This window comes from Drosophila innubila (genome assembly GCF_004354385.1).
Source record: "Drosophila innubila isolate TH190305 chromosome 3R unlocalized genomic scaffold, UK_Dinn_1.0 2_E_3R, whole genome shotgun sequence".
In the NCBI taxonomy this organism is placed as follows: domain Eukaryota; kingdom Metazoa; phylum Arthropoda; class Insecta; order Diptera; family Drosophilidae; genus Drosophila; species Drosophila innubila.
In genome coordinates, this window is record NW_022995380.1 from 16,652,312 (window position 1) to 16,794,865 (window position 142,554).

The 142,554-nt window shown below is 37.7% G+C and overlaps 15 protein-coding genes across 23 annotated transcripts; 8 read left to right on the top strand and 7 right to left on the bottom strand.

Annotated features, from left to right (window-relative positions):
- The first annotated feature begins 9,233 nt into the window (after window positions 1-9,233).
- Window positions 9,234-15,408, top strand: LOC117789986 (single-stranded DNA-binding protein 3). Its single transcript, XM_034629211.1, has 2 exons — window positions 9,234-10,031; window positions 11,899-15,408. The coding sequence occupies exon 2, from the start codon at window positions 12,514-12,516 to the stop codon at window positions 13,864-13,866; it is 1,353 nt and encodes a 450-aa protein (XP_034485102.1). The 5' UTR covers window positions 9,234-10,031; window positions 11,899-12,513; the 3' UTR covers window positions 13,867-15,408.
- A 1,418-nt stretch (window positions 15,409-16,826) lies between these two features.
- On the top strand, window positions 16,827-17,718 carry LOC117792705. Its single transcript, XM_034632935.1, has 3 exons — window positions 16,827-16,891; window positions 17,149-17,428; window positions 17,491-17,718. The coding sequence occupies exons 1-3, from the start codon at window positions 16,827-16,829 to the stop codon at window positions 17,617-17,619; spliced, it is 474 nt and encodes a 157-aa protein (XP_034488826.1). The 3' UTR covers window positions 17,620-17,718.
- Window positions 17,513-19,939, bottom strand: LOC117791829 (mediator of RNA polymerase II transcription subunit 17). The gene is made up of 4 exons (XM_034631725.1): window positions 19,774-19,939; window positions 18,966-19,704; window positions 17,882-18,913; window positions 17,513-17,813 (listed from the first exon to the last, which is right to left on the bottom strand). The coding sequence occupies exons 1-4, from the start codon at window positions 19,860-19,862 to the stop codon at window positions 17,730-17,732; spliced, it is 1,944 nt and encodes a 647-aa protein (XP_034487616.1). The 5' UTR covers window positions 19,863-19,939; the 3' UTR covers window positions 17,513-17,729.
- Window positions 19,940-20,368: 429 nt separating this feature from the next.
- On the top strand, window positions 20,369-21,227 carry LOC117790745 (proteasome assembly chaperone 2). Its single transcript, XM_034630291.1, has one exon. The coding sequence runs from the start codon at window positions 20,418-20,420 to the stop codon at window positions 21,159-21,161; it is 744 nt and encodes a 247-aa protein (XP_034486182.1). The 5' UTR covers window positions 20,369-20,417; the 3' UTR covers window positions 21,162-21,227.
- Window positions 21,156-23,248, bottom strand: LOC117790744 (actin-related protein 5). The gene has a single exon (XM_034630290.1). The coding sequence runs from the start codon at window positions 23,171-23,173 to the stop codon at window positions 21,206-21,208; it is 1,968 nt and encodes a 655-aa protein (XP_034486181.1). The 5' UTR covers window positions 23,174-23,248; the 3' UTR covers window positions 21,156-21,205.
- A 386-nt stretch (window positions 23,249-23,634) lies between these two features.
- LOC117790755 lies at window positions 23,635-25,489 on the top strand. Its single transcript, XM_034630308.1, has 3 exons — window positions 23,635-23,782; window positions 23,840-24,315; window positions 24,377-25,489. The coding sequence occupies exons 1-3, from the start codon at window positions 23,741-23,743 to the stop codon at window positions 25,452-25,454; spliced, it is 1,596 nt and encodes a 531-aa protein (XP_034486199.1). The 5' UTR covers window positions 23,635-23,740; the 3' UTR covers window positions 25,455-25,489.
- A 323-nt stretch (window positions 25,490-25,812) lies between these two features.
- LOC117790752 (importin-13) lies at window positions 25,813-29,724 on the top strand. Its single transcript, XM_034630297.1, has 9 exons — window positions 25,813-26,117; window positions 26,184-26,351; window positions 26,412-26,740; window positions 26,801-27,482; window positions 27,567-28,166; window positions 28,238-28,435; window positions 28,496-28,633; window positions 28,706-29,265; window positions 29,330-29,724. Exons 1-9 carry the CDS (start codon window positions 25,953-25,955, stop codon window positions 29,421-29,423), a joined length of 2,934 nt encoding a protein of 977 aa, XP_034486188.1. The 5' UTR covers window positions 25,813-25,952; the 3' UTR covers window positions 29,424-29,724.
- Window positions 29,725-31,213: 1,489 nt separating this feature from the next.
- Window positions 31,214-41,559, bottom strand: LOC117790753 (serine/threonine-protein phosphatase 2A 56 kDa regulatory subunit gamma isoform). 7 transcript variants are annotated; one of them, XM_034630304.1, is made up of 9 exons: window positions 41,429-41,559; window positions 39,641-40,115; window positions 38,751-38,928; window positions 35,216-35,412; window positions 34,819-35,153; window positions 34,516-34,746; window positions 34,053-34,445; window positions 33,339-33,618; window positions 31,214-31,507 (listed from the first exon to the last, which is right to left on the bottom strand). In XM_034630304.1, exons 2-9 carry the CDS (start codon window positions 39,920-39,922, stop codon window positions 31,505-31,507), a joined length of 1,899 nt encoding a protein of 632 aa, XP_034486195.1. In that variant the 5' UTR covers window positions 39,923-40,115; window positions 41,429-41,559; the 3' UTR covers window positions 31,214-31,504. The 7 variants fall into 7 exon arrangements, with proteins under 7 accessions (XP_034486195.1, XP_034486189.1, XP_034486193.1 ...); XM_034630298.1 differs by lacking the exon at window positions 31,214-31,507 and adding an exon at window positions 31,662-32,289; XM_034630302.1 differs by lacking the exons at window positions 31,214-31,507; window positions 41,429-41,559 and adding exons at window positions 31,662-32,289; window positions 41,239-41,386.
- A 371-nt stretch (window positions 41,560-41,930) lies between these two features.
- On the top strand, window positions 41,931-42,576 carry LOC117790759 (ubiquitin-like protein 4A). Its single transcript, XM_034630311.1, has 2 exons — window positions 41,931-42,089; window positions 42,151-42,576. The coding sequence occupies exons 1-2, from the start codon at window positions 42,042-42,044 to the stop codon at window positions 42,478-42,480; spliced, it is 378 nt and encodes a 125-aa protein (XP_034486202.1). The 5' UTR covers window positions 41,931-42,041; the 3' UTR covers window positions 42,481-42,576.
- A 23-nt stretch (window positions 42,577-42,599) lies between these two features.
- Window positions 42,600-43,619, top strand: LOC117790757 (peroxiredoxin-5, mitochondrial). Its single transcript, XM_034630309.1, has 3 exons — window positions 42,600-42,761; window positions 42,930-43,064; window positions 43,137-43,619. The coding sequence occupies exons 1-3, from the start codon at window positions 42,672-42,674 to the stop codon at window positions 43,464-43,466; spliced, it is 555 nt and encodes a 184-aa protein (XP_034486200.1). The 5' UTR covers window positions 42,600-42,671; the 3' UTR covers window positions 43,467-43,619.
- LOC117790758 (nuclear cap-binding protein subunit 2) lies at window positions 43,554-44,343 on the bottom strand. The gene is made up of 3 exons (XM_034630310.1): window positions 44,224-44,343; window positions 43,945-44,162; window positions 43,554-43,874 (listed from the first exon to the last, which is right to left on the bottom strand). The coding sequence occupies exons 1-3, from the start codon at window positions 44,269-44,271 to the stop codon at window positions 43,676-43,678; spliced, it is 465 nt and encodes a 154-aa protein (XP_034486201.1). The 5' UTR covers window positions 44,272-44,343; the 3' UTR covers window positions 43,554-43,675.
- Window positions 44,344-44,427: 84 nt separating this feature from the next.
- On the top strand, window positions 44,428-46,956 carry LOC117790754 (protein TAPT1 homolog). Of its 2 annotated transcripts, none has more exons than XM_034630306.1 (3): window positions 44,428-44,718; window positions 44,780-45,387; window positions 45,524-46,956. In XM_034630306.1, exons 1-3 carry the CDS (start codon window positions 44,511-44,513, stop codon window positions 46,709-46,711), a joined length of 2,004 nt encoding a protein of 667 aa, XP_034486197.1. In that variant the 5' UTR covers window positions 44,428-44,510; the 3' UTR covers window positions 46,712-46,956. The 2 variants fall into 2 exon arrangements, with proteins under 2 accessions (XP_034486197.1, XP_034486198.1); XM_034630307.1 differs by having other exon boundaries at window positions 44,783-45,387.
- Window positions 46,957-48,952: 1,996 nt separating this feature from the next.
- Window positions 48,953-49,772, bottom strand: LOC117791141. Its single transcript, XM_034630809.1, has one exon. It carries the CDS (start codon window positions 49,682-49,684, stop codon window positions 49,070-49,072), a length of 615 nt encoding a protein of 204 aa, XP_034486700.1. The 5' UTR covers window positions 49,685-49,772; the 3' UTR covers window positions 48,953-49,069.
- A 7,057-nt stretch (window positions 49,773-56,829) lies between these two features.
- LOC117790644 lies at window positions 56,830-58,369 on the bottom strand. The gene is made up of 2 exons (XM_034630142.1): window positions 57,022-58,369; window positions 56,830-56,960 (listed from the first exon to the last, which is right to left on the bottom strand). The coding sequence occupies exons 1-2, from the start codon at window positions 58,231-58,233 to the stop codon at window positions 56,859-56,861; spliced, it is 1,314 nt and encodes a 437-aa protein (XP_034486033.1). The 5' UTR covers window positions 58,234-58,369; the 3' UTR covers window positions 56,830-56,858.
- A 23,830-nt stretch (window positions 58,370-82,199) lies between these two features.
- Window positions 82,200-131,271, bottom strand: LOC117791679 (probable serine/threonine-protein kinase yakA). Of its 2 annotated transcripts, XM_034631493.1 has the most exons (4): window positions 130,614-131,271; window positions 130,414-130,545; window positions 88,703-89,359; window positions 82,200-85,215 (listed from the first exon to the last, which is right to left on the bottom strand). In XM_034631493.1, exons 1-4 carry the CDS (start codon window positions 131,269-131,271, stop codon window positions 83,024-83,026), a joined length of 3,639 nt encoding a protein of 1,212 aa, XP_034487384.1. In that variant the 3' UTR covers window positions 82,200-83,023. The 2 variants fall into 2 exon arrangements, with proteins under 2 accessions (XP_034487384.1, XP_034487385.1); XM_034631494.1 differs by lacking the exons at window positions 130,414-130,545; window positions 130,614-131,271 and adding an exon at window positions 96,934-97,405.
- Between the last annotated feature and the right edge of the window lie 11,283 nt (window positions 131,272-142,554).

Consider the following 142,554-nt stretch of genomic DNA (forward strand, 5'->3'; position numbering starts at 1 on the left):
ACTCTCCCACTCCTACTCCCACTCCCCGTTCCCCTCATTCTCTTACTCCCACCAACATTCACAATCTGCATCCCTCGCTGGGAGTCGTTTGAACTGCAGCGCTAACAGCTCTCCTCATGGGGATGACGGCAAATGACGAGCGTTGACAACAAAATGTTTACTAATGCAGAGCCGCAATGACACACACACACACACACACACACACACACACACACACACACACACACATACAAATATAAATGGGGCACACACTCATTGACAGTGTTGGAGCTACTCTAGTCCATATGACGCCCAGTCATATTTCATGTTAATTTCACCTGCGATAAATTGACAAATCCTCGTGCAGAGAGACCAGGTCTCAGAAGAGTATTTAGTTTAACGAAGATTTACTCAAATACTAAAAATCCTATAATTAACTTTATAAGTTGAAGTCTTTTCATTCTGGACTCATTGTAAAGTTTACGTATTTCAGAAAAAATAAATTTTAAGTTATTTTTAGTTTTTTTTTTCAGTCAATAAAAATCTAGTGTAATTTTTATAATATTATAATTTGATCATTAAAATATTTATTGATATCAACTTTCTTAGTTTATAAATTAAATAAACTATAAATTATTGATTTTCTATAGTTATATAAAACTAGACAAGCCTTATAAACTAGGTATATTTTACTCATAGCTTTGTTTATAAAAAGTTATCTTTCCTGTAAGCAAAGCTTAGGAAGCCACAACCCTAAGCGACTTGGTGAGCATAAACTTTGACTCTCTATTGTTTTCTTAAAAAAGTTTCAAAATTCACGCCAACACCTTGACTACTAGTACTTTTGTAGTTTATCACATTTAACCCACATCTATAACTTTCGAAAAACTCTAACTAAGTTGTTGTCGTTGTCGTTATGGCTGTTTCCCACATCTAATTCCCCTTGGCCATTGCAAACTTGCGAAGATTTTCTATTGTTATTGATGAAGATGAAAGCAGGTCAAATATTGTGGCTTAAAACTTTTATTCAGTGCTTTTGACTGCCGCATATTTGATCTGAATTTTGGCACTCAGAGCACGCGTTGTGCTAACAACCATCAAGCAACTTACAATTGCGAAAACTTGACTAGGAGGTACTCTATACCCAGTTTTAAAGTAGTCCAACAATCACAGAAACATATGCATCTATGGGCATTTCTTATTTAACTCCCAAAGTGACTCAGTGTTACGCTCTATTGTAACTGTGGGCAACCTTTTTATCCGTTTTCTGTTTATTGCGTGTAAAAGCCAACTGAAAAGTTTTTAAGCCAATTTACCTTAAAGGTAATTGAATTTAACTTTAACGCCTGCAATTCAACACACAATGTTGAATCAATTTCGTTGTTTTTTTTTCTTCTTGTCGTGGAACTGACAGGCATTCAGCATATTGACTTGCAATTCAGTCGATTTAATGCTGTACTAGTAGAACTTAATATTGAGTAAATACATACATACATAAATACATATGCACATCTCCTACTAATTGTACGCGCACACAAATTAATCAACGTCAGATAAAGTTGCAGCAAAGATGGAGGCAACTTGGCGTATGCGTAACATCAGCTCCTGTCATTTTCTTGTGTTGTCTTGGCCATGTTTTCCGCTTGGCTTTTAATCTGTCTTTAAAATTAATTAAGTGCCCCTTTGTTGCTCTTCCCGTTTTTGTTCCGCCTTGTTGCAACGTCTGTAGAAGACACAAGAGAATGTGCCACAAAGGCGCAGCGGGGAACAAAAAGCAGCTGGCATCTCATCTCCATGCCAAAGCCAAAGATGAGTTTAAGAGTTAAAGAAAATGAAATGCAGTATTAGCAACTATTAGATTCACTTAAAAGCGGTATAAATATTAATTTTCCGCATTGTCGCTCCGCCTTTTCCGCATATTCCCATTAAGAATTTAACTCTTCGCAGAGAAAATGCAATTAAAATATTTGCACAAATTTCATTTGGTGCAACACAAAATTACCATAAAAACAAGGGTTGGAGAGTTCTTGATTAAAAGATACCCTGCCTGTGTATATGTTTAAATGAATGTGTGATTGTGCAGGAATATTCAATATAAATTTGCTGGAGAAAATAAAAGTTGTTCATTTAATCTATAATTATTAATTTATTTCTTGCAGTAAAAGACCTTTCTGTTTCTTATGGCGAAGTACAAGTCTTATTCTCTCTCAGCTCTTTGGAAACCATTTGCTGGTAAAACGTATCTTTTTATTATCTGATCCTTGAACTTATAACACCCTTGACCATATGTGTGCAGGGCATTATTATAACAATTTGAACGAATTAAATGCAACAAAAACAGCATTCAGCGACAGCAAACTCCCATTCCTAAAATCTTTACGGTTCATGTTTTATAAATGCAAAAAACTGTGCAACATTTTGCTTCAGCAACAAAGAAACGAAAGCGAAATGCAAACTTCCAGGCATCGTTAGCAATATACCCTTTTAGACATAAGATAATAAAAATAAAGCTAAGCAGAGTTATCAGAATTTATCTAGAATTTAAATTAAACGTCGACTAAAATCATTTGCCAGAAAAAAATATTATATTGAAATTAATTAAAGGCCAAACAATGATAAAATTGAAAAAATTGACAGTGATGGAAAATAAGTTTAATTTTGCAATTTTGACGCAGTAGCAAAATAGAGGCCTAATTATTTAAAGTTATGACACTTTTAAGTTTTTAAAAAAGTGTCAAGATGAATAAAATTTGATTTCCAATTTTGATGCTGAATTAAATTAGAGTTGGCATGTTGATTTTTAACTAAAATAAATCAACTCCATAGATTTTAAGAAACTGATCAAGTAAAAGTTGTTGAAAATCGCTAATGCGAAAATCTACCTCCGATAAATTGGCAGCTCTGACATCATAAACATTTTACACACTGTGCAAATGACATCGCTGGAATATTATTGTAAGTGTTGGATAAGAAACGAAAGGATACAAGTAATTTAAATAATGCTTTTGAGAATCAGCATACCCAATGCAACAGGGATAAGTGCAAGTAAATAGCAGGCATAAAATGGGCACCGGAGCAGTCTTAATAAAAGGAGCGGCATAAAGGCCAACTTGGTGCAGCTCATTTTGTATGCAGGAATTGTGGAGTATTTGCTTCTATTCCAAATGAGAAGATTGCATTGCAGTTGCTGTCGTTGCCTTAAATGTTATTGTTGCATGTGGCACGTAGTGTGGTGCCGCTACATGTAGCCCTTGTTTGGTTTGAAATGTTTGCCTTGTCGTTGTTGCTGTTACTGTCGACTGCATAGGCGTGGCCAAGCCCACAAAATGGCTGACGATACCGCAAATGCTGTACCCCTTGCAACAAACAGCGGTCGAGTTCTGCGTTGACTTCAAAACGCACTCATGCAAATATAACACGCATCTGCCACATCCGCCACATCCACACGCCGATGCGTTTAAAGCCGCATCAAGATTAGTGCAAATGCAGCAACAAAGTTGCGATTAACACAATGCGGAGGGCCAAAAGGGAACACACAAATGAACAGAGTTGTGGTAACAATGGCAATCACAGTTAAATAGTCAAATTGTAAAACCAACTATTAACTCACTCCAATCTATGACAATTGAGAAGTTGTAATTTAGTTAATCAGGGGATTCCTAAAACAAATAAAGATTTGCTTTTGATTTGGAGAAGCAAATTCAAATCGGTTTCACGAACGACCCTTTTCAACACTGATTTTAATTCGATTTAAATAATTTTATTTCGGTTGTTTGATGGCAAGTTCAACAGTTGATGCCAAAGAAAAACGCAAAATAATTTGTAGACTAATGAAAATTTATTAGTTATTAAAAAAATAAAAATAAAATTTGTGCAAATGTCATATTTGTTTTATTTTTGATTACAATTTACACTCTTAATTACATTGATTAATTAATTACATTATTACATTGGCACCTGGAAAGGTAGTCCTAAATTGAAATGCAAAAATTTGAAATTAATAAAATATATATATTTATAACAATATTTTTCAATATACAGGTTTTTCAACTCCGAGCCTACTTATTTATTAAAAGAAGTCGATCAAAATACCGACACAATAATCTGGTCCAATGTATAGCATTTTGGAAAAGTTCCTTTAAAATTTATCTCATTTCTGCCAAAATGATATATTTATTATAATCATCAGAAAGAACAACAATTTCGCAATAATATTGCATTTTGGAAATTTTGCTCTTAATGTGAATTTGCCGCTTAGGAAATTAGATTAAATTCCATAGATATTGTGCAAATCTAGCTATTCAGCATTCCCATGTGACATGACACCCGCTGGATCAGGAAGCATGCAACGTATAGTCCACAATTTCCGCCACGTGGTTTGTGTGTGTGTGTGTGTGTGTGTGTTGCAACATTGGCCAAGCTCTCATACCAGCAAAGCTTTGTCTTCCAATTTCTGTCAGTTTTTTTAACGTTGCCAGCGAAACTCTTTTACTTCTGTTTACTTTTTGGCTTTTGCCTTGCGTTGCCTTTGGCTCCCATAGGAATCCGACGTGCCATTGTTTGAAACTTTAATTTACGATATTTTGCTACATATTTAAGGGTATACTATATGTACATCAACGTATGCTTGTACATACTTATTTTCGTGGCTCATGCGTTTATGGAAATTTATAAACAACAATTTGCTGCGTGCTTTTCGGCGTTGTGGTTGCTGCCTCGCGATAATGTATAATATGTTTGTATGCGTGCGTATGTGTGTGTCTGTGTTAATGTTGTTGTAAATGTGCGGCACATCGTATTCCCTGAGTTGCAGTGCTAATGAAATATTTAATTGTCATTTTTGCCGCTGTCAAAAATTTAAGTAAATTAACTTTGTCAGGCGTTTTAATTAAGCGATACGAAAAAGCCTTCAAATATTCCAACGTGGAGAAAGGGGGTGTCATTCTGTTGCCAGTGTGTCATTGTTAGCCCCATAAACTGTGCAAAGTTTAAATTTAACGATCTTGTGGCGTGCAGCTGTGTTGCACTTAGCACAACATTTATTCGTATATCAGCAATTTAAAGTATTTTCTCTCATATGAATGTAAAGTATAGTTGCTAAAGGAATATTGATACTTTATATTTAAAAAATGTTTAATTTGAAAACGATTTTTGTGCGATTTTTGTGGCTCTTTTCTTGATTTGGACCCACACTACTTGTGTATTTATTTTGTATATTTAATTTCAAAATAACGCTAACAATCTGCAAATAAATTTTACGTTTCAATTAAAAGCTGATCTACAAAAGCCGTTGAAGTATAAAAACAAATGGGTTGAGTGTAGATTATGACAAAAATTTATTTTAATAATTGTAATGTAATAATTCCAAAGGCAGTTGCAGAAAAATGTTAATATTTTTTAAAAACAATTTATATATATAAAATAGTTTTTCGAGCTGCCCTCGCCTGTACATATGAAATTGTAATAAATGTTGCCTACTTTTGTGGGTCAGAGAACAAAGAACATCGCATAAATCAGCTGCCATCTTTGCGTTGAAACGGCAATTGAATTACGAGTAGCAACCTGAAAGTGCAGCGGAAGCGGAAACGGAAATGGAAACGGCCGCCTTCAAGCGAGCTTCATAAATCCTGGCAGCGAACCAAAGGCGACGCGTCGACACATCGTCTGCCCAACAACAACTGCATCCTTACACCAGACGCAGTTCAAATATGCTCGCATCAAGCAAACTGCCAAACGACCGACCCAAGAGCTCCTCCTGGCAGTGATGTGTTCAGCATTGTTGCTGCAACTTAACACTATTGCTCCTTGTTGTTGGTTATTCTGAGACTGTTGAACATGCAGCATACGCACCGTTGCGCTTTTGCCTTGGGGTCAGTTGCTAATCAATTTGTGTGCTGTACAAGCTGAAACTAACGTGATTTTCAAAACTTTGGGTGCATTCATCATCTATCAGTTATCCAAAAATAATCTTAAAAGTCTTCTGGTGAACGTTTTCTTGAAATTTATAGGCAAATTTAAAGTTATCAATTCGTTTTTATCAAGTCAAACCTGTTAATATTTTACTGTGGAACCCAAAAGAGCAGAAGCTCAGATTCAAAATAATATGTTGTAGTATGTAATACAAATTCAATAAAATATTTTATTTCGGAAAGTTTAGGAAAGTATGAAAGCATTTTTCTGAACCAAAATGAGTATTTTTCCAAAGTATTTTCTTTCAAAATGAGTAACATAGCCTTTTTCATGCGAAACACGAATTTTATTAAAACCACTGCATTAAAATCAGTGAATTCTAATAAACAATTTGAGAAATTAATTTTCATCTAACACAATCACAAAATTTAAACATTATAATTGTGCTGGTGAACGCAGCCATGATTTTGCAACGTGTTTAATTGTCAGCTTCAAGGCAATTAAATTGGCTTTAAGCAGCTACAAATCATCATTATATTGTATCAAAGCACATATCATAAGCAGATGCAGAAGCTTAATTAAAATTTATTGAGCAGATTCTGTAAATTTAGCAGGGTATTGCATTGAAAACATTTTGCAAACAGCTACAATCTATAGCTACTGTTCGATAAGTAAATCTATCATCATACAAATTTAAATATAAATGCACTCTTTCAGCTCTTCAAATGTGAATTAGAAAGAAATTTAAAATAAAGGAAACACTTTTAGCCTCCGATTTTTTAGTGAAATTTGACTTTACTTAGAAAACAACTCCAAATTTAAGGACACGCTTTTAACTTCAGCTTTTGAAATGAGAAATTGCTTTGTAAATTCTTTTGTTTAGCAACGAAAATTCAATCCAGAAAAATAAAACACACGCATAACGGAGCTACAGAAAAGCTCTTTAGTGCAACGCTGTTGAAACGAATTTAATTGAATGCCACACATGATGTGTGTAGAAGTAGACACTAGCATAGGGGGATTGTAAAGGCTGAACATTGCAACAACAAAAAACCAACAGCGCAAAGACAACATAAGAGACCCAGGCAGAACTCAAGTCAGATTTTACAAGCAACCAAAAAAAAAAGGGCTAAACCAAATAAATATAAAAATATTTTGCCCTTGGGAGCTGAGAATCGTCGAGTGGTCGTTCAAAATGGACGTTTTTATATAAATTCGAAATGCAAAATGGATTACAGCCAAACGATTCGACCAATAAAATGTGTCAAATAAAAATTGCCCAAAGGGAATTGACAGATAGTCCCAAAGCGCTATTATTCTTTTCATAAACGTTAGTCTAAATTCAACAGAGATTCGCTTAAATTTGTAAATATTAAGGGTTTAGGCAATTCGAATGCAACTGTAGTCGCAGCAACAATAACAATAATAAGTATAATAGGAGATAATTGTAACCACTTGGTCAAAATAGCCCAAAACTATCTCGTGCTCGTTCAGTCAAAGCACTAGAGATTCAATTTACCAGAAGAGAAAATAGTGAAACTTAACTGTTTTTCGTGTTTTTGGTTTCCACACGTTGTGTTATTTCAATTGAAATATATAATTAATTAACTGCACCATTAATTAGCTGCATGGCTAGAACTTGAAGCGCGAACGCGTCAGTCACCAAACAATGCACGATAAATGCGGAGTTAAATTGCAGTTCGGTAACAAGAAATCCGTGGCACACAATCCGTTACCGCTCACAGTTGCAGTTGCACTGTTTCTGTTTACGACACGCGGTTATTATTATTTGGCGGCAAGGCAAAAGGTCCTTGCGCAGTAGCTACTAATTCCGAAAGTTTCAATTTAAATCTCAAGCGGTTTTTTCGCAACCGAAAATAAGCTGCTTTGCACAAAACCCACAAAACAGTTTTAAGCTTTTAAAAAAAAAAAACAATCTGCAATACCATAAAGACAAATTTGTTTCGTAGACTACGAAACCAGTTGAATTTTTCGTTAAAAAGCCATTTTTATTGCAAGAGTTTGACAACAATATTCATTAAAACTAAGTTAATTTAAGGCTGTTCAAATTTTAATTCGTTCAATTTGAATTCGATATACATTCGTAAAACGACATTTCGATTATCCGATACTCGGTGCAACTCTGCCGGTAATTTTTCTCAAATAAATAGTAACAAATAACAATTATAAACTGACACGTGCGAGCAATGTATGTGCTATATACATCTAAACATAACTAATAACATAATATAAATATACTCACTCATTTGCACTTCTTTCTCACGTTAAGCGCAGCAAGCGTTGTTCTACAACCACTAAAGAAAATAAATAACACATACGTGTGTTGTATATGTATATCTGTTCATCGGGTTGCCCATCCAGTAAAAATGTCCGATCTGGTTTGATTTTTTCTACTTAGAATTAATTATTTTAACTTCTCTAACCGAGGGCTGACGAACTTCAAACCCTTAAAATGTTAACCTTTATTTTATCTTATTTTAAATTGTAGTTGTCATTGAGTTTTAGTCATTTAACAATTTGCAATTTTTATCTGTGCTGTCAGTTTTGGGCGTCAGTGCTAAAACGGCACAGCTGGTTTCTCAAATGTAGTTCCAGTGCTGTCAACTTGTCTTAATAGCATGTCGCAACAAAAACAAAAAAAATTACCAATATATTTAACGTCTGGTAGCCTAATTATTCAATAAAAGTATCCAAAAATGGTAAACATATCCATAATGCATCTAAGTATTTTTCTTAACCTTGAAGCTAGAAATTTGAAAATATTTGTTTGAATTTTGACGAACTTTAAACTTTTGCATAGTTTTAAGAAAAATACAAATAGCAACACAAAGCTCTACACATATTTTTAAAATAGCCACATCGTTGATTAACAATCGAATTTTGAAAATAGCCAAAGCTGGATATAAAATAGCTAAGTTGGCAGCAGTGGTACCATACATACACACAACTTGCATATACACAAGAAAAATGAGAGAGAGAAGGAGCATATGAAGAATGGGGGAACAACAAAATGAGTAAAATGCCGGAGAAACGGCGTTGCCAGACTAAGCATAGCCGGTTAAAAGCTCCCAGTTGTTGAAATTTAGAGCGTAATAATTTTTCACATTTTTTTAAAGAGAATATATTGTTTTTTATTTTTAATTAAATTGTATTCCTTAAGTATAAAAACAGAATATCAGCAAGTTACTTTTATTTTCCTGCTATATTTACCAGTCTGGCAACGAGAATTGAATAATGTGCGTGAAAGCGAGACAACTAGCGTATCTACGCGCAAAGCACTTATCAAAATAATGAGCAGAAAAAGTGTTGGTTTGTTCGTTCCTTCCCACCACATTCGCCATTTGAAACGCGACGACGAGAAGACGACGACGACGACAGCGCAACTTGTAGCAGTGAAAATATTTATACAAATAATTTGCTGTGTAAAAATCAAATTAACTAATAATTAATTAACGTGAAAATGTGAACGCAGTGTTTGTCAAAGAAATGAAATTCATTAAAAATGTATTTCAAAGCAATAACTCGTCGTGAAAATTTCGTCGTACAGGCAAAAAAGAGCCGATTTTTAGTGGAAGAAGAAGAAGCAGCAGTGAAGGCAGTAAAAGCAATCGTCGACAACGACGACGAATACACGGACAAAGCGCAGTGTGAATGAAAAGCGTGTAAAGAGAAAACTTGCAAAAATTACACCAACAACAATAAGCGAGGCGAAAAGTGTGTTTAGAAAAGAAATTAAAAACACACGCACATACATACATACACAACCACACATACTTATGCAAATGCAAATACAATCGCAATTTTAAGAATTGGTGCAAAAAGTCGACAAGCGCGCGGTTTAATAATAAACAGTTATATATATATTTATATATATGTTGCGCGAAAACATATGAGGCGCCGCAAATACGAAAAATCAATGAAATTGTAATAAAATTCCGTATTTTGCTCTCTCTATCCATCCCTGTCTCTACCATTCGCTGTGAGCGTCCTCTCTTGTTGATTTTGTGATAAAATTGCAATCAGCAGCGAGACCACAACAATAAAAACATTTGCCACCCAAAAGCAGCTCAAGTACATAATACAATACATATGTATATATGTACAAAATAGTTAAATACAAGGTGCGTATGCAGCAGCGACAGTAACTATAACAAAAACAACAACATTTAATACATATGTACGTGTGTATGTTTTGTGACTGACTGTGGATGTAAAATTTACATTTGTAGAACGTGTGAGAGAATGAAAACCCGCGTACAAAATTTGATGACGTCTTCAACGATACCTTTGTTGCTTTTGTTGTTGTCTTGTCCTGTCTAGTGAACAGCAACAATGGTATCGAATAGTATCGTATCGTATTTAGTGTAGTACACTGTATGCACATACATACTTACTACTGTTTGGGCGACGCCAGCATCGACGACCGACCGGTATTTTGTAGCCCCCCGTTGAAGAATCGCTGCATGCAACGATGCTGCTGCTGTTGATTAAGAACAACAACACCAACAACATGAAGGAAATAAGACTAGAAGTAACCAGCAATAGCTATAGTTAAGAAGTGTACCTGCCAAGCGAATCGTGATGTAGTCAAATTTGAATAGCTTCCAATGAGTTGACAGTGAAACAACGGAAAAACAGAAGTTAATGTTACCTGTGCAATGCGTGAATTATCTTTCCTCAAGTAGCACAGTGAGAATACACATTAGGGTCCATCGATATTTTTTTTCACAAAATATGCTAACCCAAATTCGTAAATTACGGTCAATTCTAAGATGTTTTCACCAAGAAACCATAGTTCTAATATCAATTTCTATATCCATGTTTTTCAGTTAAAATTTTTTTGTGTTTTAAGTCTTTGCGTGGACAATTAGTCTTTGATATTGAAAGTCCTGGTGCTAACAATAGTTTTAATACTAATCTTGTCAGGATCGGACTAAAAATATATAAGATATGCTAATAATAACATGCTAACCGGAATTGATTTTAGAACGGCACGTACAAATTGATGGACTCCAAATACACATATTTTACTGTAAATATTCAAAATCTATAATTGTAAAATGAATGTCCAAAAAACTAAATTTACAGTCTATTTAACTGATATTATTTAAAAATTTTATTTCGATAGTGCTGTTCAATTAAGTTTTAAATCATATCTTTTGTATATACGTAGAATCATAAAGTCCTACATACAAAATGTTATTTTACTTAGTGAAAACTTAGCAATATTGCTTATGTAAACGTCATTCAGATCGCTGAAGTAGCGCTCTCTTAGTTTCCGTCCTAGTAACTATTGTAAATTTCGCAATGCACCTGTCTGCCTCACCCCATTTGGTAGTGTTATCGCCACGCTCGCAGTTTATGTCAGTGCGCTGTCAATAAAAACGTAAAATCTACGATGCTGCTCCACTGTGCACGAAATTTGATTTGAATATAAGCAATTGACAGGCAGCGGCAACAACAACAACCAGAGCAGCAGCAGCAGATTACGCTGCTTGCTGTGTTCTGTTCCTTGCCTTTTCCAACCTACAATGTGAGCATCACTCACCTGGTGAGCAAATAGGGGAACATACATACAAGCGAACGACGCACTAAAGTCTGAGTCGTAAGTCAGCGCACGCCTTGACTGGCAATCAAAAATGCACATTTATTGTCTAGGTTACTATTGTATGTGTCCCAAGGTGACAATATTTAACATTATGCTGGTATTTATTAAGAGAGTTCAAAATATTGCAGTGAGTGCAACGTTGACAGTTGTCACGTGTGCCATTTCTTTTAGTTAGCAGTGTAGCACTTGTGCCGTTTTGTCGACAATGCGCGCGCTCCCTCTCTCGCTCTCTCTCTCTCTCTCTCACACGCGCTCAAGCCGCAGCCGCACTCAATCACACATACACATACAGTTTTTGCAACACACATACAACCGAACGCATACTCTCTCACTTGGCTCTCTTTGCTTATATATGTATATTTTTTTTTTTCTGTTTTCAGTGGTTGTGCAAGAAGAAGCAGCAACAATCAGGCAAAATACCTGAAAAAAAGAAAAATAAACGGTAAAACGAAGAAGTGGCGACAGCAAGCAGCAGCAAGTCAAGGCAGCGCGCTAAAAGTTTATTGTAAAAATCAAAGTAGAAGGCACAAAGTGATTTTTTTTGTTGCTTTTGAACGAACGAACGTTAAACAACACATAAAAACAATAAAATATCAAAATGGTGGAAGCAATAGAGCGGCGGAGAACGGCTGCGTGAGCAGCGCGAGATCTGAGCGCCAATTATAAAAGTAACAACAACTACACCACCAACAGCAACAGAACAGCAATAAGAAGAGAAGGAACGAATAGCAACCAAAAAGCGAAACGAGCGCGCAACAGCCGCTGGAGGAGCAGAGAGAGAGAGAGAGAGAGCAGAGAGGAGCTGCCGCTCGAAAAAGTACATAATAAAACAAAATTTAAATAAAGTGGAAGTGGAAGTTTAAGCACAAATTATAACAACTGTAGTTACAGCAACAGCAGCAACAACACAAAAAGCAGTAGCAGAATAAGCGCGAAAAGTGTAACAACAAAAACATCACAGCAACAACAACAACAAAAACAACAACAGAAACAGAATGTATGGAAAATCGAAGACTTCTGCTGTGCCGTCAGACGCGCAGGCAAGAGAGAAATTGGCGCTATACGTGTACGAATATCTGCTGCACGTGGGCGCCCAGAAGGCGGCACAGACATTCCTCTCCGAGATCCGATGGGAGAAGAACATAACGTTGGGCGAACCGCCGGGATTCCTGCACACCTGGTGGTGTGTCTTCTGGGATCTGTACTGTGCGGCGCCAGAGCGTCGTGATCAGTGCGATCATAGCTCCGAGGCAAAGGCCTTCCATGACTATGGCTTTGTGAGCTCCGGTTATGGTGTGAATGGCATTGGACCCGGCGGACCTCACAATGCTGGTGGCCCAGCGCCCAGTCCACTCGGCCAGATGCCGCCCGGTGGCGATGGCGGCCCAATGGGACCCGGAGGACCCATGGGACCCAACTTTTTCCCGAATTCGACAATGCGGCCGTCGCCGCCAACGCACGCCTCAAGTCCACAGCCGCCGCCGTCACAGATGATGCCTGGCCAGCCGCCATTCATGGGCGGACCACGGTATCCAGGTGGCCCGCGACCCGGCGTGCGCATGCAGGGCATGGGCAATGAGTTCAACGGCCCTCCCGGACAGCCAATGATGCCCAACAGCATGGATCCAACGCGACCGGGCCCAGGTGGCGGCATGGGCCCCATGAATCCGCGCATGAATCCGCCGCGCGGTCCCGGTATGGGTCCAATGGGCTATGGCGGACCAGGTGGAATGCGTGGACCGGCGCCTGGAGGACCTGGCGGTATGCCGCCTATGGGCATGGGCGGAGGAGGCGGGAGACCGCCACAATGGCAGCCAAATGCATCGGCGCCTATGAATGCGTACTCGTCTTCATCGCCTGGTAACTACGGACCCGGACCTGGCTCGAATGGCCCACCTGGACCCGGCACGCCCATCATGCCCTCGCCGCAGGATAATACGCAAGGGGGCCCCGTGGGCGGTCCTGGCGATAGCATGTACTCACTAATGAAACCAGAATTCCCCATGGGCGGTGGCCCTGATGGCAGCGGCGGAGGAGGTGGACCAGGTGGCATGGGTCCAATGGGCGGCGGTCCAAACTCCATGGGCCCGGTACTTAACGGTGGCGGTGGCGGACCCGACGGTACCGGCCTCGACGGCATGAAAAACTCACCAGCCAATGGAGGACCGGGAACGCCGCGTGAGGATTCGGGCAGCGGCATGGGCGACTACAATCTGGGCGGCTTTGGCGGTCCGGGTGAAAACGATCAAACTGAATCGGCGGCTATACTCAAGATCAAGGAGAGCATGCACGAAGAAGCCAAGCGGTTTGAAAAAGACACAGATCATCCGGACTATTTTATGCCATAACAACATCATCATCACCAACATCACCAACAGCAGCAGCAGCAGCATCAGCAACATCTCAATACGGTGGCAGCTGCCGTGGCAGCTGTGGTTGCCGCTGCCGCATCCAATAGCACCGGTGGGACGAGCAACTCAACAGCCGCATCCATTGCAGCTGCGGCGCTTGGTGCAGCGGCCTCCAATTTGCTGAGTGGCGGCAGCAGCAATAACAACAACAACAACAACAGCAGCAGCAACAACAACAACAGCAGTAACAACCATCACAACAGTAACATCCAATCTGGCAATCCGACGGTGCCCACTGGCGCGCATTTTGCAAAGGAACTCAATTTCTAAAATACACGGTAGTGAAAATCCTTGGTACATAAGCATAAAGTAAAGTAAAATAATTATTATATTTAATAGTCTAAACAAAAAAGAAAGCAAAACAAAAGCCAATGGCAAATATGTAAAATTGTAAGCCGAACAGCAGCAAAATAATAAGCGAAGAAAAACAAAACAAAAGCAAATATTCAAACATTCAAATTCCAATTTCAAATGCAACATAAAACCGGTTGGAAACGGTAACAATTGCGACCAGGTGGCAACGCCAGCGGTTTGTGGATGCCATGGCATGGCAATAAACGAAATGTAAAACACAAATAGATGCAAGAAAAATAAGCAAATATACTTAAATGTAATGTTCAATGCAACAACAATAAGTTTAGCAAGTCTTTTGATTAGTTTATTTGCAACAAGTCAAACTGTAGCCCCATTTACACACACACACTCACACACAGTCTGTCTACTAATTTTTTAACAATTTTACTTGCGCTTTGCATTAATGGAACATTAAATAGCTACACCATCTTTGTACATTTTTCTGTTTGTGTGATTTTTGCATATACTTATATAGATATAATATACATAAAACTTAAGTATATAAATATTAATAATAATATTGTATTGTAGAAATTGTGAAAATGGGCAAACAAGAATTTTTTGTTAAGCAAGTCTTAAAGGCGCAACATTAAGAGTATGCATAAACAGTAGAAGGAGGGAAGAGAAGCAAGTGGAAATATATTTATAATATTGTAGGGAGAAGGAAGAGAGGAGCATAGTTAGCATTATTAAACATGTATATGTAGTGGGTAGCACAAACACACGCACAGACACATGCATTTACATATATATGGATATGCAATTGTAGCATCTATTTTGTGTACATGTGTATGTGTCTGTATCTGTGTTTCAGTTTTATTTTGAGTTTCATTTGATTTAAAAACAAATTTTGAAACTTCTTTAGCACTTTGTCGTCGTCGTCTTCGCCTTGTCTTTGTTGTTTGTAGTTGATGTGTTTCATGAATTGTGTAAATTGTACTTCTATTTGTATATTTTAATAATAACAAATTGTTAATTAAGTTCCTTCAATCGAGCAATATTTATGATTTATCCATTTTTGGTGAATGGCAACAACAACAATTTCGTGCACTTGTTTCGATTTCTGAAAATTCCTTCGATGTCGACATTGTGCATTAGGACAGCGAAATAAAAAAGCAAAAAAAAGTATAAATATAAATAATTATATACAGATTGTGGCGCATTGTATGCACATATTTATTGCAAAATAGCTACGCATGTAGCTCTAAGAATTAGCTGTTTAATATGCATATAAAAAAAAATTTATATATACATATTAATATATATAAATATATTAATTATCTATTACTTAAAGGCAGCAGGTAACAAATGTAGCAACCTAATCTAAAAGAAAAAGTTTACTTTGAAAATATCACAATGAGAAATAAATAAAACTAAGCTGTACAAAAGTTAGTTATGCATTATAGTATGAGGTATATTATATATATATATATATACATATATAAATAATATTTACATAATTATAGTAAATGTCTGTGCTTGTATCTTTTTCTCGACACAGCACATTCACATTAATAAGAAATAAAACCAAGAATCCGTAGAATTTAGATTTCAATGCTAATTTTTAAGCGTAAAATCCCTAAAAACAAAACTAAATAAACTAAACTAAAAAAAAAACAAAAATCAAAATGAAATTCTTAACATAATAACAAAACAAACACAAATCACAATTGATAACATAATTTAACTTTAAAATAATAATAATAATAAAACAAATTCTATTTTAAATATTGTATGTATATGTTTAATGTGTCGGAATTTGATGAAAATATGTAAGCGACATGAATTATTATTATAGAATTGATGCGTATGCGAAAGCAAAAACTTAAATAGTATTTAAGTTAAATTTATTATTATTGTATCTGCAACGCTTTAAGTTAGAGCGTTGATTCAATTGCTGGATCTATATAAATGTATGTAATGTGTAATGCAACAAAACAGCAACAAAATGAAAGATTTCAACACACCAGCAAAAGTTACAATTAACAACAAAAAACAAACAAAAACAAAATACAAAAAAAATTGAAAAATCCCCAATTGAATATATAAAAACAAAAACTAAAAAAATTATGTTTAAATAAGTATTTTAGTGTTAATTATACAATTTACAAGTACACAACACGAAACAAAAACAACAATATAATATAAAATGAAATAAAGTTTTAAAACAATATTTGTAAAAAGTAAATGAAAGAAAAAAACTGTTTTGGATTCAAACAACGTATAGCTTGGTCTGAGGGTTTATTCTACAAGAGATTAATTTTGGGTTTGATATTAAAGTTTCCGGGTATTTTGGTCATTATTGATAATTAATATTAAATTTAAAGTCCTCTGTTTTCTTTTTCTAATAATATTTTGTATTACCTTTATAATTTGATTTTTATTATCATAAACAGATTATAATAGTTCAAGCTAATATTGCATGCGATTATATTTACACACAAACCAATTAAATCCAGCTTGAAAAGAGCTTAAATTAGACCTCAGTCTGTTAATAACACATCAGCAGGCAATGATCTCTGATTGTACAATTTTGTATTAAAATGCGTGCTCCTATCCCAGACACCAATCCAGACCCAGAGACTAAATTGGCGTTGTACACGCACAGGTGAAATCGTGGGGAAACTACTTAATTGAGCGACTGTGGAAATACGTTACCGGGGCAACCCGGCTTTTATTCTGCTGGCCCACACAAAAATCCAAAAGGGAGTTAATTACTTTGTCTGGCCATTGGTCAGTACTGATAGTGTCGTCGTCGTCGTCGCCGCCTTTTACAGTAAAATCAATAAAAAGCCCGAATACTATTAACAGTATTATTATTAAAACAGCATGCAGGCTCCCGTTTATTAAGTAAAGTCAATGCAGCAAAGTGGCGTCCTGTTTCTCCAGTTGCCTGGGCTACGCACGCAACGTAGGTGCTAGTGAAGACATCAACTCCATTGAGGCAACGTCTACGTTGACGACCTATCGACAAATTCCTGGCGCTGGCAATGGTGCGGGCTCGGCTCCAGCGCGACGTGTTCCGGTCCTATTTTCAACCAATCGTGGACTGTATTTGCGTGTGGCACAGCCCCAAGTGACGCTCCAGCCAATGTCCAATAGTGGTCAGCACTACGACATTAGCTTCTGTGATCTCGAACGCTGGGTGAGAATTTTCTCTCAATTTGCAGCTATATCATTTGAAAAGGAATTAATTTTCTCGCACAGAGCACGAATCGCGCCAACGTTGTTTCTCTAGAGGACACGTTCAGCATGTTGCAGCCGGAAGCGCATCCTCAGAGCAGTCAACAGCAACGGGCATGGAATAACTTTGGGGCATACAACATGCAGCGCTGAAGTGCTGTCTTTAATTGATCCTGAATTCGCTTGTACATACTGTGTGCTTACTTAAGTTACTATTTTTGATAATTATAAATAATATGCTAGACAACTTAATCGTACTCCAATCATGCCGTGTTGCTGGTCAGGGATGCCATCAGAAATTCCATTTTGTTGAGAAAACTCTTGCCCTCGATCTTGTCGAATCGAACCTGTAAATTGAGGCAGCAATAGATCAAGTAAAAATTGAAGAAACTTATTAGATAGTTCCATGTATTACCTCCTTGAAATTGCCACCGAGATTCTCCCAGAACTTCTCCGGCACCAATGGACTGGGAAAGAAATCCTGTCGCGGACTGCGCGCTATGTAAACCTTAACATCGATTTGTGGATCGCAGCGTATCTGCACGGCAATCATGCGATCACTGTTGGGCGAGGCCAGCAGACAGGAGCTGGCATTGCCGAGTGGTTCCACCTTGCCAATGCCCAGATGATTGCTATTCGAGAGCACCGTCCAGGCCATGCAACGGGCCAGGCTCACCAGGCAGCTGATCTGATGCGAATTGATCTGGCAGAGAATCAGATCGCGCAATTCCTGCGGTTCATATGAAAGCCGCATGACGCGTCCATCGCGGCATATGCACTTCAGTGATCGCTCCTTGACGTGTATGACCAGCGAGGTGCGTCCGATGGCATCATAGCCATGCGTCACAATATTTATCTTCACACAGGACATGGTGGGACTGTTCATTGCATTCCAGTGTGATACTATCTGCGGATCCTTGACATCGCGTGCCAGCGTGTCCAGAACGTACTGTGTGCGCTTGCGCATAAAGATGTGCTGAGCTTGGGCAATGATCTGTTCGAGTATCGTCTGCGTCTTGGTCATGTCCAGCAGTGCCTCCCGATCTGCGGCTGTGGGTCCAGCCAACATGCGCTTCTTGCTCGGTCCCAGCGGCGCACTGGCCGGATGAGGAAACGGATGATGCGAGTTTTTGTAGTGCACCTCGCGTAGCAGCTGATGCAGTGAATGCTCCAGCACATGATCATGGTCATTGATAGGCGCCGGCTGGCTGGAGTCAAAGCTCGTCGAGTGGCACAATGATATAATTAGCTGGATGTTGGGCAGCAGCGTGGCGCGTATCTGGTTGCCAATGACCACATGGGGAATAGGTGCTTGCAGCTGAATGGCCTCACGGGCCAGCTGAGCGAACAGCTCCTTGCAGAAGAGCACGTTCTGGGCGAACTCCAGGGTCTTCTGCCAAACTCCCACCTGGGCAGTAATGTTGGGTCCATGTCCCATAAGATTAACCTACAATGACGAATATTAAATGGAGAACTAAGGTAACAAGCGGTGGACTTACCTGAGCTGTGCATAGATCCTCTTGATCTTTTTGTGTAATGACTTTAATGTATGCCACGCCCTGAAGCTCGGAGGGCACTATGACACGCAGGGCGGAGCTGGCTTTCAGCTGCATTCCATTGTTGCTGCTGCTGCCACTTGAATTTGCAGAGGCGCCAGTACTATTGCCGACATTATCATCGTCCAGCGCATCCTCCGCCTTGGTCACCTCAAAAGTACCGCTCATGCCGAATTTGGAGCCCGCAGTCCGATAGCTGAGATCACCAATAATGGCGCCGTTGGAGACTTTCTTTAGACGCCAGTTCTGACGTAGACGCAGCAGCTCAATATGGAAATCGGACACATTGCGGCTACGTTGCTCGCTGTGGGCATTTCGTATCCGCTCAGCGCCACCGAGCAGCACCTGGGCAGCCTGCGAGATGGCCTTTTTGCGACTGTAGACCTGCACAATGGGCTTGGTGTCATCGCCCTCCTCAAGCAACGGGTCCAGCACCAAATAGCGCTTATCCTTTGCAATGGATATAACATCAGATAGTACACAGATTTCCGTGTAGGCATCCTTCAGCTTGTTGCGTACTGCATCCCATGGCCAAAGGCTCTCCTGGAACTGGTTGGCATCCTTGCTCTCCTCCTCAGCCGCAGCTGCTGTCTTCTCCTCCTTCTTGAGGTCATCCAGCGACGTCTTGCTGAAATCTATACGTGCCGCGCACTTTGCGAGACTCTCTGACAGCGTCGGCGGTCTGTAAAACAACTTGTTGAGAAAAATTGATACTGTGATATTGGGTTACTGCAGCTTTTGCCGCACTCACGGTTGATAGAGCTCGGTGCCATCATAAGCAATTTCACGTATCTGGTTCTCGCACGTTGTTTCCACCGATATATTAACCGAGTTGGACATCTTTCTTAGCGAGAATCTTCAAGAGCCGGGCAAATAATGCATTTGCAAAAAAAACTGACGGCGTACTTAAACCAAGTGTTGCCATCCCGTAAAAATTTGCGATCTGGCTCGATTTTTTAACGAAATAATAGGTACATTTCGAGAGAAGGTATTCGGAATTTTTGTACTATTTTTTAATTTTATTTTTTAGCTAGAATTTGTAAAAATTTTGCAGATTTTTGGCAAATTTGTAACGCGGATCACATTCATAGCAAAAGCTAGTGTTTTCGCTTGAATTTCAAATTAACATTTTTAATTTAACTATTTATTTATTATTGCTAAATGAATTAAAAATAAAGTTCAATGGAACTAATTATTAAAGTGCACGAACGAACTAAATCCCTGAATGTAGGTTCATTTAGTTCAGTTGAACTTCAATCACAAAACTGAACAAAAATATTACCAGTGGAGAAGTCTAAAAATATCGATAGCAATAACGGCATTTTACAGCACTACTACATTACTTTCATATTTTTGTTGACTTTTAATTTTAGAACTCAAAACTTGTTCAACAATATGTTATTTCTTAAAAATAAAGCAAAAACACTTGATGTGGCAAATTACACGGTCATTATACCAAGTATTTGTGTGGGCAACGCCGCTCAATTGGCTTGCGACCTGTTAATTGCCTCCAAGAAGCTGAAACGCATTGGAAGCTTATCCCATCCAGCCTTAATACCGGTATATGGACCTTCGGCCTATCAGCATGAACCAAACGAGCTCGTATCATCCTGTGAGCTCTATGAATCGACGGAAGATAAACTGTTAGTGATTCAATTCCGAGCACCGCTTATTGCACGACACACAAAATCTTTTCAAAATAATCTTGTGGATTTGCTGAAGCCAGCACGTCGTGTGGTCATCCTCAGTGGCAGTTTTGGCTTCGAGCGACGTGTCATCGAGGATTCCCCTTGGGCTTATCGTGCCAGTGACAGCTTTAAGGCAGCTCATGCCACGCAGCTGGGAAACGCCGCCTTGGTGAAGTGGAAGGAGCACACTGGCGAGAACATCTTTGGCGGCGGCAATGCATTGCAGCTGTTTAAGGCATTTGAGGAACAACAGGTGCCTGTCATGCTGCTATTCCGCTATCTCCTGGAGGGCGACAACTCCACAGATGCCTCCCTGATTGTGCGGGAGCTGAACGAACTATGCGAGGATTTCCTCCAGTTACGCGACGGCGGCGACGGCAGCTTCAAGCTGACCGTACCAAAGTCCTGGAATCTATTATTTGGAAATGATGTAACCGAGTTACTATTTTAGTTCTTGGCATTTATTTGGGCACAAGATTCTTGTTATAATAAAAGCTAATCTTTTGGTGTAGGATAATAGAGATTGCTCGCACTGTGTTCCCTAAAATATTCGCTGCCATGTTCCTGGTACTGTGATCGCGTGGTTAGCGATTCGTTAAAGTTCGGCTCTTTGGCCTGGAGGCAAGCACCTAGCCAGGCGCTCAAGGTGGGATCCTTGGACTCGTAGATGGCGAAACTGGACTGAAATGGACGCAGCTCGAGTAACTCTTTAAGTAGTCTCTCCTTAAGGCCACGGAACTGGGCACAGCTACCCGTTAGATAGACATGATCCACCAGACGCTGCTGCTCATCGGCCGGGAAAAGCTTTAGCACAAAGGCAATGAGCTCCGCCAGACCCGCCTCTGTGCAACCAATCATGCTCGGCTGAAAGAGAATCTCGGGCACGCGGATTTCCTCTACCCCAAAGTGGAGCTGGTAGTTCTCGGCAGCAGCGAGTGCCTGCATTGCCGCGTTGTTGGCATCATCGAAACTGGCGTCGTAGTGGTGCAGAATCTTCTCGTACTCGAGCATCTGCTCGTTCTCTGCATCCGAGTCGCTGTCGTCATTGTAGCGATTGATTCGCTTGTATACGTCCCAGTCGTTGTCGTTCATGCCAAAGCCGTCGTCCTCCTCCTCGCCGTTGTTGGCCTTGCGACGTTTCTCGCTCCGCGCCAGCGTTGATATAATCCGCATGCGCTCCTGGGCGGCGTGTGTGTGCCTCTTGCCCTGCTCTGTGCGTTGTTGTTGTCTGGCCTGTTTGCGACGCAGCAGCTCCTCGCGCTTCTCACGCATCTCTGCCAGCCACTGAGCCTGCGGCATGCCCTCCGGCGGCTTGGGCATCTTATCCAGCTTGTCCTGCTGTTTGCTTGGTCGCGGCGTGCCAGAGGCCCGATCCTTGATGCGTTTTATGCGTCCACTTAGTGTTCCTATCAGCTTGTCCAGCTCCTCTAGATTCGCAATCTGCTGTTGCTGCAGAGCCCGCTCAAATTTCTGCAGTTTCTGCTGCTCATAGAGCTGCCTAAGCTTGTGGAGCAACTGCAGGTGATCTTCATCCTCCTGCAACTTCTCACGTTCGCGACGATTCTTGATGTCCAGCAGTCGCAGTGCCAGCTCCCGACGCTTCTCCTGCTTCTGCTCGGCGGTTAGTAGAGCATTGCTGGCAGTAACTGGATTATAGGGCAGTTGTATCTTCATAACGTGCGCCTCGTAATAGTCCAATTGCGCCCATTTAAGCAGTTCCTCCCGGTAGTCTAGGGCAATGTGACAGTGTTCGTGTACTAGCTTCTCCATGCGACTTGTGATCGCATTCAGATGCACTGGATACTTCATCTGCATCAGCCGGAACAGATAATTAATGATGTGAAATCCGCCCACGTTCAAACGACGCACGTTCTCCAGCTGCATTCTGCCAGCCAGCACAGGGATCACATGCGTTGTGCTATAGCCAAAGGATATGATGAGTGCATCCGACACATTTCTGTGGTCCAGCTGATGATGCTGCCAGCTGTATAAAGCATCAATGCCGTAGGAGACCGCAGGCACGCCGTAGCATTCAAAGAGCAGCTCACTCATTTGGCGGCGACACAAATTGGGATTGGCCAATGCCTCTGTAAGCACAATTGGATGCGCAATGCTCTCCTTGCCCTCGAAACCCATCTTTGTGAATATATAGTCGAAAATTTGCTCCTGATGATTCCAATTGGTTATCACGTTGCGCTCAAATGGGGATTTTAGATGAGCGCGTACCGCCTCGATGTTCGTTATGTCATTGCCCACTTGTATTTCTCCGTTGCCCTTGCATTCCTCCACAGAGGAAGATGGCGCCAAGGCATCGGTCGCCACTTGATTGTCCTTCTTTCTGTCCTTTCGTGGCTTGGTGAGAACATTGCGAAAACGCAGTTCTGGTTCCTTAGTGTCGTGCCAACCGACGCGGCATTCGTACGACCCGTTGTCGATAATTAGCACGCGCTTTTGCGTTGCCATTTTCTTTAATTAAATTCAATATTAAAATATTGTTTACAATTCTAAATGTATCGAATAGTTCGGACAAAATGCTTTTCTACCCACAACGTTGCCACCTGTCCCAAATGTTGCTTTCCGACCGAAAGGTTGCCACCCTATTAAATTCACCGATCTTAGGTCAAATATCAAAATTGGTAACTTTAAGATGTTCCACCTTTATTTTATTTTTTGACAATTTCTTAATTTTGAATATAGTTTTTTTGTAAATTTTTGCAGTGTTTTTGTTTGAACTTCAGCATTTTTAATATTTTTTTCTGAAATTTTCTTAAAATTATTAATTTGTTGCAAAGTTATGGCATTTTGATATTTAAATTTATCGCTACTGGCGCCAACTCTGGACCTGAACTGACTCAGAAAATCGAACTAAAAATGTTGGTATTATTTGTTCCCGCTTTCCAACACCTGTAGTCGCGAATGCAGGCAACCCTGTAATAACTGTAAATTTATATTTGTACGCATTAAATAGAAAAAGCACTTGTTGAATATAAAAATCTTCTGTAAAGATTATCTTTGATTTTAGTCGTAAAAATGTTTGTAAAAATCAAATTGGAGGATGCTGGCAATTCAAAAGTAACTTGATAATTAATGAATTAACTTAATAATATTAATATTCACTGATATTTCTAGAATCCTCTTATATTGAGCATAGAGGATAATGCAACAATTTTTGATTTGAAAACGAATTTGGAATCATTCGTGGACATACCGGCAGATCAACAGGAAATACAGAGAATGGACCGCATATTGGACAATTTTGATGAGCTAACCAAGGTGGTTAATAAAGAAATTGACGGCGATAAAATCAATGGAGCTGCAATTTCTTTATATACCAACAAGAAATTTTTCTGCTTTTTGCAATTCTACAATAAAAATGAAAGCGACAATCAGAGCAACTTCTTCAGTCAACCATCAAATGCAAAAAAATTGCCAATTGATCAATTGCCTCAATATATTGAACACCTCGACTCGGAGACTTCGTGGCATTCTTCATCATCATCCGAGTCCGATTCGACGGATCAGAGCAGTAATAGCAGCGATTTAAGCGAGGATTCGCGGAGTCCTAAGCGCAAGTCAAATTTTAAACCGAACTCTCCGACAAAGAGGTAATTGGTCAAGAATTTTTATAGAACTGCAGCATTTATCTTGTCTCTTCTTTTTAAATAGATTACGCCATTCCACGGATGATATCGACAAACGGAGTGAGCGAACATCAACTGCTTTGACACCGATAAGACAGGCAACGCCTATTCAGGAGGTTTCGATGGTGCAAATACCTGAATCTACACCTGCACAATCAGCAGCAACAGGTGTCTCTCTCATGCCTGCTGATCAGGGGACAAAAAACATTGTGGTTGTCGAAGTGGCACCACAGGCAACTGTTCCATTTACAAATATTGTGGGAAAGACTTCCACGTTGGAATCAAGTCACAATCTGAAAGAGATGCCGGCAGCTCCTTTGAAACCGGTGCAGACTTCCACGTTGGAATCAAGTGACAATCCAAAGGTGAACACGACAGCTCCTTATGTTGCTAAGAAACCGGTGGGGACTTCCACGTTGGAATCAACTGTCAATGTAAAGGAGAAGACGACAACTCCCTACCATGCCATGAAACCGGTGCAGACTTCCACACTGGAATCAAGTGACAAACCAAAAGAGAAGACGGCAGCTCCTTATGTTGCTATGAAACCAGAACAGCGTAGATATGCAGTTGTTATCAACAAAGGCATCGATGAGCAACAGCCGGATTATGGTCGCCTAATGAAGCATTTTTATGGACTATTTGAATCGTCCAGAAGCTGCGGGCAGCTCAACTTTAGCGAATCTCTCTCAATTACTGCGCACGATGACCAGCTGTGGGTGCTGTGTGAGGATTATGAGACCTGTGAGTGGATTGCCAACGGTGCACGCATCCTGAACTCCTACAAATGCTGTAGTTTCATCAAATATTTCGGACTTTCGAAATGCCGTGTGGTGCTGCCACAGGTGGTTGATGGAAAGGAACTATCAAATATATTTCAGCTACTTGAGTTGCAGAACTTAGGACTGTGCACAAATAAATGGTGTGTTGTGGAACGATCCCTTCTCGATCCAAACTCTGAGGATTATGACTCCCAAGCCATGACCACCTTGTGCAAAAATGAAATACTAACTCTGTATGTGGATCAGGAGAGCAAGTGGTTTATACAGGAACAGGATTTTAAGCTCAAGTATTGTTTCTGGAAGCTGACATTCCAGTTCTAAAGCAGGGGAATTAAATTTAATTAAGTTATTCCAAATTGAAGTTGAAATCGAATTGAAAAAACATTATATTGCATAAAATGTTTTGAAATTGGTTTAAATATTTTTGTATGAAAGATCAAACTAAGTTGCGATCCACAAATATCCAATTAGGAAATTAGGCGAATCTGGTTTGTTTCTGAATTCATTCTGAGTTTTTGTACCTTTTTTCAAATTTATTTATCTTCTATTGAGTTTTTTGCATTTTTAAATTTGCAATTCTTATCAGTGATGGCCGGCGATATCGATATTATTTTAGCAGAGAACCCATCGATATGTCCCCTTCGTCGATATTTTTCAGCAGACTCGTTCTTATCGATATTCTCGATTCGTTAAACCAATTGGCCACCCCTAGGCGTTGAGAGCTAATTTTCGCATCAAAATAAAATAAATAAAAACGCCAAGTCCTGCTACATTTGCTGGACTTGAGCAATTTGGGCAGCTTACAAGTAGTGCTCGAGCATGGATCTAGAACAACCCATCGATATTGCGCGTCTGGAGGAGGCTGTATTGGTCTTTTACCGTTCAACATCGCAGGAGCAGGCAATTACACACGAATGGCTGACGAAGGCCGAGGCCAGCCCCCAGGCTTGGCAATTTTCCTGGCAGCTGATGCAGCTGGGCAAGGTTATATCCATTAGCAGATCTAAATGCGCAGCATCTATTAAATATTATTGTTTTTATTTTACACAGAGTCAAGAGGTGCAATTTTTTGGCGCAATTACATTGCACTCCAAGTTGATGAAGCATTGGAACGAAGTTCCACCCGAAAGTCGAGAGGAGCTGAAACAAAAGATATTGGAAACAATTGTGCAATTTGCGGCAGGACCAAAACTGGTCCTCAATCGACTCTGTCTAGCGGTAAGTGCCCAACTCGAAAAAAAATCAAATATATATGAAAATATCCAATTGTGCCTTTAGTTGAGTGCCTATATTGTGCACATGCTGGAGGATTGGCCCTGTGCCATTGAGGAGGTCATCGACACATTTCAGCGACAACGCATTCCGAATGTCACCGTGGATGTGCAGCTATGGATTATGCTGGAGGTGCTATTGGGCATACCCGAAGAGGCGCAAATCATTCATACCTCCGTCAAGCGCGTCACATTGCGGGCAGAAATGGGCAAGCGTGTGCCGCTCGTGCTGCAGACGGTGGAGACGTATTTGAAGCGGCAAATGAACACCGAATGGGATGCCGAAGGACATGGCAATATGTTGCGTGCAATCAAGTGTGTTACCGTCTGGATTAGGTGGGTTACTCATAGAACACACAACGATATCCACATCTAAATATTTTTTAACTTGTGCAGGAACATTGGCTACTCCATTGAAGAATGCGTCAGCATTTGCGCGGTGCTTTTGGAGCTGGTGAACAAGTGTTATTGGCCCTGCATTCGTTCTGGAGTTGGTTGCATGTCCGCCGACGAGAACGAGCTGGCCGAGACCTGCCTAAAGGCAATGGTCAGCATCATTGTGCAACCAGATTGTTACAACTATCCCAAGACAGCGGCAGTGCTCATTAAGATGTTTTTGGACTCACTGTGCGAAATCACAAAGGTGGAATGGAAACGGGACAATGATAATGAGGACATTATTGTGCATATCTACATGTTGTTTGTCTCCGCTGTGGAACGTCACTCCGGGCTGTTTCTTAGTGGTATTACGGCCCTAGATCCAATGTTAAATGCCATTTTTACTCGCATGGTACACGAGATACTGCAGTGTACAGATAAGCCGGGTATTTATCCTGTCGAGGAATCATGCAGCACCATGGCCTTGGCCTTTTGGTATATGTTGCAGGGCGATGTCTTTGCCATGCCCATCGAGGAGGAGAAGCTCAAGTGCTGGGAGCACATAAAACCACTCTATGCTCATTTAACCACCATTCTAGTACGCAAATCCGAGCAGCCAGATGAGAACTCCATTGACAAGTGGAACTCTGATGATCTGGAATGCTTTCGATGCTATCGTCAAGACATTTCCGATACTTTTGTAAGTGCTTTCTCCCCCACCGCCACCGCAACACAGTTGCATTTAATATTTAATATAATAATAATATTTATCATTTTTATGCAGATGTATTGCTATGATGTGTTACATGATTATATTTTGGAGATACTGGCCGCCATGTTGGACGAGGCAATTGGCGATTTACAAACGCATCCCACCCACTGGACTAAACTGGAGGCATGTATCTACTCGTTTCAGTCGGTTGCCGAACACTTTGGCGGCGAAGAGAATCGACAAATACCGAAACTAATGCGCGTGCTCTCCGAAATACCCTATGAGAAGCTAAATGACAAGTTGCTTGGGACTGCGCTGGAGACTATTGGCTCCTATTGCACTTGGTTAATGGAGAATCCAACTTTTATACCGCCAGCTATAGATCTGCTGGTGCGTGGTCTCAACTCGACAATGTCGGCACAGGCAACGCTGGGCCTAAAGGAGCTATGTCGCGATTGCCAATTGCAGTTAAAGCCGTATGCGGAGCCGCTCCTCGACGCTTGCCAAGCTACACTCAGCACAGGTCGCATGAAGAACTCGGACTCTGTGCGTCTCATGTTCAGTATTGGCAAACTGATGAGTTTGTTGCCACCGGAGCAGATTCCCAAATACCTGGATATTATTGTCAGTCCCTGTTTCGAGGAATTGCAAACCATTTGCCAAGCAGGCGCAGTAAGTGAATCCTAAGCGAATGCTAATCCATTAAATTGTATCTTTATATTGCTCTTCATATCTAACAACAGAAGACACCAGCGGCACGAATACGCACAATTTTCAGGCTCAATATGATCTCGACTCTTTTTTCGTCGCTTAACACGGATCTTGACGATGATTTCAAGGATGTGCATACTGTGCAACCCGTTCTATTGGTTATGCAGAAAACTATGCCCATTTTTCGTCAGATTGCTGAGCTGTGGGTGGAGGAGATCGACGTCCTAGAGGTAAAATAACAAAAATAAAGATAAGAATTTGTACATTACCATATTCATTTATTTCCACAGGCCGCTTGCAACGCATTGAAGCATGCAATTGTGAACTTGAGAAGCAGCTTTCGACCCATGCTGCAGGATTTGTGCTATTTTATTGTGGCCAGCTTTCAGACCCGTTGCTGTGCACCCACCTTGGAGATTTCTAAGACGGTGAGTTAGCGTATAACCTACTCTGATGAATTCTACGTAATTGTTCCGTTTGTTTCTTTTCCATTTGCTTAGGTCATTATCATATTCTACAAGGAGGAGAGCTGCAAGCCATTGATGCAACAGCTGCTCTCGGAGTTCGTGGTGTACAGCTTTAAGCTGTTTGAAGCGGTACCACAGCAGAACTTTTCTAATATATCAGACACCATGGAAATGTTCTTTGGCTGTCTCACACAAATTATTAAAAAGGTGCCCCAAGTGCTGGAGGATAAATCGTTAGCATACGATCGTCTCATCTATTATGCACAGCATTCGATGACGCTACCAGAGAATGGTCCCATACGCGCCGGCATACAGTTTGTGACTCACTTTGTGATGCAATCACGCAACCATCTCCATATGGCAGAGGTAGTCATGGCTAATGGCGAGCAGATCATGCACACGGCCATGGTTTGTGTTGGCTATATGACACCGCGACAACAAGTTGAAAAGTTTGCCGATTTATTTCTGGCCATTAACAAAAAGTATCCGGCTGAAATGGTCGTTTGGCTTAAGAATGTTATGTCAGTACCCAATTTTCCCACTGAGCTGATCAGTGATGCGGAAAAGGCTCGTTACGTCTCCCTGATCATCAAGTGAGTAACAAATATTGTTCCAGCGCATTCCTAACGTTCCTAAATGTTTCTCTTTGATCCACAGAGTAAAGGTCAACAAGCGATTGCTGCAACAACACCTCAATGAGCTGGCCATTAAGACACGCGGACTTGTACCGCTCCAGGTTCCAGTGAATTAAGCAGAGGGATCCTAAGCTCAATGGCCAAATCTCTAATGAATTAACGTCCTCTTTTCGTAATTAGTTGCTAATGAATGTAATTAAGCCGCTCTGTAAATGTTCCTTGCTATTAAGTTTTTTTTTCTTATGATGTCAAATATTTTATGCTAAGATCGGGCAGGACAAATGATACTTTTTACCTGTATGGGAGTAGCTTTTAGCTTATAGAATGATATGATGTGTTAAAAAGGCTGTTTCTTGACATGATTTAACTTTTATTCATAATTTTACAAAAATTACACACATTTGTTTATGTTTTATATGCCTTTGATTATAAACTTTTTCCATTTTGTTTTTAGTCTTGTATAACTCAAATTTTGTTTTATTTTCTTTTATTGAAAACTTTGATTTTTCACCGTTTTCCTTTATAGGAAATTTTGTTTTACCTTCACTTAAACGATTTTATCAAACTCTCATCTCTTCTTATTGTTCTTCAACTTCCATATGTGTCTATTATGCCAAAAATATGTAAATACATCTCTATATATAATATATATATGTGTCTATAACTAAATGAAGCCTTTCATTTTCTTGGCCTGTACAGCACTTGGTAGTGGTAGCAAAAATTCTTACCAATTTTTGCAATAAGACTGCTAGAATAGTTGGAAAATATTTTTACTAAGTATCCGTGCCAGGAACCAGGACTTTTGAATATATAGAATGACTGTTGTGCCTTTAAACGGTTCCCAATCACAATTGACTGACACGGATCCAATATATATATATGTATAATATATATATAATTACATAGAAATAGTAGCTACGACCAGCAATAGTCCAAGTCTGTGTTTTTTGACCCCATTACCAGAGTTAATGTGGATGATATATGTATATTGATGATCAAGCGATTATACATACTATTGAGAAGATGGAGCAGTTGGAGTACTCGAGGTTTTCCTATTAAGTGGCAATGCCCGAAACTTACAGAGAACAATATGTTTCAATGTACATTTCTTTCTAAAGGAACATCTGCTTATAAAATACTTGGAACCCACTCGGAATAGCTCCTACCAAAAATAATGATGTCTGGGCCAATATTCATATACTCTAGTTCTCTCCCCCAATAGGTGATACATACAAAAAATACATTCATAAATATAAACACACACATGAATATACATACCAAATTTGTTTTCAACAAATTACAATACATATGTATACGTATATAGTATAATTAAGCTGCTAATAATAAGGTAATCGCATATAATATAATAACTATAATTTATTACGTTCCAGCCCAAAGTATGGACTGTCTCTGGTTAAAACATTTATCAGTGACTTGACGGTACAGAAACGACAAGAAAATTGCACTAAAGCGAGCAAATCCAAATAAAAAAAAATTATTGGTCGTATCAAAAGGATTCATTAACTGGAAAAAACTAAATAAATGAAATGTTATTATCAAGGCTGCAAACCTTTTGTTTTTTAATTCTGTTTGGATAAAGTTTAAATTTATCGTTATTAAAGACTTTGATTTTGTTTATAAATATGGTGGTTTATAAAAAAAGGATTAAGCAGATCAAAATATTTTTTTGTATTTAATTGCACAAATTATTCATAGGCCTTGGAGATTGCAGCCTTGATAAGTTTTAGTAATTTAAAGTCCCCTGCGATTACAAATAGTTTTTCTTATATCGTATCTTGTTTTTCCTGCATTTATAAATAAATATCAAAGTGCATCAAGAAACCCATCAATCCAAGGGTTTTTTGTAGCATTTAATAAGCTCGGTATATTCTATTTGTATTGTATGTTGATTTACTATCGTAACTCTACAACTGAATACAATGTTTTGTGAATCAAAACGATGACAAGTGCTGATTTGGATTGCCCACAAAGTGCATAATAGTTCTTGAGTTTCGTATACCGCTTGGGAACGCCGGGTAATTGTATGCTTGAGTATAACATCTATAACGAAATAGTTGTACACATATATTAATGCATTTATATGGTAGGCTTTATATGCTCAATCAAGGTGGTAGATCTTTCTTACGTCTTAAGCTTACACAATGTCAATTCAATAACTGTACAAATTTTGTCGAATTCACTGAAATGGTAAGAGCATAATGAGTCCAAATTATTCAGAGATAATGCGGCAATTACTTAGATGCATGCAAGAACAACAAATGGAGTGAAAAGTAAGGTGGATTTTCATGCATGTTTTCCATGGGGAAACTCAAAAAGCAGACATACAAGCTTGATTCAAGTTTCAAGTTTCGGGGCTTTAGCTCTTTATTAGCTGAAACTTTGCATGTTTAATTCTTTATTACTTTTATTTATAGGTATTATTGTATATTTTTATTATTTGCTTTGATTTTGTATATATGTAAATAATTCTATAGAAATCGTGTGTTGCCACGCTCGAAAAGGCCCCACGGCAATGCAAAACATACAAACAATAACTGATACGCCAGCTTTTCATTATCATCAGTATCAGTATCATTAGCATCATCATTATCAATATATATTCAGCATCATCCAGCCCCCTTATCATAATAATCATCGATTAGAAATATATATATATATAGTCGTATTTGTTTTTCTTGTGTTTTTGTGTATGCGTATATATCTGTATGTGTTTTTGTTGTGTGTTTACACTAAAAAGAACCATTTGCATTTGCATTTGCGGCTGTGCCAGCGTGAGGACCAGCCCAACGACGGGGGGTGCAGAGGGGAGTTGGCCTAATAGTTGTTTGCATCCGGAGGCGGCGTTGTCAGGTACTCATCGGGTCGCTTATGCTCGATGAGGGCGCGCACGGTGCCGCTATCCGAGGGTAGATCGGATTTTCGTCGGACCAGCGGCTTCTCCTTGTTCCGTCCACCGCGAATCTGTGAGTAAGCGGAGCGTAATGCAAACGTAAAAGCATTTAAAAGTTAGGGGCTAAGTGCCCCTATGAACCCACACAGAGATTATCGATTACGAGTACGATTACGATTACACAAGTGTGCGACACGACACTTGACAATTGACAGTTACAAGATCTTAAGATGTTATTTAACCGGTGTTCTTGTTGCGTGATTTAAAGAGTGGGTGGTTTAGTTAGTTGCCGGGGCACCGCATTTAGGAAAATAGCACACGACTACTTAAATATACACAACATACATGTATTAGCTGTGTTTCAACATCTTATATAGTTTTTTTTTAAGGAATGATGAGAGATGGTAAAAGTATATAGATGGAACTACAATTTAGAATTTTGTTTGGACTTGTATATACATTTTTGGTTTTATATCGATTGAAAAGCTGAATTATGTTATTATTTATAGTATTCTTTGTCAGAAAATGATAGTGCACGCTAACTTAATAACTGAATATTATTTAAAAAATTTGAATTTTGTCATATGGTTGGCCGTTAACTGAATGATAAACTAATCAAAGTGCATTCCGGTTTGTATATGTACATAGATGATAACTGGGTCCATCGTTAGACAATATATCTATAGTATAATCGAAAATGTTAGTAAACTTATATAAGTTATTAGATTATCGCTTAGTCAAAAACATTCAGTTGGCCGTATATACTGTAGTATTTTAGAAGAGAGTGCAGGATATATAGTGTAGGTGTGTGAGATAAACCAATAAATAAGTACACATATATATATATATATATAGATATATATTAAATAGATACAGATACAGAAAAAACATGTATTTATAACTGACATGACATGAGTGCGATTATTGTTTGTAACAGGCATTCTCATTCGTACGTTCGTTCGTTCGATTAGTATTAAAGACAGATGGTTGAAGGATTAGCTCGTTGGCGCACACAATCAAGTTCACGCATTTGCTCACACGCACCCTAATACACACACAAACATACTGTGTTCAGTTAGTAGTTGTGTAGTGTGGTTAGTGTGGCTAAGGCTTGTCTCACCTCTCTGGGCTCCTGATTTGACTGCTGCTTCAGAGCCGCTTGCGGCCTTGATTGCTGCAGCAGCTGCTGTTGCTGTTGTTGTTGCTGCAGCTGCTGTGACTGATCAAGCTTATCGTAGGTTAGATCACAATTCTCATTGTATTGATCATACAGTATTTGACTATCGGACATTTGCAGGCAATCGCTGAAGCGTCGCGACTTAGTCCACTCCGGATTGGTTTTGGCCAAGCTCTCCACCTGTTGCCAAAGCTCTTCGCGCTGGCTTAGCTTTTCCCGTTCCCTATAAAAATAAATACAATTAATTGTATTGTATAAACAAAAATAAAAATTTGTAAGACCAAATTAGAAAAGAACGTAATCAAAAATATTATATAAGAAATCTAGCGATTTTACATTTACTATAACTGCTTAATATATCTGTTATTTTCTAGAAGTACTCTATAAGAAACCAGCCAAAAAAAAATTTTAAGTTTAAAAATGATTAAGTATGTTATGACTTTTGAAATTGATTAGCATAATTTGAAAAGGAAATCCAAGCGGAGTCGGTAAAATCAAAGCCATTTTTATAAATTAAATAAACTATAAAAATCCTAACTTTTTAAGAGTACCTAAATGTTTTTCTTATTTAAGTTTCCTAGCTTTTGATTTCTAATAACATCATTATTTTTGTTTCTTAATTTTTGATCTATGTTGTAGTAATTCGATTTATCTTACATTTGCTTCTCTTGCTTGTAGTTTTTGCTGCACTCATCAAACAATCGCTGATTCATCTCCATGAAGAGTTTAAGTGCATTGTAAATAAGTCCGTGTATGGTCTTGTTCCAGTGTGTCTTAGAGTTGCGATTCAGCGCCGGAAACATAATGGGCAGTATGACCTGCGAGTTGTCCGTTATCAGCGACATGATGTACTCATTGTTCCAGTAATAAAGGGCACGTTCTGCCACCTGAAAGTGTGGCGAGGAGACACACTTGGATATCTGGCGAAACAGGGGTATCATAACCTTTTGAAATTCAGCCGGCTCAATTACATCGAGCAGCTCTTCCAGCTCATTCAAAAACATCACCTCCTTGGGACTGTGTGTTTTGGGCCAAAACTTCAATAGACTTCTGCAATCAGGCGAGAATGTTGCCATAGTTAAAAATTGTATTTGAGAAGAATTTGTAATTGTTTACTTACTTTATGACTGCCTCGGACAAACTGGGATCCTTCTCAAGGAACTGCACCACACAATAGGTCAATTGCGGATGGTACACGGAGAGGCTCTTGGCTTTGTGCAATGGCAGCAATACCTTAAGTAAAAATTGTTTGTGCTCCTCCTTGAGCGGTAAAGCAAAGCCGTTAATAATGCTACCTAAAATTTCTAGCAGCTCTGCAATGCCATTATGATGTTCCGTTTCATAAATAAATCTGTCGATAAATGAGTAATTAAAAACAAATAAATCATTGATTCTAATAAAGAATTAAAATTTTGTAACCCACCTGTAAAACACGTTGTTGATTTGCTTCCTAATAAATGCCCTCAAGCCCAGGAATTTGCCATAGATGCGATGTAAAACAGTCTTAAGGAAATCACGTTCACGTGGATCCTCTGAATCGAATAAATCCAACAGTTGTAATACAAAATGATGGTCGATAAAACGTTTTGCAATATTTGGCTGGAAATCGGGCGACTCCAGGAAGCGCAAAATTAGCTCATAGACCAATTGCAAATGTGGCCAAGATGATTCCAATGTTGGCTCATCCTCTTCTGGATCGAATTCGGCCCCATTGGGATTTGACGAGGGCGGCAATGTCCGAAATAGATTCACTGAAAACTATATTAATAAATTAGATTATTTTAGTTAGCTAGCGACCGTTTTAGTTCAATTGATCTTACCATATTGATGGCCTCCGGGTAGATAATCTCTGTGATGACACCATTCTGACTGGACAGATACTCGACCATCTCGTGGAGGGCGGCGCGTTTGACCTCCTTCCATTTGAGATCGCTCAGCGGTTCCGAGAAATCGAACAGAGTGCAGCATTGCCGAATCTTCTGCAGGAGCAGCTCCTCCCGCTCCGTAGCTGGCGTTTCTATGAAGGCAAACAGAATCGAACGAGTTAAATAGTTGCATTTAATTGCAGTGTGTTAAAACGATAAGATGTTAACTTAAAAAGCTCTACAAATCGAACGATATCAACAACTAAAAAATTGGACAAGAAACTGGAAACTGAAAAAAGCAAGCGAAACTGACAAAACTGAAAAAGTCACATAAATTGATCTCTAAGAAGCTAAGGAGGAGCGTAATCAATAGCAACCTCGCAGTGGCGGCAAAGCCAGCGCAGTTGATGCGTTCGGTGGCAAGTGAAACAGATTCCGATCGCGTGCGCGTCCTGGACTGCCCGTCAACTGTTGCAGGGTCTGCGGCGACGACAGATTGTGGGCCATGGCATCGCCATTTTGGCGTAGAGTCATCGATGATGATGCAGATGCACATGATGATGATGTTGACGCCGCCACAGTCGCCGCATTGCCGTTGCGCTGGCCAATGCCCAAGGATATGCTAATGCCACCGACCAGATTCTGTGCCACCGTTGTACGCAGCTGCAGCTGCTCCTCGGTTCCCACATCGCTGTTGTTGATGATGGTGGTGTTGGTGGTGACGGTGGTGCTGCTGCAACTGCCGCTGTTGCTGCTATTGCTGCTACTGCCAGTGGTTGTTGTTGTTGTTGTGGTGGTGGTGGTAGAGTTGTTGGTGGTTGTGACGGTGCTGCTACTGGAGGCAGCAGCATTGTTGCCAACACTTTTAGTGGCATTCAATATGTTCTTAATGGCCGCGGCGGCGCTCACGGGTGACTGTTGGGTGATGATATTGTTGCGTTTAGCGATTGCGTGATTTTGATTTATGAAATGAGTAGAGCAGAGAATTTCATTCATTATGTGTAACAACTCTTGTGTCTGCTGTCTCGTTGTATCTGTATCTGTGTCTGTATGTGTGTCGTGTGTGTGTGTGTGTTTGATAGATAGATAGAGATTCATTTGTGTATGTCAATTGCTGCAAACCTTGTTGCTGGTCGAACTGGCTGAGCAACCCGATGTCCCAGATGCCGTGCTCAGCAACGAACTGGCTGTGGTTACCGCCGAGAAGTGTTGTGCCAATGTGGATACCAGCGACGTTCCGCTGCCACTAGCTCCCGTCACAGTTCCCGCTCCTGATCCACTTGCTGTTGTGCTGGACGTATTCTTTGCATTGGACATAGCTGCAGTCGCTGTTGTCGATGGTTGCACATTCGTCGTGGTGGACGATAGCGACAATGTCGAAGATGTCGACGATTGTGAGCCAAAGGGTGATGAGGATGCAATTAACGCTGCGGCAGCCGAATTTGCACCACCGCCGTATGTGAGCGCGGATAATGAGCTGGACGCCGAGGAGCCAGCTGCGCCAGAAGCCAGCGAGGATGAGGCACCCTGCGACAGCGATGACAGCGCCGATGCTGATGAATTTGAGCTAGTCGATGATGATGATGGCGATGATGATGATGCTGTGGTGACATTAACGGCACTTGCCTCCGGTGGCGACAGTGGCATTTTACGTGACTGCAACTCAAATTTGGCCTTTAGCTCCTCAACGCTGCTGAACTTGAATTTGCTATTATCGCTTTGACCTCTCGACTCGTCCACGCCGTCGTCGTCGTCGTCGTCAGCCAGCTGATCTAAGCCACTGTGAAATGATGGCGACTTGGGTATTCGTATGCCACCAAGGGCATAATAACCGGCGGCGTTTGCTGCCGATCCCGATCCCACTGCGGTTGCTGTTGTCTGCTGCTGATGCTGCTGATTTGCACCTGTATTGTTGTTGGCAGTCGTTGTTGGCTGCTGCTGCTGTTGCTGTTGTTGTTCCTGCTGCTGCTGTTTTTTGGGACCGTTAAGTTGGTTACCCGTCAGCAACATAGCACCGATGACCATTTCATTAGTGCCGCGCTTGGTTTAATGGCAGCGCAATCGAAACGCATCGCATGAAATTACACCGCGCACTTTGGCTTAATGTTCTCTTCTCGTTTGCTAATTGCGACACTACAATTCTCACTATACATATATATATATATATTCTCTAACAACAACAAACAACGACACTATCAAAGCTAATATCGCTTTTTTTTACTTTGTTTTATGGTACTTTTTTTTGTGTGTTTGCGTTCTAAGCGTAAATTATGTATAAAGCATCTGTAATGGGAATTTCAATATATATATTATGATTTATTTATGTATGTGGCATGTAAATGAGAACGAAATGGAAATGAAAATGCATAAATGGAAATGAAAATCGATAATTAATAAACGACAACATTGCTGGAGGGGCAATAGATAACGAAATTATATAGATTCAATATATACTCTCGATGTCAAGCAACTTTATTATCCACAATTCTTTCTAAACACTTACGATTTTCTATCGAGCGAACTTAACCGGTTTTTGCACTGTCTAACAGTATTGAAGCTCTTGTAACGGCATTTGCACACCCAGCAACAAAGAGAAGCTCCAACTTGTTATTTTGTTGCTGTAAAATGTTGCTGCTGTGCCAAATTATTAATTAGTTTGATTTTTTTAAAGCGGAGCTGTCGCAAAGTCGTGTTGACTGCGGAATAAATTGCTAAGGGCAGGCAACAGGAAAAATCAATAACATTTGCCGTGGGCGAGAGCAAAGGAAAGAGAGGAAAGAGACGAAAACGAAGAGAGTGCGAGACACGGAGCGGAGAATGCGCGCAACTGCAAGAGAGCTCCCATATCTAATTGCTACGACGACAACAAAGAAGTCCAAAATGCCAAAAAGGCAACAATTTGAATGCCAATGGCAAACGTTTAAGTAATTAGCAAGTGGGTAAGCCATAAAAGCAAATCAAACAAATGGATGTGATATTTATACTGACCAAGGGAGCGATAGAGAGTGGGAGAGAGAGAAGTATAATAAGAGCGCAAGTGTCAAAAATGGGGCGGTAGGCGAAACCGATGTACATGTGCTTATGTGGATGTGTATGTCTGCGATAGTGTTAAACAACCCTGCAAAATAGTCATCACTCACTTGACCTTTGCGAGCTTGCTTAATAAATAAATAAAACAATAAACATAGAAACTGTAGTTCAACAGCTGAGCGACATATGCAAATCAAATATCAACAAAGGTACTATATATTAATTATCACACATACAGACTTATGTATAATTATAACTTGTGCATATAGTACATAAAGTAATTCTTTTGACACAGACAAAAGTCACATATTTAATTTTAATATCAAATACAATTAAATAAATATAGAAATAGAGATCCAAGAGATCTCAAAATAAAATGCAAATAACAATATTAATTTGCTTGTCAAAATAATTACTTGACATGCTGTACGCAGATAGTTTACAAATTATGTTTACTCACTTTCATTGAGAGGACTGAGCGCCGTCAGTTCACAGTTCTTGGAGACATTGTAACGGGTGCTGCTCTGTCGCTTCTCTTTGCGCACAAGCGGTGTGGTGGAAAGGTTTAGACCCTTGGTGATCGGCGTGGGTGGCGGTGCATCTCGTGGAGGTGTGCTGTCCTTGTCTGTCTTGTTAGCCTGCAATTATTAAGCACAGCAACTGTCAGAGTGAAGGATGCATTCTATTCTTCAAAAGGGAGAAAAAAAGAGAGCAAGAAAAATCGAAACAAAACTAATAATACCCAAAACAAACTCAAACCAAAAAAGAAAACAAAAAACGGGAAACATTTACACTCCAATGACATGGCACCTTCTTGTTACCTTGGTCTGTGCAAATCCTTGACGCTTTAGTCGAGCTGTCGCCTGTGGGGGGTTCTGTTAGTCTCGAGTTTAAATGTAAACACTCTGTACACATACATTGAGTACATGTACTTGGTATTACATGCATTGAAAATAGATTCTCGATTTCTATATCGGTTTTTGATTTAGCAGGCAAACATTGTGAATCTAATTGGAATCGATCATTTGTATCGTGTGTATACACTTATACATAAAGGCGGGAAAGCATTGGCGATGATAAGATTAGATATGCATTGGTGCTTTAGGGTTGTTGCCACAAGGAAGTCTATAAGTGTGTGTGTGGGTTACGAGGAGACTAGCACACAAATTGTTCTATAATTGACGTCAATTACTTAACATGCTCTATTTGGTCGGATTGTTGATATGCTTGCTATTAATTGAATTATTGAATATATCAATAATACGATATTAACATCCCAACTTTTGTATATCGTGTTTGGAAGAACACTAAAGGTTACACATTGCACAATATGAAACATTTATTACTCACCTCGCTATTGTTGGGAGTAACAACAATGCCGCTGGTCACAACGATGGGTACTGCTGCTGCTGGCGTTGTTGTTGTACTAAAGTTACTGCTATTCTCTTTGATACCGTTAGTGGCTGTTGTGACTTTTATATTATTGTTAATTGTGGCCGTTTCGTTTTTAGTGGACGCTTCTGCTGCTGCTGCTGCTGCCGCTGTCACTGCTGGCTCCGATGATGGCACCGCCACTGCTGCTACTGCTGCTGTCGGGCTTTTTGTTGCTGTTTCTAACGCGTCGTTATCCATAATACGCTTTCAGCTTTATCTGCAGCTTTATATTGTACTGCTTCTGTCTCTTTCTAACGCTTACCAACCCAACAACAGCTGCGACCGCACACAACAAATAAGAGTTTGCAGATTCTCTTTCCTTTTTTCTTCGTCTTTCTCTCTATTAATTGATTTGTATCTGACAATTACAGGCACAATTTAAAAACCACCGCTGTGGGAGTGTTGAAAAGAAAATCAACGTAGCAAAAACAAAATTAGAAAGAAAAAAAATTAAAAACAACATGCAATAAAATTACCGATCAGCCTACACATACACGGACACAAGCACACAAACACACACACATATGAGCAAGCTTTGCGAATAAAAGGGGGGGAAAAGAGAGGAAAAACCGCTAGAAGTGCGCACTTGGCCTGAAGTCGAAGTTGTCACACGTTAATGCTTTGCGATGGTTTTAAACACAGCGAATCCGGTTATAAACGCTTTTAAACACATCCAAGAGGTTGCACTTGATCAGTCCAAGAATAAGGCTTCCGATACTACTACATATGTAAAAACTCTATGTGCAGAGTTTAAAGTTTTGCAGAGATTTTGCCAAATGGCCACGGATGAACAGTTCAGATTTTGTTGATGATAAGGTGACGGAGCTTGCAAGCGCGTTAATATACTCTCATACCATTTTTTGCTTTTTCACGATTCAATCGCAGAAAATAAATACAAATTCCAAAACACACAGACGCAATGCGACACAGCAAGCAACAAGTTGCGAAGTAATGGCCGTCGATCAGAGTTGCCAGACTCAGAATTCATCTTATTCCCATGCGAATGTCAAGTGTGGACAACATTTGTTAGCATTCTTGCGGGTAAAGGGGAGGCTCGGGGGATTGCTGGGCCTTTACATACCACTACACAAATATTGTTTAGAGCAATCCAAATATATGTAAAAGACATGAGCAATATTTTCAAACACTCATATACACTTTGTATGTCACCTTAGCGCTCGCGGAGGGCGACAGCTCTGCTAACAAGAGGGAATAGAGAGAGAGAATAAAAATAAAATGAATGTGTACTATGCATAATTAATAGTTGCAGCAGGCAAGCCAAACAATAATAGATATGTATGTATGCAAATAAAAAAAATCAACTGTGAATGTCAAAAGGGGAAGCGTTTAGGGTTGGGCAGGAACTGGTGGAGTGTGGGGCTTCTATTTACCGCCAGAAGCTGCAAGAACTTGTTCAATTTGCCTCTGCTACGATTTAACATCAAATATTTTGCTGATTAAGGATGTTTCCGGGTTTTTCTTTTTACGTAAAATGCGAATTCTTACACACGCACATACAAATCACTCGCAATCGCACTCGCACAGTTTTCTCGTTAATTTACTGAAGCTCTCGAGGCTATGGCTATTGCTGTGTGAATTATTTGCGCTTCACTTTTGCGCTGCAATTTACTCTTTTGATTGTGAATTTCACAAGGTTTTCGCGCAAATCACAATTTGTTATCAGTATTAGGGATTCTGGTTCACCTTTTCTTCAATAACACTTAACATCAATAGCTAGTATATTTATAATTAATTATTTATGTAAAATATTATGTTCACGCAACGTCGCTGCTGTATAGAAATAGTGCTGCCACACCGTTCAACAACAGTTACCAGGGAAAAATGACGAATTCCCGATTTAACGAATGTCAATTTTTTCGATACATCGATGGTAGTCGTAAATTTAAAAATTTATACAATTGTTAGATTAAAGGACGTGCTTAATTGTGAAACATGTAATTTTTTTTAAATTAAAATTATTGTCTTCTTAAAACAAGCGCCAATTGGCTAAGGATCGTTCAAGCTTATCGATACACTAACAGTTATTCAAGTTGAAAAATGTATACTCTAACATTAAAAGTCAATTACCAATTTAAACTTAACTATCCACGATTCAAGTTGTACATTTCAAGTTCATTTTCAATATCTCATGATTCGTGTTGCTTAAGTAAAATAAAATAAAAAAAATATATAATCCAACTGCAATTGATACTATCGATATTCTTGCAACCCTAGTTTACGCTGCAGATGGCAGCACTGTCATGCAATTTATTTTGTTTATAATTAATTTTTATCCAACGTTAACGAAAGAATTGCCATGCAAATTACAATAAAGGTTCTTAAGGGCAAAGATTGTACACTTGAGGTATGATGTGCTTATATAAAGTATTATTATTTAAAACACCAATCACTCTTATTATAACCAGGTGTCACCGACGTCCACCATTCAGGAGTTGAAGGAAAAAATAGATGCCGCACTGCAAATTCCCGCTACAAATCAGAAGCTGCTTCTGCTCGGCCGGCCACTAAGCAATGACCAGACAATTGCCTCGTATCCAAATATCAAAGAGGGCACTAAGATTAACCTAGTGGTAATGAAGCCTGGACTACGTGATTGCATATACCGTGCCTTCCGCAAATTCTACACGGAAGCTCAATCCGAAAGGTTAACCAACGAATTCATGACCGATTTCGAGGCGAAACTCAAAGAACAGAGTCTGGACGATTTGGAACGCTTTGCTGAAAATGCTCTGTAAACAGATTGACGCTGAAACCAAAACATATACTTGATTTGATTGTTTCCAAGCTTTATTATAGTAAAACAAAAATACATGACTGAGTTTCCACTTTTATTTCCATTTTTTGTTCGGCATTATCTGCAACAGCCTGGCAACTCTACGATTTTGCATAGACCTAAAATCAGGTGTGAGAATTGTCAGTGTCAGAAATGCAGGCGTGCAATTTTCTTAAACGAGTTGTTAACTCTACGAAACCAAACGTACGCTCTTTTTCCAGAACACTTGGAGCCATGGTCAAGGTAGATACGTAAAAGAGCAATTAAAAATCTATGCATGCATTTGCTGCAATTTAGAAATTACATAAGCATAATAGTTTTGCATAAATATTGATTAAAGCGGAAGAGGCATAACAAAGTGCAAGGCCATCATCAAGGTTACTCTATCTATATTTAATATATATATTATAGGTTGGAGATAAATTGCCATCTGTGGACTTGTTTGAGGATTCGCCTGCTAATAAGATAAACACCTCGGAGCTGACAAATGGCAAGAAAGTGATATTCTTTGGTGTTCCTGGTGCATTCACCCCAGGCTGCTCAAAGGTGAGGAGTTCATTGCCGATACTACTTGAGTATATTGATTAATTTCGATAATAAAACATGCATTTATTCTAGACCCATTTACCGGGCTACGTAACTTCCGCAGACTCACTTAAGGCTGAGCAGGGCGTAGATGAAATCGTTTGTGTCTCCGTTAATGATCCGTTTGTGATGTCCGCTTGGGGAAAGCAGCACGGAGCAGCTGGTAAAGTGCGTCTGCTGGCTGATCCGGCTGGTGCCTTCGCATCGGCATTGGATGTGACCATTGATCTGCCACCGCTGGGCGGTGTGCGCTCCAAGCGCTACTCCATGGTCGTACAGAATGGCGAGGTTAAGGAATTGAACGTGGAGCCTGATGGTACCGGTTTAAGCTGCTCGCTGGCCAACAATATTGGCAAGAAGTAGATGCCAATAACGCATATCTCTAAATATTTGCTTGTAGGGAACGAATCAAGTAATCATTAGTGCCGTGGCTAAACGCCAATATATCGCAATTTCAATTATACTTATATTGGAACAGAACTATGTAGAAAATACACAATATGCGATTAGAAAAAACTATGTGTAATGCTTGCTTTAATATCTAGTGGGGGGCTGATCTGTTTACATTAACTTTAGCGGGTATCCGTATTGGGCACAATCTTCTGAGAGAGAAGTTTGCCGTATCCGCCTCGACCGGCATCATAATCTGTTCTATATTCGTCGCGCACTTGTCCGCCGGTTTTGCCGCGTCCATATTGGCGGCCTTCAATGAAGCCGGCATCCCAGTCCACGCGAATCAGTCGGTCGTCCAATCGTGTTCCGTTTACAAATCTGCAATTAACATATGGAAAAATTTGAAATATAACGATGTCGTTGTCGATGTGGCTGTGCCAAGTCAAACCTCATGGCGGCTTCCGCCTCTGGTCGGGTGTAGTATTCAACGAAACAAAAGCCACAAGGTGTCTTCTTGTACTTGTCCAGGCCCATCACAATAAGGCGCACATCGCCACAGCGGGAGAAGAGCTCGTGTATCTGCTCCTCTGTTGTGTAAAATGATAAATTGCCGACATAAAGTGTGGTCGAGTCACGCAAAGAGCGTTCCTGCTCCGAACGTGAGCCCTGCAAAAGAGAAGCGAGTGAATCTAATACTGTCGGTTTAAGTAATGCAGTTTATGCTTACCTTAAAATGCTGATCACGATAAGAGCTTAATTCTACGGACGCAGTCATGTTATTGATGAATTTAATAAATAAAACACGAATCCGATGATTTTTCTTAAAAGTAATGACAGTGTGCACACACCATAAGAAGAATAAATACGCAAACCAGGGCTGCGCTAACAAAATAAAACTCATTTTATTTGTTAGGTACACACTGTACGCCAAATAGAAACAGCGTAGCAAAACAAAATATAATTGGCTGCCAAAGTGACAAAGCAACACCGCAAACAAAAGTGTAAAAGTTTTAAATGCATAATTCACAAAATACCAGCGGCAATAAAAGGCAGCTGCGTTTTCGTGGTGACGTCAGCGCCTCTACAAATCGCATAGAAGAACTGCAAAACGAAGATAATCAAAAACTACCAAAGGCCAAACAGCCAACTCCTCAGGATGACGTTGGCGTTACAGCAGCTGCAGCAGCGGCAGCGGCAGCGTCCCAGCAGCGCCAACAAAATGGTAAGTACTAAAAATAATTCATTGATTTAGTAAATAAAAGCTGGCTTTCGTTTTGCCCCAGCAGCTGGCTCAGAGACAAGCACTTTTTACGACTTTTTCAAAGTGGAAATGACACGCGGATACATGCTGGAACATGATGAGGAGCGCTACTCGGCACGTCGTCAGAAGATCTACAGCTTCATGCGCATACCGCGCGATCTGGAACGCTTTATGGTCTACGGCATTATGCAATGTGCCGACTCCTTTCTCTACATACACACGTTTCTGCCAGTGCGATTTCTGCTAGCCGTTTGGTCATTGCTGACACGCACTGTGGCACGGATTTTCCGTCTGCGTGGCAGCGGACAACGATTGTTATCACCGGCAGAAATATGTGATTTGCTCAAGGGTGCCATTTGGATCACAGTAACGATGATAATGCTGCTTGTGGACACAAATCGCGTGTACCACATCATTAAATCCCAATCAATAATCAAGCTTTACATATTTTATAATATGCTGGAAGTTGGCGATCGATTACTCTCTGCCTTTGGTCAGGATACTATAGATGCTTTATTTTGGACGGCCACGGAACCAAAGCACTCCAAGCGAGAGCATTTCGGAGTTCTCACACACATTCTCTTCACGCTCATCTATGTGTTCTTGCACAGTGGCCTCATAATGTTCCAGGTAAGTGATGACGATGGCGAACTTTTATTATAGAGAAATCACAACATTTGAAATTAACAGAGAATTAACGCAAACTTAGAACAATCGAATTCTTATCGCATTATTTAAAATTTCAAAACGCCTTACGCTTTTGCAGGCAACCTGTCTCAATGTCGCTGTAAATTCAAACAATAAGGGTCTACTCACCATTATGATATCGAACAATTTTGTGGAGCTAAAGGGTTCAGTGTTCAAGAAGTTCGACAAGAATAATCTCTTTCAACTAACCTGCAGCGATGTGCGTGAACGTTTCCATTTGTCGGTGCTGTTGTTCATTGTCATGATACAGACCATGAAGGAGTTTGACTGGAGTATTACACAGTTCTGTGTAATGTTGCCCGACTGTTTTGCGGTGCTTTTTACGGAGATCCTTATTGATTGGGTGAAGCATGCGTTTATCACGAGGTTCAACGAGTTGCCGGAGAGCATCTATCGGGAGTACACGACAAGTCTGGCTTATGACATGACACAGACACGTCAGAAGCACGCTTTTTCGGATCACTCGGATCTGGTGGCGCGTCGCATGGGCTTTATACCATTTCCTTTGGCTGTGGTGCTCATCAAAGCCATCTACACGGCGGTGTCCTTTCACAATTTAGCCGCCTGGCTGCTCTTTCTGCTGGCGTACTTATTTGCATTGGGTCTGCGCATTTGCCTGACTATTTGTGCCCTGGGCAAGGCGTGCAAATTGATGAAGGAACATCAGACGGAAAGGAACAGCTCCACGCCCAGCAGCATGACCAATGTGCCTGTGATCGGAGCCACAGTTGGTGGTTTCTCTACTTCAAATGTGCAGTTGCTCAATAACAATAATATCAACAGCACCGCCAGTGCAGCATTTAAGCCCACAATTATCTCAACTGCTGCTCCACAGACGGATCCAAATATGAACTTCTCACGCATCACAGTCACGTCCACGCCCAAGAAGGCAGCCAGCGAACAGGAGTTGGATGTGACGAATTCCCTTGAATTGGGTGCCACTGCGCTCTTTAGCAACAGCGATGTAGATCTAGATGATGTGTGCCTGAACGAGCAGGTGACCAATATGAATCCAAATGCAGGCACCCAAGAGGTCTATCAGGATGAGGAGCTAGCACGCAGTGAACCGGATTTTCTGCAGCTAAGCGATGCGGGCAGCTGCGAGATCAACGCCAAAGCACAACAGGAGCGTTCCAAAAGGCTGACTAAGCGTACCCACAAGCGTTCCGAGTCGGAACCGTTCATTGGCCTGCAGAGTCTTAACGAGAAGCCATCGGTGCCTGGTGCTGCTGGAAACTCAACGTAGCCTGGTCTGGATATTTATTTACTTTATTTTGCTTGTGGCTAATGTAAATCGCTTGCGTCCAATGTGGGGTTGGAAATACTTGCTTGGGTATTGTCCTATATAATGTCTATGTATGTGTATACCTAACTGATACGGATTTATATGTATTGTTTAATTTAGAAACTATGATTATGTTCGCTTCTATAAAGTTGTCTTAATTACTCCAGAATATCCTTCCATGTCATGGTAGGTTTCATTTAAAAAAAGTCTTTGTTTTTATTGTATGTAGGTAATCAACTAAAAAAGGCAAGTTCAAATTGAACCGCCTGAAAATGTTAAAACCTATCGATTAAAGAGAATTTCTAACCCTAATCGATCAATGAGACAGCTGCTGCTAATAAACTGTGAGCTAACAGTCACTTAACATTAACATAGATTTGAGCAAGAAGCGTTGGGCAAAATATATAACATACTTTCTTGAGCGGATCGTGATTTAATTAAACAGTTTGAACTTTTTCGAAAAATTGAATCGTATTACAGCATAAATCTGATAGTCGGAAAAATGCTTAATTTCCGCACCATTTCAGCATAACCTTTCAATTTTGTTGACGACTTGTGCGTAGGCTGCTTTGGGCAATTTCCTGGACTGGAAAAGTGTCCTTTTTGATTTTTTTTGGAGGCACGGAAAACACTCCAGTGTCAGTTTAGCCAATCTTACGATAACTCAGTGGACATGTGGAAAAATTAAGCACAAATTTGCTTTCTTGCTTAACGCAAACAAATTTGTTTTTGTGGCCTGTCGCTGTTGGTTTCATGAATGAAAATGACTTTATTTACACGCGTAGAAAAATCAACAAGCTGCAAATAGCGTGCCTTCAACCAGCAAACCAAACCCAAGCAAACCAAGCAAAAGTCATCCCCTAGCGGGAAAGCACGCGCGTGTTCACACACAAACAAATACACACGTACATACATTAACATTCAATTTACCGCTACACACGCGCTGCTCTCTTGGGTGTATCATTTTTATGAATGAAATTCTACGCTGACCTTGAGCGTAGTTACGTCAGCGGTTGACTAGGGGAAATTTCATTTTCATTCCCTTCAACCCCGCCAAAATCCTTAAATGCGCATGTCACTCGAATACAGTTTCTCCATGCTTCGAGTTCGAATGGGGCTAGATTTCATTCATAAAATGATTTTCGGCATTCATGAATGGCTTTGGTCAAATCTGTTTTGGACCCCCTACTTTTCAAGGACACGCGTCGCTTGCCGACTAGGCGTCCTTATTGATTTTTCCAATTTTTTTCTTTCCTTATGAGTCGCGCCATCTTTAACTTTGTTAGACAATCAAAAGAATTTTGATGTTGCATACTTTTCGGCTGGCTAAAGTTATTTCCTTTTTTTTTTTTCTTGAAAATGTGGGCGATTTGAAGGCTATCAGAAAACCTATATTTATTAGTGTATAACTTGTATTGTCTGTGGTCTTTAATTCGATTCTTCTCTCCTTACGTTGCATAATACATCAGACAGCTTATTGGTTTTTGAATATGATAAATGACCAACGAATTAAATGAATGTTTGTCATTTTAGGGCAATTCAGAGAATGCATTGTTCTCAGTAGTTTTGAATATTAACTACATAAATCAATCAAGCAAAAATCAATATATTTCAAACCAGTTTTCAAACGCACGCTTCTTTAAATCACATTTTGCGCTAAATTGCATTTAAAAGTGTTTATAAAAGCGTTTAACTCAAATTTTAATCAAACAAGACTCTGACTGTTACAAAGTTATTGATATTGATTGAGATTAACTATTGATTAACAGTAAATTGTGTACATATTCAAATTAGTTCGTTATAACGTCAAGTGATCCATTAAGTTTTAATACGCATAGATTTTTACTTAGTTTAGGTAGTTTGAAATATACTTTACTGCGCCAAAAAGCTGTCTCCAAACGCAATTTCCGGCCGGCTGGTGTGCGTTAAAAATAGCCTTGAGTAAGGCAAGCAAAATGGAAAGTGAACGCGCAGTTTTATGAATGAAAAAAGCACCCAAGTGTACTACCCGTACCCCTTCTCACCGCTTACAAGGCAAACTTGCACAAGTTGGGCGGAAAACTTTGGGCAGTGGCAACGGTTTGCCTTGCTCTTGACTGGCCTTAGCCCATAATTTATTGATTTTCTAGAGTCAGGACGGCGCACGCGCTCTTCGTTCCTGACAGCTGCTTATCTGTGGCACATTGTCGTCACATTGAGGGCTTTGGGATCCATAAAACTGTTGCGTCACTGACGTCATACAGTCAGAACTTTAATATTGCGTATATGTTATGTTAGTAAAAATATACAAAAATTATAGAAATTATTGAGAATTTGAATTTAAATTGGAATTTGAGTGCCACGAGAAAAATCATTGAACCATTCATATTTTTCAAGACGTGAATGGAACATTTCGCCCAATACATAGAAACGAACAGGTACATAATCTTCGTCATCATCCGCTTCATTGGGCTGTGTAGTGTTTGGCTCCGATCCGGACAGTAGTACGTCGATAACAAGAATGCCATGGAGCAGATAAGCAACTCCACAGGCTAGCGAGCATACCGCCTGGGATCGCATATATTCAAAGAATGGATGAACTGGTTTTTCCACACCTTCATTTTGCAAACGCATTATGTACATCATATGAAAGTCACTCTCCGCATTCTCCAGCGTCATCAGTGAAATGATAATATGTATAACGAAGCCGCAGAGTGTCCGTACAACCTCCTCGCATATGGAATAGTTGTGACCCGTGCAGATATTGATACTGGCACACAGCGTTAATACCGTGAATATATAGAAGCATACTGAATAGAAGTAGTGATTGATCTGCTTGAGGATCGGTAGAAAATCCAAGGGTTGCGTTAAAAAGCCACGTATATGAAAGTACATGAGCAATACGTTGAGTACAGATTCCACCGTGTAAAACAGAAAAAGCACCGGTCGCAACATTGTTCTTGATCTGATCTTATTCTCTATCTGTACATATGTTTGTGCGAGTATATAGTATCTTTTTAAAATTTGTTTTTGTTGGTTGTGTTTTGTTTTTGTTTTGTACCCACATCCGACAGATTTTGCACAGAATGTTTGACACGCTTTTGTTGTGTGTAAACCGTCTGGTCTCTGGATTGCTATGTCAGTTGAAAGTGCTTCGCTCATCATAAAAAAAAAACCACTTCACATTTGCCCCGTTGCCAATGTGGTTGTTGTTGCTGTTGTTGCTGTTGTGGTTGGTCTTGGTCAGAGACAGTTGCTTCTGTCTGCGCCGCTGAAAACAGTAGCAACATTTTGCTGACGGTTTGATGTTGTTGACGGCCTGTTGACGGCGATTATGTTGATGACGCGCAAGTCCCAAGACCGCAACGAATTTACGCGCAATTCTCCTCCACATCTCCTTCATCTCGAGTGGCAAGCGGTAAGCATTTGTACTTGTATTTAAATGTACACCAATAACTGTACCGAAAATGTTAGAACACTTGACAGCCACCACAATATACATACATATATGATTATTATTTACAGTATAGTACATCCAAAAATTAAATATAAATGGAAAATAAACCAAATAAAGATTTTAGCTACTAAATAGTACTTTTTTGTCTTTATCAGGGAATAACACCGGAACTGGTACCGGAACCGTTAACCAAAACTAACCGTTTCATTTTTAGTACCGAAACTGAAACCGTAACCGAATGAAAATTCTCTGTCAAGAACCGAATACCGAAACGTTTTTACCGGTACGGTTGTGGTAAAGTTGCTAGGTCAAAGAGTTGTCCAACTTCCAACCGTCATAACTTGATTAAAACTGAATAGATTTTCAAGCGGAATGTCATTTTATTCATGATTTGACCTCTAAATTCATTCTGTATTAAATTATTGTTCATTCAGAAAATTTTATATTTTTTCGATTCTAAGCCCTCTATCATCTAATTTTCCATACCTACCCCTTGACATTTTTTCAAAAACTTTGATCTCTCATAACTTAATCAAAAATTAACCGATTTTCAAGCGGAATGTCATTTTATTCATGATTTGACCTCTAAATTCATTCTGTATTAAATTTTTGTTCACTCAGAAAATTTTATATTTTTTCGACTCTAAGCCCTCTATCATCTAATTTTCCATACCTACCCCTTGACATGTTTTCAAAAACTTTGAACTCTCATAACTTTATCAAAAATTAACCGATTTTAATCGGGATGTCATTTTGATCATGATTTGGCCTCAAAATTCATTCTGTATTCAATTTTTGTTCATATCGAAATTTTAATTATTTTCGACCAAGATTCGAACTCGATGCTAAGGGTCCCCTTGAAATTTCGAAAATTCAAAATTTTAAATCTCAAGTTTTCACTTTTAATCAACTCCCTATATCGTAATTAGTATAAAAGAACACTTTAAACTTGATTCTGAAACCTTTCATTTTTTTGTAAAAAATCATGCCAAATTGAACAAAATCTGACCGCAGTCTGACCAACTTCAAACTGTCATAACTTAATCAAAACTGAACCAATTTTTAAGCGGAATGTCATTTTGATCATAATTTGGCCTCTTAATACATTCTGCATTCAAATATTTTTAAATTCGTTCAAAAAAATTTGTTTGCCCTAGGTCTGTTTTTTTCGATGTCATAAAATTACTGAAATGTAACCTTTTATCGAAATAGTTATTTTGGGAGGCACCGGAACCAATACCGTAACCTATATCTGTTTCGCTTTGATTCACTGATCTTTAAATAACATTATTAATTTATACTTCAGCCAAAAAGTTTAACTAAGTTAAAAGTTAAACTAAGATACGTAATTGAATAAAAATTTACTTTCTGCTACGTCTACGTTGTAAAATATTTTTTGAGCATTAAAAGTAGCCAACTTTAAATAGTCATATAAAGAAAAGAGGTAAAAAACACATTTAAAAATGAATGATTTTAGTGTTTTGTTTTCTACTTTATAAAACTTTTAAGGCAAATAAAATAAAAATTGATAAAATAGTTATTTGGCAAAAGTGGTTTTCTGTCGAGATATCATTATCGGCTATCGATATACACTGGATAAGCTTACATGAGTTCTCTTTTTCTCTCGCTCAGCCGCTCTCTTGCTTAACATTTTGGCACTGGTGTAAGCGATGGCCAAAAACACAGAACCCACACTTATTGCAACAACAGTAGCTGCGGGAATATAACAAATCAGTTGGCATGGTTGTTGTTGTTGTTGTGGCCGCCACTGCCACTGTGTACAAAGTAAAAGGGTTAATTCATTTGGTTATAGCTGAGGAGCCATTCTGACTGCGTCATCTTGAAAAGAGACGTGCCTTGTGGCTTTTGCTGCTCTTTTTCTTCTTCTTCTTGCTGTTGCTGCTGTTGTTGTTGCTGTTTGTGGTGGTGGCGGCTGCTGCAATTTTGACAAGCAAACAGCGCTTAAGCAAGTTAAGTGGTTGCGCACAGCACAAAAGCCGTTTGCCGTTGCCTTTTGCCTTTGCCCAAGTCAAAATTCCAGGGATCAACACTGCCAAGCAGCCAGGCTGCAACACAGTAGTCACATCAACCCAACACCATCATCGTCATCTTCATTATCAGCGTCATCTTCATCATCATCTTCTTACTCATCATCATCATCATCATCATCAGCATATTGGGGCTCAAGTTGAACTTAAGCGCGTGTGTTTGGCTAGTTGCTTGGAGGTGATTGCGGTGTCACTGGATGCTCTCCTGCCTCTTTTTAGACCCTGTGCTTAAAAGTATAAAAAGTCTATTGTAGTTGTCAAAATAAGGCATCTACTACTGTAAACGGCTTATTTTTAATTATTTTTAATTTTTAAGAATAACTTGTTGTTTGTCACAAAATTGGATATCAGGAATTTTGAAGCATAGAAATCTTTCAAAATGCTTTACATTTTGAAGCGGTGGACTTATACTTAGCGACAGTCCATTAGTCCGTATGTATGAACACCTAGAACACAGAGATGAAAAGAGCTAGAGGCACCAAACGTTCGTGAAATCCTTAGCAGGTCAAGTTGGCCAGGGAAACCAACCGAATATCTCCCAAAACCGCATACATTTTTTGGAGTTTTTCGGTTGGTATCCCTGTTGGTTGCACCCCTGTTGGTTGGCACCCCTGTATATTACAATTTGGTAGGGAAAAATATGAAGAACAAGAAAATTTTAACAGAAACAAACAGCTTATTTTTTTGGAGATATGTGCTGAAATTTTCATTTGTATCGGATTATTATCCGATAGCTTAACACGATAAATTTCATTATACTCTTGGCACTGGCTTAGTGGATATCGTAAAATATTCTGATGATCCTGAACTTGCATGTCTTAGAAGCTTTCGATATTCTATGTTTATGTTTGAGTTTATTTCTTTTATTTTGGATTAGCTCTTCAAAAAATTGTTGTACAGAATAAGTACAGGGTTTCTCACAGTTGAGTTTGCTCAACTCTAACCCTTTCTACTAGATGTTTTATATTTTTTTAAAGATTCGTCAGCGTTTTATGTGTACACAGTGTAAATAACAGCACGTCGGGCAACCCCGAGAAAATTGGCGTTCGTATTTGGAATGTGCCCCAATCCCAATATGCACTTATGCTTTGCCACAATTAAGAGTGCTAAACTCTTGTGTAATCGCATAGGCTACCAAAACGCTCCAGTTACGCCCACCACCAGGGGGCATGGCAGGTTACATACCATTACAGTTAAATGCAAGTGCATAAATAACAATTACAGCTGCAGCGGCAGCAACAATAACAGCAACAACAATAACAACAACAGCAACAGCTACAAGAATAACGGACGCTCAGGTGTCAATTGGGGGCCGCGTTGTCCGGCGGCCATTTTGCAAAGCGCATTTGCTGATCGCCATATATCGACATATAATGCCCGTTGATTATTATGTTTACACATGGCTAGCAATTTCTTGGCTGCAAACCATTTCGGCCAAGAGTGCTCTAATAATGAACCCGGGCCAAGAAATCTCAATGCAAATCAACGGCAATTAATAATTCATCGCCCGCTGGGCTCTAAGCGTGGCGTTTGTTGCAATTATAAAGAGAGCGAGTGCGAGTGGGAGCGAGAGAGAAAGAGAGAGCGAGAAGGAAAAAAAAGTTAGGGTGAGCTAACAAAAGAGAGTGGGAAAGTGGGGTACTATGATACAATAATCCAGCACTTTAAATGCTAACGAGAGTGGACCAAAAAGTATTCAGGCTAAGCTACACTCAAAATTATTATTGCTGTTAAAAAAAGGCAGCTCTTCACTTGAAAAAACTTTTAAGCACCTTAAAAATAGACACATTGGCAATAGTTCTCAAAATGGTTAAAAATTAAACTATTAAACACAGCTTAAAACTGTCTGTAAAACTAAAGGTATTGGCGGAAGTTTTATCCCTCAATTATTTCAAAATGAGTTAAAAGTTTACAATTCTGTTTTAGCTTGCATAAAATCCAGAAATCTTACAAAATTTCTTACAATATATAGAACAAGACGCAAAGAATATATCAGCATTATAAATTTAATTCTTTTATAAAAATAACTAAATTAATTATCTTTAATTTGATTCTTTGCTAAAATTAAACACTACTAGCTGATCTATAGCTTTTATTATAAATCGATAGCTTTCGATATAATTATCGACTGCTGATGAAGTCTTTCAGTACTTTTGAATCCATTCTCGCCTATCTGCGCATATCTTTGTCCATATTCAATAAAATAAATTTAATATGCAAAACAGCCGGGCAACTGCTGCAGTGGCCGCCTGTCGTCCAATATCAGCAAATTTGCAATAAAATATTTGTCTGGCTCCAGCTCCGACTATGTATGGTGTACAGTGGGTCGTCGAGTGGTCGCCGCTTGATGTGGTGGTGGTTGGTGGCTATTGCGGCTACTGAAAATTATTTATTCGCACCTTTCGCCGCCATAGACGTCGCTTGTCTGCCCAGCTGCCCCGCTCCCTCTCCCCGTGCATCCAGTTGGAGCTACATTTCCATTTCTTTATCAAATCTCTTGCATCGCTCGAAAGAAATGCAGGGCAAATATAAATATTAGTGAGCTGCCACAACTACTGCAGGCAATAAGGAAGGAGGAAAGGCCAGGTGAGCTGAGGTGTGTACTGGGAGGATGCCAGTTCGATTGTAAGATCGGCGTATGAAATTAGGCGCTGGCAAAATCAAAGCCCCTACGGCCATTTCAGCCTGTCTGAAGCATGAAAAGTGTGAAAACGAATTAGTGCAAGAAAACTGAGAAGTCACCAATCGAATCACGGGTAGGTGAAACGTGGGGAGACGAGTGTGCAGTAGGGCAGTAAGTTGTAGAGAGTGAAAGAGCAGATACATGTATTGTAGATCGCTAAAATTGTTAATATTGAATTTATTAAACTCAAGTTCCCTAGTATGTTTTTTCATTTTCTTTTTTATTTAAAGGAAGCAGATGATGTAAGTTAGGGTTTGGTTCAAAAAAATTATTTACTTTAACATGTTTAAGCTTAATTGATAATTAGCTAATTAAGTTTTAACATGTCAACATTTTTGATTTATAAAGTCAAACTATTTTACACATTAAATTAAAAAATTATTTATTTCAAAAAGTTATATGTCTAAAATTAATCCCTTAAGTAGACATGGAGTTCTACAAAATAAATGATTGTAAAAAAAATTAAAACACATGAATCTCTTTGAAAATTTATCGGTTATGATGTCTCAAAAATGAAAATTCAAGGAAATTCCAAAGTTTCAGTTAATTAAGCTACCTGTTTGGCAAAGCTCTCTATAGACCAGTCAGATCAAAGTGTTGTCCAACAGCTGTTGAGTTTTGTGATCAACAAGCGCAACAACTTGCAACACATGTTGCATGCGGCATGTTGTGCTCCACAAATGCCAGTCAAAGTTGAATTGTCACTTGTACATGGGCGCCCAATAATTATAACAATGGGTGGGCCCCACACACACACACACACACACACACACACATACACGCACGGCAAGTTGTATAATCGTAACCATGGAACTGTAAATTGTGGCATGTTCACAAATTTGTTAGCATTCCACAACGTTGGCCACTGACAAAACGGCCGCCCAAAACGATGAAGTTGCCATGACAAATTTTGTTGTTGCAACGCGTGTTGCGTGTGTTTTTTTTTTTTGTGTTGGTGCGCAGCGGCTTTTCAGTACGAGTAAGTAGCTGCCACATTGCGTGGCGCATGCGTCGAGTACCGTCGCATTGACAAATCGCCACATGGCGGGCGGCCAATTAGCAACAAGTCCGCAAATTCAACAGCTTCCAGTGATAGATAGAGAAAGCAGTTCATAGAGTACTATATATACTTTACTTGTCATACCCTGTACTTCGGGGTACAGTGGGTATAATAGGGCTGACTGTCAGTTGAGCTAAAAATTGAAATATGTAATAAATGGCGATATTGAGTGGCGATATTTTTTTAAAATTATAACAATAATTATGTAAGAAACTATGTATATAGGGTAAAGTACTACTTAAATTTAATACCAATTTTAAAGCGTTTTTTTTTTATCGGCATTGGAAGTCAAAGTGGAATTATATAATTATTAACATCAGGCAACGAAACCGTAAACTGAAACTAACCGTTTAATCTTTAGTAGCGTAACCGGAACCGTAACCGAAATATGTAGATGCATTTTTAAGAACCGAAAACGTTTATACCGGTACGGGTTCGGTACATTAAAAAAAAAATTCATATTAAAAAATATTAAAAAATTATTATATTTGAGTTTTATTTTTTTGCTCAAGCGTAAACATAATTAAAATACAAAAAATCAAAAACAATGATTATTTCTTGAGTTTTATAATAAAACCTATAATGATTACTATATAAATAAAGTTGCTAGGTCAAAAAATCGATTTTCAAACGGAGATCATGGTTTGAACACGGTTTGTTCTCTAAATTCATTCCGCATTTAAATTTCTGCAAAGGGTCTCCCAAAATTTAAACTGTTGTTGGTCCTGTGGGTCTCGGTTTTTATTACGATCGGTTAAGAAACTGAAAAGTTATAAAAAATACAAGAAAGGGTATTTCAGAACCTAATATAGCTAGAAGCTATATAAAGAATTGCTAAACGACTGCATATGATTAATGGGGCTGCAAATCTATAACATTTATTATTTGGAAATAGGACGCAGAAAAAGGAACTGCACGTGTTGCAATTGAGGATGCTCTTCCTGTGGCGTCTCGAGCAACTCCAACGACGATTGCAACAGAAACTGCAATCGAAAATTATAGAAAAACTACGCTTAAAGCGTTACAAACCTAATTACTACTTACATGTTGTTTGAACTCCTCCTTGAGTGGCTGACAATCTCCCAGATTGAGCTGGAGCGGAGGTGCACCCTGTTTGTCGCAGCAACGCCATTCGCAGAGATTGTAGAGCAACTTGGTCGTCAGTTGCTTGCAATCGAACAAATGGAGCTGTGTGAGCTGCGGACAAGCCTTGGCAAAGTTGAGTACTTGCGAATCCTTGAGATCGGAGCAGTGACAGAACGTTGCCTGATCCAGCACATGCAGTGATCCAAGACTCATCATATCCAGTTCATTAAACTGACAATCGATTAGCACAAGGCTTTTTAGATGGATGCAGCGATGAAGCTCCAACTTTGGCAGCCAGTTGGCACCGTCCAATTGGCAGCTATTCAGCTGGAAGCTGTAAATATCAAGGGCACGTTGCCGCAGCACCAGGGAGATGGCATCCGTGGTTGCCTCGGTGGATTCATCCTTTGGCAGTAGCTCCAGCAACTGCAATTGTGGCATCTGGAGCACCTCAAAGGCGCTGCTCGCATTAAAAGCTGCCACTGGCAAAGTCAATTCACGCAGCTCCAGACACTGCGAGATGCCGATTGTATTGAGAGTTCCACCGCCAAAAAACTTGAGGCGCTTCAAGCACTTACAGCCATTCCAAATGGCAGTGAGTGCCTCTCTGGACACTTCCTCATGCAGTGACAAGGACTTCAGCTGGCCGAAGTGCTCAATGAATCCCACCTTGACGGGCATGTACATCTGCATATGATTCAGGCGACCCAGCAGCTTGGGCAGCGCGTGCAGTGGCCATTGGGTGGAATTGTCCTTCATGTTGTTGTCCCAGGTAATTTCGCATTCTCGCACATCTGGCAACTCGGCAATCCCGCTGCTATCCAGAATGTTGAGCTGCTCCTGAAGCTGTTCGCCCTTAAAACGCGCACTGGTAAAGTGACGTCGCATCTTGTACAGAAATTGATGCAGTGCATCGCCAATCAGCTGCTGCTGAAACTCATACATATCCAAGTGCTTGTAACACTCCCGCCACGTCGACATAATCACCTTGGGCAACAGTTCACAGTTGCGTCTAATGTCCACCTGCTCCAGCACACTGAACTTCTCGAGAATCGCTACCAACTCTGTATTCGGTGTCTTATCAACTCGCTTGTTCTTCCCCTGTACCGGCTTCCCCTTTGCCTTTGGCTTTGGGTTCGATCTGCGTGAAACGCTCGAAGTGCTCGACATTTCTTAAATATACTCGAATCTTCTTTCGTATGCGTTACAATAATTTATGGATATGTTTTTGTTTTAGGTATTATGACTGCTAGTTAGCATTACTTATTGTGTATGTGCTGGATTTTAGAATTAAGGTTTAAGCTATAAAAATATTAATAGATGATGACAAATAAATCTAGGCTGTTTTTCAATGCTGAACGAAAATTACTAATAAAAAGCCTATCTACGAGTTTTCTTTACAACCCGACGTGGAATTCACTAACCCAATTGTCCACAATCTGTGTACATTTAAAAGGTACACTGAAAAAAAGAATAACGTCTAAAATCAAGAACATTCATCTTAAACTTTTTGTTCTTAAAATAACCAACATTTCAAGATCATCTTCCTAATTTTAAGAATATTAATCTCAAAAATCATAGTTTATAATACAAGAATAAAAATCTTAAATTGTTAGGAAAGTATAAATATGTACTATTTCATATAAGATAAATGGTATCGCTCTGGTTGGAGAAACCGCTTCACTTTTGAAGCAGTAGGCGCCGGTTCAAATCCCACTCGTAACAAATAAAAATATAATTTATAAAATTACCAAGAAAAAATAAAATCTATGTAAAAAAAAAAAAAGTTGAAAAATTATTTTTTAATCTTTTTATTTTTTGATTTTCAGAATTCTTAAAAAAAGAACTTGGTCTTATTTGAAATGTTCTTAAAACCAAGATATGTTTTCTTAATTCAAGAAATTCTCGACGCATTGTTTAGACCAAAATTCGTAGTTTTGAGACCAAAATCTTGATTTTAGAACATTGTTTTTATCAGTGTACTGTCAATAAATGTAGGGAATAAGGAGCGATCAAAACGTCTTAAATAAAGAGATAAAATTTAATATAAGTATGTTCAGTTGAAAGTCAACCAGAAAGGAGTTAAATAATAGATATCGTAATTTTATTGAATTCTTAAATTTAAAAAAAGTTTGAAAGAAAAGCAATTGAAAGCTTAGCTCTATCGTCTTAATGATAAAGCGAATAAAATTTAGTAAAATGTAGACTCAATGTTGGGGTTATTATTCCGGAGTTGCTTGAAGCTGTACCATCTAGTAATCATGAGGTGCTGTGATGCTGTGAATGTGGCAGCTGTTAAATCAAATCACCAAAGACAGTAGCTCAGTTTGAATGGCCTGCACTTGGTGTTTGCCCTGGGGGCCATCAAATTACCAGCTGTGGCCGGACTGTGGCTGGACTGGACTGCCTGTTTGACTAACTATCAACCTGTTGCGTCTGTTACCTGTGGTTAATAAAGCCGTAAAATTAAACGCCTGTTGGCTGTCCCCAGGTTGTGCGACCAGTGATAAACGCCCCAAAGATCATTGGAATTGTTTATTTGCGTGCAAATAATTGCAGCACTCTTTCTCTCTCTCTCTCTCTGGGTTGGCTAAAGATTGGGTGCGTAATCAGCGGCTCATATAACGAGCTGACGTTGCGTGTTGCCAATTTCACTTGATGGGCGTGTCATCACAGAGGCGTCAATTGCCAGCTCTAATGAGCCGCTAATAAGAAAGCGCGCGTCATCAAAGTGCATGCAAACTCAAAAAGCGGGGACTAGAAATTGATTTTAGAACTATAGTTTCTTGGTAAAAATATCTTAGAATTGACCGTAGATTACGAATATGGGATACCATTTTTTTTTTTTTTTTTGAAAAAATCGATACACCCTAATGTGTATGCTAACCCGGCTTTCTATTTCGTATTTCCAGGACGTATTGAATTTATACCTAATATTTTTGATTGTTTTTCTTAAGTAAATATTGTAACACTATCAGTAGATTATAGGGAAAGAGTACATAGAATAAAATAAAGCAGTATACCTAAAATAATTTTAAAATAGATAGATCTTTTTGGTGCAGTATTTCACAATGAAGCTTAAGAATTTTACTATTCGTTTTTAGCTATTTTTTTTTTAAATTCTAATCAGTAAGTTGTCGTTTCAATTAGTTAATTCTTACGATTTATATATATAAATGGCAATTCTAAGAATATAATTAATAAAATTTTATTGACACTAAGTAATTTGGAGCAGTTGCATATCAAAGATCAAGAGATAAGTAAAAAAATGTTCGATGTTACCGCTATCACTTGATCTTGTTTCATTTCAAGCGATCAGTTAAAAATCTGGCAAATTTGCCGTCGGTTTTTTGTTGGGGCGTTATGAAAATAATTAAAATATTTACAAAATGCCAGAAAAGACAAAACCAACATAAAAGTAAAAAAAAAAAATGAAACTGCACCACATTCCCAAACTAGTTTAGACCGAAATGTAAACGCCCCAAATGTGGCGATCTACCTCTGAAACTAAAACTGTATTTGTATCTGTATCTGTGTCTGTGTTTGTGTCTATTTGGCTCGCTCGACAAGGCTATAAATGTTTGAATGGGCAAAAAATGTGTAGCATTTGAACCAAACAAAAAGAGGGAAAATTTATACAAAACGCGTTTTGTTTAAGGCTTGTAAGACATGGACTTTACTGCCAAAAATACAAAAAAAGGGGAAGAATACTATTTATTGATTTCCTTACAGAATACAGAAAAAAATTGTAAAATTTTATAGATAATAAACTATTGAATGATTTTCTGTATAAAAACTAAAATTATACCAAATTAAAAATACAATACTTTTTTTTTTTTACAAATAGTCTGCATACAATTTTGTAATATGTATTTATATACGACATTTTTGTCGACAGTTTCAGCTCCTTTGGATAAAACCACCCAATGGCAAAATAGTTATAATACAAGTGTCCAAACTGTCAGGAGTTAAACAATTGCAATTGCAACGACAGACACAAAATAAAAATTAAAATAAAATACGAAAGACACAAATCTTTAATTAACTTGCGTCAGAGCTGTTGAAAAATATTAATAAAACATTTCAATTTTCATGTTTTGGCTTAAGCGCAAAACCATTTTTCCGACAGCCATTTAACGAGTTGGGAGTCACAGTTGAAGTTGAAGTTGAAGTTGGATCAAAAACTAGTTTCTTAGTCTTAGCCGCGGTAGCTAGAGAGTTCGGCAGAGTAAGCTTCTCTTAATTGATGCCACAGCAAAATGTTTTGGAAACAAAGCAGAGATATGACCAACCAAGTGGCATAAATAAGACTCGAAATCAACTGAGCGGCTCATTAGCAGAATGAAAGCCAAAATGAGCCGCAACACTAGACGCAAGCCCTCTCTCTTCTATCTATCTCTATCTATCTATCTCTGTCCCAATGCGGCAAGTGTCAGCGGCATATCGGCCTCCTGCCTTGGACGCATTAAAACGAATCACAGGCGCCAATCCAGTTCAAAATAAATACATTGTTCCGTCTCATTAGAAGCGACCCAGCAGGGCGGGATCTTAGCTCCAAAAAGAAGCCATTTGAATTTGTATAACGGCTTTAGAAATTGCAGGGGTTCGTAATAGATATTCCAAGAATTTTATATACATAAATTTGTATTTATCGCATATAAGATTTGAATTTGACTATAAGAGCTACAAAGTTAAAGCTAGTCTTCAATGTTATTCTAGATTATTTTGTAACTTCGGCGATTTTATTTCAGAAATAACAACTATATTTAACTAATTTATTTAAAGTTATAAACTTTGTTAAAAATCTATTATACATTTTTTTTATTACCAGCTAGCATCTAAACAATTTTATATAGGTTTTAACAAATATAGTACAATATTTATTTCTGTATGTGGCAGAGATTGAAGGAGAAAGAGAGGAAGAGAGTGATATATTTTTGTTCTCGATTAGATTAAATATTCCCTAATCGAGCTTTGGCTTATAGTGTTAGGATTTAGATCTCACTGAACCCTGGTATAAGTTTGAAAGGAAGAATCTAATTGTAAATTTAAAAATTCTTAAGACCTAGATTATCTTTTATAAAGAATATCTTTAAGCTGTTCTTATTTCATTTGTGTAAAATCGTGAGGATTGAATTGACTTGAAGTTCCAAAATTTTTCCTGTTAAAGTGAAAACAATATTATTTTAATATTTAGACTGATTAGAACAAGAAAAATTAAATTTGATCATATTCAGCCAAATAAAAAGTGAAATCCGGAACTGGCTTGAACTTTTTTTTATAAATATTAAATTTATAATTTCTTCTATATTCTTCCTTTTAGCTATATAATTAACATCTTATGATTGAATAAAAAAAGCTAATATATTGCGATCACAAGAATTAATTTAGATAAAAAGGGAAATGTCCAAAAATTGTAAAGTAAAAGAATTGAGAAATAAGAGTGCGTATGAAGACTTTCAAAATATTTGTACCTCTTACTTTCGCGCAATGTGCCACATGTTGAATCTTCTGAGCTCGTTACCGTTGGGCGAGGTCGTCACACTTCACGCCTCAGAATCGGTTAAATCAGAGTGACCAACGCATAACATTGGACACGCCATTTTTATCAATCACGTAGAATCGCCGCCATTTTGTATTTACGCTGTTGTTGTCGTTGTTTTTTTTTTTGGGTTCGGTAGCGTTACGTGTGTGCGTTATATGGCTCGTTAGTGTTGATTTATGATCTCAATTTGCAGAGTGTAAAACACGTATTATGCGAGTGGAAAAAGTAAAGCTCAGATTTGGATACTCTGATCCAGGATAATGACCACAAATTGAATTGAAAATGCGAAATGCAAGCATTTTGTTGCCGCCTAATGATCAACCATTTACTTGGCTAGTTTATGTCAATAGCAAAAACAACAAGAGCCAGGTACAACAGCAACAACAACAACAACAACAACAACAACAACAAGAATAACCAATAACAAGCTATAACAACAACTGCAAGCGCATCGCTCGCTGATTTTACGACTTCGAATGCCAAAGTGGACAGCCAGAGACGCCAATGGCGAACCGTGTGTGGCATGTATGTATGTCGCCTGTCATGTCAACGGACAGTCTGGCTCTTAAGCCTCCTGACAAAGTTGCGACGACAGCGGAATCTCTGCCCCGCATGGTTCAAAATCACAGCGCCAACTTGCTGCTCTACCCCACCCCCTGCCCAGTCTGCCACCGTCTCAGCCTCCTTGCCTGCTCGTCATACTAATTGCCATTTACACCTAAAAACCGCAATCAAATTGAAACAAATTTCGAAGCAAGCATAAACATCGAATGTCTATTAAGTAGAGCGTGATCGATACTAAGAATACCCTGCAATTGTGAAGTGTAACAACTTAAAGATCTAAAGAGTTATCTTCTATAAAAAGAAATAGATATTGGCATACATATATATTTTAAAATTTTGATAAATAGAAAATCGATATATTCCTGTAGAAACAGATTTATTAATTTCTTTTAATATGTTAATTGTGAAATGTAACAACTTAAAGATTTAAAGAGTTTTCTTCTGTAAAAAGAAATTGACATTGGTACACATATATATTTTAAAATATTGATCAATAGAAAATTGATATATTTCTGTAAAAACAGATTTATTAATATCTTTTAATATGTTAATTGTGAAATATAACAACTTATATATCTAAAGAGTTCTCTTCTATAAAAAGAAATAGATATTGGTATACATATATATTTAAAAATATTGATCAATAGAAAATCGATATATTTCTGTTGAAACAGATTCATAAATTTCTTTTAATATGTTGCATAAACTTGGGAAAATAATCAATCCCTACAATATTACGAAAGAACCACTAAAAAGTGTATGATATACCTCATCGATATGGTGGACCAACGACCGTATAGCAGTTACCATTTTGATGATACACCAACATTTTACGATGTCTGTCAAACCTTTGTCAGCGAATAATCGTAAACACGCGTGGATAAGGAAGATGATGGAGTTAGATGGAGATGGTACAAAATACCAGAAAAATGCCAAGCTATCAATAAAATCGATTTTAATATGTAAATGATAGACTGTAAGAGGCCGGGAGACAAAAGAAAACACTTTGGAGAATTTTTCAAGACAAAAGGCCACAATCTAAAAGTCTATGCGGCCCCAAAGTCCAACAATTAATAACAATTTTGCGATAATATCGATCAACGATAGTAAATTTTATCGCTAGATTGTAAAAATCAACGGCACGCTGTGTTATTGGATCAATTATTCAAAGAGAGAAGAGAGCAGTTATTCGAGAGTCGCGACTCGGGCCACGACTTCGAGTTCGACTTCAACTTCGAGTTGACCAGGCAACTCTAATGAACACATTACATAAAATGTTGGTTTTATGCCCCACTTCGAGTCGGTGGCTCGCATTTTTTATACCCTGTACTCATAAAATGACCAAAAAGGGTATAATAAGTGTGTAAAAGTATAAAGCAATAGATTATAAATAGTATTCATTGTTAACAGCAGACTAATTCTATTTTTTTAAGTTGTTGATATCTTTCATATTTGTAAAGATATATATGATAAATTAATTATATATCTTAATATTATGTTTGTATTCAGAATATTTGAAAATGTTTTTATCATATACATATATTGGAGGACACTTTACAGAGGCAAGTACAGGGTATGCACTGGTCTGTAATTCTTCCCTGTGTATGTAATTCTTACACGTTTTGTTGCTGTATTTTGAGTTCAGCATTTTAGACGATGCGCCAATTAGAAGGGCCCCCAAGATGCGGCTGCGTTTTAATGGCAATGGGCCAAGCGTCGCACAGTGGGGCAGATCCTCATTTTGCGTTGCAAAAATCATATCTTTTGAACCGGTGAAGATATTTTCAAAATTTAAAAAGCATTTGATAGAAAACTTTATAAGCTTTAAAATGAGTGCTTTCACTGCGTAATAGGCCTACTGGTTGATTCAGGGCTTTCGGTCAAAGTTGAAAAATATTTTCAGTGCATATTTTACATGTAAAATTAAAAAAAAAATTATTTATTTTTTGTTCGAAATATAAATTTCAATCTTTTTTATTCTTTGAACAGCATCGTTTAATATAAAAAAAAGTTTCATTACGTTTATTTAAAAAAAAAAAAAATTTTGCTTTTTTGATAAATCTTGTATGATGCCTCGCATAACGAAAACGTATGAAATTGTACTGCACTCTTCCTCTTCTAACACCATTTTATTGCGAGGTTGCATCAGTTTTTGGCCTATAACTCTCTTAGACGCAGCTGGACGCAAGAAAGACCGGGGTTGACTGGATAGAGAATTGATTACCGAAGACTCCTGTTATAGTGGGGTGGAGTCCTTAGGAGTCCATTAGAAGTTCTATTCCATCAAAGTCAAAAAATAGCCTAATTTTAGTGCTTTTTTTAAACATCGCTGAGATAAAAACCCAACACGTGAAGAAACAAAATTCTACGGCATTCATTTAGAAATGAATGTACATTTCATATAAAACCAAAAACATAAAGATCGGCCGTATAACTTGACAACAAAACCGTTTTAAAGTTAGCATTTTTAGTAAAATTTGCACATTTGTGCGCGCACTGAAAAATTTTTCAACTTTGAGAGGCTGTCACGCCCACAATTTTTACCTGATTTCAAAAATCTTTTGGATTTGTAATCTCTGGAGATTTCTCTATCGAATGCTTTTATTACTTTTTACAAACGCTTTCGTCAAAAAAATGATTTTTGCCACGCATATCGGCCGCCTGCCCCAGTGTGCGTCGTCTGGGCTTTGGTTTTATTGTCTGGCTACTGATCTGTATCTGTGTATTACTCATGTTACCACTTTGGTCCAAAAGAAATGTGCTCGGGCCTCATCAACCTGGTCATTACTTGATTAAGTTCATTTGCGTCTTCCAGTTCAAGACCGTAACTTGCTTTGAAAACCGATACCTATGGGTAAATAATACCATAGAAAAGGCCGGACCAAACGGTTCCCCTTAGTATGCCAAGTTGCTGTTACTCTTGCCAGTTACTGGGCTACCAGGTATCATAAATCGATGGTTTATATGCTCGTGTGGCTTACATTTCACCTGATGTTCAAAAATATTGCTCATAACTTACATTATAATTGCACTCAAAGCTCTTGGCTGGCATTGAATGACCTAGTGGAAGTTACGAGTATACGGGAGTTATTGACCAACAAACAATCCGACAGCACTCAAATCTTCAAATTTCATTCAACTTCATGTGCTGAATCGAAGAAGATGATCAGTTTGGAGATTTGTATATAAAAATATAAAGAATTTAGATCTAATGCTTAACTCTTTCAGTTTTTCTTCTTTACTTATTTTTAACCTATTATAATTTAAGTATGCATTGACTCACAGGTGATCACAATTAATTATGATCTAATGATTCTGCGTGATCAAAAGGAAGACAGGTTTCGTTTTCCGCTCTCCAATATTATATTAAAATTAAGCTTTGAGCTTATAGAAAGTACAATTCCAAATTGACTGATAAACTAAGCTGATCTCCTGAGCGATATTGCTGTCTGAACTGATCTGCTGAGAGATCTTGTAATCTAACTCGTTTGATCAACTAAGTGGTCTAGCAATCGCAATGATTTGATCTACTGAGTGATCTGTAAATTGAATTGACTGATCTACTGATCTACATAGAGATTGCCAGCTCAATAGACTGATATATTTATCGACTGAGTGATCTTGCAATCGCAATAAGCTGATCTGCTGATCTACTGAGTGTCAGCAAGACATTTCGCAGGCTTCAAACAGATTTTTCGCATCCTTCATTGATTTGGTAAGATTACATAACTCTCTTAACAGATCGCTGGCTCTCTTCTAGCCACTGTCTATACACATTCCACCCACACTGTATGATCAGCGATCTTAAGCTTGAGTCTCTCTCTCTTTCTGTTTCTCTTTATCTGTGTGTGACAGCTCTTAACTGTTTCGTAAGCCTTCATTCACACAACACAAGACAAGATGATCACGAAGTGATTGTTGTTGTTTGTTTGTCTGTTTCGACCGTTGCTGCTGTCTAACCTCATCGATCATTCAAAGCGCCCCCAAAATCAAATCTATTTTTGCTAATATCGCATAATCTTGATTACTCATTTCCGGCGCACATCTCACAAACAAATTGTCAAAGGCAATTGCCTGACAACAACAAGCACCACATCAACAACAACAATAACTACAATAACTACGACAACTTGTGTATACCCTACAAGAGCTGGAAGCTAAAGTAAGTATACTTACATGTTTGTAAGTATATAAAAGTTAGCTGGATTCTTAATGGCTTGAACATCTTAGCCACTTTACTAGTCTCGTCTTTATGCTACGCTCTGTTTTGGCGTCAATCCGTTAGATACTTTCTAAAACAATGGCATCTCAAGTAATACGCTAAGTACCACAATTGAGCGAAAAGAAATTGCGCAGTCATTACAAACAGAGGAACGTACTGAGCCCCGTCTGTCAAGTACTCAATAATTCACAAAATAAAGAAGTAAAAAAAAAAAAAAATAAGAAAATATCGTTGAAACTAAAATGATCAATACGAACGACAACGGGGCAACAAGTAAAAGAGCAACAGCAACGGACAACACAAGAAATTGAAAAGCCACAAGTCATCTCAGCTGGTGGCTTAAAAGGCGCGTGCTAAGCCATTCATATTCATAAAAGAGACAGAGATCCACAGTGCCAGGGAGAGACAGAGACCCACCGACAGACCGGGCAAAAAATGGAAAAAGAATAATAATAATAATAAAAATTAAGGATTGTCAGAGCAGAGGGCCCGGCCGTTGCGCCGGGTCGGTTCGGGAAAGGGTGTGAATGCCAAACCGCCGCTGATGAGGCTAAAAACTGGACTGTGCCAATGGAGGCTGATGCCAATGGAGGCTGGCAGACAGCGGGCTTAGAACCCAACGACAGCCCAGTAACAGCGACAGACCGAACCACAGCAATGGACGATCAACTATCGCCGGTTCCAGTTCCGCAATGTCGCCGGGCGACAGCATCAACTCAACTCATAGTGGAGACAAAAAAAAATACAAAGGAAAAACCATAAGAAGAAGATAAAGTTACAACCAGTACGACGAAGTCAATATACTCTTAACTTTTAAGATAATTTATTTAACTTGAAGATGAAATATTAAAAGTTTTTGGTAACTACTTTTGAATTATACTATAAGTTTGGAATATAATGCAAAAGTTTAATTATGCCATGAAAAATGTACAAAATACATGAAAATACAAGACTATACATAGTTGATCTACTTATCGTTATTTTTTTTACTGGATTTTTAATTTAAACACTTGGAATAAACTTCATGAAATATCGTTAAAGCCCTTTGCAAAGCGCATGTTAAAATAGCAATTCTTGTATTAATAATTTCGTTACTTTTATACCCTGTATTCAACAAAGGCTAATTTGGAAAATGTATGCTATAAGCGGTTGAAGACATCTACACTCCAATAAATTGTATATAATTCAGTTGTACAAGCTGTTACATTAGAAGAAATCTTTTCGATATCCTGTTCTTTAAAAACTTTAATAACGAGATTTAAGAAATTAATAAATCGATTTGCGTACAGGGTATTTCTTGGACTCAACTTGGGAAGCATAACTATAATTTTTTTTTTTCCTTCAGTTTGTTGTTCACTGCTGAGTTTTTAGGGATGGGCATATCCGATTTTTGTTACAGCTAAAACTTTACGTTGAGTCTTTTGTGTTGCTGATGTTGTTGTTGTTGTTGTTGTTGTTACTGTGGCCGTTGTTGCTGTTGATGTTTTTATCTTGTAGTCAGTCAGTCACAGAGGCAGACACTCAAACTGTATCTTGTTGTCGTTGTTGCTGGGTTACCTTTTGCATTGGCTTTGGTTTGTTTCTATGGACGCTGTGTGATTTTACAGTTTGATTGATTGGATTAGGTACTTATGTTATTAATTTACTTCTATTTTTAAACAAGCAAATGGACAATGGATATTATTGTTGTTGTTCTTGTGCTTGTGTTGTGCGGACTGTAAAGGCTTTTCGAGGCTTTTCAATTTTCATTCAGACAATCGATGGCAATTCATGAATGAAAACCACGCGCAGCTTTGACAAATTGTGGTCTAAAGATTTAAAGATTAATGCAGCACTTCCGTTGCTGCCCTTGTCCCCCTCCCTCACTTCTGTCACCAACTCAACTACCTTTTAGTGGACCAGACATAACTGACTAATTTATGCAACTTTTCACTTTTTTTTATCAAGTGTAAACAAATTAATATTTAAGCTATTTTTGTGTCTTATCAAAATAATGTCGTGGCATCTTGTTCGCTGCGTTGTTATCGCTGCCGTTTATCGAGCCCAAAACAATCAACGCATTTTCAACACTTTTCGATAATTGTAAGTTATTTTGCCCTCAGCCCTGGGCATTTGCATTAATCGCTTTTTTGGCGATAGGCATCAACATCAACCCAACGACAGATTTTCATTAATTGATGCAACGGTACATGCTGACCAGATGCAGGCCTTAAGCGGACCTCTGACAGACCCTGATAACCATCACCAATGAAATCAACAGATACAAAAATTATAAAAAAAAAGTTGCCACTCGGCTGGTGGTCCCGATGAGCGGCCAAATGTCAAACTCCGCCGGCCGCATCATTAGTGGAGCGGCGCAGTCGACGACAACGCCCAAAAAAAAAAAAAAAAAAACAGGTGTAAATGTAAATAATCTTGACCAGGTTGACACTCCACACACAACACACAAACACACACACACACTGGCGTACACACCACATGCGGCGACAGCCCCAATATCTTGTTATTTTTTAATTAATTTTTGAAATGCATTCGACACTTGTCTAGCGCATATTTCATAATCTTATTGTAAGTAATTTCAATTAAAATGTGAATTCAAATCAAAAGCGAATTCAGGATGTGAGTATTTACCAATGTAAACCAGACTGCAGCAGTAGCCGACCTAATAAAGCAAATCGACGTAATAATAATTATAACTATTATAACATACCTCAGTAGCTCCTTTTGCAACACTAAATAGCTCACATGCCAACTTGCCAGTTAGTTAGAAAGCCAACAGCTTGTGACTCTGCTTTTTATTCTAATTGCATTTTAGGAACTCGATCAGCAAATTTTTGCATTTTTGACGTCTAACGAGTCCAGCAGATATACTTAAAAAAAATCCCTTTCCAATATAAACTAAAGATCAGGGAATAAAAAAAAGGAAATATCGGTTTCGGTAAAAGCATCTACTTCGGATTTGTTATTTCGTTTACGGTATCAGTAAGTATTACTAGTACAACAATATCATTATTTTTAACAAATAGATAAACCCATTTTCAATTTTAAGTAGTTTTTTAGTAAAATCCAAAATTTTCAGTATTATTTCGTGCGTAAAATACAATTTGAAAACAATATTAAATATTATATTCAATATGTAGAAAAAAAAAAAACTTAAAATAAGTATAATATAGAAAATATTTTTTTGCGTTCTTGCTTATTATTGTATGTAACACATACTTGTCAGTCCACCCTCGTTTGACTGCACTCATCTCATACGTAGCGAGTTAAGGCCCAATGTACCAGGTTCCTGTCTGGCCCGATGGTGTCTTTTCCACCAGACACAGCAACAGCTCTCTTCTACAGCTCAGTCTACAGTCTTCAATCTACAGAGTTGCTGTTGTTGTTGTTGTTGTTTTTGTGGCGCTTTCGTTGCGCTGACGAAGCGTTGCAAATGCATTTAGCCATTTTGGTGACGTGTCTTGTAGGGATGTTGTTGCTGTTATTGCCAGTGGCGCCGCGCCAGCAGCAATTTTATTTCGACTGGGCCATGGGCCGAACCCATTTTCTATTTCCGCTTGGAAATGAAAAAAAAAATATATATAATAAAGAACATTTCTTATCTATGACTGGAAATCATAGCAACATGATCACTATAAATATAGTGATCTGCTTTTGTTAATGAACTTTGATAAGATGCGTAGTTGAATATCGAATATAGTTATAAAGCATTAACAAAAATCTATTGTATACGGCATTAATAATATATATATATTAATATAACATTTTGAAACATATGTAAATATAAATTTAAAATAAATCGCAAAAAAAAAAAAATGTTTTCATTTCAAAAAGACTGTAATTTTCTTTAATATTATATAATAATCAATATTATTTCAATGCAGTTTTCGTTTGCATTCCCTTAAAATTGAAAACACGTTTCTGAGAACCTTTTTTTTTTAACGTAACAAAAATCCTCAATAGTGGGATCTTTGTGTCCGTTTTCCTTTCCACTTGTTCTCTTCTGAACCTTTTCTGTTTATTTGTTGCTTTTTACGAAATTTGTAAATGAGACGCAAAAGAGGAGCATAAAAATTAAAGGAACATCCAAAACGGCACACGGCAGTCGTAAAGTAAATGGTCAGCACACAGCGTTGAGACCACTCCAATGGGAAGGGGTTACCATGTTCCCGATCCCTCGGACAGACCTCTGGTAAACCCTCAATGGGTTGGAGGGACCGCTTTCGAGTTGCGTGTCGTTCATTTGGTGACATTCTCGCCGTTGAGTTGTTGTTATAGCCTGGAATTGTTGCTGTTGTTGTTGTTGTTATTGTAGCCGCTTGTCATTTTCAAAATTCAAAATGTCACACTTTTGGCGTTAAAACAGGCACACGACCAGAGTCAGACCCAAAGACAGAGGCGACCCGCCAAGCGACCCGTTTTTAAAGTCCTGATTTTTATTGTCATGTTTTGATCTTTTTTGCTGTCGCTTCGTGTATATTGGTATTTGTTGTTGTTGTTGCTGTGGTTGATGTTGTCTTGGAATGTGCATAAAAATTTTTATGCTGTCAGCGCTCAAATGTTTTTCAAGTTCGGTTATACACAGAACTCTATTTCAATCTTATAAATATGGAAAGGTGTAAACATATATTCAGACAGAATATTGACAATTTAGTAGAAAATTTCTAAAGGGAATGATTAGTGCATTAAAAACAAGACCATAGAAATATATGTGATTTGTGCTTTTAAAAATGTATAAACATTCTATACCGAACTTATAATTTAAATTATATATTTTGGCCTTTAAGTCATACTGCTTGTCTATAACCTACCCGTGAGAAATAAAAAAGGAAAGAAATACAAATATAATATTAAATTTAAATTGAATTCAAATTGACTTTCAATTTGAAAACCCAAACAAACTCATAAATAATTCCCCCTTGTGCAGCGAAGCGTTTAAATTGAAAATTTGTCGACAGTTCGTCAAATGGTGGTTCGAATAGATGTTGCAAGTGTGTGGGTGGCACGTTAAGCTGGGGGCAGAGAGCTCTTTGAGTTGTCCATCAATTGACGTTTATGTTAGCTGTGTCCCGCATCTGTTGCATGCTCCATGGTCAACATCCATGATCTCTTAGCCAGAAAAGACATTGAAACAAAGGAATTTCCAAACTGTGTTAATTGACTTTAGGGTTTTCGGGTCTAAAGCATTTGTGGAGCCCAAAAGCATTTATAAACGCTTTGATTTTAGTTTTTTGTTGTTGTTGTTGTCGACTCGTTAAAGTTGTCAATAAGTGCACCATTTTCGGCTGCTTATCGGATAGAAACTAAAAACATATATAAATATAGTATATAACTCAGCCAAACAATTTAAATGTTAATTTCTGAAATACGAGAGGGCGGTGTGAGAGATACTGCGTTTTGTTTTCCAATGTTGTGATAATTACCTCAAGTTATTTTTGTTTATATTTATACGTATTACAGGCTGAATTCGAGTAGTTTTCTTATCAGTGCTCAGCACATTAAATACCGTTGGAAAATTTGTAAAGAAATGCTAATTTCTCTCGATCATTGATGTGTGTGGCCCGCACGACTAACTAATTGGTTTTCTAGCCAAATACCTAAATAAATTTTTGACTAAATGGTTGATAAGTGCTTAAACAAAGGGCCAGCAAGTACCCTCAACGAAGAGACCCGAATAAAGTCGAAATTCAGAGACGTTTAAAAAAAGAAGACAAAAGGGCATTTATATTTCAAATTAAATAATTCTCCTGTTCGGTTCAGACTTTGAAGTTGCTTTAAGATGTTAGTATAATGTTCATGTAGCTTGCTTTTTTTAACAAAAACATTTTAAACAGTCCGAATTATATCCTGAAAATTTCAGAATGATCACATAACGGACGTGAAAGTTCTACTTAATTATATTTGCATTTCGAACTAGCTTTAGGTTTCATTAGACCAGTGTTTGGAGTATCTACTAGTCCAGCCAATTATAGTGTCGATTCTTGTGTGTAAGATTGATCCTAAGATCTTAAAATTAAGAACGTGTGCCGGCGGCTAACAACTACTTGCTGCAACAAGTGGCAACATCAGCAACTGTGGCAACGTTTGGCTGGATCTAAGCAAGTTATTACAATTCTTGTCACCTGGCATGGAAATTTACAAGCGGCTACAAATAATTGAACAGCAATTTTCCATTTTCGCCACAAATTGCCAAGGACGTGAGTTGTTGAAGTTGCGATTGCTGTTGTGTGGCATGAAGCAGCAGCCGAAGCAATAGTAGCAGAAATATCAGCAATTCTAAATTGATTTTACACTGTGGCTTTTGCCTGCCCGCAGGACACACAAGTCTACAAATGTTAAAGCAGTTTCCCGAAAGTCCCGACTCCCGAGTCGATGCAGATTAGCACTGTGCAACACATGTTGCTGCTGCTGCTGTCTGTTGTTTTTGTTGTTGCTGGCTGCTCATCAGCTAAGAGGCACGCAAGTTGTAGCTACAAGTTGTACATGGTATCGGGGCTTGTGGCAGGTACTGCTGCTGCGGTTGCTACCACTTCACTTCTACTGTCTTGCAGGTATCCCTGCCACACACACACACACACACACACACATACATTTTTGGCGTTAAACAAAAATTTCTGTTCAACGGCATGTTGCAATTTTAATTGAACCAGCCATTAATTAATTTCCACACGCCACACAACTCAAGGTTGCAACTCGAAGAGTCTCACAAATAAACTGACCACGTGACTAGAACCAGTGACTAATCAGACAGGCAAACACTACGACGACATATTTGCATAAAGCGGAGCTTGGATTATTCTCACCTAGGTTTCAGATAGTGTAGATGATTCCAGCTTACATAGAATCCGAAGAAATTATAGGATTTATTTCAAGTTTTAGCTCATAATCAACTTTTTATGTCATAATTAGTATAAAACAACTCTTTACCATTTCACTATTTTTTTGGTATAAAATTGAAATAGAAACTATTACCGATATTTGTTTGGGTTTAATCTCCTGATATAAATTATATTTTTTTTTATATGTTTATTATTATTATTATGAGCACATACAGAACAGGTAAGTTACAGTTTTTTTAACAGGGTTCGAACCCAGCTAGTTTTCAAACTGTAGTTCTAGTTAAGTGATATGTAGGCGACTCAAACAAAAGACAAAGATTTTTGTTTGTAGAAGTAAAATATTTAAGCTTATAACACTTTTATAAAAATTGTGCAATATAGTCCTGAAACCTAAGGATTTGTTTTTCTGATCTCTGGCCCTGATTTGTCAGAAGTCTGTTACTTTCAAAAATCAGAAGTATAATCTGCCATTTTGAGACGCGATCTACAGACTTTAAATGGCACAGCACTGAGCTCCGAGTATGATATACGAAGAAATTCTGACTAGGAACATTTAAACTTTTAAAGCGCGATCAGTTTTAAATTCTCTTTGAATACCTCTCTATCTATCGCACTGCCTCCCCGTTGGCCTGCTTTGCATGGAAGGCCAGGAGTTAAGCTAGATGCAAACACATTGGCAACACGGTCGCCCAATGTGGCGGCAATAATTTCAAGATTGATGACCGCGTAGTTCAGTTAACGGCAACGATCGACAGATCCGCTGAATGGGGCGATCAACCGTTGGCAGCCTTTGCATAAATAATAATAGACTTGTAGGCCAATTGTGCTAACATGGCTTGCTGGTGGTTAGCGTAATAATTCATTGGCCCCACGATACGGGGCCATCATTAGGCAGTCAAAACGGCTACTGAATTTGTGATCGAACAGCCAAAAAAAAAAAAAAAAAATAATAATAATAAAATACAAGAAGAAAGAAGAAAGAAAGAGTAAAATCACCGAAGATCATCAATCGATGATCGTCGATAGATTGAGAGAGAGGCTGCACCTGTGCGAATCTTTCGCTTTACAAATTGGGGCGTTCTCGTTGGAGATCTTGATAATCAACATTAATTGTGAATCAATGAATGCACGCCTTGGTCAAAAGGGGGCGGCTCTATGCGCCGGAGACTATGGTCTACCCCAAGATAATTGGCTCAAATGTGCGCAAAAAGCGTTGCCAAGTTTGTTTAAAAGACCATTAATTAGTCCACATAATTGCCACAGAGATGCAAGATTAATTACAAATATAAAAGATATGGAAAACTCTTTAGATTTTAACTACATACTATATACGAGAGTGTACAATATAAGATATGCTGTGACAACTATTCGAAAGTTAACTAACATTTATTTTCCAGGCTAATTGCAGCATCCCAACTCTAGATGGCGCTAGTCTCAAATCGTTAAATGCCAACGGGCCAAACTAATTGATGGCTTCGACTACACACTACAGGCTTTCCAGTGTAAGGACTAGAGATGAGCCAATCTTAAAATTAAGCATAACATGAAACATTTAAGAATATTTAGAATGTTTTTTATATAATTAAAAAATTGGATCTAATTACATTTCAATCAATAAACTCATTTATTTGTTGTTATTTTATTTATATTAACTTTATAACTCAAGTATCATTCTATTCTACATACAAATATGAACACTAGATTAATGCACTTTATGTTACATGGTAAACATGCACAATTTCGAACATAAAAATATAGCACATATCGTGTTTGGGTCCTGCGTGTCACGAAAGAAATCACGCCACGCTCTCAACTCTAATGCTAATACTAGATGCTGGACTGCAGACTGCAGACTCCATGACGCTATCTATTTAATGTTTCGGTTTTAATTCAGCGCCACTTCCTGTAATTACTGGAATAGTGAGTGTGGCACGAGGAGCACGATCTATAAGAATCACATACACGTCTATATGCATATGGATGTTGGGCTTCTTTATGGGAAATTATTGCTATTTTTAATGCAAATGCGCTAATTACAAACACTGATAAGCGAACGACTACCAATGCTAGCCAATGCATTTATCAGGCATACCTAAGTGAACACTAAGCCCAGTCAGTGGACCAGTTACCCCAGTGCACCATAGCAAAAATTTCAAGATTTTGTGGCATAAAGATTGATATTAGTGAAAACGGGTTTGGTTAATTTTAAAATTTCTTCTAAAATAAATAAAATTAATAAATAAAAAATTAATTTTACTAATTTATATTAGATAGTATATTTTTTTTTAAGTTTTGGAATAAGTAATATGCAAATGTACTTTAATCTCATAGAATATAAGCCACATATATTTTTGTCTACTTACATAAACTATAAATTATAAAAGTTTTATATTCAAGAAAGTCTCTATTTGCGTCATGGTACTCGGATCGGTGTCTAGCAACTAAGCGGCGCCTTTGGTCCCAAACGCCCGCGGCACAATGCCTTGACAAAGTGGCACGCTTCCGCAATGTCGCCAGATCTTATGGCATCTCCCGGCTCTCGCGTAATACAGCCCGAAGAGCGAACTAAAATAAAACCAAAAACGAATTAAATTGATCTAGTTTCTTTATGGCCATGAAATGCTTCTGTGCGACAGCATCGACGACGACGACGACGACGACGGGTACTATGAAATATGTGGCCATAGATATGAGACTGGACAACATCCACATCCAGACCTTAGACGGAGCTACACTTGGTGGCCAGTTGTGTTGGGCACCGACTAATGCATTGGCAGCGCTCATGATGAATTAGTTTTGATTAGGGGCAGCCCATGGTAACTGACCGGTTGGCATTTTGTGCTTTTTCAATGTCACCCTGGGTTGGGCCTCTGCCTCTGCCATTGCCACTGCCACAGCCACTGGACAGTGTCTCTGAAAACTTTCGCTGATCTCTTGGCCACAATATATCAGAGCTATTCAATTAGTCATATGTCATACGTGGTGCGATATGGCCTCATATTAATTGCATCGGGCTACCGACAATACTGTAGACCAAGTTGTATGTATATGTAGCTACTACTACTACTACTATAGGTGGTTATTTGAGACACTATGGAATTTCAGTAAGAAAACAAATCAGAACTCTATAGTTGAGTTTTCGACTCGATTTGCATACATATTTGAATTATCTATGTATTTTTATTTCATCTGAATATAAATTACTGCATACTTTTAGGTGCTTGTAGGACTAAAAAACTTAAAACAGCTGCAACTTCCGTTATATTTATCCGTTCTTTATTATATATATTATATAAGATAATACATAATAATAACAGATTGCATTTATCAGCAAAAAGAAACATTGTAGCTTTAAAACTGTAGTAGATTTTTAGAAGTATGTATCCCAAATTTGGTTGCCTTAGTTTTTCAAGTTTCTGATATTCTCATGTTCATGTAAAAGTTTAAGTTTTCCAGAAGCTTTATCTTTAAAGTTGGAAAAAAACAATTAAATAATATTATAATAAGTTTTATGGAAACGGACTAAAATAAAGAAACTTTTGGAAGTCATTAGGTAAAGTAATGGATTTAAGAAAGTCGTAGTTGAGCAATAGAAAAGTATAGATCCTGCTGCCCATACTACATTTTGAGGTATCTTAGTAGCGTCGTGTCGTCTTGGTTTTGGGCAAAAGAAATTGTGCTTCATGTTGCATGTGGCATGCAAAGTGAACTTGGTAACTGCCAGCAATTCTATTCATTTACCAAATAAATCACTAACGGCAACTCATTAGCTGTTAAGCAAAGATATTATAGCAAGGCTCAAGAGAGATTGCCTGCATGACATTTCGCGTTGTGGAGAATTGGATCCGGTTTCTGGGACTTTCTTGGAGTCAATCTTCCAGTTGGCTGTCTGAAACTCATCAGTGGCTGTAACTGGCGACACCTCGCTGGCTGATAGGCAAATGCTAGAAAGTCTATTCACTCAATGTGAGACAACTTTTAGTTCCGATAAGAGAAGGTACAGTGGGTCATACTCGTATATTGTCGCTACCGTATGACAGTGCTTATCAAATCGAAATCTATTTTATTTGATATCTATGACATGGCATCTAAACACCTAAACAAGTCAAATTGGCGACATTCACATACAGTTCATCACCTGTTCGCAGTGGAGAGAGACTGAGGATTACTTGCCCAAGGAGCTGGCTCAAATAATTTTGTTTGCGCCTGTCATAAGAGCCAACTAACTGGGTAACTGGCCATTGGTAGCCACAGCTCGCGGCTCAAATTGTACCGCAAGCACACAAATCACAAAACGCTACTCCAGCTTGCAACTCCTCCAGCTTCTCTCCATCTCCTTGCTGCCGCCGCCCAGCGATGATTGCTGCAAAGACAAGAATTTCTAGTTTGCAACCAAAACGAACCTTAACTGTGGCAGACCAGGCCACACTAGATCGGGGTGGGAGCAGAAGCAGGAGCAGAGGGGTACAGGTAAGGCTTGACCAGGCCTAGGAAGCGGCCGTGAAAGCATTTTGCATTTCAATACACTCAAACAGGGTGAGTGCACTATATAAGACCAAGTGATACGTTTGTATTATAAAATGAAGTTACTTAAAACTGTGATCTATTCTCATAACTAAATGATTTGATTTATCAAATTCTATTCTTATAAGTAAATGATTTGATTTATCAAATTCTATTCTTAAAAGTATATGATTTGATGTATCAAATTTGTTTTTTTTAATAAATTTTAATTCAAAATATTTTTATGTTACCTGTTTATTCAAAAAATTTTTAAAAATAAAATCAATTTTGATTTTTATTTATTAAAAATGTATTTTAATATTAATATTTAATATTAACAAACTAAATAAATTACCTTGCTGCTGTCGGATTGTCAGTTTTATTTTATTTTTTTAAGTTTTGACATTATTTGTCTCACGTGACTTCATTATAACCTTGTAGTGGATATAATGTTTTTTTTTTAATTTTTATTTTTGTATCCTGATTTGCTCTTTTATACTAGCCAAATTTAAGGACACGTAGACATAAAAGGGATCTTTTTTTTTTCCTGTTAATGTACTGTATCTAGGGGAAGAGATATAATCAATTATTGTATCACCTTGATTTTTTAGAGTATCTGGTATACAATGCGATCTGAGATGGTTTCCTTTCTCCAGCATTTTTACGATAGAATTGCGCTCATAACTTTGGCCAAGTAACGTCGCGACGTCATTGCGTCGGTCGGCTGCTCGTCTTTGCTGCTATCCTCGGCGAAACTGAAGAATTTCTTGGCTCGACATGCGCCTGTCGCTGCCGGGCCTCAGCTGAGCAGTTGACGTTGACGTCGACGTTGCGGTCGCAGTCGCGGTCGCGGTTGACTTTCAAGCGCGTGTGGCTGCCACCGGCTGGATCGTTTTGAGTTTGGAACATTTCATTAGTTTTGAGTGCCGGCATATATCTTCGATGTGGAGCTGGTCATCTGGTCTTATGGTCTTCTGGCATGGCTCGACTTCGTTTGGCTATTATTTTCAATTTTATTGCGCTTTTTATTAGCGCTGCATTTCGTTCGGTCATAGAGCCAGCTTTATATGGCATAGATAGAGGCTGATTGAAATGTATGTTGGGTTAATTTATGTGGTCATAATGAAAAACACGGCTAAATTTTAAGTTTTTTGTTGTTTTTTTATTTGTTCCAAAAGTTGTTTGCCAAATTTGCATATTATTATTATCATTTTATTTATTGGGTATATTTAAATATATGTGTATATATATTCTGACACAAAATATAAACTTAGGCCTATGGATATAGTTAGGTTTTATACTTTTAAGAATCGTTGATAGAAAAAACTGATACAGCTACAAGTTCAAGGGATATATGTATGTGTACGTACATATAGGCTGAAGATGTTTCCTTCGATCCATCGATTAAAACTAAACGCGCGCTTAAAATTCTGATTCGATATCGGAATGCTTAAGATTAACATAAGAGACAGTCTTTGAAATTAGAGATGAATTTGAGAGATCTTATTGTTAGTCTTGAAATGTACTCGTATCTCTTAAACTTTACTTAATTTGTGCACATTAAAACATGAGAAAAACACCAATTAAACTTTTTTTTGGAATATAGTATATGTATATGTTCCATCACCTATACGAAAAACACGCACACATAAAAATAACTGCAATGCAACATCTATAAAAATCAATTTGCAAGCTGCAACTTTTTTTTTTTAATTTTGAGCATTTTTAAAACTATTCATTCATATATTTTTTTTTTTAGCTATAAACAATTTGTAGCTAGCTAATAATGCATCAATAAATACATTTATCCAAATGATGTCATACTGAATTAATATATAATTATATATATTTTTTTGTGTATGGAAGAAAAACTGTCCATAAGCAACATTAATAAATAATATTTTAGTATATATTCTTAAAAACATACATATATATATAATTTTATTTAGTTAGCACTTTTTTATTTAATACACAAGAATTAAATGTTTATTTTTTTTATATATTGAACCATGCATTGAATAAACAATATAAATCACAACGTTTTAAATTTCAACTTTAATTTTTTTTTATTTTACTTTTTTAAAATATTTTTATTTGTAGTGTGTCCAACATTTTTGATTTTTTTCAGATTGTATTAAAAATGCTTTATCTTATCTTAAATTTTTTTTGTGTTTTTCCTGATGGCACATAAGTTTCACACATTTAAATGGTATTTTCTTTAGTTTTTCTTTAAGTTTCAAAGGCTCGTTGCGACCTGTTTTTGTTTAACAACAGTTTGTACATTGAAGACAACAAACTATTTAATTTTTTTTATTGAATATGCACGCCAAGAAATACCAATTCCTTACAGTATATACTTTTTTTTATAAGTTGTGCTTATACGATTCTAAAGTTCCTAAAACTATTTTGTGTCTCATTCCAGCGGCTATGCAAAATGCTTACCAATAGTTTGGGCAAATTTTGCACCTATTCATAATTAAGAGGCTCAAACCATTCGTTTCGTTCGTTAATTCAGCTATCGTTGCTTAAGTGGCACTAGAGTTCCTTGTAGTTTCTAACATTACTATGTAAATATCTGTATACTCTATTTTATTCGTTAGATTCTTAAGGCTAAAATCTTGACACGGTTCAAACCGAGAAAGCTGTTGAAACTGAAAAGGAAAAATTTATACAAAAAAAAATGAAAGAAAAAACAAAGAGAATATTTTTTGTGAATTTTGTTTTGTTTTTAAAAATGTTATATATTTTCAAAAATAAAATAAGCTAATTATAAAAATTTTTCAACTTAGAATTAAAGCAAATTTAAACTAAAAACTAGATAAAATATATATATATTTTAATTGTATTTTTATTTTTGACATACAAAAACGTAATGAAAATTGTAAATTAGATTTAGATTTCTTTGCCATTTGATTTCGAATCATTTAAGGAAGTACAAGGGGCATTTTCAACACGAAATTCACATAAGAATTAATTTAATAATTAAAATTCTAATCATATGTTGCACAATTTCATCATTTTCTTAACACACACTCAAACTTAAGGTCTTAAATACTTAATGAATGGCTGCTTTAATTACTTAGGCTTATACAAAATGATATGCTAAATTGTATTATTTTTTAATTAACTTATCTTACTGCTCTTTTTTTTCAATGTGTGTGTGTGTGTGTTAAAACCAAAACACTAAGATGCTAAATAAGTTAATAATAGACTTTAAAATGCTTAACTGCAATAAATTAGTTGGCTTGTGTTAGAATCATTTTGTTTTTTTTTTTTTTTAGAACATTAGCTATGCAAAGTTGAAAATTGTATAATTGTTTTTAAATTTAACGCTTGTATTTTTAGTTATAAGAAATTAAAATTAATAATTATTACACATGAGATCACAGTATTAGAGACATAAGTTAAATATTTTTAAATATTATTAATATTTCTTTTTAGGTTTTACTCTTTTTTTTTTTTGTTTTTTTGTTTATGTTCTTGTTAGACTTTGATCGGTTAGTAACTATTATTTTAAGTGCGGCTCTTCGAACTTGCTGATGCTTCAGTTTAATATATAATAATTTTTTGTTTTTTTTAGATTAATGTCTTGCGTAGATTTTGTTGCTGGCACAACCCAAAATTGCAGCTACAACTTGGTAACTATTTAGTTAATTACACTAGGTAACAAAATTATAATCTTATTGTCAGTCAAAAGAGTCAATATACATAGTTTTCAACTGTAGTTAGATAGCTTAAAATGTGTGTACACAGTTTAAACCAAATTTCAAATTTAAAATTCATATGGAACAAGTGAATTTTGGTATATCAAACATCTAACTAATTTGAAAATATAATATATATTAACTCTTTGGGCTGAACAAATGTTGTTGCCTAGTGTTAATTGTGGTGTGTGTGTGTGTGTGTATCTTTTTTAGATTCAGCATCAACGATTGATTCCTGCTTAGATTGAAAAATAGTATAGGAGAGAGAGAGAGAGAGAGAGGAAATAGGGGCAGCTGCTTATTGTATTTGTTGCACATTTTAAAGGCCCTGACTGAGCGAATCCTGGCTGCACAGCAGCAGCTCGCTAGACTCCTGGCTGACCAGCACATAGTTGTACTGCAGGGGGCTGCTCAATGGTGAGAGTGTGCCATAGTCTGAGGTCAAAGTGAGCTCAAAGGGCAGCGGGCTCTCATCGATGTCGATGTCGAGGTCTAGTTCTAGGCCCAATTCGAATGCGGATGGTTGCTCCGGCAGGCGCTGCCCTTTGTTGGAATCAATCGAGGACGATGAGTTCTCTGCGGTCTACATGCTGGTCGCACTGCTTGTCACGATGGCCAAATCGGCGGCATGCAACAGATGATGATGTTGATACTGTTGATGATGTTGCTGCTGTTGCTGTTGCTGCAGCTGTTGCTGCTGTGCGGCGGCGGCGGCGGCGGCTGCTTGTTGCTGCTGTTGCTGTTGCTGCTGTTGCTGATGCTGTTCGCGACTGAGCTTGGACTCCTTCTTGATGCGCTGCTTGAGATGAACCTTGGCATGACGCTTCTTCTCATCGGAGCGGGCGAATTTGCGTCCACAAATGTCACAGCTGAAGGGCTTCTCGCCGGTGTGGGTGCGAATGTGGGTGGTCAGGTGATCGCTGCGGCTGAAGCTGCGCATGCAGATGCGACACTGGAATGGCTTCTGACCGGTATGGATGCGTATGTGGCGGGTCAGCTCATCGGAGCGAGAGAAACGCCTATCGCAGTTCTCCACGGGACAGGCATAGGGACGCTCGTGAACTGGCGTCTTACTGGGACGATTCGGATATTTGCGTGGCTTCACGGGCACCAGCTTGAGGGGCACAGTGCTCTGTTGATATACCTGCGACAGTATCTCATGTCCCTTGCTCGTGGACGGACTGTATTCCGCCAGTTGCACGGCAGCAGCAGCCGCCGCAGCAGCAGCAGCTGCCGATGCACTCGAGTAACCGGTGCCATTTGAATTGGGCTGCATATCCGGATAGCTTTCCTGTTTCGGTATGAGCACGCCGAGAGCAGCATTGCTCGAGCTGGCTGACGATGTTGGTCCTGGCAGCACCAATGTCTGCTGTTGCTGCTGTTGCTGTTGTTGTTGCTGTTGCTGCTGCTGTTGCACAACTGCCGCAGCGGCTGCATAATCGGCGGGTGTATCCAGCCACTGATATTTGGGAGTGGCCACGGCGGATAGCTGAGAGCGTACGGCGTATTGTTGCTGCTGCTGTTGCAATTGCTCGTGGCTGCTCTGCAAATCCGCGAGACTGGCGAATCCGGCTGTCGATACGGTTGCTCCTGTGTAGCTGGGAGTTGCCTGCTTCAGCAGCAATGGCGTGCAATCCATGCTCAGACCCAAGAGCTCGGCATGTTGAGCGGCGGCAGCAACGGCGACACGTCCATCGTCGTAGGGCGAGGTTGTGGCACCAGCTGATTGCTGCTGTTGTTGTTGCTGCTGCTGCTGCTGTTGTTGCTGCTGTTGCTGTTGCTGCTGCTGCTGTTGCACGGCGTAGTGGGCGGGCAGACTGAACATCGGTGGCTGGAAGAGCGACTTGTCCGGACTGGGAAGACCCCAGCTATTGCCCAGACTGTTTGACGGTGGCGACATCTGTCCTGGCAGCACACTCAGCTGTGGGGATGCCAATTGTTGTTGCTGCTGTTGTTGTTGCTGTTGCAGTTGTTGGGCGGCGCTCATTGCGCTGTTGTTGTTGTTGCCTGTTGTGGTAAAAATGCCTCGATATGAGATTTTGCCAGGCAGTTGTTGTTGTTGTTGTAGTGCATGTTGTTGATAGTGTTGCTGGTGGTGTGGTGGTTGTTGTTGTTGTTGCTGCTGTTGTTGTTGTTGGTGTTGCTGCTGCTGTTGGTGTTGCAGCTGTTGCTGTTGGTGTTGATGTTGGTGGTGACTGTGATGATGGTGATGATGATGATGATGATGGTGTGGCAATTGTTGCTGCTGTTGTTGTTGTTGCTGTTGGTGTAGTATTTGGTGTTGTTGTTGTTGTAGTTGGTATTGTTGTTGGTGTTGCGGTGAGCTCATGTGTTGCTGCTGCTGCTGCTGCTGTTGTTGTTGTTGGTGACTGTGTTGACAATGGCTGTTGTTGTGATGCAACTGTTGTTGTTGCTGTTGTTGTGAGTGTGTGTTGCTATTGCCAGCAGCAGTTGTTACTGTTGCAGCAGGCGAGCCAACACTTTCAGTGTTACTGCTATCGCTGTTTGTTTGTTTTGTGGCGGTTGCTGTGGCTGTTGTGGTTGCAGTTGTTGTTGATGTTGTTGTTGTTGTTGATGTGGTGTGAAGGTGGCTGTTGTTGTTGTTGTTGTGTAGTGGATACATGTTACAACTATTATTACTTGATTCTTCCTTGACAATGGACAATGCTGGCGGCGTGCTGCGTTCCTCCTTCAATGGGCTGCACGAGGACAAGACAGGACTCGCCACGGACACAACCTGAGGCTCCAGCGACAGATCCTCCGATTCAATGCAGCCTGCAAAATGTGAAAAGAACAAATGCAGTTCTCAACTTTAGTCTATGAATGAAATTATCTCTTAGCTAAGCTTAAAACTTGATATTCAATCAAAAGCTGCTGCCTCTTTCCTTTTCCTTCAGTTCTTCTCCTGTTTTTCTACTTTTTTTTTTATTTTTCAACCCATCAGAATGCCCGACGATATCAATCACAGTTCCCTTGAATGGCCCTGGCTTTTGGAAGTAAGTGTTATATGGGCCGTTGCTGCCGCAGTTGCCGATGTTGCCGATGTTGCTGCTGCAGCTGGGCGCGCTTTGGTTTCGCGGAAATCGAACAACACGGGAGGTCGCATCATCGCTCATCGTTGTTGCTGCTTGTTGCAACTTGTGGTGGCATCCACCACTCACATGAATCAATATCAATTCACACACGACATTCACGATTTGCAATAAATGTAATTAAGAGTGCGACAGAGAGAGTAAAAATGTGACTATGGAGGTGACATTTCTAGTGACAGATCAAGTGAATTTCATAAGTTTAAAAGTCTTCTTGGTAGACTTTATTGAAGAAAAGAAATAGAGAAATTCTCTATGGTAAATAAATTGCAGTGAAGAGTTCAAGTGACCATGGAGGACATATATGTCAAATAAATCACGCGAAAAAATTCCGAACCATAAAGAAAAGTAAAGTAACGTTACCATTTGAGATAAAAGGAAAGTGGAATTTACTCTTTATCAATGGAATGTTAAAAAACTCAACTTCTATATTTATGCTCTAAATAAATTCAACTCTTATTTGGATCAATAGGCTTATATTTGCATCTGCGTGTTTGTCGTGTCACGTGCTGTCACGAGATCATCTCTAGGTCAGCTAAAGTGTCGGACAGAAGACTAATTACGCGGCTACCGCTCTGGCTTGGGATGTACAAGCCCTTTGGGCAGCTGACTTTGACTCTGGACACTTTTTTTGCGGCTTGCGGAACATCATTATCATCATGCTGATGATGCTGATAGTGATGATGATCGTTGTGGTAGTCATTAATGCCAGAGTCGCAGTTCGCTTGGCTATTGATTGAGTTGCATTGCGCCTAATGTGCTGCGACATCAATCTCGACGGGGGCAAAGGAAGCGGGGCAGACAAGTTGGTGCCCCATGCAACTGAATTCAGCAGAATTTATAGAGAGAGAGAGAGAGAGAGAGAGAGGGCAAAGCGGAGTCTGACTCATATGTCTAATATATTATTTGAGGCATAATTAATGCCTTGAAGACAAACGCATTTTTGGCCAATTTCTTTTTTGGAGACAATTGCAGACAATAGAAATTTGGACAGCCCTGCCCAATATCCACTAGCCATGTGGCACTTGCCACTTGGCAGTTGCATGTATAACTCATTCGGTTGGACATGCGAGTAAGTTATGCCCAATGACGGCTGCCAAGTTTAGCGATTAAAAGCTGCTTTATCATTGTCCCGCAGTCAACTAGAAAAGAAAAACGCGCTGTCCTCATGCAAATTGTTTTAATGTTTTGTGCTCAGTTTTTTTTTCTATTTTTTTCTTCCTTTCTTTCTATTTGTTATTTATTTATTATTTCGTTGTTTTTTGTTGTGCTTTTTTTTTTCGTTGCTGAAAAATCTTTAGCTGACGATTTTTCTTGGGGACTTTTTTGCGTGGGCTGCGACGCTTGTCAGGCGACTGCGCCAAATTTATGAGTGACATTTTTTGGCGCGACGCGTCCAATTTTTAGATATTTCAGGCTACTAAATGTATCTACATCTACTTTTACTTAAGTATATACGCATGTCTATATAATGGCTGATTTTATGCATTTTCAATTGGTCAACTAAGGCACGAAAAAGGGTAGCTTAGAAAAATAAAAAATTAGAATGTCACATACTTATGAAATTTCATCTGTCTATTTAGTTAATGTCAAAGCATAGCTGCTATAATTTATTTATTAAAAGATATAACATGTTTGACTTTTTAATCGCACTTTAAAAGATGAGACTTAGAATTTGCTTAGATGTTCTAGAATTTCTAAATGAATGCGCATTCTGAAAGTTATAGCATCAACTAAAGTATTGTTGCTTGAAATATATATATATATAAATAGATTACTAATCTATCTAATCACATTTTAAAAAATAAATTTTATTAAATACAAACTATAGCTGAGCTGCTTTGACTTTTAATTCATGTGAAGTTTGCTGACAAAATCTGTGATAAATTTGGATTGATGTTACATTCATAGTTGGATCTGCAAAAATATGACGCGAGCAATTAAACTCAATTGTTTTTGATACGCGCTCGGGAAAATCTAGTATACTTTATTTGCTATGCCTTAATTCAATTAGAAATGTGCTGTTCTTTTGTGCATATACAAAAGTCGAGACGTATATATACATATATACATATATGTAGAATATAGTAAGTATTATATCGTTGATATCGTCTGGCTCTGACTCTGGCTCTTGTTGTATCTCGAGCCGAGTAAATTGCGCTCGAAACATTGACACTGAACGGAAATGTTTAATACATGTGCCGCGACAACACTTCATTGTTCTTGTTATTGTTGCTATTATGTATTATTATTGTTGTTGTTTCTTGATTAATTAAGTGCTTCTTGTTTTATTGTGCAGTCTTAGAATAAGAAGAAAGCGAGAGAGAAAATGAGAGAGATTCTCTCTTCCCTTCATTTGGCATATCTCATGCAATTGAATTTATTTGCAATTAATTAAAAGCCTCAAAAAGAATTTGTAATAAGTCTACATAGAGCTATATCTCAGTTGAGTGTCAATTTATAAATAACAATAATATATGTCAAGCTCTTCGGTGACTCTTAACATCGTTCATAATTAATAAACAAAAAAAAAAAAAGAAATCACAAAAAGATTTCAATAAAAATTGGTACTTGAATTTTTGTGGAATGTTTGTTTTTGATTTTGAACTTGTTTTCTGCAAATTGCGAGTAAAAAAGCGAGACAGATAAACTAAGAAAGATATAGAGGAAGAGAGAGAGAGAGAGAGAGAGAGAGAGAGAGAGAGTTACTCCAAAGACAGCAGCTTTCTGTTTGCCAGGCTGCAGTTGAGGCTGATTTATGTTGCGACTTAAGCCTGACAACGGATTAGTTGCAGTCTTTGGAGACTGCAACTTGCAACTGCAGCATGTGGCAGCTGCATCCATTAGCAGTGCTCAGATAAAGAAAACCCAAAACCATAAGTTTGCATATATCGTAGTATGGCGAACGATACACTTACCAAAAAAGGGTTATACCAACTATGTCAAGGAGCATTTAAGAAGGAACTTATGGGAACTGTGATCAGAGCAAAGTTATATTGGTTTCCATTATTTAGAAGGCTCCCAGACTCACTTGACTCATTGAGCTCTTTCCGTTATTTTTGGCAAATTGCCAACTACTCGTAGATCGTCATTTATATCGAGTACATAATTGAGCCTCAATCTATTTATCAATCTTTTCCATCTTCTCATTTTTGTATCTTGTGTTTACTTACCGGTAATTGGTGGTGGTTCGACCACTGTGGATGGGCCAAAGAATGAGGGTATATCGCTGGACGTGGTCACCGGCGTGTTGAGATCGCCGGGCAGTGCCTCGATCAGCTGTTTGGATTCCACGGTCACACCGTGCTCGGTGGCCGTAACGGGACTTTGTTGGCTAGTGTTCAGCAGGCTGAGATGTGAAGCTGAACTGCGACCGCTGCTAGCGGCTGCTGCGCTGCCCGAATTTGGCTGCGCTGCCACGTTACCAGGGCTACCGCCTTGTGTGGGCGTGGCTGTTTGATTGCGCGCACGTAGCACCGAGTTATTGTTATTGTTATTGTTGTGATTGTTGTGGCTGTGACTGTGACTGGCCGCTGTTGCAGCTGTTGTATAGTGCAACAACGTCTGACCGTTGCTCGTGGCAGCAACACTGGAGCTGCTGCCGGCGGCGGCGCCACCGCCAAACTGCGCTGAGCTCAAATAACTGGCGGCCGACGGACTGCTGCTCTGCGCCGTGCTCGTCTTGAAGAGGCACGTGTCAAAGCTCAGCACATTGAAATGGGCCGCAGCGGCCGTTTCGGTCAGCAGGAATGCGTGATGCGTTGGCGCCACCAGGGTTTCAAGCCCTTCCATGATCATGGCCGCGGATGGGGTTCCAGGGGCTACGCCGCCTAATAAAAATAAATAGCGAGAGAGAGAGAGAGGGAAATTATTGATATGATTTAAGTTTACAAATGTTTTATTTGAATATAATATAATAGTTTAATAACAATTGAACTTAGACCGTAACCGAAATAAATTCTCTGTCCAGAACCGAATACCGAAACCGGTACAGTCAAAGAGTTGTCCAACTTCCAACTGTCATAACTTGATCAAAACTAAACCGATTTTCAAGTGGAATGTCATTTTGAACATGATTTGGCCTCTAAATTCATTCTGTATTCAATTTTTGTTCATTTGGAAAATTTGATTATTTTCGACCAAGATTCAATTTCAATGCTAAGGGTCCCCCCTTTGAAATTTCGAAAATTCAAAATTTTAAATCTCAAGTTTTCACTTTTAATTAAGTCCTTATATCGTTATTAGTATAAATAAACACTTTAAACTTGATTCTGAGACCTTTCATTTTTTTGTAAAAAATCATGTCAAATTAAACAAAAATTTTGACTTGTAAAGTGGCTAAGTCCACAGTGTGACCAACTTCAAACTCTCATAAATTGATCAAAACTGAACCGATTTTCAAGCGGAATGTCATTTTGATCATGATTTGGCATTTTAAATCATTCTGCATTTAAATTTTATTAAATTCTTAAAAAAAAATATTTTCCTCTAGATTCTACCAGATATTGATTTCGATGTTAAGGGTCCCCCCTTTGAAATTTCGAAAATTCAAAATTTTAAATCTCAAGTTTTCACTTTTAATCAAGTCCTTATATCGTTATTAGTATAAAACAACACTTTAAACTTGATTCTGAGACCTTTCATTTTTTTGTAAAAAATCATGTCAAATTGAACAAAAATTTTGACTTGTGAAGTGGCTAAATCCAAAGTCTGACCAACTTCAAACTGTCATAACTTTATCAAAACTAAACCGATTTTCAAGCGGAATGTCATTTTGATCATGGTTTGGCCTCTTAATTTATTCTGCATTCAAATTTTTATCATCTAGAATATTTGATATTTTTTCGATTCTAAGCCATCTATCATCTAATTTTCCATACATACCCCTTGACATTTTTTTCAAAAACTTTGATCGCTCATAACTTTTTCAAAACTTGACCGATTTTCAAGCGGAATATCATTTTGATCATGATTCTGCATTTAAATTTTTATCATCTGGAATATTTGATATTTTTTTCGATTCTACACTATCTATTATCCAATTTTCCAGTCAAAGTGACTTTTTTATCTACATACATGTTAATATATATTATTTTATTGCAATTTGTATTAATTCAGCTAAAAAAGACTCGTAATAAATTGCATAAATTTATAGATGAGAGATATCTTTTAAGAGATCGCAACAAATTAAACATTGGAACTACTGTTTAACCATTAAGCGTAATTTGCACAGCTTCAGTTTAATTGGAGACATAAATTGAACAGTTTTAATTTGGGTTTCTCACCTGCTTGAATTTGTTATGAAAATAAAGTTGCACCGCGGGTGGTGCAACACTTTGAATCGGGTGGATCTATAAAAGATCGAACGCTCAACATATGTACATATATATATATGTTTTTATTGATTTGCCATGACAGCGGTTCAATTGCATAAGAACAATTTATGAGCCACAAACAATTTAATTTGCCACAAATTTGTGGACGTTTTCCTTTTTAGCAACAGATGTCACAGCCCACGAGTTGAGCAATTAAATTAAAATCGATTAAGCACTTAAACAAGAGAGTGTGAGAGACTTGTGAGAAGTAGAACAAGTTGCTTTCCCACAGCATGGTCCACCTTCAACAAGTGGCCAGTGGCAAGTCGCAAGTGGCAAGTGGCAAGTGGGTCATGCGCTTTGCGGTTGGGTCAAGCGTTGACCTTACGCAATGGTCGAGAAATGTGTTGCGCAAGCGCAATTAAAGACCGCTCATATGCCATAAACTTGGCTTATAATTTGGCAAACGGCTTTGATTTGACTTCAGTCAACAAGCAACAACAGCAGCCACAGCTTGTGGCGACTCTCGTTGATGTTGTTGCTGTTGCTGTGGCGTCATCTTCGTGGAGTGCGTCTCTTGCGTGGCGCGGTTCGACTTGACCGCGTTGATTTGCATTACAAGTGCACTCGTGTTGACAGCCAGCTATGCGCCAAAATAACTACCGTGCCCCAAGTTGCCGCTGCCTTCACCTCCTCCGCCTCCATCTACCGCCGTGTTGCCTGCTTTGGCACTTTTGCTTTTTTATTTACATTTGATTTCACGCATAATTTCCGTGGCAAAGTGCACTTGAGACGAGACGACAAGCAGCGCATTCGGCGCAGCATGAAAATTACATACAGCCACAGATACGTTTGTATCTCACAGATACACACAGCCTCTATAGCTACAATGGACAGCGCGTGCTGTGCTCAAAAAAAAAAAGAGAGATACGAAAAAAATACAACAGTTTTGTGCCTTTTGTTGCTTTCATTCATTCATAAAATTATGCGACGCAGTCAATAATTTTACAGTCGATCAAAGATTTGTATCTGAATACGTATAGGTATATGAGTGCCACATGAATCATTCACATCGGCACTCAGTTTGTGCTTCACGCTGCTCCAAAGTCAATGAATCTGTGCTGAGCTGAGCTGATCTCAACTGAACCGAACGGAACGGAACGGAACGGGTCCGGCCTGCTGCCTCTCAATCTCAGCTCGAATCTTGGCCAGCTTCTTCTTCTTCTTCTTCCTCGTCTTCTTGTGCGCTTAATAACTTGGCTAACAATTGACACTCCCTTAAAAAAAAAACACAGGAAAAAAAATATAAGCGAAGCTGTGAGCGTTCAATGTTGTTGTTGTTGTGGTTGTTGTTGTGGTTTTTCGTGCAGCAGACATTTACATTTTAAGTTGGCCTAGTACAGTGATCACTGGCTAAGGGCAGCGGCGAATAACTCTCAATTCATTTCCTTAAGGAATTGACTTTACGGAAGATAACCCAGAAAATAAAGTGTTGTTTAATATATTTGAAATTTCGTCACTAGCGTGGAATGCCGTCCGCAGCGATATTGAATATATCATGCTGATAGCCCCTATATAGATCAAATTCAAATACAAATCATACTTTGAAATATTCAACTATCGATACACAAAATCTTTAATCTTTTATATTCTGATCAAATCTATTAGTTACATTGATATTATAGTAAATATAATAATCTAATAATAAAGTTTCTTTAAGCATTTGCAACTGTTTTTTTTTATGTTCTTTACTCAGAAGAAGTTTACCGCAGAAGTTTAAATTCAGAAAAATCATTGATTTTTTGTTATACTATATTTGGTTTTGAAATCATATATTGAAATATTGAACTATCGATAGTTAAACTTTATCAGTTACTTTTTTACTCTGAGAATATTTGCAACTGTTTGTTTGTTTGTTCTTAACTTCCGCAAAAGTTCTCTTTAGTGAGTGCGTACTGTATAAAACACATATAGAGTTATATGTATAGTATAGTAAATCTTGTGTGTCTGTTGCCTGTTTCTTTCACTCTGCATAATTTTGCATAGCATTTTGGTATAGTTGTAGTAGATTTAGCTTCAGTTTTAGTCTCAGTCTCAGTCTCAGTCTCAGTCTCAGTTTCGGTCTCAGTCACAGTTTTAGACACATATATCGAGTCAAGAGTCGAGTTTAGATTTTGCCATGAATGAATATTGGCACACAGCTTCAAGTCTTTCGTCTCGATGAGGAAGAAAGAAAGGCAAAAAAAAAAAAAAAATAATAAAAATTGTTATGTTGATATTATTTTAATTAAGTTTTGCCAAACCGGTTGTTGTTGTTGTTGTTTGACTGTGTGTGTGTGTGTCTGTGTGTGTGAGTATCTGACTGGTTCCGTAGTTTCATTTGGGATTCTGGCTCTTACGAGTGTTAACATTTCGATAGATGGGCGCCAATTTGTTTAGACTGGCAAGTGGACCAAACGACGATCTTGGGCTTGACCCACACTCTGTATTATAGATTCAATGCATCTTCAGATACATTGCTGTTGTAGTTGTTGCTGTTGCCGTTGATGTTGCTGCGACTCTTGTTGTTTATTGTTGTTTTAAGATATTTATGTGAAGACCTTATTGAGGATTAAGTTGCGACCTTATCGACTTGGCTACTTAGCGGCTCCAAAAATAAATGCAATTTGTTGTCTTTGGCTATTATTTTATGTACAGCGTTTGTTGTTTTATATTACTTTTATTGTTTTTATTGCTGTTGTTGTTGTTGTTGTTGCCGTTGTCTTATGATGTCTTATGCAATGACAGAGAGACTGACTGTCAGGCAGTCAGTCTGGCAGCAGATTTGCATAAAGACCTTTGAGATTTGATATCTTCGTAGCCCAATAACCTTGAGCAGAAACCTCAAAATAAAAAAAAAAAATACATCAACACCAAACAATTAACAGCAACAACAGTATAAATATACTTATTGTTTGTTGTTGCTGGTTATTAACAGAAAAAGAAATTGGAGAAACGGCTGGAGAGGCGGCGTCATTAGTCAAAATGCAAAAGACGTTGCAGTAAAAGTATCTGGCAGGCAACATAGATACAAACATGCAACTCGCATGCGACACGGCAACAGCAACAGCAACAACAACAACAACAGAAACAGCTCACAGAGTTGAGTGTGGCAGTTGAAGTTGCAAGAGGAGGAGACAAAGACAAAGTCCATCATTCACGCAGCGGGCAGCGAGCCGGACAACTCAGACCAACAGCCAACAAGTTAAGCAGTGCAACAACAACAACAACAACAGCAACCACAACAACAACAACAACAACAGCAGGCAACTTGCAACATGGAAAATGTATCTTTTGCCGACGCCGTCTTTGCATGCGTAACACTTTGTCACACTTTTCATGCCAACAGCTACAACTATGCCATGTTGTTGTTGTTGTTGTTGTTGTTGCTGTTGCTGATGCTGATGTTGTTGCTGCTGTTGTTGCTCTTGTGTTTTCCTCATGAGAACAATTAATGAAAATAAACAGCCGCAGGCACTACAGCAACAGCAACAGCAATAACTCGAACTCACAGATACCCTGTAAGCTTACGCATTGGGTAGTTTATTTAATTATTTATTTATTATTAATTTCATAATAATATCATCTCGAATTTGACCCCCTTGCAATTCGAATTTCGCAAAACGCTGTCTTAATGTACGATAAAATTGTCTCAGCTATGTTGTGTAAAAAATTCAGCCTCCTAGCTCATATGGTTTGGGCTGTGCAATGATCAGTGAGTCAGTCAAACAGTCAGTGAATGCGGACAATGAAAATTTGCTACATTGTTAAAGATATGGAATTAGAAATCCGACTAAATTGAACAATGTTATATTATTTTCAAAAAAGAATTCGAAATGTTAATCACATTGTTTTGTAATTCGTTTTGACAGCTTTTTAATTAACAGAAATAGAATTCGGTAGATAGCATTTTTTCTACCGATGTTTATTTCTATTAATTACAGAATCTTTCTTTAAAGAATAATTATTTTGTTTATAATAAGATATACTTTTTTCTGATTCTCTGTCTACATCCTTCTATCAACTTAATTCACATGCAATGCATACCCTTTGCATTCAACTCTTTTACAGGGTATAAATATGGTAAAAGCAACAAGTATTTTTATAAGTTTTAAAATCATTTTAGTGGGCACTTAGTTGGGCGGGCAGGCGTCGTCTTCCTTTGTTTGGCTTGGCAGCCGCAACGTAGTCAACCCCCAACCCCCAACCCTCAACCCCCGACCCAATCGCAATCCCAATCCCAATGGGAACCTCTGGCTGCCACATTCAGTGGCCAGCTCCATTGGCTGGGTGTCAAAGTGCCATTTGGTTGGACGGAGTGTTAAGCGACGACTCTTTGACGAACCGTCGGTATTTTGTTTTTGATGTCATAATTATTTGGTTAAATACACATAAAAAGCCCCAAAAAAAAAAAACAAAAGATAAAATGAAAACTGGGAAATTGAAAAATTGTTTTCGAGGAGCCATCAAGCGTGTTCTTGTTGTTGTTGCTGCTGCTGCAGTTGTTGTTGTTGTTGTTGTTGTCGCTGGACATGGGAGGCTGCGTGTAAATCATTTTGCTAATTGTTTTTCTTTTTATAAACACTTTGCCTATACATTTACGTTGTTTTTGTTGTTGTTTTTATACACTTTTTGCCTTTTAACATCTTGTGCTTGGGGTTGGGTTAGTTATACCTCCCTCCCCGCCTCCTCACAGCCTTTCAGCGTCTGTCGGAACTGTCGGACGGTGCCGGATCGTCACATATAGTAGATGTGCCATTAAATTGTAAGCAAAAATTTGTGATCGCGCTTTTCTCAAATTAACCGCAAAGTGCAATGACAATAATTTAATTACAGAATTGCAGCGCTTGCTGATGTGCCACGATATATACTGTATATTTAGTATCTATTATAGTATCAGATACACCAACTTACATATGTGGTATATACATAGTTGCATCTCTGTCAGGTGTGTCAATGTTTTCTTTTTGGGATTTACATTGCGCTTTTATAACGTGCAGAGATTTTTATTATGCGTTAAATGAATTTATGCATCATTCACTTGGATGACATCTAATAAAATTGTTGCAATAGTTGCATTCAGGAAGAGTTCTGCTCAGGGGCAGTGTGAACTGAAATGCTGTCTAGATTAAAACGTTAATCTTTGGCTATAAATATTCCAAAAGAGAGATATTATTTGGCACTTATTAAGATCATTACATTAATTTTATGTAAACGTCTTATTTTTTTTCAATTGTTTAACAAATTTGAATATTCTGCTTCAAGCACAAAAAAGTCTTGAAATAAATTAAGTAAATTAATAAATACATAATTAAATAAATTGTAAAAAATTTGTGAATAAAAGCGAAAGAAATTTGATTAAGTTTTGTAACTCCAACAACTTTGATGATTAACATACAAATTGATATTAAAATACAAATCAGATTTGATTCAGCAATAATCTATTTTATATTTATGAATTACATTCCTTTCACTTAAATTGTTCTGAAAACCAAGTAAGAAAAATATACTAAAAACCAAAACAAGGTATTTTATATAAAGAGTAACTTTTAAATTTTGTCATATAATTACTTGACTAGCTGAATGCTTAAAGTTTTTAGAAATTGACAAAAAATACATTTCTAATTAGCTAACATTCTGTAATATTTTTAACGTAATAGCAATAGAATATGATTGGAATTCCAAGAACCAAAAAAATTAGTTTCATATAAAACTAACATTTAAATAAAACAAAATATTTGAAATAGACCGAAAAAATGTCTTTAAATTCAATGACATCACCAAGGAACTAAATTCAATATAAATTTCTTTTTTTATGGATTTGACAAGTAAATTTCCAAAAATTATTTGCACAAATTAAAAATGTGACAAGAGTTTGTTTTATGATTTCCGCAGCAGCAGAAGATAAATATGTATGTATCTGTATATATCTATGTTCATCTACATCTATAGATAACTTGTATCTGTGGAACCACTCATTATTTAAATATTCAATCCATATAGCAAACACATAGATTATTTGATAAATATGTATAACACTAATTAATCACCTGGATCACAATGGCACGTGCTGAAGAATTCAAAGGTAGTTTTTTGTTTGCTTTAGCTTAGCGCAATCCTCGTGGATTGCTGCTCTACACACACTTTTACACTCTCGTAAAGCACAGAACACCGCAAACTTTTCTTTTTTTTCTTCCAAATTGTAAATCGATACAAATTCTAAGTTAACATCATTCTGTTTAGTTTGGTAGAGACGTGATAAATCCAAGTTGTAGCTTGATTTGCAATAGTATTTTGTGTATGCTTTTATCTTATATATTTTTCTTTTTGTGTACGTCACAGTTTACAGCAGCTTTTCATTCATCAAAGTTGCAATGAGGGGTCAGGGGTCAAAGCGGTACAGCTTTCGTAAGTTTTGCAAAATATCCTTTCACTCTCTTTCGCTTTTGTTTAATGCCGTTAACTTGATTTCACAAATTTTCTTTCTACACTTTTTGGATTTGCACAATAATTTTGTTGTCGCATATATGTATGTGTATATGTTGTTGTATTTGTGTGTGTGTTGTTAGTTGTTGTTGCCGTTGAAATTTCAAATATATTTAAATAAATTTTCAGCTGTTGCTGCTTCTGAATTTTCAAACCGTCGCGTTTGCTTGTTCGAACACAACTGAGGCACGAGATGCGCCCTCTTTCGGTTTTTATGAATGAAACTCAACAACACAGCACACAGCGAGAGTCAAATCGAAAACGAGAGAGAGAACACACACACACACACACACACACACATGCAGAGACGAGATACATTGCCCCTACTTGGCAGCGGACGGCACGCGCCCCAAAGCCAAAACGGCGGCAACTTCGAAAACCGAAAGCCTGCACAGACACAAACAGAGAGAGCGAGAGAGAGAGAGCGCGCGCGCTTGGTTTTCGTGGGGAACTTGGACGTCACAGCATACACACACACATGCACACAAACGAACTCATACACACCAGCACAGCCAATCGTTTGGCTTGTTGCCTCCCTGCCTTGCAGCCATTTTCGAGGCGCACGCGCAGAGCAGCCAATCAACAGTTTGCCAGGCCTGTTTGCCCTGTCGCTGTGCGAGTGCGTGTGTGTATGTGAGCGCCATGTGGTGAATTGTGGTGAGTATTGTTTGTTGATCTCAGAGCAGCAGCTTCTGCACGCTCTCTTTCATTTGGAGGGGCTTTGAGGTAAAAATAAGACAACAGGTACCCCAGTCGATATTCTCTCTGCCGCTGTGTGTGTCTCTGTGTGTGTGTGTGTGCTGGTGTCTGTGTGTAGTGTTATGATTTCCCAAAATACGTCATCAACGCTCATACGCGGCCCATTAACTTTTCAATCTACGTAAACACAACGCAGGAGCCGCGGCCAAAAATTTAAACAAATGATTCACTTGACCATTTATGGACAGTTTTATCAGAGCAAGAGAGAAAATACTGACCGATTTATTTCGATCTTATTGTTGGTATATGTCTAAATCCATAATAGGGTGGCTGGGTCAAGGAAAGCGTAGCCGGAAGTTAAGATATTTCCATTTGTTTTGCACTTGACAGGGTCAGGGAGGCCAATATCCAGAATAATGGGGCGTGTTTTGTTTTCATTGCATGAAATACACAATGTGCTAAAAGAGGGTAAAGGAAAGCTTGTGATTGAGGGACATCGAGTGTTATATTCAAGGAATTTTCACACTGTTAGATTTCAAGTGTAATATCTAAAGAAATAGAAATTTCTGACTGAAGAATTACTAAACTTAGGTAAATAATATATCACGTCTAAAATATCAATGCACAGGAGTAAATTGCAATTTGTTTCTATAAACTTCAGGTACTTAAATTTTGGTATAGAGTCTAATTTGAAAAAACATATTTTGAAATATGAATAAGGTGAAAAATAAGTCCGTGAATTAACTTGAAATTTTAAGAACAGATTGCATTCTACTTAAAGCACTTTCAGGTTAGTGAAGAAAGTTATCAAAGTTGACTATTCTTCTGATTTAATGGAAATGAATACCAAAAATAAAAATTTTTGTTCTCTAGTTAATGCCTCATTTTTCATTTTATTTATGCATTCAGTTGCCACAGCTTGTCAAATTTCCATGCTACATACCGCAATCATTTCCATTTTCATGCCACTGGGCTCATTGACAGGCAGTTGCCAAAAATATGTATCAAGAAAAAAAATATTTTATTTCGCACACTGCGAGCTGTGGGGACAGTAAGCCAAAACAAAATTTTCATGTGCTAAGGACAAGGTTGCACATCAAAACAAAAAGGAACAACAACAACAACAAGAACAGCGAACGCATTCCGCATTATTGCACAAAACTAAACATAAACAAAATGCTACATAAACAAAAGAGAATGAACAAAAAAAGATTATTGAAACGCTGCCAGCGTAGGAAAACTCAAGTAAAATGTAATTTATTTACGAGTTGTAAACCGCAAATTGCAGTTGGGAGTGTGAGTGTGTGAATTAGGGTGACCATGACCGGGAGGCAGTCAGTCAGTCAGACCGGCCGGCCGGCCGGCCGGCTAACTGAACTGAACCATAACATAACCCAGAAACCGATTGGATTGGATAGGATTGGAGCAGCACGCCATGACCTAAAAATAAATCGACAAAATTGCGCCCAGTTTTGACGTCGGCAAAGTTTTTCCTAACAGACGGCGCGGAATTACGTGCCGTTATCTGCCAGATACATGTGTACAATAGATACAACATATACGGATACAGATACAGATACAACCACACATACAGCTACAGATACATACCAAAAATAGAACTTTGCCTCATTTGTGAAAGTTTTCGGGCCAAAACAAAGCCAAAACGTTGAGGACTATTTTTAAAAAAGCGTTTCACATATTGTACACACTACGTCTAATTGTTTATTTGGCTAGAAACCTAAGGTAGCTGCCGAATGGCAAAGATATACAGAGAGGGGGAGGTAGGTGCCACCTGTAGACATCAATGTGTCTAGTGAAAATGAAAACTCATTACGCCAGTTGGCCAAAAATAACGTGTCTATTCACATACATTTTAAATGACGTCGCCTTCAACTTGGCCATAAATAGAGAGACCGCCATATCTCTCGGCAACCTCTCGACTGCATTTTGGCCATAAACAATACCGAACACTAAACTAAACTAAACTGAACTGAACTGAACAATTCAACTGCAAGTGCCTCATTTCTCGGTTTATGGCCATTCAGATTTTTTTCTGGGCCCAGCCCCTCTCACAACACCCACTAGAAATCGTTAGTCAACTTAATATAGAAAAAATAAAAGAGTGCTCGACTGGGCTGTACCCTGTATTCAAGTGTTGGACAAATCTTTCCGACATTTAAAGGATAAAAGTCAGTTTTATTCGACTACAGTACACTACAGCTTTACTACCACTCGTAAGAAATTAAAATAGCATTTATAAAATTACCAAGAAAGAATAAAATGTATATAAAAAAAAAAAAAATAAAAAAAAAAACAAAACCAAAATTATAAATTAAAATTTTTTTTTAAATTTGTTATTTTTTAATTCTTAATTTAAGAACATTTATTCATAAAATAATAACCTATTTAAAATGTTCTATTTTAAATGTTTTAAAGAACCTATTTAATTTTTAAATTTGTTATTTTTTAATTTTAAATTTAAGAACATTTATTCATAAAATAAGAACCTATTTAAAATTTTCTTAAAACTAAGATCTGTTTCTGAATTTAAGAATTTTATGTTTTCGACGCATTTTTTAGACCAAAATGCTTAGTTTTGAGACAAAAATCTTGATTTAAGAAAATTGTTTATATAATTTGTAGTATATGGTTACAGGGTATTACAAATCGTCATTTTGCTGGCCACAACGTCAAGTGGCGAGTATTAAGTGATTTTTGGTAGATGACTGACTGATTGTCAGTTTCCTACGAGTAACTGAGGAAAAGCCAAAGATGGACATGAATGAGCTGATCGCAAATTGAATGGGAGCTGTAAGCTGCACCTCTTCCTCAATTGGCAGCGCACCCAACGAGCAATAAACATTCATAAATTTGCTAACATTCATTTATTCATCTTGTTGCTGTTGTTGTCGCATTAGCAAACTAATTGAAGTTTGCCATGGCAGAGTATAAAAGTACACTATCATATAGAAGTGTCAATACAATACTAGACCGTTGAATAGAAATGTTGTGGAGTTTCATTATTTAAAGGATAAAAACGATACATGAAGATGATTTATTTCGAGTTGAGTTATAATAAGTGGTGTTAATAAAATAACATTTATAAAATTATGCCACTTGTTTTATCTAAATATCATTTAACATCAATTTCTAGACTGTTGTTAAGTTAAAATATAAATAATAATGAAAAGGTCAATATTAAGTATAAAAATGGACCATTTGCTGATCAAAAATGAAATAAAATGTGATAAAACAATAATGGATTATGATAAATATAGTACATTAATTTTTTAGCTCAAAAGGTTTTTTTTAAAAAGGTTCGCTCAACGTGTCTTCCGAAAAATTTTCTGCTTAAGAATTTTAAATGGGAAGCAGTGAAAATAATATATTTCGGAAATATTAACTGAATGTGCACATTATATTTGAAAAGGTATTGTATACCCAATTATATTGCATTTCTAGTTGGCGCCCAACGTGTGTCACACAATTTCAAAGCGTGTGTTACTCCAGAAGCTAAATATGGATGATGTAAACACCTAAATATAAAATATATATCTAATCATTTTCGAAATTATATAACGCATTGTAAATATATTAAATATATGACTCTAATTATGTGGCACAATTCGTGGACAGCGATAAGGGTTAAATTAAATTGCAATTACAGATTGCTCAATGTGGTCACACTTGACGCGTGTTTCTATTCATGTGCGCAGCATTGTTCAACTAGCTAGACGAATGTGTGTATGTAAATGTGTATGTATATCTGCCCATATGCCAATTGTGTGTGTCGTGTGGGCTTTCTATGTCGTGTTATCGCTAGTCGAGAACATTGTTGCTGTTGTTGTTGTTGCAGTTGTTGTTGTTGTTGCTGTTGTTGCTGTGGCTGCTGCTGCTGCTTATGCGTGGGTCAATAGGGAGACGGCGTCGACGTACGACTGTTGAATGTTGCTGATGAGGCAGAGGCGTTAGATAGTCGCAAGTCGCAAGTCGCAAGTTGCATGACACATGGCACGCGCCTCGAAAACAACAACAAAACAACAAACAAATCAAACAAAAACTAAAATACAAAAAAGACAGAGGAAGGGAGATAGATAGACGCACCAATGCCAACTTATATCCCCCCCTCCCTTTCGATCTATCTGAACACGTATCTCTCTAGATATTGCGACAAGGTCCGCAATGCCATAAATGGTGGCCAGGCCTCAGACTGAGACTGAGACTGAGATCGAGACTTTTGTTAGGGCCGAGTGTAGGTTGTAATTAAAAGCGTATTGACTGCTGCTTCGATTGCACTTGCATCTATCTCGCTCTCACAATTTGAAATCTATAAGATACATTTATTGCTGTTGCTGCTGCCACTTTTTATTATTGGTTGAGACTGCCCTCTTGACAATTGTTTTCTATGTGCCATGATCGCTACCATTGGGCGCTTTGTAGAGACGACTTTCCCCTCTCCCCACCGATCGTTTCCCCCCTTTGTGTTAAGCGTTTTATTTGCTGGCTGCCAGCTGCGCATTACGCAAGTCAACTTCATTTTCTATGGCTCAAATTGGAGAGGCTATATATGCCATATAGCAATGTGGCTATACTCGTAAACCGATGGACAGTGGGCGTTGTCAATCAGCGAGTTTGCGAGTCACTCCATTGAGGTGTGAATATATTTATGAATACACGTACACACAAACACATACATGCAATTTAACTATATACACAGATACTTATATTTAGTTATGTTTGCATCTCTATTTTGATAATACTTAAATTTCTCATTTTGTAAATCTTCCATCTCTATTTATATGCAGGCATTTCATTCACTCATCTCTAGATTTTCAGATATTTTGTGTAAAATTCATAAATATCACATTATATTATAAAATTTATGAGCATCATAATATGCTTTATGAGCTTGGCATGTTGCCGTAAATTGCTCCAGTCAACAGAAACAGATACAAAACAACGACAGCAACAACAACTCGAGACACAAATTAAAAATTTAAACAGTCAAATTATTGAAAATTTTTCCATTGGTCGAAATTGGAGCAATCAAAAAAAAATGGCTAGAAATTGTATTTTTTTATAGGTGAGAATTCAACACTAAATAAAAATTTGTAGCAAAAATTATATTTTTTATTGATTTATTGTATAAAAAATGAATTTTAATAAAGAAAAATTGGTAACGAAATTATTTGTCTGGGTGAAATGTTTGAAATGTACAAAAATAAGTATAAAAATGCTTATAGAACGTATGTTTGTAAAATACTGCTTAAAAATGCATCGTTTCATACAAATTTTGAGTAATCTTAGCCTATTACATAAATAGGAATATTTACAACTTTTTGTATTTGTTTCGCCCAAATGAAGGAAAATTTAAATGTCATAATTTTCACATATTTTTTTTTAAATAATTCATTGTGCCAAGTATATTAAAAATCATTTAGAAATACCTGTTTATAGTTATTGTGGTATTATATCAAATTTAAGAGCAATTTCGCTTAAGAAGCTTCAAAGACAAGTACTAAATTAAACTCATAGTTAAAAGCAAAACTTATATATAAACAATTAAAAGAATATACGCAATTATTTTTTTGCGTGACATTAGACATTAATAGACAAAAACAACACACACATCATAAAAATGGTAATAAAAATTTTGTTTTAATATTTAAAATATGTAAGCACTTAGCTGAAGGCCTTTATAACTGTTAAAAGACTTATAAAATTGATATTAAAAGTCTTTCTTAATTTGACTGAAATATGTATATCAGTTAAGAGCCTGGTATATGGGTTAAAACAATCCGTTTTATAGCTCTAGTCCATAACTGGACTTAAATCTGATAGTTTTATTTTTTTATTATTTTTTTTCCTATATATTTTTAATGATTTCTTGTGAATTTATTAATTTTTTGTTTGGTTTCGAAAGTTGAGCCAATCACCTCCCACAGCTGCTGTATTTGTTGTCGCAATTGTTGACTGCTGTTGACTGCTTGTCTAATTGTGAATTGTATTATATTATTTTGGCACATAAACATGAGTATATTCACAGATAATATGAGTCTGTGAATATGCCAAAATAGGCATAAGCAGCTACCCGATAATCACGGTGAAAGTGGGTCAACAAATTACTCTAAAAATGGATTGCATGAATCTATTGACAAGTGTTTCGTTTGATTTATATGAGTAGTACAACCCATTGAATAGTGTTTATTCACTCTATCATTGCGAATACGACTATGTGTATGAATACTTCTGTTTGTGGCAATTGTAAGGCCTTGGCAATCATCTAAATATAAAACGCGTGCCTCACAGTACTAAAATTAACAGAAATCTAACAAACAAAAAAAATAGAAAAAAAAAGATTTCTACGATCGACTTTTTAATACTCTTGCCAAATTTTTAATTAGATTGTAAGATAATACATAAAGCGGCATCAACTTGGTGAGATAAAAATTAGAATACTTTTACTTTTCAAGCATTGACATTTTAGAATTTGCACATTAATAGATTCAAATTTAAATTTGTATTGTAATTTGCATACATTTTTGAAAATATAAAGAACTGGACTGCGAGTTTTCTTAACAAATGAATCCTTTTAAAATAAGGATACTTTTATATTTTAGAATTTACAGCTTAGTAGATTCTTTTACTTTTCAGAAAAAAATTATTTATTAAGTTTGAATGGAAATTTGCATAACTTTTTTGAAATTTAAGGAACTGTACTGCGAGTTTCCTAAACAAATGAAAAAGCAGATGCTTCAATATCATTAGAAATGGTTAATACCTTACAGCAGGGCGTATAAACATTTTAATGAACATATTTAGACGAAAACATTCATAATAATAATTGTTATTATTGTGTTTTTTTCTGGCATACGTACGCAAATAAGAAACAGCTGGCTGTGTACAATAAAAGATATGCAAAAAATGTGAAAAATTAAAGCTAAAAGATAGAAAACAATTTTGACGCTATGCTAATCAGCTGGTCAATGTATTTTTGAGAGCGTGTGCCATTATAGAACCTGCTAAGCATCTAAAGAGGGCATCATGCCTAAATTGGAATTACACTCATTTACTCACTCTCTCTCTCTCTTTCTCTCTCACTCCCACAACATGTTTTTGGCTAATTTGTATAAACAATTGATTTGGATGGAACTATAGATGTGAAGTGTTTACATTTTGTGATGATGACGTGAAAAGCGCCGCGTGCAAATAGAAAAATAATTACAAATAGAATTTTGCACGTCAAGTTCATAAATTTGTAGGGTGTGTGCGGAATGGTTGTGGGGGAAAGGGAAGGGGTTTTTCGCTTAATCAGCTCGTCTGGCTTTAGATGCTCACGTAGATGGACGGGAATAGAAGTGTGTGATTGTGCCATCTATTTATAGTCTTATTTGTGTTCTATTTGGGCATCGTCTTGCCTCGGTCAAGGTAATTTTAGGCACTTCTCTTCATGACGTGCAACACATTGCGATCTGCCTGCCTGCCTGCCTACTCACTCCTCCCTCCTCTGGCCAACACTATAGAATGGCCAAAATAAATAGATGATTCGACGGGATTTGCATTTGTGCACGAGCGTTTTGTGACAGCATTTTAGTGGCAAAATGCATTTTTTTTCTCCTTCTTTTTATTTCATTTTTCGATTTCAGATCTTTCTGAGATGCCTTGAATTCCACTTTAATGACTTTATTTACGAGGCGCACACAGATATGTGTAGATATTTATATGACAACGACGGCCACAAAAAGTTAATCCCACTAAATGCCGTTTATAGTTTATAGCACACAATTTTCACAGTATGAGTGTTTGTGTGTGTGTGTTTGATGAAAATAGTTTATTCATTTCTATACTCTCTGAATGGAGTATCATAACTTTATCGTTGGCATTCCAGAAGTTCTAAGTGTTGCAGAAATGCCAAAGATACTAGTATCTTAAAAGGGAAGAGGGTGTTACGGTTTAGAGAACATCCAAAATGTATCTTAAGTTGATTTCGCAATTGTGTTCTTGTAAGTGTATCTGAAATTCACTACATAAAAGTCAGTTTCCATGTATCTTAATCCTTTATAATTAGAAAATGTGACAAATGCGATGAATGCTCAACTTTTCCATTCACACATATTTATTCACACTTTATAGTTGCATTTTAAAAGCGTACCCATTTTTGGAATATCATTGCTAGATATTAGATATAGCTAGAAGTGCGTGTTTTAATCATTGATTTAAGAATGATATGGCGAATTGTGTGCAAACATTGCAAAAAATATGTTTATCGCTTATCAAAGTGGCCCGAATCACGTCACAGATTAAGATACAGATAAAGATATCGATAAGCGTCGATAGCGTCACAGTTCTCACATTGTGCGTCAATTGGCCTAATATATATATAAATAATACTTTTGTATTTATGTATGCCAGACATCTAAATTTAGTTAGTCATTCAATATACATACATCCATACTTATTATACCCATAGATACTTAAGATATATGTATATCTTTTGATTGGTCTACAAGGCATGCGGGGAAGGTAGGGGTGTTCGGGGTGCTTTGGCCTATTCTGGCTAATGAGCGCTTTGAACAGTATTTGAAACATTTTGAGGTAGCGGAATCTTGAGGATCCATGACACACTTCCGCTGCGCCAAGTTACATCATTAATTTTCGTGTTCCATATGGCTGGCTAATGCTTTTTCATTTGACACACACACACACACACACACACATACACACAGATACGACAATGGGCCAGATTCAGAAACAAAACAAATTTTGTCGTGTTTGCGCCGCGTTGTTGCCATTAATTTTTGGTATGCCTAGTCAAAGTATCTGCAGTCTTGATATAGCTTGTAATTTTTATGTTCGCAGCGCTGTTGAACAGCCCCCAAAGCAGACATACCCCATCTCTTTTTATACTCTTACCATAGGGTATTATAATATTTTTATCACATTTGTTCTACTCGTAAATAATCTTTGTGGAACTTGGCATTGTATATATAGTTTGAGAAATTAAATAAATTAATTTATATCCAATTAATTGCTTATGGTTCGGCACCAGTTTATTTAGATTCCCTTAAGTTGAAATTGAACATTTCAAGGATGTTTGTTGCAAGTGTATTTAATATTCGTTTACCCCAATCTTATCTTATTTTATTTGAATTTGAATCTGTATCTTTTTCTCCTCAACTGAAGTGTGTCACGTACACTTTTGATTTCCGAACTCTGCAGCATGTTAGTGTGTTTTTATTGATTGAGTGGCCCATTTAGTGTTGATATTTATAGTTCCAACTAACTGAATTCTGATCTTAGACTCATGACGTGCTCCCGAAAATTGCAAATGAAATAGGTATTCTAATTTTAGCAGCTCCAGACTCAACTGAAGAACTATAGTTAGAATATGTTTATTTGTTTTTCCTTTAACCCGCAATGGTGTGGGAGTGTGTATATCGTATTAATCTCAAGAAATCGTTGCTACGTCATTGTTTTTGTTCCCCCTAATTTGTTGTTGTGTTGCGAATCTTTATCTGAACTTGGCGTCACGCGGTTAAATACTTTGTGGAAAATCATTTTGTTTATAATCAACAGCTAATATTCGTTCGTTACGTGAAACGGTATAAATAGACGGGCAAGGTTTAAAATTAGATGCGATCAGTGAGAGTATATAAAACTGGGCATAGATACACAAAAGTATCTTAATTTTTTGTTTTCCCGCTCTGTATATATATGTTATGATGTGTGGCGTTTTTGTTGACATAGCTAAGTCATACAAATGGCGAGGCAAAAAAATAAAGTGTTCGTTCATTATATTTATTTAACCTAAACTATTAAAGAACACCCGGTCAAGATATTATATAGTTTCAACTGACTAAATGCATATAAAGTATCTCACGCATTTTTTTGTTACGTCGAACACTTTTTTTTTTTAATGGTAATACCAATTCTTTAACGAATGGCTAATACAAGTTCTTAAATTTTCTAGTCTCTCTTTTTTTGTAATTTTTCATGGCACAAAGTCGCGGGCTGACAGAAGAGTCAGTCCAGGCAACTTTGGGGCGACACATAAATCCCTTCAAATGCCACGACATGTAAATATTTTCAACAGACGACGCGACAATCACAATGACAACAACAATAATAACAAGAGCCAAAGAAAAAGAAGCAGGACAAGAAGAAGAAGAAGATGAAGACGAAGAAGTGGAAAAGTGCAACGCTTATAAAATATAATTTCATTCTATATGAAAAATGCAAAGTGACAACATAATTCGCCAGTTTATCATAATCAAAATACGCCTACATGCCTTGCTGGATGCATAATGAAAGCGACAGGCGAACACTTTACAGCCACAATCCAACAATAATAATAACAACAACAACAGCAACAACTAAGAACCACACATGGAACAATGACACACACGAGTGTCAGGCCAAGTGGCAAGAATAACTTCAAATAGTTTTAGTCTTTTGGTTTTTTGGCTTTTAGTTTCTCACTTCACTCTATATTAATTTCTTCCTCTTATTCGCTTGCAAAAACATGAAATTTGTTTTTCGGACCTGCCACAAGTTGCATTTCATTTTAGTATTTCCCCATTCCAGACATTTGGGATATGGCTTTCTTCGGTCTTATTTTAAAAATCACACGGCAAATTAATGCTGAACACGAAGCAAAACAATTTTATAATGCGACCAAATTAATCAACTTTAATACACACAAGATCCTAAGTGAAAAATACGACCAAGACATCTAAAGAGTTGCTTTAGACTAGAAAAATAGAAAAATTTAATAGAAAAAAATCTAAAACAACAAAAGTTGTTGTTTCCTGCATTATTGTTTCGAAAGGTTTTTATAATTCAAAAATTTAATTATGATAACTTTTTGGGATTGATTGTAGCTTATGTTATTAAATGATAGCTTTAAATATATGTAGCATATTTTAGATATATTTCGTTCTTAACTAATTCTTTCTGATTCCTTAAAAGTATATTTCTTAGGCAGCTTCCTAAATATTTTAAATAGTTCATAAAATTTTTATGTATTATGTAATTGTATTATTTTAACTTTTTCGAAACTGTAACTGCTGGAAATTTTAGGGAATATACATTAAAGTCTCAAAAGCACACTGAATAAATAAAACTCCTTTAATTTGATAGTGATCATTAGTTAAATTAGGCTAAACAAGATTTTTTTATAAGTCCAAAATATAGGTATAATTTTTAAAACACACATTTAACAGCTTAAAGTCTTAACAATTGTAAAATTTTTTGATTTATAAAAAGTTTAAGAAGTTGAAAAAAAATATTTCGAAGTGAGTGAAATCCCAGTAAATTTGTATGCTAAAATTAGTTAAAAATAGTCGACACGTCGTGGTTGTTGTTGTTGCTATTGTTGTTGTTACCCGCATTTGATGATTAAGCGACCCATGGAATTATTAACTTGTTTTTGTGACTGGCAAGCAGTGTTGCCATTTTTGGAGCTGGAACCCAACGAAACCGCAATTAAGCACAAATCACAAAGTTTGCCCAAAATTGGTTAAGACTCAAGAACAACAACAACAACAACAACAACAACGAAAACAATAATCAAGGGAGAAACAAGAGAAACAACAAAAGTCAATGATGATGTGCCTTAAATTTGTGGTGCCTACTTTTGACCAAATTTGGATGCACGTTTATCGCTCGAATTTTGGTTTTTTTGAATTGTGAATTGTATTGTATAATATACTTGTATAGCTTGTACCTAAAGCTTTTTGTCTCTTGACCCGTTTTCATTTTTATATTTTATATTTTTATTTTTTGTTTGGCTCTTCATCTTTATGCCACACGAATTTATTGTAAATATTCGTTTGGATCTGTTGGCAATGCAAATAAAATGCTTTGATTTTATGAATTTAAGCACTTGACATTTTCGGTAAAGCCTCTCATAATCATGACGTGTGACTAAATCTCAGTCAGAATCAGGTTGATATTTGAAATCTATAATAAACCGTTGTTAAGTGTCGGATTAAGCAGTTCATTTCCAAATGTGGGTAACTTGACTTTTGAAGTATTTGTTCAAATAAAATATAAATATAATTGATAAACAATGAGCTCATCAAATAAGTTTGACTTTAAAAAAAATTCAAGTAATTTAACTTTGCAAATAAAATAGGTTTCTTTTTACTAAGTTCAAGAAATAACCTGAAAAGTAATTTTACAATATAATAAAACATAAATAAAGATATAAATTAAATAAATAATCGAAAGATTAAAAAATGCAACGCCTCTTCTATATAACTGAAGATCTTAATTTAAATATCAAATTAGTGAATTCAATTTACTTTCATAACTTTCAATATAGTTTTTTTAGTTCACTTCAGTGATATGGTTCTCTTGAAATGATACTTCTATGTTTACTGCCATCATTCTAGATAAATTAATTCTACTTTTAGATACTGCCACGAAATTGACCCTTACATTTGTATTGTTATCTTCCGAAACACCATTCTAATATGACTGGTCTCCCTGGTGGGTTTATATTTAGTTAGGTTAGGTTAGACTCCAGCCCTGTGACGGCCCATTGTGACGCCGGTATGATGACTATTTTTAGTCACTTAGTGCAAATAACAAACTGCACGAACTCATGAAAATTTATGGGCCGCAACATTTTCATGACATCGCTGACGCAGTGAGGACAAAAACAATTGTAGTAAAAGTATTATCCACCTGTTGTCAAAGTCAAGGACAAGCGTGCTTTCGTCACCACACAATGCGGCACACACACAAACACACACACACACACACACACACACATAGATTTGGGGTGGCAACGCAGGAGCGCTGTTAAGTATGCTATACTTTCTATTTTCATTCATAAAACTGACCGGGAAACTTTACGCAAGCAAACATTTTGTGGGTTGGGGTAGCTCGATTGGCGTTATGAACCCAGAAACCGGCAATTTTTAGCTCCATCGATTTTTGGTTGATGCAACAATAGAGCGCGAGAGAGATAGACAATGGGAGAGTGGAAGTAAAAGAGAAAGTTTGCTCTGGCTCTCTCAGCTCTCTATTTGTATGCTTCTCCTTGACTTTGACTTGGCATAGGCTCTGTGTGTGTGTGTGTGTGTGGTTGTGTTTGTGTGTGTTAACAGAATGGAGGCGAGTGGAGCTTGTGCCACCTTTAAAACCGGTGCACATTTATCATCTCGGCAGTCAGTCAAGCAGGCAACCAACCCGATTTGTTCAGGTCTCGCCACGAAGGCGTTCAAAATTAAAAGTCGCTCAACTGCAACAACAACAACAACATTAAGGCGATTGCATTGCGCAAATGCGAAATGATATTAAAATGAAAAGTTTGCCAAGTAATAAACTGATAAAGAGGCGACGTCTGCGCCGTCTGACGGCGACATATCGCAAAAAGGTAACTTATTAAACAACATGGCGCTGAATGTTTATAATACACTTTAACAGCTTGGTCATGACAACTATACGGATGCACTTGGCACGAAGACTTTTCACATGCCTTGTAAACAGAAGTGTAAGAGAAAATACAACACACAAATAGGTTTCAGTTGAGATACAATTTTTACTCATTTTACAAAATGAGAACAAATTTTGTTTTGAATTTTAATTTAAAATTTAATATTTTGCAGCTTCACATTGCTTTCTTATCTATGGATAATTGTCACAATTTCCAAACAGTTGTTTAAAATACTTGAATTAAATGCACTTTAATCGAAGGAACCGAAAGTTATTATCAAAGGGTATATCAATTATTTTAAAACTAAATATGAAACTTCTCATTGGAGTCTTATGAACCAGAATTTATGTAAAAATTATACAAAAATATTTGAGTTAGATTTAATTTTAATAGGCTATCTTAAAAATGTCTTGGAAATAAATCTCGAATATTTACTTGAGTTAAGTGAAAATGTGAATGTAATAAAAGATAATAATTATATTAGATATTTAATTAAATTGAAAAGTTTAAAAACATGGGTTCCTTTTGGTTTTTTTGACTTAAGAACAAATATGTTTTATAAATAATGAATTTTTCATAGATTAAAGCATAAAAGCATCTCAACAGATATTCTTAAGTGCAAACACTCTTCGACTTTTTGCAACATGAATGGAAAAAAAGAGAACAAAAAAACACGCACAAATATTGGGATCCAGTTTGTTGTTGTCGCTGTTGCTGGTGTTGTTGTTGTTGGTGTTGCATTGTGGCTGCCTCGTTGCTGCAGATAAATGTAAATTATTATGTCGTAAATTTGTTGACTGCCATGTTGGCCAGGCTCTTCTGACAAGGGGCAACAACAATGCGCCAGCCGTCGATTTGCACCACATAAAAATGAAAAGTCACAAAAAATAAAAAATAAAAAAAAAACGAAACATGGCTTATAAAATGGCTTGATTGAGTCTGTGACCAAAAAAAGTTATATAAATATATAGAGTATGTAAAGAAATGAGCGAGAACAAACTAAGCTTGGGCGAACCGGATGCGATAGGCGAGCAGCAACGTGCAACATGTTGCTGATTTATTTGAGACGGCACACGACCAAGCGACGACCACGTCTAAAAGGATGGGCGACAAATGACACGCAACAAAAGTGCAAGTAACTAAGAGGGGCTTGACGGGAGGGGCGTGGCAATCGCATATGCAAATTAACGTGGGGGCCAAATCAGCTAACGAGGCGTCGTGCTTGTGGCGCGTGCCAAATAAACGCCCATGGATAACAGCCGATTCTAAAGAAGGTTTCAAGCTGCCCTTGAACTTATGGCCAAAACAGCTGACCGACATTCTGGCGCACTGCAGGTGGGTGGACTCACAGTCTGGCCGTGTGTGTGTGCGTGTGTGTGTGGGCATATGAGTGAAAACAAAAACAAAAACAAACAAACAACCCCCGCAATAACAATTTTTGCGACCAGACGCGACGACGCGACGTCAACAACGTCCCCTACACTTGTCGATGCCAAGAGAGCAGGCAGAATTCCACACATGTGGAGGAGTCGGAAGAGAAGGAGGATGAGTGGGAGCGGGAGCAGGGAGGAGGAGCTGGTCTCGTGCCGCTTTGTCCTACACACACACACACACACTGAGATGATGATGATGTGCCGGGTGTGGGTCACTCAACTGAACACGCTCCAAAAACAGATCGAGAGATCTGCTGAACTGGAGGCGTCCGTTTAGCGGTTGCCACGCGAATCGCGTTGCCAAATTGGTTAGCCAAGTGGGTTGCACAGTTAGTGGCGATCACTTGTCTGTCTGTCTGTCTGTCTGTCTATCTGTCTGTCTGTCTGTCTGTCTGTCTAGTCTAGTCTAGTCTAGTCCGGGTGGGTGTGGGAACCACTCTCGCACTTGAAATGCATACGAAAATTATTGCACATAAATTTTACAAGCACACACACACACACACACACACACATACACACATTCACGCCCACCTCAATATAACGGACCGAAAAACTATATAAGCCCAAACTTATAGCGAGAACGTCGATCGCTTTTAATTTAATTAGTTGCGCGTGCAACAAACACACACACACACACACATACACAGAGATGTCGAGCGAGATCTTCAGGTTGCATGCCTCAGTGGGTAACTGTGGTGCGTCCTCTTGTTATTTATGCGTCGCCTTCTTTATGGCTTCCCATATAAATTCTCATTCTGCTTGTCATCATTTTCGGATGCATCTTCTCGCTCTTTGCATTTTAAGCGCGTCGAGGCCATAAACAATATTACGCTATATCTGCAACTGAACATGTCTGTGCGTGTATGTGTACCTTTCGGACTGAACAGTTTGCCAGCATAATATAACAACATCGTACATGATCATCATTTAATATTCAACAATGTTGCACAATTTATTAAATAATTCATAATATTTATATTTATCATGCGAATATCTATTTGCTCTGATCTTTTTATATTGAAGGTTTTCCAATCAATTTGGCGGAATTTGTCATGCCAATTATTGAATTGACTTTTACAAATTTTATGCTACAGATTGAATTTTTCTTTGACAAACATTATTTATTTAAATAAATGATAAATTATAATTTTATAGAGAAATATATATAGGTTTCTTATTACACTAGGCAACAGCTCAATTCTGAATTTAACCAAACCGATATGGGGCCCCAAACGACGAAAAACATTTTTTTTTCTATAGCAGAGTTTTTTTTTAGAATGTTTAAAATTTGTCTCTTTTTCGTGCCGTTTTTTAGAGGTACGCCCAATTTTCTCATCATTAGTCGAGAATTTCAAAACCGATTTTCAAGAGCTTTATTTTTCCTTATAGCTAATGAATATATGTGTAATTAATTCATACACAGTCTAAGATTTAAGCCAGTAGTATAAGAGCTATGAATTTTTGAATTAACAAAATGTTGTTTTTAGGCATTTTTTTTTTATATATTTTTATTTTATAATTCAAAAAATTGTGAACTTCGGTTTTAATTTTTTTATGCAAAGCTGCTTTAATTGACCGTCGTTAAAAATATGATAATTATCAAGTAAAATTGTAATATCTGATGACCCTCTGAAAAAAAAAACAATATTTGTTAAAGAAATTAAATGAACCACTTAAGAAAACGCAGCTTTTACAACGTAATTTTATTTTATGATCTACTATGAATTAGTTCTTAGATTTCAATTCGATAGATATGATTAATCTATTATTTATTAATGAGGCAGATGGCCTTGTTAGTTTGCTGATAGAATTTCCTTTTGATTTAAATGTTGGTAGCTTTCATTGCGGCCAGACAGGAAATTGAATTACAAATGAGTAATCCAAGCAGACAAGCAGCTAAGCAGCACTTGACCTGGCCACAACGCTGGTAACTTGGCTATAATGTGAAGTACATACATATGTAACTGAGTGAGTGATTTTTTTTCTGTAATGGACGCCCACCCGGCAAATGCGTGTTTGCTGTAATAATTTATTATCACATTCACGGCGGCAATTAATATGAAAAGAAACAACGAAAACAACAACGAAAGACAACAACAACAATTGACAAAATTAAATGAATGAATCAGGCAATGGCAAAAGCAAACTGACAAGAAATCATCAATGGAAACAGTCAGCTTCTACTTAGCCACAATGTATCGGTGTATCTATGTATCTTTATATCATTGTATCTATGTGTCTGCTGTTGTTGTTGCTGTTGTTGCTGTTGTATTTTTTGTGCTTTGTTGTTGCTGTGTTGGCGTTGCTAAAGGCAATCGGCAGCTTTGACTAGCAAAGCGTTTGGCAATGCAGAAATCGAATTAGCCGCAACATGGCGCACGACACAGTCGCGTATCTTACAGATACTTGGCGTGTGGGCCGCGGTCAGTGCGTAGGCTGCACCAGCAGCACCCTGTATCTGCGCGCCACAGCAGCGGCAGCAGCAGCAACATAATAAAAATCAACAATTTATTGCAGTTGCTGCTTTAATTTGTTGTTGTTGTTGTTGTTGTTGTTGTCTGGTCACTTGGCCAAAAACAAAATTTTCATTCACAAAACGGCGGCTGTTATATGCAAATTGACCGCTGGCTTTCAACTCTGTTGTCGCAGTTTTCAGCTGACGTCGCAGTCGGCAAAGTCAACGTTGACTGCGACGCCGACGGCGACTGCAACGGCGACTGCGACTGCGACGGCGACACACTTGGCAAGCGATGTTCAGTGATTGCAACAGCGACAACAACTGAGCCGCCGCCGTCAATGAATGGAACTGTGCCCTAGCCCAAAGCATGTCCAACGTATGGGCCTACGTGTCGGCTACGTATTGGCATAAATTATATTAAAAATCACTCTACACTGCCGGCATACTGACTCACATATAAAGCTTAGCATCTTATCTTGCAGAAAATGAGTTCAATCAAAAGAAAGTCACAAGAACAAGAAAACAAATTTATAAAACTTTAAGCTCTTAATTCTTATATTATAACGTTTTCAAGGCTACTTTCTTATATTATATATAGAGGTCAATCAATGCATTTTTCTTAAGCGATTTTAAAAGTTTTTTGTCTTTATGAAAAATTAAAATATTTGATATTGTGCAGACAAAAAAGATACATTCTACAATCAGGGTATAAAATTTATACTATAAATAATTATAATAATAAGTTTTGTAGTAGACATATTACAAAAATATTTTTTAATTGAAAATATTAACAGTACTATTCATAAATTGAATTGTTTAAGGTGTTGAAAAAATTAGACTGACCATTTAATAATTTAGCTTGCTCTCGAAACTTGAGAGCATAAAAGTTTCGACTCTTTGTTAAATGTTTCTTGTTGACTTTTCATTTTGTAATTGCATTTGCATTTATTTATTTAAAGCATTAAACAAAGACACAGACACATGTTGTAGTTGCTGTTGATAATATTGCTGTAGCTGTTGTTGTTGTTGTTGTTTTGGTTGTTGCTGCTGCTGGCGACATGCAACAAATGTTAGACATTCAATTTGTTGTTGACACTTCATTAGCAAAACAAAAAAGTGGGTTAAATGTTGCTAAAATTAAGCGATGCACACAAACAGAACGGCGACCCGAAGATGCAACCAAATGTTGAAAGCCAACTCAATGGGCAGCTGTTGTGCTGTTGTTGTTGTTGTTGTTGGCGGAACCCGCAGCTTAGCCCAATAAAATCAATGGATTGAGTTTTGGTGTTTGGTTACGGTTTGTTTTTTTGGCCAACATATCGAGTTGTTGAGTTTTTATGAATGAAATAGTAAAAAAAAAAACAACCCACGTTGTGCGCCACATGATGAAATCATGATTGAATGAATGAATAAATGAATGAATGAATGAATGAGTGAATGGAGTGCAAGCCCAGGTGCCAAAAGGGCACGAGACATGGAACGTGAAACGTGGGCAGCAAATGCAAATTGATGGCCATGGCTAAGACGCTCATCAATGCTCATCGTTTTCCATCGTCTCCATTAGCCACGCACTCCACAGACCGGAACCGCATTAGCATGATCATCATGATGCATCAATGTTGATGAGGAAGACCGGAAAGTGCCAAAGCCGGACTCCACTGAATGCTAACAAATTATCTGTCAAATGCTTCGACATCATTTGATGCATTCAATGAAAACATTTCCAAATATCTTCGTTTTTATCTTCAGCTTCTTTTATGAATGACATTTATCTTTCCCGCTCTTCCTCTCTGCCTGCAACATTTGTTCGCAGAGGCGAAAGCTTGATTGGAATGGGGAAAAATCAGCAGGCAACAAATTTTTCTATAGCACATATGTAGTATCATATTTCAAAGATTGTCAACGGCTGTCATTGTTCCCATACAAAGTGTTCTAATATTTTCAGGTCGTTAAAGTTTAGTTCATGGTGTCACGCTTAGAACAGCGGACCTTTAAAACTTGAATATAATTTCCGTTTTATAACTGATAAGCTCATAGAACACAGAAGGGTATTCATCTCATAGTCTCGAATTTTCATAGCCTCGTAAAAGCTTAAGAAAATTATATGTGTATTGAGTTTCTCAACTTCTTGTTAACTTGTAGTTATAAAAATTCAGTCTAACAGTACAGAGTTGCCACCTGACTGTGCATAAAATAACATACGAATTTTTATTGATCAGCTTCATTATTTAATTGAAGTCAAAGAACAAAAAAAGGTCATTAGCTGTTGCCAATTGGCCATTTATATAACCTTCAAGCAATTTAGCCATAAGGAGAAGGTGCAACCCACACATGGACATATAATCATTAAAGTATCAACTTAATTATGGAATGCTTAACACTTCTAACGATAGTTGAGTTCAGTTGAGTTGTTGAGTTCATTTCGACAATAATAGTATTTTTTGAAAATTGTGCTTTTTGCTTGGCTTTCAAGTTGCTGTCAAGGCGCTGGCAAAAACCAAAATTCTCACAGACAGCTGGCGGGACATTACAACTTTATAGCTGGTAAAGCGACAACAACAATAACAACAATAACAATAACATTACAACTGAGCCACTAACCACAATCATGGCCAGGCTGACGTCATATATGTTATGCATAAAAGCAGCGACGATGACATAAATTGCATTTGAATATTGGCCAACAGCAGTAAGCCATAACTGTGCTTCGACTCCGGCCTGGCTAAAGCCGCGCGCCTGTCACGACGTCGACGTCAACGTCGACGTCAACGTCAGCTTTTGAGCTGTTGATCGATTTTTGGCATGAAAAGCGACAAAATTGCACTTGGGCTGCTCCTGCGCCCTCCCTCAACCCAAAAAATATATTATATTAAAAAAAACAAATGGGAAAGGCTATAGTCGAGATCCCGACCAAAGGATACCCGTTACTTATTTTGATATATATAAAAGTACTTTAAAGAAATTACTACCTAATAAAAACTACTGCATATTTTTAGGTGATTGTAATAAAATAACTTTATTAATAACTTTGGTTAGCTATTACTGCCGTTCTACTTGTCCGACCTTGCTGCGGTTAAGTGTTATTATAGATAATATTAATAGATTACGTTAATTACCATAAAAACTGAATTATATTAAAAACAAACTTGACCTGCGTGGGATCTATAGAAATTTGTGTGCCAAATTTGGTATCTCTATTTCTTATAGTCTCTAAGATTTAGGCGCTCAGACGGACAGACAGACGGACATGGCTATATCGACTCGGCTGTTGATGCTGATTAAAAATATATACTTTATAGGGTCGGAGACGTCACCTTCTCCCTGTTACATACATTCCAACGAACACAGTATACCCTTTTCCTTATTTTTTAAGCAACGGGTATAAAAAATTAAATATTGAAAATATCCAAAATGTTTAATGAATGGGGCGCAGCACGACAACAACAGCAACAACAACAGCAACAACAACAACAACAACAACAACATCCGCTGTCGACGTCGACTGCAACGTCGTCGTTTGAGTGTTGCGCGTGGGCAGCTTCATTCATAACGAGCATTTTTAGCGGCTGAATGAATTGCAGTTGAGCAGCTTGGGCCAAATAACGGCACAACACAACGCCCGGCAGAGGAGCCGTAACAACAATAACAACAACAGCAGCAGGAGGAGGAGCAGGAGCTGCAGAAGCAACACGTAATGCTACATGCAACTGCAACGCGCTGATTGGAGAGACGCTAAACCAAAAGCAAAACCACAGTAACAGTCACAACCAAAACCAAAGCCAAAACCAAAACCAAAACTCGATGGCGATTTACATAAATCAGCTGCAAATTTGTTCCACTGTTCAAATGCAATGTCGCCGTTGTTGTTGTCACTGTTGTCGCACAAGTGCGAGCGAGAGGTTCGAGGAAGTCACAGCAGCTTCCAGCAGCAAAGCACAAGCGACAGCGACAAGCTAAAAGATCAGCGGGAAACGAACTGCGGTCGGGAACGAAGAGAGGCGAATCTCGTGTAGCCAAAGTCAACGCGTGTCGGCTTAGAAAAAACTCACAGTTGTAGCAACTGGCGCAGTTGTTTTTTATTCTCTTTTTTATTATTTGTCTTTTTATTTTTGGGCCTTTGGGTCTGGCTTTTTTATTATACTCTTATAGAGGAAGTGTTGTGATTTGCTTATGGAGTATGTAACTAAGGAAATAAATATTTATATAAAGAAAATAAATAAGTATAATATTTGAGTTCTTTATAACAATTATATGATAATTTTTTAAATAACTTTTTGTTATTTTTTTTTATTTGTTTTGTTTTATTTATCTAAGCGTTACAAAGATGTCACATAATTAAGGCTGTAGACACTTAACATTTGTTTAATTCATAAAACTGTAAACAATTCTAAATTCAGTAGAATTATTCTAATCTCTGTATTAGAATTAAAATCTTTACTTGTGGGACAAAAATTAGATTTTTTTGACAGTACTTTTTATTGGGGGCCCGGAGAAGCACAGGACCTCACTATACGAATTATAGAGTTTCGGGGCCTGATAATAGTTTGAGAGATATTTTAACGCAAAATGCATAGAAATTAATGTAAAATTCGCAAATATCTCTTTGACAAAATTAATGTGAAATTCGAAAACTGTTTTTAACATTTTATATGTAATATCTATAAACGCAAGGTATTCAAAATTCGACACTCAAAAGCTACTTATGCCTTCTTGTTATTTATTTTATATTAGTTTCTTTTTTTTTTGCGGGGGCTGTTGCCAAAGTAAGTAGCTTTGTGTACAGTTTTGTTGGCTTTGTTGCCTGCTGTCGTCGTCTGGCTGTAAGTTGCAAGTTGGACTCGGATTTGGAGTCGGAGTTGAAGTCGTTGCGATTTGATGGCCTGATTGTACTTGTGTTGTTACTCGCATGTGCATGTGTGTGAGTACGAGGATGTGCATTACAGGAAGGAGGTGCGGGCAGCGAACGGTTTTGTTAATGGACTAAAGACTACGATAGTTTAGTAACGATTGCTTAATAAATGAGTTTTGATTACGCATAAAATACTATAGTAACAAACAATAAATACAACTTTCTTTTTGATTTTTTTTTCTTCGTTTTATTTTATATGCAATGGGGTTACACTGATCAAAAAAGTGAGTCAATTTGCTGCAGTTGTATGCAAATTTAAAACATGAAACTCGCCTTAAATCTGATCATTCAAATTGAGATATATAAGTAATATTTTTATTGTGCAACTGTCTGTCAAAATTTATGGGTTTTGCTTTTTGTGTCTGAAAATAATTCATTTATGATTTTTATAAAGTTTGAGAGGAATTAAGTGCTCCAGTTTTGGCTGTCTAGTGATGTAAATACGATACATTTATTTATTTATTTGCCTATATAATTGTAGCTTAGAATAACTATTAAATTAAAATATGAGTTAAAGCCAGAGCAACGAAGGACTTCAGACTAATAAAATAATAATAAAATATGCGAGAAATATATTTAATGTACCTATTTGAATGCAGACAAAATTCAAATAGGGGTTGGAGTAGAGTTTTTAGCAATCAAACAGTATTTCAGTAAATAAAACAAGTTCCTAATCTTTAAATTTAATCTATAAATTAAATTTAAATGAATAAATTGCTTCATAAATCTGTAGTGCTTATGCCTTGCAGCATCATTTAATTGGATATACAAATAAATAATATGTAATAAATAAATTACAATCGGGAGTGGGGGAAAAATGTTAGCCATCGATATTGACATTAATTGAACTGATTTGAGAAAATCGGACAGGATGAGTGTGCAAACAATAGAATATAGAAATGTTTAACAAAATCACTTATCCCATTAGCAGCACTAATTAGCACGCCTTCTTTTAACTCAGTCAGAAATCGTCGCATCTCTCAACACTGACAGCAGGAAAATGCCAGAAGACAGCCTTTGGCTTTGTGTTAACGATAGCATGAACCAGAAAACTTGGCAACCATCAGCGTCTTTTCTTCCAAAATCTATGCCCTACCCCCCCCCTGATCGTATAGAGAGGAGAAAAGGGAGGGATAGAATGGAGGGGCGCAGGCATAAATCTTGGGACATGCAACGGTCCACATACACTTGAAATAGTCAATCAGATGCTACCAGATACAGTCTTTTTGGCTGGGAAGGAGGAAGGGGGAGGTGTTTGGGGCATTTGGCCGTTCCGAACGAGCCAAATTGCTTCGAACCATGTCGATCTGTGGCGCGCATGAGCTCATTAGAAAATATGCGCGTAATTTGTGAGACATTTCGACTACCATGTGGCTATTTTTGAATTGGTTCGTGCTTTGTTGTTGTTGTTTTTGTTTGAAATGTGTCAAGTGGCATGGCGGCATGGAGCAGCCAACGAGAGCTAGAGGGAAACGCTCTTGAAACTTGGCTACCAGCATTGACCACCAATCACATCTAAGCGGCGGCTCATCTAAAGCGGCTCTTAAAAAGGCAACATCAACTGAGTGGGTCGAAAGCTGCGCGCGCGTAACGCCCACCCGGTCAACTGCCTAGAAAAACAATAAAAAAAACTTAAAGTCATGCAACAACTATATATATATATGTATTTTAAAATAATAATAATAATAACAGCTACAGCAAGAGTAGCGGCAAACAGAACAATAAACAACATCAAGTTGATGTAAATTATTTGACTACCAAATTTAGTTGGAAGTCTTAAGATCTGTCATTTTTTTTGCCACTGTTTGAAATACACTCACCGCATAGAAAAGTCCTAGGTACAAATTTATAAAGCTTGTAAACTTTTAAAAAGGAAATGAATCATCTTATAATAACCATATATTTATCAAAGCAACTTTAAGCTTCATAGGAAATTAAGGTTCTTTAGATATTCAATGTTTAGAATGACTAAACCCAAACATGCTGTTTTATCAATAAAGTATAATAATTACTATAGTTAGTTTATGTTAATCACATTATATTTCTTGCTTCATGGGAGTTCGATAAAAAAAAAGTACCTTCAGAAATGTTGTAATATTTATTATCAATATTCTCTATGCTGATTGCCAATTCATTTATTCTATAAGTCAGTTACTACAATGTTTTTTATTAATTATTATCTTGTTTACTAGCTTACAATTCTTAGGGATGCTAAAGCTAATCTGGTTATACGATTATGCAAATATGAGATCATAACTATAAAATTTTATATGTTTTCGATATGATGGTAAATGATACGAGTTCAACTATACTATTATTACTTTGAATTGCAAATTTAATAATAATAAATATATAATAACAAACAGGGTATTCATAGTTCGTTTAAAATACATTTGCTGAAGAAAAAGTTATATTTGTCATATTTGTAAGCCATCTGTGAGGAAAACATTCGGCCCACGATGGACTCGAGCGCTCTACAGTGAAGCACTAAAACGGACTGTGAGCAGTGACTGACATTTCGCCTCAAATCTCAAATGTCAGATGATTGTTTGGCTCTGTGACTTTCTGGCTCTGACTCTGACTCTGTGGCATGACAGTTGAAATGTGCATGAGACCATTTTTTCAGTTGTTGATTTTCATTTTATTTTTAAATATGATTTTTTTTTTAGAGGGTTGATGGTTGGGTCGGGGTGGGGGGCTTGTTTTTTGCACTGTATGAATATCCATTGAGCTTGTCAGGCGGTCAAGAGCGTGATGAAGTGCAACGCTGAAACTGGCGCTCGAATCTTATGCTCTGGAGTTTGTTTATGTTGCCACACATTTGAAGCGCCCTGAGAGAGCGTTGCAATTGTTGTTGTTGTAGCAGTTGTTATTGTTGTTGTTGTTGTCGGAGTACCGGAAACCCGCTGCGACAGCCTATAATTTGCAAATTTAATTTGCAACACACGCCAACATGTGACCCCAAAAACAGCAAAATGTTATAAATAATTTGCAGTTGCAAGTTGCCAGTTGCCAGTTGCCAAGTTGTTGCTGCTGGTAGGTGTTCAGCGGTGGCTTACCTTAAACTAGAAATGCACAACTTATGAATGGAGCAGCGGCTTATGAATGAATTCAATTCAAACTACATGCCTAGACTGAGACTGAGACGTAGACGGAGACGGAGCCGGAGACTGGGACTGAGGTTGGGTTACTTCGAGATCATGTCTCTTGCTTGGCAGCAATTTTTTATGCAAATCCCAAAAAGATTTGCGGTTTTTGCCAATGAACAAAATCAAACAAATTTCAATGTTGTTTATTCGCTGCTTGATTTAATGTTTATTTTGTGGTTTTCTTTTTTGTTTTTTTGGTTTTTTAGAAAAAAGTAACTGCGTGGGCCTTTTGGCGTCTGCGGCGTGGGTTCATCTTCAGTTTGATGTTAATTTGGAGTAGCTACAAAGAGACACGACGTTTATCACTGATGACCTGAAACCAATCATATTTCTCCAGTCGTTTCTCAATCCATTCACTCCCAATATATAGTTTAATAGGCACAACAAGATCTGATTCGGGATCATCGTGATCATTGGACATTTCGTGCGACAACATTATGTCGATAACGATGATGCAATGTAACAGATTCAAGACTCCACTCAACAGCGCACAAATTGACTGACCTCGCATATACAGAAAGTACGGATGCACCTTCGGTGGATTCTTATTGACAAAATTTCTGGACGCACTGTTTTCAGCATCCCACATTGTTGCCAGCGATAGGGTTATGTTGAATGTCGATCCCAGGCCCGTGCGTATTACCTCGAGCCATGGTTTTGGCAGGTTCCCAGTGCATATGCTGATGCTTGAGAATAATGTAAGGATCGTCAGGAACTGGAATATTACAGAAAATATATACTGTTGCAGCTCCTCTTTAAGCAGATCCTGCTTTTCGGGCAAATTCATAAAGGTTCCAACGTGATAGCGTATCGTATATAGATTTAAAATTGTTTCGAAGGTATAGAAAAAGAACAAAATGGCGCGCATTTCTTTTTATCGTTAATTCGATTGGAAGTCGGTTTTTTTTCTTCAATTAAATGATAATTCTGATAAGTTGATATCTTAAATTGTGCCTACTTTGCTTACAAACATTTCGAATCGTTTTCATTTGAGAAAATCCTTTTAGATATACATATTTGTTTGTTATCGATAAGTCTTGTTGTTTGAAATATCGATGAAAAATCAAATTGTGCTTTAACTATCGAAAGTTATCGCAGATACTGTACGAAATAGAAATGTTATATTTGGTGTGAAAATGCAGTACATTTACCACAATTAGATCAAATTTATTTGTACTTTATGTAAAAAAATTTTGACTTTTAGCCCAATATCTGTCTGTCTATCTTCAGAAAGTGCACATGCTAGAGGGGAATATTTTATGTAAATTCAGTATACCAAACGCAAATTAAGCACAATAATTCATAAGATCATAAATTCAACTTATGTACATTTAAAAACTGCATTTGGCTGCTTAAACCTAATATACGTGTTATGCATTACAATATTTGTGGGTAAACTAGCTGCAATAGCACCCACACAATCAACATAAATATATACACTGAGTATTACTTTGGGGCACCTGAGCTATGACTCTATTTTTAGACACATGATGCTAAAGCGTTCACTTTGAAAGTCGTTAAAGAGATACACACAAATTATAACTTAACTTAAGCTAAATGCAAACAGCAAACCAAAAACCACAAAATCAAAAAAAAAAAGCTGCCCACGTGTTGCGGTTTCATTAAGATACATTTGATTTGAGTTCGATTGAAACAGTCGTCGTAGACGGCGGACAATGGACAATGGACAGAGTTTGAGACTGGCGCCAGCTCGAATCTCATGCGAACAGGTGACAATGCAAAAAATAAAATAAAAAACAGCATTTATTCGCTAGTTAATATTGTGAAAAATAAAGATACCCTGTTATAAATATTGTTATAAATATACATAAAGTTGAATTGGACAAGAGAATATTAAAAATTTAAAAGTAAACTCATGGTAATAGTTGATATAACACATTTAATTTAAGATAGCTTCGAATCTTATATGTATTTCTTTATTAACCTTTAAGAACCGAATACCGAAGCGTTTCAAACATCCAAAACCAGACCGATTTTCAAGCTGTATGTCATTTTAATCATGGTCCCTTGTGTTTTTCGAAACTTCAAAATTTCTAATCGCTAGTTTCAATTTTAAGTTTTCTTTTTTTGGCAGTTTAAGTGTAAAACAATAATTTACCATTATATTAATTATTTTAGATTTATTTGTTACACTGGTACGGAAACAGTGGTTTCGGGATGTATCGGAACATAAATCGATATATGTTTCAATTTAATTCCCTGGAAAAAATAGCTTTATTACGACACTTTTTATAAGAAATGAGACATTTTAAAATATAAAATATGTATAATACATATGGAGAGAAATAAAACTCGATCAGAGATCCATTCATGGCACACTTTTTCGACCCACACAAGTTATGTTAATAATCGACTGAGGCAGATTTGGTTGCTGCCATTGATGAGCTGTGACAAATGTTTGGATTTGGCCACTCGTTGCCATAACGTTGCAACGTTGCAACAACGAGGCAACGTGGCAATGTTGTTACTGGCAACAACAATTCATCAGCTGGATTGTGCCACCAACAATGCGCAGCAAAGAGCCGGCAGCAAATGCCATTCAACATTTGCCATGTAAATGGCAATTAAGTTGCCGTCATCGTCGTCTCGTGAGGTCTTGTGAACTTGTGAACCAGACGTTGCCACGGCCAAAGGCATCAGTTGAGTTGAGCTGAGTTGAGTTGAGTCTAGGAGGAAGTCGTCTATGGCCAGTTGCAAGTTGCAAGTTGCAAGTTGCAGTTTCCTTTTGCTCATTTCCATTTGCCAGACTCTCTCGCACTGCAATTAATCGCCACTCAACTGGCGCACTGATTGCAATTAATCTTCATTAAAGGCTGAACAGACACACCCAGCAATCAACGCGGGAGGCGGGAGAATGCAGCAGGGAGGTGGGTGAAGAAAGAGGGGGCAAGGCAAATGTCCTTTTTGTGCCAAGTGTTTGACATGGTGAGAGAAGCACGCTTAGATCCTTACAAACCAATTTGGTGATCATCGTGAGCTGCTGCTGCTGTTGTCACCACAACAACAGCAATAGCAACAGCAACAGGCAACGGCAACGACAGCAGCAACATTCAACTGACCGCACAGCAATCACCTTAATTAAACATTAGGCAAGCCTCACTTGGCTGGGAAGTCGGTAGTCGGTAGTCGCAGTTGTAGTTATTGCTGTTGTTGTTGTTCTTGATGGTATTGCTGTTGCTGTTGTTGTTGCTGTTGCTGTGGTGTGGTCCATGTCAGCGATTTCCGTTGCACAAAAGGCGCAAAGGTTGCCCCAGCAGTGATTGTCGCCTTAATTTTCTTGCAGTTTTCTTGGCTGTTGCATTCGTGTTGCTGCCAGTTTGTTGCCAGTTGCCAGTTGCCAGTTGTTGCATTGCTGCAGTGTCAACGTCGTTGTTGACAAACGCTGAAAGGCATTGTGTGTGATTTTTCATTGGAAACGATCACCCAGCTTGATTTGGCTGATTCGGAAAATAAAAAAACTAAAACGGGTCACGTTATTAATTGGTGAACCTTTTGCCACACAGATTTATGAATATTGATTGCAACTTGGAAGTGCAACAAAGTCTGTTGTGTATTGTGGCCCTGGACTGTCTCAACACACTCAGATTGAGTCAGCTTCCTGTCGATTAGGGTCAGTCAGCTGTGTGTGTGTGTGTGTTTGAGTGTTTGACTGCAATTGCTGCTGCTGATCGGTCAGTCGGGGTCATTTCCTGACTAATTAGCGATTGCCATCACAGAGATTTGATTCTGTCCCCTTCTTAAACTTTACCCTGGCGCTGTTTTTTTTTTTTATTTAGCAGAATATTGCTTTTTTCTGCTTCATTCGGCAATTAAGCGCCGTCGCGTATTTATGACATTAATTAATTAAGGCAATTTGTGTGCATCTTGGAAATACGAGATCTTTTGTACTTAAGAGCAAGTTCTCTTAATTCTCACTGGTTCTCGCTCAACTCGCTATCAACTAAAATAGCGGGAAACTGTTGTAAACATAATTTAAATCAGTTGTCAGTCTTGCGGAAAAAACAAAAAAAAAGTGAAAATAAAAACGTGAGATTGTTTGAAGCGAAATGAAGAAATAATGACCAAATAATACATAGTACATTGTGGATTCTTTTAAGAAAAAGAGTTTAAAGATATTTAAAAGTCAAATTAATTCTATTGAGGATTAAATTTACGAGTTAATAATGTAGAGATTACAAAGTTGCGGATCTAAAAAAATTTGCAAGTCTTTTGTTGCATGACATTTAAGGAATTGTTTAAGGGGATTGACTAAACCTTATTTCAGCGACATATTTTCAAATCTGGTATAGTAATAATAACTAAGAATGTTACTCTTATTTGTACAAATAGAAGTCTGTATAAATTCCATTAAAATTCTATTTTCATTGTACTTGTATCTTAGTTGTAATTATTTGTACTAACAGAAGTCTGTATATATTTCTATATTAACAGATCATATTCACGGGGCATTTTCCTTGGATCGTGATTAGTTTAATAATTAGGAATGTTACTCTTATTTGTACAAATAGAAGTCTGTATAAATTCCATATGAATTGTACTTGTAATTATTTGTATTAACAGAGGTCTGTATAGATTTCTATATTAACAGATCATATTGACGGGGCATTTCCCTTGGATCTTTGTGCGATAAAAAGTCAATATCGATGCCAACATTGACACACTTTGGGTGGTCTTGGCGCTGACTTAATTTTGGCAAAACAGCAAAAAGACGACCCAACCCAACAACCCAAAAGTGGCAGCGGCAGACAAGTAATCGATGAAACGTGTGACGGCAACGACAACGACAACAACAACGCCGACGACGACGACACATGCATTGCAAGTGGAATAATGAGGAGGAGAAGGAGCAGGAGAAGGGAGGATCGATCAGAGTTGGGGCCAACACCTGTTGCCCCATTGCCATGGCGACAAAATGAAAGGGCGCTTTTGGGGCCGATGTTGTTGTTGTTGTGACTGTTGTTGTTGTAGCTGCCGATGCGCTGCATCATTTGCAAATTCAATTTCAAGTTTTTGGCAGCATTTCAAAAGACTCGTCGGACTCTATGAGAAGCGATTGCGAACGCGTGCAACGCTCCGACGGCAACGGCGCCACAGGCGACGCATTGAAAGGCAACGTCAAAAATTACAAGCGAACGGCATTAAAGTGCGCAAAATTTATTTAATTTATTGAGCCATTAGAGAAAGAGAGAGAGAGAGAGATAGACAGTCAGACACATAGAGAGAGAGAGAGAGAGAGGGAAATATAGAGAGATGTTAAAAGAGTCAGGGTGGCAAGGAGACAGGGAGGGGAACTTCGGCTGTCAGCTCATTCATAGATTAATTTTGGCAATTTATAGGCACTGAGATAGTTTTGAGTAACTGCATCATGGACTGAGGGACATGCAACATGCAACATGGAGACCGGCCTGCTGCCACAGCGACATCGGCTGTCGCCAAAAAATTATGCAATGCGACGAGGCGCCACAAACTGAAATTCAGCAAGCAGTGCAACAGGCTGGCGACAGAAACGACTAAATATTATTATGAATACACTCAAGTGATCAAAGGTTCGATCAGTTATAAGAGACATAAAGCTACTTTATGTATAAATGTCTAGGAAAGATTCCGTTTTGAAGTTCGACTAAAATTTATTGAATATATGAAAATAAATTTACAATAGATAAGTCTAATTACTTATGTAACAAGAATTATTGAGATGTCTTCATAAAAATTTATTTATAAAAGGATACAAATAATGCATAAAGCAGGAAATAACACCAGAACCGACCCCGAAATAAATTTTCTGTCTTGAACCGAATACCGAAACGTTTATACCAGTACGGTCAAAGAGTTGACCAACTTCCAACTTCCAACTGCCATAACTTGATCAAAACTGAACCGATTTTCAAGTGGAATGTCATTTTGAACATAGTTTGGCTCCTTAATTCATTCTGCATTTGAATTTTGCTCATTTAGAATATATAATTATTTTCGACCAAGATTCGATTTCGAAGCTAAGGGTCCCCCCTTTGAAATTTCAAAAATTCAAAATTTTAAATCTCAAGTTTTCACTTTTAATCAACTCCCTATATCGTAATTAGTATAAAACAACACATTAAAATTGAATCTTAGACCTTTCATTTTTTTGTAAAAAATCATGCCAAATTGAACAAAAATTTGGACTTGTAAAGTGGCTAAATCCGAAATCTGACAGCTTCAAACTGTCATAACTTGATCAAAACTGAACCGATTTTCAAGCGGAATGTCAATTTGATCATGGTTTGGCCTCTTAATTCATTCTGCATTCAACTATTGAAAATTCGTTAAAAAAATTTTGTTGCCCTATTTATTTTGATGTCATATTTATTATAAAACGACATCTTAACTTTTTTAAAAGTTTTAAGATTGACTTGTTGAAAAAAAAGGGAAATAGAACCTTTTACCGAAATAGTTATTTTGTACCGGAAACGGAACTGTAACCTATATTTGTTTCGGCTTAATTCCCTGGCATAAAGTATTTAGAAATATTTGAATAGAAAATAATAATAAAGTATTACAAAGTCGACATTCCTAAAAATGTGTCCAACTGTTGCTGCACTTTTGTAGCATATGTATGTTTGTATATGGCATATACAGTGTCTGCTAGCAGAATAAATTGTGAAATTCTTATAATAATAATAAGTTTAAAAAATTAAAATATAAATAGTTTGATTGAGTCTGAACAATGAGAATCTAACTTTTTTTCGAAAGATAAAATTTAGTATTTTTGATATGTAAGTGAAATGGGTCAATAAATGCTGAGAGCCACTGTATTATGTGTACAATTATGAATGCGCTTGTGACACTCGTCTTTGAAAACAATTCACACTCGAGTGAAGTTAATTATTAATTAAATGTCGAGTTTTATGACAAACTTGTGAAGAGGATCTCAATTGACATGTGGATGACTCACCTGTTCCATTGCTGCCAAACCAAAGGGCCACGAGGTCCTCGCTTGGCGGCGTGTGGTGATAATGATTTCCGTACAGATAGGGATTTGGATAGTCGAGAAGAACGCGACGCGAGGCAGGCGAGGATGTCTCAGCTGTTGTGGGGTAGACAAAGGTCAGTGCCACACACAGATGCAAACGGAAGGCGGATGATGGAACTTACCCTGCGCTAATTGAGCGGCATACTCCGATGCCTTCTGTAGATTGATGCGCGGACGCGGCTTGGCCAGAGACTGCAGTTGCTGTTGTTGTTGCTGCTGTTGCTGTTGCAGTTGTTGTTGCTGGTGATGGTGGGGACTCTGCTGATGCTCCTGGGAGGGATTAGCTGCTGCCGCTGCTGCTGCCGCCGACGAGTCCAACAACAGTTGCTGCACCTGCAATATATCCACGTACTCGTCAAGCTCAACTCCTGCCGTCTCCTTGCCAACTGCGGCCGGATGATGCAGATAATTCGATGTCGGCTGAGATGTTGCAACTGCGGTGCTATTATTGTTATAATACCCAAAGGCGGGTGCTGAAGCTGCCACACTTGCCACTGCAATGGGCGGGGGTGCGGGTGGTGCGGTAAACTGCAATGGGTTGCGACTGAGCGGTGTTGTTGGCGTGTTAAGCGAGTCCTGCGATGCGGTGGGTGTGGTAGGCACTAGGCTTAAGCCTGGCGCTGATTGTGGCAATGTGGGCGGTGCAACGGCTGCTCCTGCTGCTCCTGATGCTGCTACTGTTGCAGGCGGCGAGGGCGTGGCTGTGTTTGCGGCTGTCAACGATGTGGAGTGCTGCTGGCTGCTTATCACTTCATTCTGACGCCTCATTGTCAGCAACATTTTTGTAACTGTTCAACGCGTCGTCAACGTGCGAAAATGATAATACCGAGCAAAAAAACACAACAAAAGCGAACTCGGAAATAAGATGAAAACGGAAACTAAACAAAAAAAATATACTGAAATGCATTAAATAATTTGACTCCATTGGTATTTCTACTGGACACTTGTTTAACTTAGAAATTACACAATTTTTTGATTACGTTTTCACATTTTCGTTTAGATTTTCACATTTACATTGATCCTCTTAGATGGTTTGATTGATTGGATGGGTTTTCACTTGGGTTGAATTTTATGTCACTGATTCAGTCTTTAAGTACATTAAATTTCTTTATATATTGTGATTGACTTGTGCAGAGATCTGAAAAAGAAGAGAATGTACCATTAAAGAAGCTGATTTTTTATTTTAATAACGGTATAATTATGAAAATGCTATTTTTTCATGAACTTTAAGCAACTAATGAGTCACTGGATAAAAAATATAATTACTTGTTTTGTATTGTTACTATTTGTATATAACTTTACAATAGGTAATTATATTTAGAAAAATACAACTCCAAATATAATATTCAATTATAAAATATTTCTGTATATAAGATTTCTTATAGTTACCTCTTTAATCTCATCATTAAAGTCTGCTCCTTAAACTAAGTTTCAAATTATTCCATTTTAATCTTGCCAATAGTACACAAAACACGTCTAAAATATTTGGACTTACAGCTAAAATCACACACACATCTTTAGATTTAAAAAATATTTCTCAGCAAAATTTCACTTAAAAATTGATCATCAAATTTTATGAATAGATTCTATGAGATACAGATTTTTAAATAAAAAACTCTTTTTCAAAACGTTTGCACAATTTGAAGAAATGCCGACGGTAATTTATTTTTTCATTTTGTATTTAATAATAGGACATCAAAAATAGCTGGCATTAAAATACTAATATTTTTTCACAATATGCTGTTTGGTTTATAGCTGCGAATGTTTTAACTTAATTTAATAAATTTTTGCAAAATTGTTTTTCGAATTTTTGATTGACGGCACCACGCGGATGGCGAAAAAGTGAAATCGAAAGCAGCCGAGACGAGCTGTTGAGCCGTCAATGCGCTACTGGCGCGAGCGGTGAAAATTGAAAATGAAAATGGAAAACTCGACATCGGTGAAAAATCGTATCAGCGACAACAACAGCAACAACAAACAGCAGATGCGGCAATTCGGCTGCGTCGGCGTCAACGTCGTCGGAAACGAAACGAGAAATGCCCGAAAAGTGTTTGCTGCCTCGTCAACAATAACATCAACAAGAGCAACAAATTGTATCAATGTAATTGTTGCTCTTGTTTCGCTCTGCCATTTATTTGTTTTTCTTCTTTTATGCTTTATGGCACCTCTCTTTCAGAGGTGGGAGAGTCACGAGTAGAGAGTGAGCAACCGGCATTTCCGAATTTTCGTTGGACTGGGCGCCCATCGACCACCGCTAAGCTCCTGTAAAAGCCGTGTGGGTAGTCAAACTGTACTGAGAGTGAGTGGAAACGAAAAGTCCAGAGAGTGGCAGCAAGAGCGAGAGAGAAGGAGAGAGAGCAAGTGTGGGTGTGTGAGAGTTGTCCTAACAAATTGTCACAGCTAATTCATTGAGAAGCTCTCTCAGTGATACAGTTATCTGCTCTACGTAATAGTTTAGCAATATTTATGGCAAATACGTAATAACATGGCAAATATAGCGTCATATGTTTCTTATCTACATATGGTACATGCAAATTGCTTTCACTTTCTAGCATTTTGAATAGAAAACAACGTTTTATAATTGCCAATTATCTTTCGTATTGAATGACGTCAGTTCACGGTGCGTATGCGTAATGCTTAATATTAGGTATACGCACAATGGCCACAGATCACCACGTAATAATAAAATCTGCCATTTCTAAATATACAAATTTCTATTGTTACGGCTTGTATTCTTAAAAGCGTACATATTCTATATAATACTATAATAATAATAATAATAACAACTACTTATTCTATTCTTACTATTCGATAAAGTATATGTACTTTGCCGATAAAAAATGTATATATTAAGTTGGTACTTGAATAAAGTCAGAAGCAATAGAAATTGACCTTTTGACCTGTTGAATTCCACGAATTTAAAGCACTTCAAAAATCATCAAAACAGACAAATATGCAAAATGTTGCCGCCCACATTTGGAGCAACAGCATAGCAGCAACAGCAACAGCAATAGCAACGGCAATTAGAGTTGCAAGCGAGGCAACAATAGCAATAAAGGCCAAAAGGACTCACACCTCCTGTGCTTGACATTTAAAGGTCAAAGGTTGAGCATCAATCAGTAAACGCAACGAGAGTGAAATATTAGGACTATCAAAACAAAAGCGAAACACCGAGACTACTACGACCTCCCTTAATATGAGTAACAACATCATATCGTAATAATCACATGAAAGGACAGACAGGGCCAGAATTACAGGACGACAGCAAAATCGAAAACGGCAACAGCAACAGCAACAACAACAATAACAACGATTCAACATTAAGGATAAAAGCAGAAGTAAAATTTTGGCTGGCATTTCAACTTGTTGATTCGCCAGCCAGTTGGCATTTTTGATCCTAAGAAAAATCAAGTGGGAGGCGGTCCTTCAGCTGAATTGCCGGTGGGTGTGGCGAAAATATGTTGCTTTTGTTTCACAGAAAATATTTTACTGAAGGCTGTGAACGAAAAAGCTCGACACAACTGCTAATAGTTGCGATTAAATGCCAACAAATTGAAAAGAAAGTTCAGCAGTGTCCTTGGTAACTAAGAAATAGGCCTATTGTTATTGTTACACCCTGCAAATTTTTTTACTATGAAAAAACTATCAAAAATTTCGATCAAATTTGAGAAATGTAAATTACAGTGGTTCATAGTGGCAAAACAGATAAAAAGTTTGAATTGTAAAAAAGAAAGAGTTTTTAAAATGCCGCATTTAATTCCCAGATGTGGATAAGCAACACTTTAGAATTGGTGGATGTTAATTGCAGCTCATCATTTTCAAATGTGAATGTTAATAAGCGAATTCAAACGATAGTAAAATAGTATACATTTTCAGCAAGCAATGCTTAAATCAAAATTAATTCCTGATAAAATCTCTAAGAAATTCTGGGAATTAAAGCTGTTAAAATATGGTTTACTCGGTAACTGAATCCAAATTATTGCCAGAACTTTCCACTATTGAGTTAATAAGTAGCTGATAAACTTTCAGGCTATCAAATATAAATGCTCGAAAATGTGTTTGCTGCTTATTACTTGGTTATACTTTGACCTTTGCGGTTAGCTGGCACGTGTGTGGGGTGTGTGTGTGTGTGTGTGTGTGTGTGTGTGTGTGTGTGTGTGTGGATGCTGCCATGACAGCAACAGGAGCAACAAGAGAAGCAGCAACAGTTGTGAGGGGACAACAGTTGTGTGAAAGCAAAATGGCGGCAAATGCCAGGCCCTGAATGAATTATGCGATTGAATGAATGAATAGCAGGAATCAATAAAATAAGCTCACGTGACGTCATACTTCAAATTTCATTCAAAGAAATAGCCTATTGAGAAAGTGAATGAATTTGAGAGTAGAGAGTGTTTTTTGAATAACCGTTTCAACTTTGATATTTGTCAGCCTGTTTCTTGACCATTCAGCGACAACAGAAAATATTGTTTCTCCACATGATGGTGCACAGACTTTAACTACTTTTATTGCAGCCGTAACTAATAGGAATGTTATTTAATGAGCAACACTTTCAGCTTGTTGCCTGCTGAAGTTGCAGCTTGACCTTTGACAGCATCGCCACACGCGCTTTATATAACATTTGACATTTGCGAATGCTGCGTGTGTGGTCGTTCGAGAGGAAAACCGGGCGGGGGAGAGTGGCATGCTGCCGCGATTTATACACACACACACACGTAAGCATATACATATGTGAGAGCTTCGTGAAGGCGTATTTGCAGCACTTAATTGCCAGTCTAATTGATTTGTTACACGTTTGTTCGCTGTGTCTACATGCCTCCCTTGATTAAACCTGGAATTTAACGAGGTGTTTTTATATTTAATTGGATGTTTATTGCAACTTCTTTTGTCAAGGGAATTATCTTTATTATTATCCTTTATCACAAAATTTATATTATTTTTAAGGTATCTCTCTTTCTTTATCTATCTTTTGTTCTTAGTTTTCTCTTTAGATCGCTGAAAAAATATTTTAAGTGCATTTGAATAAGTTTTCTAACTTTAAGTGCGATTCTGTTGTAAAAATTATCAGTAAAGTCCCGCATAAATCATAAATAATCCGCCAAATGAAATGGCCATAAACAGTCAAAGTGGAAAAGATGCACAAAAAGGAGAAGACGAAGAAGAAGAAGACGTGTAACTTCGTCTTGGCTGCCCATTAATAGACTTGTTTAGATGTCAGCTAAGCCCTGGCAATAGGCCCCATGAATAGTATCGGGACCGCAGCTACTTACCCGCCATAAAAAGGCAATCAGATGTCGTCGATGCCACGGCGATGCACGCAAGCCGGAACGTGTCTGGGGCGGGGGCAAAAGGGCGGTGGTTCGGGATGCGATGCTCTCTAGTGGAATCAAGATATAGCGCGTAAATAAGAAGTTTTCAGCGGCAAAGCAAGAAGGAGTAAGTGAGAGAGAAAGAGAGATAGAGAGAGAGACGTAGAGAGTTAGTAAGAACTTGCGACCGATCTGCGACTGCGTTTGTAATTAATTACAAGGCGGGCCAAAACGGCGACGCACGCGCGAGCTTGACTCCAACTGGCAACTTGGACTTGGTCTTGGACTCCACGAGAGATGGCCAACAGGCGATAAGGTAACGTTCGCGACAACGGCAACGTGCAACGTGCAACTAGTCAAAGGCTGCGCGCCGGCTACTGCGATTACGCGACGCGGCAGCAACTAGAGATAAGCGATAAGAGCAGAGTAGCTGCTGATGCTGGCAGTGCCGGAGAGTCAACACAGAGTCGAAGATTATGCAATTTTGATTTGAAACACGCTATTTGGGGGCACCGAGATACGAGCTTGTTGCAGATACTCGGATGTTTGTTGATCTGCCGTCAGCGCTTTAACGATCTCATGCAGCGGCCGCGTAAATCGAGAGAACGAAGAGATCTCGAGAGCGGCAGAGCGACAGAGCGGGAGAGAGAGTGGTTCAACTAAGATTTTTAACTTTTTAACCGATAATTTCCTTCCGGTTGCGTTTTGGCGTTCCAACTGAGGTTGAAAAACTGTTTTGCTCGCGCTGCCTGCCACAGTTTTGGCTGCTCAGTCGAAAGGCAGCAGCTGCGACGCTGGCGACGCTGGCGACGACAACGCATCGTGGGCCGATCATCGCCTTACTTAGACACTCGTCTGTCGCCCAAGTGTTGCTCTTGTTGGTGTTGGTGTTGTTGTTGCTGTTGTTGTTGTTGTTGTTGCTGCCTGACTGACTGACGGACTGACTGAGTGTGTGGGCAACTGTACATAGCTGCATGCAGCTAGCTGTCTCCCTCTAACATTCAACGACAACAACCCCCGCAATTTGCTTTTTTTTCAAGTGCTTTTCTCTGCTCAATCGAAAGACTGAGCTTCTATCTTGACACTAACACAGAACACTCATACACACACACACACACACTTATACAAGGGTTAACACCTTTTTACAATGGAATGAAATGATCATTTTTATGTTACAATTGGAGAAAATCATGCTTAAGCCAAAGCTTTAAAACTTTTCTGGTGTGATATTGAGATTAAAATTTCTCTACAGTTACAGTTATATAAAAAACTTTCGACTTGTGAGACTTTGCTTGTTCTAAAACCAATTTTGCAAAATATTCGATGTGTTTACATAAATGATTTAATATGATGTGCTTATAAAAATTTTATAACAATGCCAGAAAGTATTGAAGAGCTACAAAGCCACAGTCAAAAATCCGCAGAGCTTTTGAAAAGCTTTTAAAAGCACTTAGTCTATGAGAATTTTAAACAAGCTTTTTAAGTTTAAAAATAATAAATCACAACGATTCTAAATTCAAATTGTATTGCTTATTTTAACAAAACTGCTGTATCTAATTAATTCTAATTATGTAATGTAATTTAAAATATTTAACAAAATTGCCACTAGTATCGTTCATTTAGCCCACTGTGCGTTAGCAACATTTTAGCTGATATTCAAGTCCAGCTCGTGCCAAGCAGTGTGTGTGTGTGTGTGTTGGTGTTAGTGTGTGGGCATTTTATTCTAAGTAGGCTTTTTGTCATGGCGTCTCCCAGCCCACACACACATACACACACACACACACGGATACTGACTAGAAAACTGTACACAATTAGGTGCTGATCTCAACCCTACGTTCATTTGCAGCACAGTGCTGCCGTTGCCGTTGCACTTGCGTCATTGGCTGCAGTCGAAGGGTGTAAATGAGAGGCTCGAGCTTCCACCCACATGTCCCTTCCAAACACTTGTTGCATTTTCGTGGAAGTCCTGAACAGCTTTCGGCTACAAATAAAAGCTCAGCAGCTAAAAATAATACCAACGAAAACTTCGAAGCAGTCGGTCGAAAGCTTTGGCAAAAGCTCTTTTGGCAAACGCTGCTGCGCCCACCAGCGACAGCGGCGTCACCTACACAGAAAGCGTGAGCAGCGCAGTCGGCGTCGCCGTCGCCGTCGACTGCGCTGCTCATGTGGGTGGCTTCATTGATAAATTTGCGACGCTCTTTGCTGCTGCGCTGCTTTGTTGCTGCTGCAGTTGTGCTAAAGATTAACTGCAAATTGAATTGCAAAATGTTGCAGCTGTGCAGAGAGTGAGGGAGAGAGTGTGTGAGCGACAGAGAAAGAGAGGGAAAGCGTCAGGGAGCAGGTAGCAGGCAGCAGGCTGCAGAGAGGGAAAACAGAATGTTGCGCTCCACTTTAAACAACGTCATGGCTGACTATGTGGGTGTGGATCATGCCCAGGCATTAGAGACTCTTGACGTGGCTTTTGTGAATGAATTCCGTTGCCGTCTTTGTCTGCCGCAACCAAGGTGGAGATAGAAATACATACAGAGCGAGATAGCGATACGAGATAGAGACAGCTGCTAACGCCCACCAACAACGTCTCTTTTCTCACACACCAATTGGATTTTAATCGTATTCATAGACATATTTATACAAATATAAATATATATATATGTGTGTATATGTCTATTGTACAAAGCGCCCTCTCTGCCCTCTTTTAGCCACGACTTGACTTCATTCACAAAATGCTTAAATATGGAAACTTGTAAATTAGTTCAAGTGCCTTGCTACACTGAGCGAAACAAATGCTCACTGCGCACTCGAGCAAATGAATTATACTTAGCTCAAAGCCCGCCCACACATACCTCGACATCGATTTGCCATTTGTGCGGCGGGGCATTAACTGTAATTGCTCCATTCATAATGCTTAAAACAACAACAACTAAAGTGAGTGTTAAAACAACTGAGACATCATTAGACCTTATACACATGATTAATGGTTGGGACTCTGTTTTCCCGATATATAGAAATTGACACAAGAATACAATTTCAATTTATCAATCTTATGATATCTAAATAATTTATTTATATTTATCATAGCATTTTATATACTAATAACAACATTTCACTCAATGAGTACTTTTATAAAAATTAGACAATATTTTACATAAATAATTTAAGCAATATACCTTATCATATTTTAAAACTCTTTTCCTACAAACCAGAAATTCGCAATTTATTTTCATAGTGTCAGCTCGTGCGAATTGACCAAGTTAAATCTTTTAAGCAGTTAACTTCCGTTTTGAGCAGCATATAATGAATTAATGAGAAATGTTTAAGCTACCGAGGTAGCAACCACAGAGAGGTTGTAAAATGAAGTAAAACTAATTAAATCAAGGGATTGACTGTCAAATACCCTATAATTAAGCATAAGCCTTAAAAGAACAAACTTGTTAATTTATTAAGTTAAAATCGCTTATAGTGCCAGCAATCCTTAGCATTAGTTTAGCACAGTATTCCTTCTAGGTTACGCCATCTACAGGGTATATTTGCAGACCAGGAGCTACAAGCGGACTGCAACTTTGACTACTCATTAAATGCGACTTCTGGCTACGACTGCCATTTGGCTGTCACTCACTCATTTACTCACTTATTCATTCATTTGGCAGACATTTTACAAAGCGCGTTCCATTCATTAGCATTGACTGTAAGTTGTTGTTGTTGTCGCTGTTGATTGTTGCCTGGACAACGCTTAACTCCTTTCGGATGCCAAGGCTATATTTAGTTGGCAGTCAGCGACTTGTTAACAAACTGTTTATTTTTTTAATTGAATTGCATTTAATATTAACGTTAAAAGCCACGCACATGCCTTAAAAGACTCGAACACTCTCACTAATAAAAGCCCCTATTCATATAATTTATTCTTGAATATATATGTATTTTTCTAGTCATAAATTGTATACATTTCAATTGAGCATCATTATGGATTCGTATGTGTGTGTTCATCTTTGTTTTCATTATCATCATATTCAGCATTTCTTTTTGGGAGTTGACTTTAAGATACACATATGTATCTGATAAATGCACATCGACACTTTTATTTGGCATTCGCTTTGTGATTTATGATAACGCGCTCCATAAAAACCTATGCACATTTTATACGTTTTACGATAATCATACAAAGTTTCATTGATTTTATGCAAATTTCTCTTGTTCGTTGCCAGCAAGTTTCATTTAATATATATAGTTCTGATACCCTGTACAAAGATAATTTATAAAAGACAGAGCTATAATAAAGTTGTGTAAATGTGTAAAGTTGGTAAATTCAATATACACTTTACAGGGTATGTCGCTGTCGCTCACTGCACTTACCCATTACTATTTGATTTTATATCTCGCGTATATATTTCAGGCATATTTATTGAGCATTTTCTTTATTGTATGACATCAATTTATATTGTTTTATTGCGCTTTGATGGCAGCCACACAAGTTGAATGGATTTGGTTACTCGATTTTTAGATTTCAGTATACCTGGAAGATCTGTGAACATTGTATGCATATGCCACCGCTTGAAAATTTATAATTCTGTAATTAATAAACGTCTTTTGGGAGTCGCCTTCCATTTTTGACATGTGTAAATCGCCCAGCCCTTTTCTTGGTCATAAATTTGTTTTTGGAATTTCCACCCAAAAATAATAAGAGTTAACAAAGTTAAAGAATTGCATAATACCTCGATCAATTTTCAGACAACATTTGCAATTTCAATTAATGCAACGCCCCGAAGACCAAGAGAACTATGTCAAATAAATCATGGACTTGCACCAGACAATTTTACCTCTTCAGTTTGTTCTCGGCTCTTTGAAAATGTCTCAGTTATGTGACTTGAAACTAGCAACTGGCGTCAAGTTGCACACTTCCTGCGAGTCTTGTAATACTCTAACCCGCAGAGTACTTTGAATTTATTATAAGAATTTCTTAGATAGTGATGTTGAGTAGACCTGAATTATATATGTATAATGTCCGTTTCTATGTGAACGGACCAATGAATCGATCAAATAAAATGTTTATAATTAATCTTATTATAATTAGAATTTAAGAGTCAACTCTATAGCATTAACATTGTTTAATAGAAAACTTAACAGATGATTATATAACGTTGACATGTCATGTCATTTACCTACAAAAATTCAAATTTTTAAAATATATTTAATGTACATACAACTATTCCACTATGTTTCTGCTAAGCAAGGGTATATAATCTTCGGCATCTCGCATTTATGTTATTTCTTTAAGGTTTTAGTCTTTGAAAATTTAAATAAATAAATTGAGTTACCACCTTAAGTCTGAATGCATAATGCTTGTCAACAAGTTGCATATTTTTGCTGTCACATAATTGTCAGTTGACAACTGAAGCAACAAAAGGAAAAATAAAGGAAAACCTTTGGCTGTCAAGGGCCCCATTTTGGAGAATTTCACCATTAACTCAATTGCTGGGATCTATGCAAATGAATTCCCATCGCCTATGCCCATCATATTTCCATAGTTTACACAGTTCGACACAGCACACAGCTTGTACTCGTACTCGTATGATTGCCCCAGCGATTTCTCTATTAACTTTAAGCAGGGTAAATAGGCAATTGACTTGAAATTGGCAATTATTTTTTTTGCCTATTTATTTTTTGTCTATTTTTTTTTGTCTATTTTTTAGCCAGTACCAAAGCCAGAGCTGAAGCTAAGCTAAGGCTGCACAGACAGTTCACATGTGAATGGATATGGGCTGTCTCTCATGTGATATGCGAGTTGCTGTTGTTGGTGTTGGTATTGCTGTTGGAGTTGTCTGCATTTTGCAGTTCCTCCAAACCCAATGCACATTATGAATGAATAATGTATGAATGAAAATTGCATGCACGTGCCTTAAAGCTATAAAATGTTGCACTTTTCTGTTGCCCCATGCAAGTTTTGGTGGCACAGGGTAAGTTGGAGATGCGTTGAGTAGTTGTTACTCAAGTTACCAGAGCTTAACTGATCGCAATTTCATGGCAAATTCTAGTCAAGTTCGTCACCTAAGTCACGCATTCTTCGAAAGATCACATACAGTTAAGCTCTAGATGATAAGTACGGAATTGGAATTGTATTTAAAATATTTCAATGAATTTTGTTGTTTATTAAAAATTTTAAGATATTCTAACGAGATCCATGGTAGCTTAAAATATAAGCTTTGATAAAAGAAATATGAACAATGGGCAGTGATTTGAAATCTTTGTTTGAATTTAAACATGTACTATGTAATGTTCTTAATCAATCCAATTTGCTATTTAATTTATTTTTATTTTTCTTTCAAGATTTAGTCCACTGATATAGTATATATTACTTGATAAAAGTTTAAAAGGAGGTGCTTCAATGACAATAATCACTATAAGATCGTTGCCCTTTTTACACTTATCTGTTCTTTCTGCAGTAGATAATAGAATTCCTACCATCCTTATAAGTTGTGTATTGTAATCATTAACATGTTGCGGCGCCCACATTATTTTGTGTTATGATGCTAACCAAGTTCGTCACCTAAGTCTTTTGTTTGTCAGCACCTGCGCTGATGATGTCTTCATTAGCAACTGAACCGCTGACTGAACGCTGCTGATAAGCGTTGTGTGATGATGGAAATCGGTTTTTAATAACCCAGCCACGGGCTTTTAATTAATTGGGTTGGAATGGTGGAAAAGTGGATCGATCTTTTGTAAATTTTAAAGATCTACCCGAGCTGTTGCAGTAGCCAAGCAA

Bases quoted from the DNA above. Each gene is read 5' to 3' on its own strand.
- LOC117790754 (XM_034630306.1), top strand. From the start codon at position 44,511: ATGCATAATTCACAAAATACCAGCGGCAATAAAAGGCAGCTGCGTTTT. The intron at 44,719-44,779 runs GTAAGTACTAAA...GTTTTGCCCCAG, and splicing joins CCAGCAGCGCCAACAAAATG to CAGCTGGCTCAGAGACAAGC. The intron at 45,388-45,523 runs GTAAGTGATGAC...ACGCTTTTGCAG, and splicing joins GTGGCCTCATAATGTTCCAG to GCAACCTGTCTCAATGTCGC.
- LOC117790752 (XM_034630297.1), top strand. From the start codon at position 25,953: ATGGATCTAGAACAACCCATCGATATTGCGCGTCTGGAGGAGGCTGTA. The intron at 26,118-26,183 runs GTTATATCCATT...TATTTTACACAG, and splicing joins AGCTGATGCAGCTGGGCAAG to AGTCAAGAGGTGCAATTTTT. The intron at 28,167-28,237 runs GTAAGTGAATCC...ATCTAACAACAG, and splicing joins CCATTTGCCAAGCAGGCGCA to AAGACACCAGCGGCACGAAT.
- LOC117790753 (XM_034630305.1), bottom strand. From the start codon at position 37,285: ATGGTCATCGGTGCTATGTTGCTGACGGGTAACCAACTTAACGGTCCC. The intron at 35,413-35,637 runs GTTGCTATTGAT...TTGCCTTCATAG, and splicing joins GGCTTTGCCGCCACTGCGAG to AAACGCCAGCTACGGAGCGG. The intron at 35,154-35,215 runs GTAAGATCAATT...TTATTAATATAG, and splicing joins ACCCGGAGGCCATCAATATG to TTTTCAGTGAATCTATTTCG.
- LOC117792705 (XM_034632935.1), top strand. From the start codon at position 16,827: ATGCGTGCTCCTATCCCAGACACCAATCCAGACCCAGAGACTAAATTG. The intron at 16,892-17,148 runs GTGAAATCGTGG...AAGTCAATGCAG, and splicing joins TTGGCGTTGTACACGCACAG to CAAAGTGGCGTCCTGTTTCT. The intron at 17,429-17,490 runs GTGAGAATTTTC...TTTCTCGCACAG, and splicing joins TCTGTGATCTCGAACGCTGG to AGCACGAATCGCGCCAACGT.
- LOC117790755 (XM_034630308.1), top strand. From the start codon at position 23,741: ATGTTTGTAAAAATCAAATTGGAGGATGCTGGCAATTCAAAA. The intron at 23,783-23,839 runs GTAACTTGATAA...TGATATTTCTAG, and splicing joins AGGATGCTGGCAATTCAAAA to AATCCTCTTATATTGAGCAT. The intron at 24,316-24,376 runs GTAATTGGTCAA...CTTTTTAAATAG, and splicing joins CCGAACTCTCCGACAAAGAG to ATTACGCCATTCCACGGATG.
- LOC117791141 (XM_034630809.1), bottom strand. From the start codon at position 49,684: ATGTTGCGACCGGTGCTTTTTCTGTTTTACACGGTGGAATCTGTACTC.
- LOC117790757 (XM_034630309.1), top strand. From the start codon at position 42,672: ATGCAGGCGTGCAATTTTCTTAAACGAGTTGTTAACTCTACGAAACCA. The intron at 42,762-42,929 runs GTAGATACGTAA...TATATATTATAG, and splicing joins CACTTGGAGCCATGGTCAAG to GTTGGAGATAAATTGCCATC. The intron at 43,065-43,136 runs GTGAGGAGTTCA...CATTTATTCTAG, and splicing joins TCACCCCAGGCTGCTCAAAG to ACCCATTTACCGGGCTACGT.
- LOC117790744 (XM_034630290.1), bottom strand. From the start codon at position 23,173: ATGGCAACGCAAAAGCGCGTGCTAATTATCGACAACGGGTCGTACGAA.
- LOC117791679 (XM_034631493.1), bottom strand. From the start codon at position 131,271: ATGTTGCTGACAATGAGGCGTCAGAATGAAGTGATAAGCAGCCAGCAG. The intron at 89,360-130,413 runs GTGAGTCATCCA...TATTTTTATTAG, and splicing joins GTTTGGCAGCAATGGAACAG to GCGGCGTAGCCCCTGGAACC. The intron at 85,216-88,702 runs GTAAGTAAACAC...CACATTTTGCAG, and splicing joins CGAACCACCACCAATTACCG to GCTGCATTGAATCGGAGGAT.
- LOC117789986 (XM_034629211.1), top strand. From the start codon at position 12,514: ATGTATGGAAAATCGAAGACTTCTGCTGTGCCGTCAGACGCGCAGGCA.
- LOC117791829 (XM_034631725.1), bottom strand. From the start codon at position 19,862: ATGTCCAACTCGGTTAATATATCGGTGGAAACAACGTGCGAGAACCAG. The intron at 19,705-19,773 runs GTGAGTGCGGCA...GTTGTTTTACAG, and splicing joins GGCACCGAGCTCTATCAACC to ACCGCCGACGCTGTCAGAGA. The intron at 18,914-18,965 runs GTAAGTCCACCG...TCGTCATTGTAG, and splicing joins AGGATCTATGCACAGCTCAG to GTTAATCTTATGGGACATGG.
- LOC117790759 (XM_034630311.1), top strand. From the start codon at position 42,042: ATGCAAATTACAATAAAGGTTCTTAAGGGCAAAGATTGTACACTTGAG. The intron at 42,090-42,150 runs GTATGATGTGCT...TATTATAACCAG, and splicing joins GCAAAGATTGTACACTTGAG to GTGTCACCGACGTCCACCAT.
- LOC117790758 (XM_034630310.1), bottom strand. From the start codon at position 44,271: ATGACTGCGTCCGTAGAATTAAGCTCTTATCGTGATCAGCATTTTAAG. The intron at 44,163-44,223 runs GTAAGCATAAAC...TCTCTTTTGCAG, and splicing joins ATCGTGATCAGCATTTTAAG to GGCTCACGTTCGGAGCAGGA. The intron at 43,875-43,944 runs GTTTGACTTGGC...TGTTAATTGCAG, and splicing joins GAGGCGGAAGCCGCCATGAG to ATTTGTAAACGGAACACGAT.
- LOC117790745 (XM_034630291.1), top strand. From the start codon at position 20,418: ATGTTATTTCTTAAAAATAAAGCAAAAACACTTGATGTGGCAAATTAC.
- LOC117790644 (XM_034630142.1), bottom strand. From the start codon at position 58,233: ATGTCGAGCACTTCGAGCGTTTCACGCAGATCGAACCCAAAGCCAAAG. The intron at 56,961-57,021 runs GTAAGTAGTAAT...TTTCGATTGCAG, and splicing joins AGGAGGAGTTCAAACAACAT to TTTCTGTTGCAATCGTCGTT.